The following is a 136,277-nucleotide window of genomic DNA, read 5'->3' on the forward strand; positions in this document are numbered from 1 at the left end:
AAAAATAACAGTCCTCTGGCTATACTTTATATTTCAAAGGGCTCGATATCCAGATAAAATTATAATAATTAAGCTCACTGCTCCCACCGCACTATTAATGTCACTGATCTTTTTTATTTTTTGGTACTGGGGACTGAGCTCAGGACCTTGCACTTTCGAGGCAGGCGCAGTGCTACTGACCTACATCCCCAGCCAGGATTGTCACTGATCTTCTCTTCTGGGTGTTCAACAACTAACGTTTGGAGACCAGAACTAGAAAGGTAACTGGGCTAAGAGGACAGCCAATATTTTGGCCCTGGCCCTCCAAGGTCAACAAGGACCAGGACCTGAGGGAACTTTTTCTACAGGACCCTACAACTCTGGTGAGTCACCCAACCTCCTGAGCAGGGAAATTGCTGGGCCCCAGAGGACTAAAATCAACAAAAGTACCATGTGCATAAAAGGGGGGTCACCAAGAGGGAAAAGTCTCCCATGCTTTCACAGAAAGCAACGTGGCCAAGCACAGCCATGACCCATCCTGACGGCGGACACCGACAGGAGCTGAGAGGCTCTGTGCCTGGTTCCAAAGAAACACCTGAGGAGACTTCACTGAGCTTGACAGGCAGCAGGAGGTCAACTTTGATCAACACAGGTCTCACTTTAACTTGGTCTGAAACACCCGGCAGAAAAGTATATCCAAAAGAGGAATAAAAACAATACCATGTAGTAAAGCTAGATATAAAAAGGGGCCCCAGTCACTGGCCCCCTCTGGCAGTTTCCAGTCACACTGTTGTGGTTCATGAAAGCTATGATGCAAGCTATGAAAGCTCAACAAGAGCCTTTACGTTCTTTAGCTACAATTGCCCTTCAAAACCACCAAACTCTCCTTCTTACAGCTAAAACTAGAGGGACTTATGACAAGCACTATTAGACTTATGGATAGCCTCCATCAGCAGCGGGGTCTGAGAGCCAGGGGTTGAAGTCGCCATTCCAGACCCTTAAGAGCAGTCTCTAGATGTGGCCCTTCCCCAACCTGCCGTCCCATTCTAGTGCTCATTTAGATTACACAAGCTCTAACTTCTTCAGACATTTGTTTATTCTTGCCCAGAGGCTGCCGAACTCCAGGTGACCGTGCAGGTAGAACCAACGACAAATGTGCTCAACTCCTTTTACCGGGATCCACCAGATGGACCTCATGAAGGGGTCATAACTGCTGAACTGCAACATGACCTCGATTTGAGGCCCATTAGATTAGCTCCCTGGAGAGGCCCCTGACTGCGGTCTCCCCTACACTGGCCCTTCTCAGCTTCAGGCAGTTAGATGGAAACTCCCCCTCTCCCCTAACCACAGTTAGGGTTAGCTCTTCAGAGTGGGGGATAGTGTAGACAGCTAAGTTACAGAAATGTTACAGGCAGGCAGGCAGGGCCAGGCCCTCGAAGAAGTCAGTGCCCAGACAACTGTGGCTGGAGGCGCATTCATTCAAAGCCAGGCTTCAAGGGGGCGGGGATGTAGCTTGTGGTGATTTGCCTGCCTCGCAAGTGCAAGGTCCTGAGTTCAATCCCCGGTACCGGGAAAAAACAAAAGCAAAAAATAAAAATAAAATAAAAGTCAAGCTTCAAGACAAAGGATTGATACACCCATGTGCTTCCCCCAGGGATGAAGAGCAGGGATGATATTCTAAGTAGGCATCAGTCACCTGGCTGGGGCACCAGACCTTAACGGTCCCTTCCAGGAAACGTCCTTGTTCAATCCACATGCGCTTGCTCTGCGCCCCGTTTCCCCTTGATCCCCATCAATAGTACCTAAGCAGCTATACTCATAACCTTAACAGTTGACTGTAGTTTTGTCCCACCTGGAACCCATCTCACCTTGTGGCTTTGCTCTATAAACTCCCCTGACAAGTGGGGTCCCGGGCACCCCACTTTCTGGGCCCCCTTCTGTCTCTCTTAGACAGCACCTGTCTTTCTCTCAATAACTGCTTCCTACTTTTAATCTCCGTTGTTCCTAGAATTCATTCTTCGATTTTAGAGAACAGCAACTCCGTGTTGGGCATCCAGCAGCTCGGGAGTTACAATACTCCCTTTAAATTACGTGGAGGTCCGTGTGTCACACACCCCGTATCAAAACGACCAGTCACTCCTCTTTAGTCATTCTACTTTTTAAAAAAATGTCTCATTTCCCTTAACAAAACACAAGAAAAACTCACATCCAGTAAATCTTTATGGGGAGCTGAGGGAGCGGAGGGCGCCGTCTGCCACAGCGGGAGGGGGCTGAGACCCTGCCCACTGGGGACCATGTGCTCTCCGCCTGCCTTGGGTGCTGTGGCTCAGAGGCTGGGTTGAGAAAGAAAAACCTGTCAGAGGGCAATGAGAGAAGAGTTAATGACCACTGAGCTTCACTATTAGCCAAACATGAGGAGAGGGTCTGGTTTCCTCACTTCCTGTGTCAGCCCTGGACTCGAGCATGGTGGCCATGGGTTCCAGGAGCCGAGTGAGGGCCACTGCCGCAGTGGCCCATGGGTGGCTGGCCACATGTGGCTTGAGGTGCAGGCCCGGGCGTGGCCTGGAACAGGGAACGGGCGTGTGCCTGAGCCTGCGTGAGCCCTGTGAAGCCATCCTTTTCTTACAGCCTGGAAAACATGAATTTCCATTCTGCTTGCAACTTCCCTCTGAGGGACTTCACTTAGTGGGAAACGGAATTTTTCAGTACCGTGAGAGGGCAGTTGTAGACCACTAGGGCTCCAGTCAGAGGGTAAGCAGGATCTCCTAGCTGTTAGCCACGTGGCTGTGGACACCGCATTATTGACCCTGGACTGGAAACACACGAAGAATGGTTGGCTGCTGGTTTTCACTTCTGGTGCAGTCCTGCTGAGTGCCAAAGCTGAAATAAAGGGGTCCTGTAACGGAGAAGCCATGCCTATCCATGGAGAAACAGAATTGTTCATCTCGCGGGGTGTGTCCCGCTGGTGACTTTCCCAGCCCAGAGCCTCTGGCTAGAAAACAAAGACTTTCAGTCACATGGGGAAAACCCACGGCTTCTGGGAACGCTGACCTACAGAACAGGAACACCTGAGGCTTCCACCTGTTCCTCCTCTGCCCAGGGTCGCTTTCGGAGTGGACTCCACCTCAGCTGTGGATATTCGCATTCCTGGTGCTCAGACTGCCACTGGTCACGGCACAGGTCCGTGCAGCGCTTCTGGCCATAGAAACTCCAGGGCTCCCCAGGGCTCCCCTGAACCTGCCAGCCCTGGGTCCTCCCGCTCCGACCTCCACTCTCCTCTGCCCACCTCTGTCACCCCACACTGTGCTCACTGTGTCACCTTTAAAAATCATTGTTCTGTCACCCTGGAAGAAGAGATAATGGACCAGGCCCACAGCTGTCTTTGTCAGCATTTGAAAGCATCTTCTGCTATTTGTGTAAAGGACACGAGATGAAAGGTGCTAAAGAGTTTTTCTTAAATGAGTGATGGAATCCCATTCTGGGAGGCTCAGGCAAGAGCATCACAACTTAGCAACTCAACCAGGCCCAGTCTCAATTTTTTTTTCCCCAGTCTCAAATTTTTAAAACCAATATTTTAAAGGTCTGGAGATGCAGTTCAGTGAGAAGTCCCTGGATTTCATCCCTACTATTGTGAAATAGTTAGTTAATTAATTAATTATAAAAAATGATAGGGCCAGGGATTTAGCTCAGTGGTGCTGCCGTCTGCCTCCCAAGTGCAAGGTCCCGAGTTCAATCCCCAGCACCAAAAAAAAACCAAAAAACAATGAAGCCCAGACCTATTGTCAGGTACATTAGAAAGATAAATTACGAGGTTTTGGTCTGGTCATTCTTGTTTTACACATGGATTTGAGCTGGCCACGAGAGCAATGCAAGCACTGAGATTCCAGCTCAGTCCAGAAAAAAACAGCTACCGTCAAGAATAACAAATGTAAACAACAAACAACAACAACAACGAACAAATGCTGGCTGAAGGCGAGGCTGGGGAGCTTCTACATTGTTGGTGGAAATGGAAACCAGTGAAGCACTGTGGGGATGGGAGCGGATTTATCAAAACACTGAGAGTAGAGGTCCCGTTGGACCCGCTGTCCCCTCCCTGAAGTTAGGTCACCTCATTACAGTGACCCATGCACAACTCATAACAGCTAAATCTGCACAGCAGCCGTATGCCCGTCTGCAGAGGAGCGGATGCAGAAAGTGAGGTGTGTATGCACCGGATCCCCGAGCTGCTCTAAGGAGGGTGAGCCTGAGTCATTGTAGGGAAGGTGAGGAGCCGTGGGCCCAGTGTCGTCTCTCAGTTTCCTGGACAGACGTGAACGGGCAAGGAGCAGGAGGATTCACCCTTCCAACCATTTCCGGAAGAATAACCTGCCATGGGCGTTCCTGTCATCTTGCTCTACTCTTCCTTCTCCTGTGTGAGAGAGGGCGAGCAGTCCCACCCACGGTGCTGCCCGCGTGACCCCGAGTCACGTGGAAGAGTCGGCTCTCTCCAGCCTGCAGCGACTTCAGGCTGTCCCTGGAAGGTGACTCCGGCTCCCCCAGCTGCTCCTGGGAAAGAAGACCTCCAGGGTGGGCGGCCCGGGGCCATCGCCGAGCCACGGGAGGAGGGCCCTGAGTTACACGGTGAACACGGCTGAGGTTGCTTGGGTGGCCAGAGTGGGGGAGAGAGAGAGAGAGAGAGAGAGAGAGAGCAGAGAGGAGAGAGAACTCACAAAGAAGACAAAAGGATGTTTGGTCTGAAGATGGAAGCAGATGAGGAGGATGTATGAAAAGGGAAGACCAGCCAGGCTCGGTAGCACACATCGGTTATGCCAGAGGCTTGGGAGGCTGAGGCAGGAGGATGGCAAGTTTGGGCCCTGCCTGGGCACCATAGGGAGACCCTGTCTCAAAATTTTAAAAACAGCAGAACCTTTAAAAGAGTGGGGATATAGCTCGGAGGCAGAGCACCCCTGGGTCCAATCCCCAGCCCGGGAGAGGGAGGCTTCAGGAAAGAATGGTACGAGGCCTGCACAGCCTGCAGTCCTGCCTGTGTGCTGGGCAGAGATGTGTGCCAAGCCAGCCTCCCGTCCAGCGCTGCTGCACAGAGACCAAAGGAGAAGTCGGGACAGCGGGAGCCCTCGCCGAGGTCCACAGCGGCAGCCGGAGGAGCGGCGGAGAAAGGCGAGGTCCCACACCTGTCCTGAAGAACAGCGACCACAGAAGCTGCCCCTGCACGGAAGACCTGTGCACGGAGGGCCTCAGCTTGCGTTTCCAGCACCTGCTGACCGAAGGCTGCCGCCGCCCCTGGACATGGGTGAGCAAGGAGCCCGGGCCTCGCCGTCACGGGTGGAAGTGAGCCTGCTGGGCCTCACCGCACAAGTAGGCGGCACAGACTCAGGCGGAAGAGCGTGCCCAGGTCACCACCCTGTGCTCGGCCTCGGTCTAGGGCTTGCTGCAGCCTCCTACCTGAGCACCCAGCCAAGCAGACACATCTGTCTCGGTGCTACCCAACGGCCTGCCGTCCTCTGCACGCCTGTATGGCTAAAAAAATTGAAAATGTCCCAGTATTTTTTTTTTTTTTTGGTACCAGGGATCGAACTCAGGTCCTTGCACCTGCGCAGCAGGCAGCAGAAACCACTGAGCTACATCCCTGGCCCTTGTCCCAGTATTTCTGCTGGTTTGTTTTTGTTGTTGTTTGTTTTTTTTGAGACAGTCTGGCTAGCTTCCCCAAGTTGGCCTTGAACTCCTGGGCTCAAGCGACCCTCCTGCCTCAGCCTCCCAAGTAGTTGGGACTGCAGGATACTGTGCCCAGCAAAACAGCCTAGTTTGACAGTTGGTCTTTATTCGGGGTCTCCTTACATTTAGATGTTCATAGAAAACATTTAAACAGTTTTTTTCTCTTAAAGTCTTTTATTGGTACATTTTAGGTATACATTTACCTTCATCATTGGGAACTTGTACATTTACGTGATATATCTTGGTTATTATTAGTGGATATTTTCCCCATTCTCCTGCCCTCCCTTCACCCCCTCCACTCCTCCCTATTTGCAAAGGCTTTGTTTCCATTTATTTCTTTTTTTTTCTTTTTGGTACCCAGGATCAAACTCAGGACCTTGTGCTTTTGAGGCAAGCGGTGGCACCACTGAGCTAAATCCCTGGCTCATTTATTTCCTATCGCACAATTTTTCCTTCCCCTTTTTTCCTTTTAAACCATTTTTTAAAAAGCCATGACAGAAGCCCTGTACTTCATCAATGTCAGCATCAGTGGTACTCGGGCCAGGCCTGTCGCTGCCAGGAACGCAGCCAGCTCCGGTGGATCCCAAATTTATCACAGGCTCATGCCCTCGGGATGTGGGGTGCAGCGCCTGGGACTCCATCCTGTCTGAGCCCGAAGTCCCAGCCACCCACGGTCACGGTCAGTCCCGAGCACCACAGTGACTCACAGCAGCCCTGTTCAGGTCAGAGAATTCACAGTCAGAGAAACACGGACAGAAGAGGGGTCCCTCAAGGAGGGAGGGAACCTCCCGGGGTGGTAGGAACCTTCCCGGGCCAGACCTGACCAGGCCTTGTTGGAAGTGTGAAGGTCGCACACAGCAAGCCCCATTGGAGCGTGTTTCTGTACTCGAAACTGCAATGACAAAATGCTGGGAGGGCCGTACTTGAGAATTTTCGGCTTGACAGATTTTGGGTAGTATACTTATACTTTCAGGATGATGTCAAATTTGGTTTCAATCACTCCAGTTTGGTTTTAAAGGCTCTGATGTCCTTCAGGGAAATCCGTTGGCCATCACTTAGCTAATGTGAAGAGTCACATTTTAGGTTTGTGACTTGGTCAAAGCACTTTTGGATCCGAATTCTGTTTAACGTTCTGTGCATTATAGCGTCTATTACAATTATCTATAATCAAAAACTAACAGTGGGAGCACTCTCCTTGTTTCTGCTTTCTTGATGGGGGTGGAGAGTCCCAGAATCTGTGAGCTCAGGGCTGGCAGAGGGAATTCATGGAGCACACAGTCAAGCCCGCCAGTGAGGTGAGGTGCTGCCTCAAAATTTAGAAAAGAAAAAGAAAAAGAACGGGGGAGTAGCTCAGTGGTAGAGCCTCCCTGCCCTCAATCCCCGATACAGTACCAAAAAGAGGGGCCCAGGTGCTAATCAGCCGACCCTGAAACAGGAAGGCTGTCCTGGGCCATCCTCACGGCTTCCAGGTGGAGCAGGGACCACAAGCCAAGGGGTGCGGGGAGCTGGGCCTGGCCTTCGTCCCTCGCAGGCTCCAGCAAGAGGCGCAGCCCCACCACTTCTGCCCTCTGCAACTGTAAGACAGCAAACTCACGCTCTTTCCAGGCACAAAGCACATGTTGGTCGCTACAGCAGCAAGGGAAAACTGGCTCGGGAGCAGGCTGAGAGCAGAGAAAGGCAAAGTTCAGAGCCAGGCCCGGGCCAGCCTCCTCCCAGGTCCAGATGCACCGCTGTGGCTGGACACGGCCTGGGTGTTCTCAGAGGGTCCCTGCTGGAGGCCCGGTCCACAGTGGGGTGGCATAGAGGGCTTGGGGCAACATGGAAGGTAACTGGGTCCCCCCCGGGACGCCACCCACAAGAGGACAGACAGATGGATGTGGTCCCACGGAGTGGGCTCTGGCAAGAGCAGGCTGCTAACAAGGAGGCTGCCCCCCGAGGGGCTCCTTCTGAACATGGCAGCTTCCCTTTCTGTTTCTAGCACCGTGTTGTGCACACAGTCAGGAGGCTCTGGGCAGGATGCTGGCACCATGCTACTGGGACACCCAGCCACTGGACTCATAAGCCAGACAAACCTTAAAGTACTCGACCCACGCTCTCTTGCTGTAGCAACAGAAAAGGACTGATATGCTTCCTTACATGATTCCTCCTCTTACTTGTAAGACACTCATTCGGTTTCATCCCTGAAGGTTATAAAAATTGAGCCATCCAGAAAATAGAGACCCCTGTGGTCTCAATCTTGGTTAAACTATTGGAGAAACTGTGATGGATTTTCACACATAACTCAGTGGAGCCCAATGTTGAGAGTGGCCAGTGGGAGTGTCAGCCCATTCCTGCTGCTGTGGGTGATTTTTAATAACAGAAATTTATTTCTCTCCATTTGAGAGGCTAGAAAAGTCCAAGGTCAAGGCACAGCAGAGTCTGTCTGGGGAGTGCTCCCTTCCAAGATGGCGTCCCTGGCACGTCCTCGCCTGGCAGAGGAAGCATGGCGCCCCTTTCAACCTCGTCTCTGAGGCACCGTTGTGTTTGTGACAGTGGAGCCCTCATGACTTCATCTCCCAAAACACAATTACACTGGGGACTAAGTTTCAGCGCAGGAACCTGGGTGGACACCGGCTTCGGGGCCACAGCAGGGAGGGAGGGCCGCCGGCATCTGTAGTCTGGGGTCTGAGGCTATGACGTGGGAGGAGCCTGTGTCCTGCACCAGTGTCCTGATTCACTGTGTGACGGCTCCTCTGGCCTGTGGGTCCCTGTGGAAAAGTGGACCAGTCTAACCCGAGTCAGACCTGGCAACTCTGTCCTTGTGGCGGCTGAAGGCCAGCGTCCCCTTGGGCACCACGTGCCTCCAGCTCCCCGGCGTCCCTCCCCTCGCTGCAGAGCGCTGCAGGTTCTGAGTCACCGCTCTAGGGTTTCATGCGGCGGCGTCTGTGCGTCCTTCAGCCAACCTCCCCATCTTTGTTCCCCGGGCCCAGAGGACTCAGGCTGGTGCCAGGAGGGTTTTAACCCTTCCTGGGCTCCTGACTCTCCAGAGCATGGGCAGAGCAGGCAAAGGACAGTGAGCCAGGGCCAGGGTCCTGATCAGGATCAGGAGGAGTCATTAATCAGCACTGTGCTCCGGTCTCTCCTGTCTCCGAGGGACAGAAGCAAAAGGAGACGAAAGCGTGACATCATGTTCCCCGTCCCGGGCCCCACGGAAGCCCACGGGAGGGGGTCTTTCCACGCAGGGGCTACGACCTCAAACATCTGCGCTCTTGGCTTTCAACACAAGCTGACGAGAACTCAGAGCGCTGGGTACAGATACACAAACCGGAAGCTGTGCTGGGGGCTGGAAGTAAAAGGGTCCCTGCTGGAGGCCTGGCCCACGGCAGGGTGGCATGGAGGCTTTGGGACGACGTGGGCACCGAGCGCCACCAAATTAGAGGCTGGCGTGCGTTTTACTGCAAATTAAAACAACAGGAACTCAGCCATCCGCTTCTAAAGCCCCAGACTCCAACCCAGTTCCCTCACTTACCCATGCAGAGGTCACCGCTACCTGCAGGAGAGACCCAGCTCTGCTCGCTCCATCCCCACCACTGCCTCAGTGACCTCCTGGCTCCCAGGCCTTGGCTGTGAGCTGAGACCACTGGGTCCCACCATGGGACATCACCGCATCCCCAGGCTCTGGGACCCAGGCTCCCTCGCCTCCTCTTCCTGCCCTGGGAGCGCTCCTCCTGGCCAGTGTCCCTTCTAGCTGGCCCTTCCCGCACTCAGGCCTCCCCATGGCACCTCTGCGGAGAGGCCTTTCCTTGCTCAGCCCAAAGCGGCCACCTGACCCCTCTGTCACAGGTGCCTGTGAGTTTTCCTCAGGGCCTGCTCACTCCTGGGAGCTGTCCTGTTTTCTCATGGTACAGTATTGTCCATCCACTTCCCAGGAATGGAAACTCCGTGCAGAGCAGGAGCCATACTTCTATGTCCTCGGCTCTGGGCGGACTCGGGAGTAGCTCCTCTCCTGAGTGGCTTTCAGATAGAAATACGCTCTACTCCCAGTAGATGACAGCTTTGGAGAATGACCACAGAGAAGGGCATGAGCGCTGGACAAGGGCTGCTCCCCAATCCCGGTCACCCCAGGTTTCAGCTGTTAAACTAACAGCCAAAGAGCTGGAAGCAAACCAGGGCCATAAAGAGAAACGAGGGGGCTTCGTGCTGGCACATGCAGGCACAGGCCATCACTCTGAGTGCAAAGCTAAGGACATAAACACGCCTGCGAACGAGCTTGTCAGGAGGCAGCCAAGGCAGGGGATTTAGCTCAGTGGTTGCAACACCTGCCTCACAAGCACAAGGTCCTGAGTTCGATCCCCGGTACCAAAAAAAAAAACAGTAAAAGAAGGCAGCTGAGAAGCTACCAGCTGGTGCTCTGCTCCGTAGACAGAGTGTAACTGCGGCTCTGGTGGAACTTGAGGATTCTCCTTTTACAAATGCAGGAACAGGACCCAATCTAAACCTCTCGGGGGAAGTGGAATGTGACGCCAGCATAATGCATGGGGAATCCTTAAATTTTAGAGCAGTTGGGGCACTGTGTGCAATCAGGAACTCAGTCTCTGTTGCAAACAGACTCAGAAGGGCCAACTATCAGCTGGCAGATTCCTCCCTGGTTTTAGTTGGAGAAGGAGCCTGCAGGTGGGCACTGGATCGAGGCATTCCCTCTGGCCCTCCTAACATCATGACTACAGGATTCGGTTGGGGTGCATTTAAAAGAAACAGTAGGCAACTAGAGCTGGCTGAAAGGGTGGAAACAGATTTCATTAAACTGATGAAAAGAGGACAATCGCGTGAAAAGGAAATGACTCAGGCACTTCGGACTCGGTGGGTGGTGGCTGTGGACCCTGAAGGTCGTGTGCCTGCTGCTGTCTGCAGTGGAGAGCAGCTGCTCTCTGTGGATGTGGCCGCTGGGCTGACAACCTGGAGCCCGAAGTCCCCACGCCACAGCTGTGAGTCCGTAGGACGTGGGGAATGTCTCACGCACCTTCTGGCAGAGAAAGTTCTCAAGCCGAAGATGCTCACAGAGCTCTGTTGGAGACCACGCAACACAAGTTGATCATTCTCCTTTCCTGGCCAGTGAGGAGGGAGTGCTTTGCGGAGCAATTGTCCTCCGATCCTGCAGGTGTCAGCAGAGCCCAACTCCGGCCGGAACGTCAGACCCTTCTGGTGGAATTGCTGTGGAGCCAGGCACCTAGAGCACGTGTGTTGGATACAGGTTAGCCCAGGTGAGGTGTGACGGGTCAGCGTGGCTCATCCGCGAGCAGGAAGTGTGCGCAATCTCCCGTGTCTACCATCCTTGCTGCACCCGTGCATGGTGTGCACAGAATTCTGGTGGATGCCTGCTGCTGGGAGCTCAGCAAGGCTCCATCGCGTCCTGTCCACACTGTACAGAAGAGGCTGGGGCTCTCTCAGCCTCGGAAGACACACTTCCCGTCCAACCAGAGCTTGCCCTGATGCAGGAGGAGACGGGAATGATGGAGCAAGCTATCCTAGCCCCCACCACACATGCCGAAAGTGGCAGAAGGGAGCTAGGATAAGCCATGCCTCCTTTTAAATTTCACCTTTTCCTAGTTCATCACTAAGCCCAAAGCAGAGAATGTTGGTAGATTGTGAGTATATGAAGAAGTAAAACAAACAGTTGAGTTAGTTTTGTGCAGCATTTCCACTGCTCTGATAAGAATGAAATGCATTTGTAAATAAAATACAAATCGTGTGTGATTCCTTAAACAAGTTAAATGCTCTTATGCTTGCGTTTAAAAGTGGTATTCCACATGGACTGGGGATTTAGCTCAGTGGTTTCACCGCCTGTCTTGCAAGTGCAAGGACCCGAGATCAATCCCCGGTACCAAAAAAACCCAAAAACCAAAAAAACCTGGTATTCCACAATATAAAGATGAATAATAAAATTCATACTAGCAAAATTATAATTTCATTTTTATTCATTTATAACATTAAATAAGAGGCAAAAACTCACCACAACAAGAGAGAGACAAAGGCAGAGAGCAAAAAGCTTTATTTTAGTAATTTAATGGCATTCTCCCTGCTCTTTTGAATGAGCACCCGGTTCATCTGTGACGGGGCTGCAGTAATGTCATCGGACCTTCATGCGTGTCTGGGCCTCCACACAGGAAAATTACATGTTAGTGCGGTTTCTCAGTCAGTAATCTCTGCTTCAGAAACTGCAAAGAACTTTGTCAGAAATTGTCCATAAGGGGACAGAAGTTTTGTGGTCTCCAGGCACACAGCCAGTGCGGGGCCTGTGTGGGCCCTGGCCCAGGGGAGTCTCATGGGGAGTGGCCGGAAGGTCACGGTGGAGAACGTAATATTGATTATACCCAAGCAGGCTGTGAAGAGCTAACCCCATGACTGGCTTGTTTATAGAAGTGAGTCTGGCCGAAGCATATGTGCCGGGGTCCGAGTAACTCGCACCTAATTCCGTTCCCACAACTAAAACCTTCTGGCTAGGACAGTCCTAATTACAATCATATATTTTGTCTATTCTGTTCCTAATTCGAGAGTGCTTTGTCTTGTCCTTTCTGAGCCTTGTTTACATTAATTTCCATAGAAACCACACATCGCCTTTACCCCAGTTGATTGCCAATAGAAGTCAGTGCTGGAACTGCCCAGGGTCTTTGTCAGTTGCCCCAGCGTTGCTCCTCCTGGGCCCCGCGCGCTCTCTCCTGGTTCTGTCTCTAAGTGTATTCTTTTCCTCAGGCCTGTGCCGCACACTGCAGGGTCTCCGGCAGTCAGGCCTCGGTGGTCATCCTCCCATGGGGCTGGGCCACAGACAGGCCTCACTCACACCCAGAGCCTTCAGGAGCCAAGGCCATTCCTACCTTGGCCCAGAGCGCCTGGCCAAAGACCAGATGCCTTCTCTCGTGCGCACATACGCACCGGTGACAGAGTCCCGCACGGTCCAGGAGACAGGCGGAGTCCCAGTCGGCGTGGAACTCACAGGCCAGTGTCCCAGAAAGCAGCAAATCAAGGAAGGAGTAAGAAAGAGTGCTTAAACATGCTGTGGAATTTTCTCTCAAGGAAAGTTCTTGCAACTCGGTAAATTGTGTATTAGTTATCAGCTTGCATGGCAAGTGACAAAGGCAGACTGGCAAAAGAAAACAAAGAACCACTCAAACACAAGCAAACAGCCCACCTTGAAGCGGCTTAAGCAAGGATAAAACGGTCATATAATCCAACTCAAGTGAGCCATCGGCCAGGTGATTCTCCAAAAGAAAACTAAAGCACTTCTATCAGAAAAGGGGATTGCCCAAGAGAATGAAAAGCATGATACCACAGCAATATATGCACACCTATGTTTCTAGCAGCACAGTTTGTAATAGCTAAGTCTTGGAAACAGCCCAAATGCTCATCAACAGGTGAGTGGATAAAGAAGATGTGTTTTTTTATACAGTGGAGTACTACTCTGCCATAAAGAAGGATGAGCTTCAGACATTTATAGCTAAATGGATGGACCTGGAGACCATACTCTTAAGTGAAATAAATCAGACACACATGGGTAAATACCGAATTGTTCCACTGGTGTGAGAAACCGAAAGCGGAAATAAAAACTGAAATGTGTAATAGACACTGGGAAATGGGAAGAAACTGTTCAAATGGGAAGGGGAACAAGGGAGGAGGAGGGAGAAAGGAAGGAACAAGAAAAAAAGTAAAAATAGAAGGGAAAACTGGAAACAAAGCTTCTGTACATGGGGAGGGGAGGGGGCTTGAGGGAAAGATGGGATTAAACAGAATAAAATTTATTAAAAAATAAATAAAAAGAGGATTGGATACCCATTGCCAGAGTTGGTTGATAAATCTTTGACAATGTGAAGAATCATTCCTGCCCCTACTGGAATATAGGCCTTACAGTGCTGATAGGACGGATGGCTTTTTACAGTGGGAAACTCCTGAGCGTCTCTGTTATTTTGAGCTGTGTTTTGAATCTGCAGGGGTTGCCTCCTGGAGAGCTGGGAATGTCCATTGGAGACTTGTGTGAAATGTCTCGGAATACAGAAAAATGTTCAAGAAAGCCAAGAAGGCAGGAAAGTGAAAGAGAGGAACAGGAATGAGGAAACAAAGGACAAACATAAGGAATTAGGAAGTAATTAAATTAAACAAAAATACAAATACAACACATCAAACTGTGGAACGCAGACAAAGCAGTGCTTCGAAGAAAACACAAAGCATTACATGCTCGTACAACATAGTAAGAGAGGAGGCAAATCAATCTAAGGCTTAAACATGGGAAACTAGGAAAAAAGGAGAGTAAAGCAAATTCTAACAAGCCGAAGGAAGGAAATCATTCAGATATGCACAGAAATGGGTAAAACTGTAAACAGGAAAATAGCCATGCAAATTTATTGTCAAAAGCTAATTGTTTGAGGGCCGGGGATTTAGCTCAGTGGTTCCACTGCCTGCCTCGAAAACACAAGGTCCTGAGTTCAATCTCTAATACAAAAAAAAAAGCTAATTGTTTGAAAAGATGGATAAAATGTATAAACCTAGCAAGTCTGACAAAAAAGAGGGAAGACACAAATTACCAATGTTAGGAATAAAACATACAGACTGCAACACTGGAAATGTGATAAAGGAATGCTTTAAACAACTCAATGCGTACGAATTCCAAAGCCTGTATTAAATGAAAAAAAATCCTTAAAACCCCTATTTAAAGAAAGAGTTCCTGAGTGCGCGGGAGAATTAAAGCGCATTCCTACACACTGGGAATGGGACTCACGCTGGGCTGAATGGCGGACCCAAGACGCCGGGCCCCAGAGTCGTGGCAAGTGTGGGGCAGAACTCCAGTTCCGAGGTGAAAGGGCCTCGATGGCCCTGGGTCCTATGCCAAGTGTTCCTGTAAAAGGCGGGAGAGGAGAAGGCACGGAAGGACAGGGCAGTGACTGAACTACCTGCGCGAGCCCAGGAGAGCCCAGAGCCCCCAGAACCCGAAGGACCCTCGCCTCAAGCCTTGGCCCTGCTGACACTGTGAATTCAGACCTTTGGTTGCCCCGGTTTCTGTTGCTTTAAGTCATGAGGTTTGGGGCTCCGTCGTGCAGCCCAGGAAGCTTGGGCTCCGTCCTGCGTGGTTACCTTCCCCCTGGGTGTGTCTCCTTGTCTAAGGGCCACTCTTCTACAGAGACACCAGGCGCTGGATCACGGCTCATCCATCCAGTGTGACGTGGTTTCATCTCAGCCACCTCTGCGAAGGGCTTCTGTCTCCCTAAGACCACATTCGCAGGCTCCGGGGTTAGGCCCTCAGCAGGTCTTTTTATCACACAGAGGGGAGAAACGGTGGGGCCATCGTGCTTTTAGCACCACAGTCCTGCAGCTGTTCCCTGGGCTGGGGACGGACGATGAAGGAAGACTACAGCAAAGGCCAGAGCCCTAGGGTCACACGAGGGGCCCTGTTACTCCCCACCACGATGCTCGGCCTTGCCACAGCACAGAGCCAACTGACAGCCATGGACTGAACCCTCAGAACCGTGAGCCAAACACACCTTCTCTCCTTTCATAATTTTTCTCCAGTACAGTGGTACCTCGGTCTGTGAACTTAATTTGTTTTACAATCTTGGGGAAGATGGCTCTGTTTGTGTTTGTGTGAGAAAAATGCCTGTGATTGTGTTTGTCACCCGACATGGAACAGAAACAAAATTTTGTCAAATGCTTTTGTTTGAGAACCAAATTGTTTGTGAACAGAAATGTTCATGAACCGAGGTATCGCTGTGTTTTGTCTCAGCGATGAGGAGCTAACAGACTCTGACACTGTAGCGAGCAACTCCTCTTGTTTTATATCTCCAGTCTGTGGCAATTTGTTCTGGCGACAGCAGGACATGAGCCTTGCTCTGGAGGCCTCTGTGTGAACTGGGGCTCACACTGATGCAAGTCACCCGTGACGCCAGCGTGTGACCACATTCTGCATGTTTCCATGCTTCCCCTGCCAAGCAGCTCAGGGCAGGGAGTCACCCTGTGATGTCGTGGGCCACGGCGGTGCACCCAGGGCTGGGGCCTGAGCAGGCACCTGGTGTCCACTCGGTGGTTAAGCCAGTGACGCAAGTGTAATGACAGGCCAGGACTCACTGCTGTCAGCACTCTGGGTCCACGCAGCTGGGGTTCATTTCGGCCTTGTCCACACCTGCCCAGGGGAAGCCTGCCCGGGAAGGACCACGCCTCTGGGCTGCAGTTCAGTGACCGCGGCCACAGCAGCAACAGAAGCACGTTTCCCCCTCCCAGCCGTGGGGCACAGCGTCCCAGTGCTGCAGATTCCCCGTCTGGTGGTATCTGGCCCCTTCCAGCCCTCTTGGCCATGGATCCCTTTCTGGGGGACTCTACCTCATGGCCTGATCACCTTTCCAGTACCCACTTTCTAGTGCCTTGGGGTAGAACATCAACCTACGAGCTTCGGGAAGGAGCCAGTGTGAGGCCACAGCACCTTCCCTTCCCTTTATATTCAGATTTCTTTTTGGTACCAGGGATCGAACTCAGGATCTTGTGCTTGCAAGGCAGGCACAGTGCCACTGAGCTAAATCCCAGCCCCCTTGTCTTTCTAACCTAACTTCAGAGTCTACCTGTGAGGGCAGAGACTGGTTTTAAGGTTTCCCTATTGATCTTTAAAAAGCTCAGTGAGGCTGGAATCCGATCTTCTCCTCCTACAGTGCCCCTGTCCCTACACTGGGAGAGGCAGGTAGAGAAGTGACATGGGGAGATTTGATGGTTGAGTTCTAGACATGGAGGTTTGACAGGAGGGCAGATGTGGAGGAGGACCACAATGAGGACACGGAGGCACTGGAATGGGGACTGTGCTATCTGCATCATTTCCCAGGAACATGAACTGAGGCCCCTGGGGTGGGACCCGGGGACTTGCTGCAGGCAACACAGCTGATCCACCCCTCACCAGGCCTCCTATCTGGCTTTGTCCCTGCAAGATTCCTGGAGATGAAAACAATCACCACCTTTCTCCAGAGAAATGAACGGCCCCGCACGACACCATTGCTATAGACAGAGGAGCTAGGCAAGAGCATTACAGGTAGTCAGATAGGGCTGGATCCTGGAGAGTTGGGACAAAGGTGACCACCACAGCTGCACTGGAGACTCGTGGGCTGGCAACCAGGCCTTGGGATAAAGACAAGCTGACCAGACGTGCACACTTCCTCAAAGGACAAACCCTGGCCCTAATGAAGGCTACAGAGACACCGGCTGCCCCGGTGGTGACCAGAGAACTCTGCACCCACCACTTCCTAGGAGGATCTTTGTTCTTCCCGTTCACTCTTGTTACCTGACTCGCTTCCCATTTGGACCGCCATTACCTAAGCAACTGCACGTGTAACCTTACTGGGTGATCACGGCCCACGTGGTTGCACCCTGTAAAACCCCTCTGTAAAGTGGGGTCCCCGGCTGCCACTCGGGTCCCCTCCTGGCCTGCGGGAGCTCTCCTATCAATAAGTATCTTCCTAGTCTTAACCTCTGTTGTTCCTAGGACTCGTTCTTGGATTTCTAGAGAGCAAGAGCTCAGCGTATCATAGAGCTAACAGTTGGGAGATACAATACTTCCTATTTCCTCTCCAGTATTACTTTCTGTATCACCAGGACACAGAATGTTTGGGAAGAGGACTGGGTAGGGCCATGGGTCCACCTTGTGGGTCCTCTTCGCTGGGCCAAGGGACAAGGCACGAGTTGAGGTCCCCACCCTGGATGCAGCTGACATTAGCAATCTCAAGGGCAGGTCGTGGGCTACACCAGCACTGCTCCTTGAGCCCGGCTTTATGACTCCGGGGTATAAATGGCTCTGAGCCGAAGGCCTGAGTCACCATGAGCTTTCATTGCCCAAGAAGCCTTTGGCACCTGGCCAGTCTCACCCCCCGATTTGTTCCTTCCTCTCCAGTCAAAAGCAAAACAAACACACCGTTCCCACCTCCCAGGCCAGGGCCATGGTCCTCAGTGAGCCTCTGTCTGCAGTGGGCCCCGGATTCCCCCCAGAACAGCACAGCTTCGCTAGGCCTGCTGCTTCGCTGTTGTCTCTGTTGTTGGCACCTCCACGGTCGCCTCCCTGCGGTGCCAGGCGCAGGGGACAGGCTCTCGGCAGCTCTTGGAGAGGCCGGGGTCGTCCCCACACTTCTTCCTTTTCCATCTGAGCTGCAGGACCCCAGCCCACTGCCCGCTCCCTCTAGTGCAGCTCATCCAGAGCCAATAGACTGACTTCTGGGGCAGGCGGCCTTGTCCCAAGGCACTGAGACAGCAGCCTTGGGTCGCACAATTCCCCCAGCACAACCTGGTCATTTCAGATGGCCTTTGATGGCCATTGGACAGCAGCCACGCACTCCCATGCTTACAGCAGCACTCATCATAGCTAAGCCTTGGAAGCAGCCTGTACATCCATCCGCAGATGAGTGGATAAAGGAAAGGAGGTGTTTACACACCACAGAGTCCTGCTGTGCCATAAAGAAGGGTACCCTCGAGTCATTTGTGGGTGAATGGATGCATCTTGAGAGCATGATGTTAAGTGGCGTAAATCAGACACACGAGCTTAAAGATCACATGATTTCTCTTACAAAAGAGCCCAAGTATAACTGGAGCAAAAGAAAAGCTAGCTAACAGGAAGTAGAGAGATGGATCTTCTGCAGAGGGGAGAGGACTGGGCAGGGTGGTGCCCTTGCCCTCCTGTAATTCCACTGCCCGCCCTGCCCTGTGCCTTCCAGTCTGCTCCACACCTTAGCTGCCTGCACTTTCCCTGGGACCTGGGCTGCGGGGTCTGGCCCTGGGTCTCGCTCTGGGTCTCCTGCTTGCTGCAGTGGGGATGGCAGCTGTCTGACCCTCAGGTGCCACCTGTGTGACTAGCTAGCTCCCTCTCCCTCCAGGGAGATGTGGTGGCGGCTGTGTGATCAGGGCTCCCGAGAGTTTTCAGGAAACAGACTCGCCAATGTCACACGGAGCAGCCACCCAGTGGACCCTGGGGAGGCCCAGCTGGTGCCAAAGAGCCAGCGAGGGGTCCTGCAGGCAGGACCAGGACTCTGCTGTCTGCTCTGTTGGCTGGGGCGGAGGACGGGCCAGGTGTGGAGCGGGGCTGCTGCAGGACCTGCTCAGGAGCCAGGAGCACAGCTGTGGCTGCCACAGGGAGGGCTGCCAGGCCCAAGCCCCGTGGGGCCCAGGATGGAAGCCAAGAGTGGCCACAAAGCCTGCTGTGTTTGTACCTGGTCCTCCTCCCAGAAAGTGTTTGCCACCCTGGGAGACAGGGATGCTTGCTTGCCTGGTACTGTGTGTAATGAGGAAGAGGCTGGGGAGAGTCTCAAAATGCTCCAGTCGAATAAATAATGTTCACGTGATGAGTATGTCAGAGTAACGGAAATCCACAAACTACGTGAAACCCTGGATGATTCCCGTGAACTGGAATGGGCAAATGAAGCAGGCCCCCAAACACAAGATTCGTTTCATAGCAAAACCCAAGACAGCTATTGAATTTAGGGTAAGCAATTAGCTGAAAGAATGGGCCAGGTGAGGTGGTGCAGGCCTCTAACCCCAGCACTCGGGAGGCTGAGGCGGGAGGATCTCCGTGTGTTTGAGGCCAGCCTGGGCTCCATAGTGAGACCCTGTCTGAGAAAAGAGTCACCTGTCATCCCAAGTTTTAGTCTGAGGTAAGAGGAGGTGGGCAACTCAGAGACTTGGTGAGGCCCTGTCTCAAAACTTGAAAGGGTGAGGGGTGCAGCTATAGGCAAAGACCCTGGGCTCAGTCCCTGGTACCGCAGAAGAGGAGGAGGAGAGGAAGAAGTCAAAGCCGTGTGTGCCAAGGTCCACAGCACCCCGATGGCAGGAGCCACCATGCAGCACCCTCTGGGTCCCTTTCACAGGAAGAGGCTTGGGAACCAGTGGCCAGGAAAGGCTGTGGCCCCTGAGAGGCGACGTGTGGCCCATGGATCCACCCGGCACAAAGTGGCTTCATACGGTGCCCCGGGACCTCCTGCCCTGGGGTGGGTGGCACAGGCGCCAGGGTGACACACAGGGCAGCGGGCTGGACGGTGCTCACGGGTCCCCAGGCCAGGGTTCCCACCTGGCGCCCCATGGCCCTGCACACACGGTGACAGGAAGTCCCTGTTTCGGGTTGAAAGTGTGGCTGCGTCATAGAAAACAGTGCCTGACAGTCACTTTTCTGCCAGTCATGATGTCTGGGCTTTCTGCTGTCGGAGGCAGGGTGTGGCCACCTGTGTCCTGTCCTGCGGCCAGAGGGCAGCCCGCTGAGGTCATAACAAAGCCCCATGTGTCTCCTCCAAGCTTGTTTTGAAATCCCTGGGTGGGAGGCGCTGAGTCACTCCCCAGCCTGCAGAGTCCCTCTGCCCTGCCAGCCCGGGCTGACCTGTGTGAACCTCAGGGGGACCCCCGCCTCCTCGGAGGCCCCCTTCCCAGCCGCCATCCGCACAGGGCCCAGACCACACTGGGCCTCCCAGACTGCCGCCCATCTGTGGCCTGGATTCCAGGGGTCCACTCCAAACCTCTGCACTGGGGACGGTGGGGCACTGAGGCGAAGGTCCTCGGCTGTGTGAGGAGAGACAGGACGCCAGCCAGCCCAGGCTCCTCCTCAGCACCCACAAAACGCGGGCCTCCCGGCCAGGCTGAGGCTGCCCCGGTGCCCGAACCCTGCCATCCGACCCACTGTCCACCCCGGGCCCGGCTGCATGGCCCCCCTGGAGAGAAGCCGCCGCAGTCAGCACCTCGGAACGCGTGGTCAAGGGCCCGCTCTGTCCCAGACAGCCCACCTCCGGCCAGCCGGACAGCGGGTGGCTTGTCCCTGGGCCTGGCGGGGCTCCGGGCGCTGTGCCCCGCAGAGGACGCTGTGGCCTTTGTTCTCCTGGGGCCTTGTTCCCAGCTCCTCTCCTTTCTGCTGGCCTCTCGCTCTGACCTGACTCGGGCACTGGGCGCCATCTTCCTGCTGCCCCGTTCTTCCCTCGGGTTCAGTGACACTGGATCCACTGCCCTTCCTGCGCCCGCCTTACTCGAACCCGCAGCTGGTTCAGGGCCAAGTAGCTGCTCCTCCTGCCCCGAGCTCCCGGCCCCCGGCCCAGTGCCAGGCCTGTGTTCCTGCCTCCCCTCATCCTCAAGGGTCTCAAGAGCCCAGAGACAGGCAGCGCCCTGGGCATAGGGGCCCGAACACAAGCCATGCACCCTCTGAGCTGCCCGCTGGTGCCCTGATCCCAGGATTGGGGGGCCTGGGGGGACCTCCTCCACCTCCAGCAAACGTCTCCTGCTTAGCTCTTCCGGCTGATCCTGAGCCCGCAGTCAGCCCCACTGACCTCTAATTACCTCCAAGCCCCTCCATCGCCTGTGAGAACATTTAATTACAAGGCGGCCCTGCCCCAGGAGCGTGGCCACCAGGCCCCCGGGGATCCTGTCTGCCATCCATGAAATGAGCTCCACGCCCTGCCTGGGTGGGGGACTTCGGGCAAGGTGGGCTCACAGGACCCAGCAGCTTCCCTGTTACTGTAGGCGTCACCCCAGGGAGGGCAGCCGATCTCTCCCAGGCTCCCCACAGCAGGGAGCGAGAGATTCGCACCCAGGCCCTGGCGGGCAGATCTGTTCTCGGCTTGCTCTGCAGGAGCCTCCAGGGAAGACAGGGATTCCCATGGCTCGGCCTCCAGGGAGCCGAGGATGGCTTCAGGTGCCCTTCCCTGGCCAGGATCACAGCTCCCTGGGGCCCCATAGCTCCAAGCTAGGCCACCCACACTTGCGGGGGTCTGAGCCTCTCCTGACTCTGCCTCCCCCGGTCTCCCTGGATTCATCTTCACCTTCCCCCATTCTAAGCTTGTTTTCATTTTTATCTTGCTCTTTAGGCAGAGCGGGGGAGCAAGCAGAATTTTGCAGAGGCAGACTTAGCACGGGGAGGGAGGCACGGGAGATGCTGCTTTCACAGTTTATCTCTAAGACAGGGAGCTCCGGGCAGCTGTGTCTCAGCAGTTCACCTTCCGGGCACTGTGACCTCCGCGGTTTAGCAGGAGGGGCAGGCCCCAGACCAAGAGCCTTGAGACCACAGTCTCTGCCTTGTCTTTTGTTTTTCATTTCAACAGCAGGAGGAGGATGAGCAGGAGAAAAGGCCTCCACGTCCAGGGGTGGTGCCTGCTGACGTGCCAGGCTGGGCGGGACTTCCCTGAGAGAGTCTGTGGCCTGGAGACATTGTCAGCAAAGGAGCCCTGGCCAAATCCCCCACGGGATCCGGGGGAGGGTGGAAAGTCCCTGCGCACCCCTCGGAGGAGACCCCCTTTCCTCATGGCACGGCCTTTCGGCTCCTTGGAAGTCAGCTGGCCTGACGTGTGCGCCTCCGTTCCTGGGCGCTCAGCTGGCTGTCACTGGTCTATGACAGTAGCTGTTAAGCCCTGGGAGAAAGAGCCCAAAGAACACAGCCCCAGCTCCTCAGCAAGGCCCATTTAATAATGCAGTCACACTCGTCTCGCTGTACTGGACTGACCCAAGCAGAACATTTTGGGATTCGGGATGTTTTGACCCAAAAGGTTCTATCCGCACCTTGACCACGGGGCCACTGCCGTGTCTGCGTGACTCTCTGGGAGACCCTGGCCTGGGCAGGCCGCACACATGTGTGAAAACGTTCTCCTCCACCCAGCTGCCCAGGGCCGATAAGCACAAACCGACTCTTCGAGGGCCTAGAAGCAGCTTTCCCTGGAGGTGCTTGTAGCCCCAGCCTTATCAGTTCCCTCCTTGTGGCTCCCCTGCAAGCCCCCCTACAAGGAAAGGCTGAGTCCAGTGCATCTTTGGGGCAAGAGAAAAACCCCTGGTCCCCTGGTGGTAGAAAGTGGGAGCCGCCCAGGGCTGCCATCAGCATCCAGTCACCACCCTGAGACTGGACTCGGGTGTCCAGGGCCTATCCGCAGCCCTCTGGCTGGGCAGCTCGAGGTCAGCGCTCCAGTCCCTCCCACACTGCCATGGGACATCTGTGCTGGGAGAAGAATTCCAGAGGGCGACCTTGGGTAGGTGGGAGGCCCCTATGGCCCTGAAGACAGCTTTCTCCGCACTGTCCTTCCTTAGGCAGGTGTGGAGGCCCGGCCCCGCGGCTGCACACAGGCCTGTCCTCCCTGGTGCCCGGGGCTAGGCGTCGAGGCTGGCCTCGTGTGGTCCTGGGAATGTCCTCCCCACCAGCCTCTCTCTCTGTCCACTCCTGGGTGTCACTGGGCGGGGCCTAGGCAATGGCTCATCTGAGAGCGAGGGAGCAGAAGGGAGCCCCTTCTGGGGGCGCTCCTTGGTGTCTAAGCGCCAAGTCTCTGGTCAGACCATGGGGCTCACAGTGATGGCAGTGCCAACGTGGGGCCAGGTCCCGCGTCCACTGGGCGGTGGACGGCACTGGCTCAGGGGAAGTGAGTTGGCGCTGGGCTGCGGGCAGAGCCAGCTGTGGCAGGGGCCTCAGCACTGGCCTGGGCGTCCAGTTTCGCTTCCCCTGGAAACTTCACACTAGGCTCCAGGGTTCCTGCTGTGACCACGGCCTCATCCCATCCCCCAGTCCGGCTCCAGAGCTCTGATCCCAGGGAGGCAGAGGCTCCGGAGACCAGGGCCAGAAGCAGGAGAGGGAGCGGGATGTCTGGCCCAGCTAAGCTCTGCAGCCACGCAGGCACTGGGGGTCCCTGAGCTCAGTTACTCTGAGTCACCTCAGAGGCGCCCACATTCGCCAGAGACCTGAGAGAGCTGGGAGGGCCTCACCTCCAAGCATGCACAGACCTTCTCAGAAGAGCAGGGTGGGCGAGGTGGTCGGGGACTTTGGAGCAGAAGGAAAGGGCTGGAGTGGAGCTGGCAGAGCCAATGGAGTCACCTGGGGCAGCCGAGGCAGGGCCAGGAGGAGCCCACTGCCTACCAGTGCCCCACCCCAAGCTGTGCAGGGCGGATGTGGCAGTTCGAGGTGCTGTCCTGGGCTCACGGGAGCCACCCGGTCACTGCTCTCCAGGCCTGGCTGCAGCAGGGCCACCAAGGCTCGTGGCTGGCTGGGTTGGGGACACTTCCTCCTCCATGCAGAGCGGCACGGGCTGAGACCTGGCGAGAAGAGCTGCTGGGCACGGTGCCCACGCGCCCTTCCCCTGTGGCTCCTCCTGGGCCTTTTCCCTGGTGGATCATTTGCAAAACAATCTCCAGGCCTGGTTTTGGAGGAACCAGGGACCTCGAGGATGGGCGGCACCCAGGGGACCAGACACTGGAGTCACAGCTGGTTGCCCTGCCAGCCAGGGGTGGGAGTCACTCTCTTTACCAAGGGCGGTGGCAGGCGTGGGCACTGCTGCTCGGAGCCCTCTGCTGAGGGTGCCACATCCTGGCCCCAGCTGTGGATGTTGGACGGTGCACAAGGGGCAGAGGCTGCTCAGGCCCCAGAGCTTGTACGAGATCACCATCTTCCCACTCCGATCCCAGACCCAGATGGGCTGGCACTGGGACAGGATGCACCCCCTCGAGTCCCCGGCTTCCGATGAATTAAGTCTCATTAGAGATGTGGCAGGGACAGCTCCAGGCCACGAGAGTCACCGGACACCATGGTTCCTGAGGCTGCTGTAGCTCTCAGTGTCCAAAAGCTGTCACACTGGAGCTTCAAGGTCACCTTGGAGAGCTAAGGGCTGTGTGGGCAGCAGAGGAGCTGAGCTAAGAATGGCTGTTTGGTGGTGGGGACAGGGGATGAAAAACTGAGGCCAACAAAACAATAAGATCCCGAGCCTGCCTGATGGGTCAGAGTACAGTCACAGCCAGGTGTGGGGGGCACGCCTGTCGTCCCAGAACTCAGGAGGCTGAGGCAGAAGGATCACCACAAGTTCGAGGCCAGCCTGGGCTACATACCAAGACCCTGTCTCAAAAACACTTACACACAAAAACAAATAAATAAGAACAAAAAATCAAGGGGCTGGAGATTTAGCTCAGTGGCACTGCACCTGCCTTGAAAGCGCAAGGTCCTGAGTTCGACCCTCAGTACCAGAAACAAAACAAAACAAAATAAAAAAAAAAAAAAAAAAAAAGAAGAAAATAAGAAATAAAGATGTCCACTTCAAGGCATGTCTCTGCTGTCACTGGTAGACAAATGGTACGCAGAGCCCAGATCTGTGTTGATTAATCCCAACAAGCCAGCCATAGCTTTACGGTGGGGTGGTGAATAAACCCAGCAAGCCTGCACCGTTAGTTCTGAAGCTCAGACTGGTTTCTTCCTGTGAGGCTGGAGCCCGTTTTGTTCAGCCAGCAACACTCCGTGTGCCTCCTGCTGGCTTGAACATGGCTCTTTGACCTCCTGCCAACTTAAACTTAGTTCTGCCTCACCCCATGGAATCCACCCACAGCTGCTCTGAGTTCCAAACTCAGTTGGCTCCTCTCTAAGATAGCTACCAGCCAACTGCCCTCCCCTGGGGGAAGTCTGAACCCGAATAACTCACCAGCCACTGCAGTCCACTGCATCCATGGCTCTATTCCACCGGTGCATCTCTCCATGGAGGCCGCTGGGGTTGCCAGCTGTCACTGTGGGCCTGCAGGTTTGAGCCACTGTTCCCTCGCTGTGAGTCAGAGTTCAGGGAGAAGGTGCCACCGCCACCTCCATCCTCTTCATTGAAGTCTCTCTCCTTGCTCTCCTGTGAGCTTCAGTTCTCACTTCAGACCCTTGCTGGGTTCCAGGGACCCGCTTCCCTCCTTCCTGTCTTCCTCACATTGCTATACTGCAGCATCTGCACCAAATAAATAAATTAAATAACAAAGTGCAGGGCCGGGGATTTAGCCCAGTGGTTCTGTCGCCTGCCTCACAAGCGCAAGGGCCCGAGTTCGATCCCCGGCACCAAAAACAAACAAACAAATGAAAAACAAAGTGCAGTCACATATGTCGACAGCCTTCATAGTGACCTTGGAGTGAAGGAGAGGGATCACACAACAGGTCCCCCGCTGTCTGGAGAGGGGAGTGACGGGCCCCCGCCTCCTGGGGTCCTGCCGGGCCCTGGCCCTTCCATACCATGGTCCACACTGTGTACTGTGCAAAGCATTAGAAAGTAATTGGCCCCAGTGCAGCCCACCAAAAAGCAATCAACAAACTCGCCCTGAGGTCCATGAACAGACCGTGAGCTTCTCCTCCTCTAACAGTCAAGCCTGTCTTCTGGAAAGCATATTTATTTATTATTGTGACAGGGCCTCACCACGTAGTTTAGGTTGGTCTTGAACTCACTCTAGCCCTGGCAGCCTCCAACTCAAGGCCATCCTCCTGACTCAGCCTCCCGAGTGCTGGAATGACAGGCGGGCATCATCAAGTCCCACTGGAAAGTATTTCGTATTTCTTAGTACACTTTAAAAAATGGTGGCTCATCATTAATGATCTGTCCAGTGGTCAGCTCCCCCGGCCCTCTCCTCCCCCTGGAACTTGCATTCCCAGTTAGGGAAGTTGAGGCAGGCTGCAGATGCCGTCCTGCAGATCTGGTGGCCACCCTGACTCTGCTCTCCTGTCCCCGCGGGGCAAGGTGGTGCTCACTTTCCTCCCCAGGCACAGGTTTGGGTCTGCACTAAGGTGGACAGGACAGGAAGTAATGTTTTTAAGATGTGCTGATGGGTGAGCTTGTGGGGGGACCACAGGTCCACCTGTCACAGGAAGGAGGATCCTTCAGGGTCCCATACCCTGGTGCGAGTCTCCCCACACCCCAGTCTTTGCCTCCAACTTGACACCGGGCCTGGAGCAAAGGGCTTTGCTGTCACTTAGGAGCCTGCTGCAGCCCAAAAGCCGCCCCCAGATGCTCTGCCAACACCCGGGATCCCGGAGGGGCCGGAGTCCCTGGGAGGGGTGAAGGACGATGTCAGGGGGGAGAGGAAAGAGTCAAAGTCTGTAGAATAGCTTCTCAGCCTTTGGGCTCAGATCAAGCGCAAGGTCAGTAGAAAGGAGATTAGGAAACTTGCAATTGTGAAATTGTACTTTTAAGGAAAACTGAAAAAAAACAAACAAACTACACCTTCAGGACACAAAAGGCATCGAAGGCTCTTTCCCTGCCAGGAAACTCAGGCCAAAAACAACTCCTAAGGGCCTGAAGACACCTGCAGCCTGCGGTTTCTGGCGTGGGAAGGGGCAGCAAGTCTCAGACTCAGACAGGGCCGTGGTTAGCGCTGACGCAGAGCTGGCCACGGACAGGCGCACGTCAAGTCTCTGCCTAAGCCGGGTGTGGAGGCGCACGCCTGCGATCCCAGCACTCTGGAGGCTGAGGCAGGAGGATCGCCATGAGTTGGAGGCCAGCCTGGGCTACACAGTGAGTTCAAGGCCAGCCTGAGCTACGTAAAGAGACCCTGTCTCAAACAAACAAGAACACACATTCTGCCTAATAAACCTCTTTAGGCCTCTCATTGCACATCTGGAAAATTCTTCCTGGGACCAAGTCAGTGAACCCTCAACCTGCCCCATGGGTGAGGTGAGTGGAGGTCTCCACCTGTGCTATGCGGAGCCTCCTCAGGTCCCTGGGTGACCATCACACAAGGAAACACCAATTCCTGGGAACAAAGTATGAAGTGTAGGACACGCCCGCTGCCTCCCGAGCTCAGTGTTGGGAGAGGCTGCCGGGTGCGGTCACCCAGCCTGTAATGGGGTGGCCGGGTGTGGCCTCAGGGAAGAGCCTGGGGTCCAGGGCACGGGGACAGCTCTCGGGAGCAGTAAGGGCAAAGGTGAACAGGTTTCAAGGAGCTAAGTATTGAAAAGCAAAAAACTGATCAAATGAAATTTAAATAAATAAACAAAATTAAAACGGTAAGAAAATCACAACATACATCTGAGACAGTATTTATATATTTAGTGTAAATGTATACCAGCATTTTGACTATCTTCTAAGATAGATTAAAAGGCCGACATCCAGATAGAAAAAGGCACTAAAAATACTAATAGTTTACAAAAAAAGAAAGACCAATGCTCCAAACTACAGGAAAAGCCACACAGCCTTGCTTAGACAGAGAGAGAGATGCAAGTTGCCCTGAGGAACTCTTCCTTGGGGATCAGACAGGCCAGGATCCAAAACCCTCCCTGTCCAGCCAAGGACAGCAGCTCACAGGCTGTGGGACCTCAGGCAGAAGTGGCAGGGTTCCCGGCCCTGGCCTCTGCCCTTCAAGCAGCCCCACTTCCGGGAACCTCCCTGCAGCTCCCGGCAAGCGACACTGGACCTGGAAGAGGGCCCCACACAGGGGCACCCACTGAGCCCACGGGGTGACGCCAGCACTGGCTGGGCCCGGGCACATGTGTGCATGTGTGCGCGTGTGAGACTCTGGCGTGGAACCACCCATGTCCTTGAGGAAGATACTCTGCAGTTCTGTGCCTGTTTCCTCACCTGCCAAATGACAAGTGTGGCCTACAGAGCAAGGGATGCAAAAGGGTTTGCTTTGGTGTGATTGGTGTTCACTTTTACTACAGCTGGGCTCCCTGTGACCCCGACCCCAACCCCGTCCATGGGAATTGGCATCTGGGCCAACGGGCTGGGATAGGGCAGGCTCCAGCATAGGCCCGGCTCCTGAGGGCCCCGAGGACCCCTCCTTTCCCAGCTCAAGGGCACCAAGAGTGGAGCCAGGGCCTGCTGGGGCCAGGCTGGCTCAGGAGCCGGGATGGCAGCAACCTCCTGCATCCCTGAGCACTGGAGGGTGCCGCGGCCGAGTGCGTTCAGTCACCCAGCAGAGGCCGGGGGAGCTGGCAAGAGCCGAGGAGGAGGAGATGCAGGCCTGGGGAGATGCAGGCCTGGGTGGCTCCTGGGGAAGCTGGGTCTGCACAGCAGTCTGCAGAGTGGGCTTCCTTCCGGCCTCCCACAGGTAGAGGGCACAGTGTCTGGAGGACCTGGGCAGGGGGCAGAGGCGGCCACGAAGGACCTGGCAGTGGGTGAAGCAGGGCCAAGGAGGGGGGTGGTGAGGGGCATGCACAGCCCCCACCCCCTGCCACCTGCAGGCCACGGGGCCCCAGAGCTGCCTGCGGGTCCGAGGTCCCCACCCACGTGGCTGGGTCGGTGGTTGTGAGGGAGGGAACAGGGAGGCGGGTGGGGAGTCCTCTCACCCTGGGCAGGCACAGGCTGCCCTGCAGACACAGGTAAAGGAGGGTTCATTGTCCACCCGCCCCTGCCTGTCCATTCCTCCATGAAGAATGGAAGCTGCATTGTGAATTGCAGGTTTGAAGCATGATCAAAAAAATGCAGTGATTGTTTAAAGTTTAAAAAATATATACATTACAGAAAAGACACAGCCGTGACTTCCCTCCAACCCTCTCCCTTGCGCCGAACTCCCTCATCCCGTCGTCCTCACCCTCTTTCCCAAGCGGCTCTCCTTGCACTGTCCTGGCTGCCTCAGTGTCCTGAGTCGATTCAGCAGTTTCCATTTCGTGGTCATTTTGACTCTGGGGAGGAGCGGGAAGTCACACGGGGCCAGATCCGGTGAATAAAGCAGATGGGGACACCTGGGATGGTTTTGTTTGCCTGAAATTTCCATAAACGGGTAATCAATGAGAGCCCTCAGAAATATGGTGAACATTTAAACTAAGAAATGTATCACAATAAAAAGCACGCCGCCAGCGAGCCCCTCCGACTCCTCACGCACCCCGCCTCCCTGGGAACACACGGATCCTACTGTCTCTGGCAATGTATCTTTTACTACAATGCATTTTTAAACTTAAACACTGTGTGTTTCTATCACCCCTTGCTCGCTTGCCAGCATGCCTGCGCTGGGAACTAAGTCCTGAGCTGCTCGTCCTTGTTTGGGCCAAGGAGCCCCAGGCCGGCCGGGTGGTACTGGTCAGTCCCCCACACAGCCGTCCACGCAATCAGAGGACCCGCACAGCGCCCTGAGATGGCAGCACGAGGTGCTGTTTTGCAGGAGTCCACCCTCACACCAAGGCAAAGGTGGAGCCCGCACGCACCCCAGCTGCCCACCCCGATGATCATCACCTGGGTGGCTGCAGTAGGGTGCTTGATGCGGGTCTCGCCACAGGCACGGGCGTGGCATTCCACGCCGACATCTCCTGGTGGGCATGGTCGGTGGGAACTCCTCAGCCCCGCTGGGGTCTTGTGGGAGCACCATCCCGGAGCAGGGCGAGGAGACGCCCAGTGCGGTGCCAGGTTTGCCCTGCGTGTTTTCAGCCTTGGTGTTTCTTTCTCCCTCCCTTCCTCCTCTCCTCTGCAACCTTCACCACTTCCACTTTGCCAGAGAAACCAAAACCTGCTGCCTGTCCCACACCTGCTTCTCCAGGCTCACAGAGCCACGTGCCAACCCGATACGGGCATCCAGGGTGGGGCAGCAGAGGAATGGGAAGGAAGCAGGCTGGCGTGGGGTCCTCCTCCCCGGCCCCTCCCCTCTCTGACCCTCAGTCTCCTTGTCCAGCCCAGGGCTGGCACAAAGCTGCTATTCCAGTACTCAAGTGACGGAATGGAAGAGGAAATTTAGTCTCCACAGCTCCTTCCAGGCTTGGAAACCCTGTGACTCCGGAGGAATCAGTCAGCATTTGGATGATTTACATGATTTAAACTGATCAAAACATGTGTTGCAAGTGGCAGAAAACCGTGTCTGCTCTTGAGTCCGGGGACAGACAGTTCTAATCCTAGTGGGTGGTCAGTTTCAGCCCCAAAGCTATCCCCGCCGTGTAACCCCCGCTGCACACATGCCCTCAGCAGGTCCTACGTGCAGGGGGACGGGGACGGGGACCAAGCACACTGGCATCCACCCCAGGAAACACACGGGGTTTCTCGTCTGACCCGGCTGCCCCAGAACCCCTCACTTCCACCTCCAGCCCCCGTGATGGCCTCGAGCTGCTCACGAGGGAAACTGGCAACCAAGTGGGCCAAGGAAGCGGGGAGCCTGTGACCTCGAGACGCCGTGCCCAGGCCCGGCCGCCCCAGCCCTGCCACCCCTGTGGCTCTGGGGGGTCAGGCCTCCAACCCCAGAGGCCCTCGCTTACTTTCTGCACCTTCGACATGGGAGGACAAGCAGGCCCCACTGAGGAGGGGACACGGGAAGCCAACTGTGGCCGAGAGGCGGGTGGCCCGGCCTCAGTAACAGGAAAGGGTGGTAGGCTGGGCCAGGGCTGCGCTGGGTCCAGGTGCAGACGGAAGGCACTGGTGAGGCCACGAGGGCAGAGGTCCCCTCACGGGGCAGCGTGCGACAGCCACCGCAGCAGGGGCGGCTGTGCACAGCGGGTCTGCAGAGCTGGGTGCTGCAGGCCGGAGCGTCCAGTCGGGGTGGCAGCCTGTGCAGCTGCGCCTCCCTGGACCCTGTCCCCAGTGAGAAGGGAGCGCTGCAGGGCTGAGAAGCAGCGCCGGGCAGGAGAGGCCCCCCGAAGAGACACAGCTGTGTCCCCAGGGCGGGGCCCAGGGAGGCTCTCACCTGAGAAGAGAGGACAGGGCACAGGGGGGCCATGGGGCAGGAACAAGGAGACTGGGCCTCTCCCTGCTCTGGGGAGGCCTCCTGTGTGGCCCTGCCAGGCCACTCCGGGCGCCCTGTGCCGGGGCCCACCCGCACCCCAGTGCCGGGAGGAAGCCACCCTGCCACGAACCCCAGCCGCTCCCAGGCCACCTCCCGCTTCCTTGGCCCCAGGCCACCTGGGCCACAGGGCTCGTCCCCTCTCCCTGTCCCCACTGCAGAGACAGGAGGCAGTGCAGGAGCCCCTCACTGAGGCTGCTCTCCAGGGCTCAGCCCCCACCACCCGTGAGGCCTGGTGTAGACAAAGCAAGCCTCTGCACCGTCCTGGGCCAAGGCAACCCTTCTCTGTTCTGTCCTCTGAGGCTGCTCCCCAACTGCCCCCGGTCCGGGCTTGGCCACCAGGAGCACTGCTGAGCTGGGCCAGGATGGTGTGGCGTGCCACGGGCTGTGTGCAGCTGATGGTCCCCCCAAGGGCACCTGACCGGGGGCTCGGGCACACTGGGGCTGCGGACTCTGGATACAGGCATCGAAGCTGGACAGGGCCCCCAGACACGTGCATTCACAGGCCGAGGGGAAGAAGGGCACAGTGGGGACACGGAGGGAGAGCCCAGGCCTCCCATCAGCCTGAGGCCTCAAGTACAGGCCAGGTGCCCCAGGAGCAGGCCAACTCCAGGGAGACTCATCCAGCAGCGAGCGGTCTGCAGGAACGGCAGTGGGCCCCACCGGGTTGGCGTCTGGGAACACAGGTGACAAGGACCTCAAAGTCCACAGGGGGGGCCAGCAGGGCTGAGGCAGGCGCAAGGTGTTGGTCCACAGCCGCCTTCCTGGGAGGCAGAAGGGCAGCCCAGCCTCGGGGGACGCCTTCCATTCCACTCCCTCACCCTGGCCCTTCCTCCAGGAAGAAGCTGGTGTTGACTCCGGACCTGGAGTCTGCTCGGCCCCGTGTGCTTTCAGGAAATGACTTCAGGTCATGCTCTCTGAGTCATGGTTGCACCACACGAGAAATGTCCCCAAATCTGACTGAGTGGTGTTTTCTCCAATTCCTGAATTTCCACACACAAATTTCCTGCATACTTACAGGGAACACCACACTTAGGCAACACTGGCTCTGGGGTGACGACTGCCCTTAACCCACAGCCTGCTTCCGGCCTCTGTCTTCTCCCACAGGCTCTGGGGTTCCCGTGCACCAACCCACATCCACTCCCAGCTACGCATACATCGTCTTTAACGGCAGAAGCCTGTTCAGCTCGGGCTGCAGCCCCGACTGTGCTCTTGAACCGCGCTTGCCTCCAGGATGCCTCGGGAGACAGGGACGCCCCGCAGCCCCTTCCAGGCCTCAGCACTCGGGGCACCCCTCCCAGCAGGGAGAGACCCCCCCCCCTGCTGAGTCATCGTGAGGCAGGCCGGCAGGCAGGAGGAGCGGACGGTGGTACAGACCTCTTAGCTCCGGCCGCCTCTGGTCTTTGTCCCCGGGGGCAGTGGGACGCCCCCCATGGAGGAGCCACCAAGGCCGTGACTTCCCCTGCCCCCATGATGAAGCACTTTGGACCCCCAGCCCAAGCCCTCAGGCCAGCAGAGTGCTGAGTCACCCAGCTCTTCCCGCCCAGCTTCCCTCCCCAGCGACCGGCAGCAGCTATTCCCTTAGGCGGGCCGGCCCCCGCCCCGCCGACCAGTCACGAGGAGCGCCGGAGGCAGGGAGGTGGAGGCCCGGCCTGCAGCGGCCCAACAGCCAGGGACCCCCAACTGTGGGGGTCCGGCCCAGGCACACATGTCCGCACAGCGCGCGCACACACACACGTGCACGCACACGAGCCTTCCACCCCTCCCCCCGCCCAGCAGGCCCTGGTTCCCCACGCAGTACGCTGCAGCTGCGCCTCCCACTCCCTAAGCCCACGCCTGCAGCGGGCGCGGCCTCCCAGAGGTCCAGCTTCACCCTGGTGCTGTCCACCTGGACATCCTGGGCCCCGAACGCCCGGCCGCACGCCAAGCCGCCTCCCCCAACGGCACCCAGGCCCCTCCCCCACCTCCCTGGCCAGCAGCCCAGCCAGGACTCTCCCGCCCCATGCTCTCTGGTCGGTGGGCCGCCTCTTCCTGTCTGTCCTGTCCACTCCAAGGCTCTCAAAGCTGCTGTGTCCTCTCCTCACTGTCACCCATGGGACCCTGCCCTGCTGCCCGACTGGAATCCATCTCCACATTGGATGACACTGAATACTGAGCACTTACCCTGCAAGATGCTGGGATGAAGACAGAGCAAGGCCTGCCCTCCAGGAGCCGGAAAGACAACCAAACATCCGCACATAGCTGATCTAACAGGGCTGGGGGCTAGGGCACATTCTGCTAGTCTCAGCACTTGGGAGGCTGAAGCGGGAGAATCGCTTGAGCCCAGGAGTCCGACAGCCTAGGCAGCACAGTGAGGCCCTACCTCAAAAAAAGTGGGGGAGCACAGGGGTGTAGCCTGCAGTAGAGTGCTGGCCTGGCTGCAGAGGCCCTGGATTGGCTCTCCAGGGCCACAATGCGTGTTTACATGTGATCAACTGTTCTATGTATACATTGCAGTCTGTGGTCTTCATCACTTAGGAGCTACAAGGATCAGCACAATTTGTTTCCATTTTAATTTTGCTCACATCTCTGTCTCACAGCTTTTCCTCTCAAGTGCTGAAAGCTGCCCGCTGTCCTTCGTGGCTCTTGAGAGCCCCTTACAGGACACTGCCCACCCTAAGGGACAGGATACCAACTTCCAGCCATTCTTCTCAAGCTTTCTGGGCTTTTTTAAGGCTTGAATTTTTAAATACAGAATGAATCATTCTCCCCACGACATCGCCAGTCAGGCCTCTCCGTCCCCAGATTGAAACACCCATTGTTCTGCTGTGGCTCTGCCAGCTCCCCACTGACTGAGCCGCACAGCTCTGTGGCTCCCACTCCTTTTTCACAGCGACCTTGGGCCTGGCCCCGCAGAGCCGCCCGCTCAGTGTGTGTCGTGCCCCTTTCACTGCAGTGAAGCAAATCCGCCCTCACCCTCTTCTCCCCCGCTGCTGTCAGCCCTTCACACTCTCCCGAGGGAGCTCCGGAGATGGCATTGCGTGTGCAGGCTTCTGGGGGAGAGCAGCACCCTTACCAAGTGGAGCTTGGCACTTGGGAAGACGTTGCTGCCTCCCCTTCCCTCAACTTGCTGGTGTCCTGGAGTAAGCATTTAGTTTTCTCTCCATGCTCACATCTGCTTCCGTGGCCAATATAAATGCCAGTCTTTCCTTTCACTCCCCTTCCACCTGGTGGTTTTCTGCCCGCCCATGCCGCCCCACAGGTCCGTGGTGACTCCGGGCTCTCTGATCCCAGCGGTTTTTCTGTTGATTCAGCGGGAGGTTTCTGGAACCAAAACTAGAGCAGCACGGCGGGGTCTCCTGCAGAAGCTGAGGTGCTGTCATTGCGCCTGCCTCCACGCGTCTACCGCTGTCCCGCAAGCAGCACCCCACGCGCCAGCCCCACGCAGCTCCCAGCGTTTTTATTATGAGCGCGTGTTTGCAGTACATAATGGCTACAAAATTCATCGTGGGAGGTGGTACCTGGATACTCACACACCTTAACTCTTTTCCACCTGCAAAAGAACTCCTCCATTTCCTATTATCGGTTTTTACTTTGCTTCGCATCTGTATCCTCTTACCCCTTGCACGTTTGTTCCCCCGCCTGGACTCCCTACCCTGCCTCCCTCCATTTCCCCTGCTGGGTCTGGCTTCTTTCCCTACTGCCTCCTGCACCTGTGCGTGTTGCCATGGGTACGGGGAGGCCTGCAGAGCCATGGCTCCGCACTCTAATCTTCGGCAGAGCTGCTCTTCTAAGAGCGGCCGGGAATCCAGCTTCCAGGTGACACGTGTGTGTCCTGAGACGGACCTGGCAGGGCAGGGGCCTGGGCAGGCCTCACGCACGCCAGGCCGGTACTGCCTGCAGCCAGTGTCCTCCCCTGCATCCTTGTGCCCTGCTGCCTGAGCGGGCCGTGGGCAGATGGCTGGGGCTGGGGCCGGGGCCTGGGCCTGGGTCGCGTTTCCAGAGCCGGGCAGCCTCTCCTCTGCTGTAACGCAGAGGTCCTTCTTTGCAATGCTCAGCGCTACCGCGATTTCCTCCGAAGCCCGGGTGACAGCGTCGCGCGCGCTGCCCGCCGGCTCTGCGTGCACCCTCCTGCCTCGGCCTGCGGGTTGCGGTTCCCGTGACGCCGTCCACGCGGGCGCGGGTGCGGGCTTCAACGACGACGAACCCCAGGCCGGGGTGCAGCTCAGGTCCGCAGCCCTGACGCCGAAGTGGCCCTGTTCACGTGTCCCCGGCGCCCAGCAACGGCCCGGCCGGACCAGAGCGCGGCCTTCCCTCCCCCTCCTCCTCCTTCCGCCGGCCCCGCAACCCCTCCCGCTCCCGCCACCGCCCAGGGCCGCGGGCGCGCTACCGGAAGAGGCGGGGCCGGCGACGGCGAGCGCGCTGATTGGCCGCGCGCGCGTGACGCGAGGGTCCTATAAAAGCCGCCGCACCAGCGCTCCGCCGTCGTTCGTCGAGCGTCGCCGCGGTCTCCTGCTTCAACAGTGCTTGGACGGAGCCCGGCGCTCGCCCGCCCTCACCGCCGCCCGCCGCAACCTCGCCCGCCGCCTTCGCCGCCGCCGCAGCCATGACGACCTCCTCGCCCTCGCAGGTGCGCCAGAACTACCACCAGGACGCCGAGGCCGCCGTCAACCGCCAGATCAACTTGGAGCTCTACGCCTCCTACGTCTACCTGTCCATGGTGAGCGCCCGCGCTGGGAGCGGGTTCGGCGGGCCCTCGCGGTGCACCCCGGGCTGGCCTCGCTTTGCGCCCTGCCTGTCCGTCAAGCGCTGGGGTCGCAGGCACTCGCTACCGGTTTTCTGGTTTGGAAACACACCTGCCCCTTCTCCTCCAGCGCTGGCCCCTCTCCGGGCTGTGGGAAGGGCAGGCTGGACAGGCGGCGCGGCCTTGGCAGCTGCCTTCCTCCCGGGAAGCCCTCGCCCTACACTGTTTACGTTCGCTTTCAGTCTTACTACTTTGACCGAGATGACGTAGCTTTGAAGAACTTTGCCAAGTACTTTCTGCACCAGTCTCACGAGGAGAGGGAACATGCCGAGAAGCTGATGAAGCTCCAGAACCAACGCGGTGGGCGGATCTTCCTGCAGGATATCAAGGTGAGCGGAGGGTCTGAGGGACGGCGGCAGCCCTTCCTTCTGAGTGCAGTGGCGGCCTGGGCTTTACTTTTGTGCTGCCCAGGGCTGCCATCCGCACGACCCCGTGCACATAGTCGTGGGCAGGGACGGTAACGCAGGAGCCCTCGCAGGGGGACTCGGCCAGGAGATGGCAGTGCTTGCAAATGGGTTGACCTAGCGCCTCTTGCTCAGAAACCAGACCGTGACGACTGGGAGAGCGGGCTGAATGCAATGGAGTGCGCCCTACACCTGGAGAAGAGCGTGAACCAGTCACTCCTGGAGCTGCACAAGCTGGCCACTGACAAGAATGACCCACACGTGAGTACGGGGGGCCCGGGGTCCCCAGAGGGAGTCGCTGGCCGTGGGGCTGAGGAAGCCGACCCTGTCTGTCTGCCTCTTCCCCCAGCTGTGTGACTTCATCGAGACTCACTACTTGGACGAGCAAGTGAAGTCCATCAAGCAGCTGGGTGACCATGTGACCAACCTGCGTAAGATGGGAGCCCCCCAGTCCGGCATGGCAGAGTACCTCTTTGACAAGCACACCCTGGGGGATGGTGAGGAGAGCTAAGCCTGAGCCAACGTCCATGGGGCAGCGCATGCGTGTTGGGGTTAGCTGCACCTTTTCTACAAATTGTACCAGAACATCTACTTAAGTTCTTCAATTGTTTCAAATAAAGAAATTTGGTACCCAGCTGTGGTCTTTGCAGTTGTGGGTTGTGTCAGAAATGTCTCGGGTATCTAGGTTCCTAAGTGGAACAGCTCGGTATAAGTTAGCTGTTCCAGCTGTCACAGGAGTGCGCTCTGCGGTGTGGACAGCTGTGTGGCTACGACTGGACCAGTGTCCCGGCGGTGTACACGCAGGTGGGGACCAGGCTGGTGATTCCCCGAGAAGGGCTAGGAGGGGGCGCCATCCCTGCAGGGTGAGAGGTTGCAGTTTGAGAAAGGGTCTGTGCAGGGGGTGGTCAAAGTTCACAGTAACTGCATGCAATTTGGGAAAGTCCCTGCCTCCCACTAGAACACCGGTGGTGAACCCAGGGCACGCGTGCCACAGCAGGCCGTTTGTATCACTGAGAGCTTTAAAAGGTTCGTCATCACTGCCCTAGAAGCAAGACTGAGATGTTGCTCCCTGAGATCTCAAACATGAAACTGCTTTCAATGCAGAAAGGAGAAGTTGCATTTCCCCCGTGTTGAGACTGGGAGGGGAAGGGGGTTGTGAACTGGGCAAGATTGCAGGAAATCTAGACCAAGGGGAAATGTTCCTGGTTTGTGCCCAAGAGCATGAAGTGTGGGTGATTTCAGTGAGGTCCAAACAAGACACACCAGCTTCCCCCCCACTGCCTGGAGTTCCACTTCGAGGCAGCAGTGCTGCCAGCTTTCCTGGGTGCTTGGGTGGCACTGAGGGCATGGGCAGGTGCTCTGCCAGCTCCCAGCTTACTGGGCAGTGAGTCCCCTTGGTACAGCCTGCAACCCAGTGCTGCCTGTGGTCTCGTGCGCCAGCCTGGGGCCTCAGGCACTCACTGTCCCTGCATCTCTCCACTGGGCCTTGGTTGGCAGGTCCTGGCAATGCCCTTGAACACCTCCCAGGATCCTGCTGAGAGGACCAGTGTGTGCCCCTAGCCATGAGGGCTCTCTACTCTGGCAGCAGTGGCACCACAGGCAGGTGTGGAAGGGAGGGCAGCCTCAGTGCAGTGGAGCCAGGCGGGGGAGAGTGTCGCACAGGGCCCTAAAGAGACCCAGGCCGGAGACAGACCTGTTTTCCAAGGCCCAGTAGGGGTCCACGTGCTCTCCGGGCGCAGGGTGTGGGCCACTCGGCGACTGTTCTAAATGTGGCTCTGGGAGGCGATCTTTGGGGGGGCTTGGGCACAGGCATCAGGTTGAACTCCATGCTTTTCTTGGCAGGACAGACCTCTGGGTGCTCCTCTGAGGCCTGGTCGCGTGCGGGGAGCCACTCGGAAATGTTGGCCCCAGACGCCACCGAAGGCTTTAGGCTCTGGTCTCTGGCAACTCTGCCCGCTGTGTCTCGGCAGCTGGGGGTTTCGAACAGTTCGGAGAAGACTGGCGGAGTGGCTGAGGGGCTTGCGGGGGGGGGGGGGCTGTAGTACCCAATGCTCTCGTACAGGGCGGCCACCTTGAAGGCATCTGGAGGAGGCTGGAGCTTGCCATCCTGGGCCCCGGGGTGCTGCTGGGCACCCCTGGACCGGCTGTGGTGGCAGAAGGGTTTCTTCCTGGAGGGCAGCAACTTCCTGGAAGGGTGGTGCTGGTGGAGCTGCTGCCCGAGGAAGCGGCCTATGACTTCCTGGTGGGTCTCATCCTCCTCCTCGATTGGCTGAAACTCCATGTCTTCCTGTTGCAGGCTGGAAAGAAGGGCACCCGGCTGAGCAGAGGGCCAAGGGGCTGAAGCGAGGCCTCCATGCCCTATCCCGGGCCCCAGGCTCGCCTCCCTCCCAGCTGGCCTTGCTGTGCCCACTGCCCTGGCCAGGCGTCTGTGTCTCCTGTTCTCCCCTTCTTCCCATCAGAACCACACACCGAGGTTATGGGAGCTGCTGGTCCTGAGGGGTGTTCAGGCGGGGTCCGGGAAGCTGGGAGCTTAGGGGCCACCGGAGGACAGTGTCCTCCAAGAGAGGAGTCTGACTTCCTGTGGCTAAGTTCCCCGAGCACGGCTGTCCGGCCCAGGCCCACGTCTGTCCCCTGCCCCACAGCCCAGCTCCCAGCCCAAGGCGGCCACCTGCCGGCCGCAGCAGGTGACCTGTCCCAGGTGCTGCCTCTCCAACTGGGCTCTTTGGACCTTGCACCTGGTCCGGCCCTTGGGTCTGAGCTCCCTGGAGACCTGTGTGTTCCCCGGAGGCAAAGCTTGCGTGTGATCGCATTGCTGTTACCGCCCCACACCAGGGCCCAGGCCACGTGAGGCTCCACGAACCTCCACAATGTCCCTGACCCAAACCAGCCACCAGCCTCCACTGGGTCACCTTCCCAGCCACCCTGGGGCTGATTAGGGCCCCTCACTAACCCTAGCTAAAGGGCAGAGAACTGCACTCTGGAAGTTCATCAAGTCCACAAGTTTGAGTTCATCCTTGGCAATCTAGCAACTTAGTGAGGCTCCATCTCAAAATTTTAGAAACGGGGGTGGAAGGTGGGTGCTGGGGATGTACAGTAGCTCAGTGCAAAGGCCTAGGTTCAATTCCAGTCACACACAGAACACACACAGCAGAGAGCGAAAAGCATCGAAAATTACACAAGAGGATCTTCGGCACAGACCCCGAACCCCGCAGTCCCGGGGAAGAGTGGGACTGGGTCGGGAGACAGCCCAGCCAGGAACGCCTTTTGCAGCTCCGCTCTGCAGGACGAAGTCCTCTGCAGGACACCCTGACCCCTCCCACACCGGGCACCCGCTTCGGCTCTCCACCCAGAACCCGAGCTGGTCAGAAGAGATCTGGCAGAGGGAGAAAGCAGGTCCGGGCAGCCCTGCGGCACTGCCACTGGCTGCTCACAGCCACTTCCCTTCTGGGCCTCAGTTTCCGGCTCCTGACTGGAAGGGAGAGTGTAGCCGGGAGGGACCCAGGTGCATTCTGGCCTCCCAGGTCTCTGCAGCACAGCCGAGGGGCAAGGGCACAGAAGGGGCAGCAGACAGAGCTGCCACCCAGCAGCCCCTGCTGGCTCTGTGACCTTGCACTGGGCAGCCTGGCTCCCCTGAGCCTGTGCTTGACTGTCTGAAAACAGGGAGATGACCCAGGTCACGGGGAGCACAAAGTGAATGTGTGCCAGGAGCACAGGTCGGTGCGGCCCACGGGGGCGCCAGTGAGCACAGGAAGTGGGGTTCCCCTTGGCAGCCCCTCCCCCAGCCCGCAGAGCCCACCTGGTGTTGAAGGTGGAGCCCAGGAAGGAGGTGCAGCAGTGGGACTGCTTGGCTGCGGCCATGTAGGGGGCTGAGGCTCCATCTCGTTCCAGTACATGTCCCACTCCAGGGGGGGCAGGTCCTGGTGCATCTCGTCCACCGACAGCAGGGACACCTGGTTGTCAGGACAGAGGGCCGGACAGGGACTTGGCCTGGTGACTTGCCAGTCACCTCCGTCCCTCAGCTTGCCTGACTGTGAAAGGGAGACAAGCGAATGCCTGCAGCCTCGGGAGCGGAGGTGAGAATCCTGGGGCAAGCGGCTGGTTGTCGGGGGAAAGGGACAGGCCCCGCTTGGGTGCCCTTGGGAAGGCCCCATGGGCAGCCTCCCCCATACCTGCAAGTTCCTGTCCAGGATCCAGTTGATCTCGAAGTCATCGTCATCCTCTCCAAAGGGGTTGATGAGCTGCTCTGCCACCTTGGGGACAGGAGAGGCTCTGCAGGCCTTCAGGTGGCGCTTCTGGGAGCTCTTCCCTCCTGGAAGAGGACCCCCATTTCCACACCCAGGACCCCTGCCTGGGTGACTGCTGCTTTCCAGCCAATGGGTAGGGTTGCAGCCACCGACTGGTGGGCCACACACGCCCCTGCCCTTCTGGCCACTGAACCCCTCTGCAGCCTGAGCGCCTCTGCTGTCCCCGGGGGAGACGATCACCCCACATATATTACCAGGAGTTGCACTAAAGCAGAACTTAAAAGAAAATCCATTCTCCCAGCTGAAAGCAGTCTAGCAGTGGGGAACTCGGGTCCCACCCCCCTTTCCTGGTTACTCAGGAATCTGCCTTCCTTAAGGCTGCCCCCCGACTAACGCGGCAGACAGTTACATTCCAGTGAATGAAGTCTTTACAACCTGTCAGGAACTGTATGCCCTTGAAGATACAGATGAGACTGACAACTGTGTCCTACACATGTAGCTCATGAGGCCCTGCTCGCACAAGCTCCACAGGACAAACTGTCATCGTGCGAGACATGACTAGCCTGGTTTTTGTCTGCTTCTGTAACCTCGCTCCCCCCACGTCACTAGAAAGACCACACCCCTTCAGAAAACATATAAGACCAAAACATCTCTCTTGTCCAGCACCCAGCACTTTGGACACGAGTTCAGCTGGGTCAGGTGCACACCTAACCGATCCTCCTGACTCCCATTTGGTCTCCTGTCCTTTTGGAGTTCTGCAGCAACGGAGTTTATCCACTCACTGTGCTGAATGCGAGGGTGGTGCTGGTGGGCAGTACCCTGACAAGGCTGCACAGGGGTGCCGGGGCACCTAGGGCTTGAGGGACAGCTTGCAAGCCATGGGGACACCCTGGAGAATTTCAAGGGTGGGCCAGGGGTAACTGGGAGGAGACAGGGAGCAGCTGTGTGTGCGGGTGTGATGTGCACAGGACAGGAGAGACCCTCACCACCACTGCCAAGAAACCTTAAGAACGACAGAAAAGAGGGAGGGGGTCAGAGATGGGAGGGAGGCAAAACAGAGAGGCAGAGAGAGAAAACTGTCACGCGAAGCCCCACTAGGACATTAGGTCCTGGTTGAGCGGGAAGCGGCACCTAGCTAAGCCCCCATGGTGGTGGCCGCGGGTCTCCTGAGCTGCTTCTAAGGGGTACGGAACATCCAGGCTTCCGTCTCACTAAGTAGAGTGGATCAACAGCGAGATGGCCTGGCCCTGCCTCACGTTCCACCCGGAGATGCTCAGGCTGCCCCAGCCTTCCCAGCCAGACACAGGCCTCAAGCAGAGCCCTCCATGCACAACTTCGGGATCACATGGGCTGGGCTGCGGTGGGGGCCCAGCACCCCACCTTCCCCCGGAGGCTCACCTTCAGCCAGCCCATGTAGAAGAAGAACTGCAGGAACGTGAAGATGGGCACAACCAGGTCCATCTCGTGGCCTGGGTAGGCCTTGGCCGGGATCAGAAACTGCCGGCCCAAAAGGCAGGCCAGGAAGAAGCTGTACACTGCCATGGTCACCACCTGAGGAGGGGGAGGGCTGGCTGGATCGGACCCCCAGGAGGGGCGCGCGGGCCTTACCATCTCACTGCCTCACTGCCTCCAAGGGCTGCACCAGGCGGCAGCCTTCAAGCCCAGACCCAGTCCCCAGGGTGAGTCTGCTTCCTGGGCCCTCCTGGCCTCGGTTGCCCAAAGGAGAGCTTCAGCAGGCTGGGCTGGTCCTCACCTGTGTGTACACCAGCGGGATATTGATCCAGTCGGAGCCATACAGGAGTCCACACTGGGTGCTCAGGATGTTCATCTCCTGGGGAGGGGACAGGATCTGACTGCCGACCCCCAGGCTCCCCCCAGCTCCTCCTGGCTCCAGGGGCTGGGCTTGGTTCCCCCCTGCTGTGGGGTCACCCACAGCTCACTAAACCTCTCCGTGCCTTGGGCTCCTCAGGCAGAGGAAAGGAGCCAGGACCGACAGGCTCCTTTAGAGAAGGGTCACCCCGCGGTGGGCAGAGCCCCGCGACCCCCGCACAGGCCCGGGCACACCCCCGGGTGCCCGCTGACCCCAGCCCGCGGTGGGTGGGGGCTCACATTCAGCAGGCTCTGCAGCAGCACCGAGTCGCGAATCCGGCCTCTGTGCCAGGCCTGCATGGCCAGGTTGGCGAACCACACCCAGGGGACCCAGAACATGTTGTGGGGGAGGCTCAGCTGCTCCAGCCTCTTGTACTCCGCGGGGCTCATGAAGCCTGCGAAGCGCGGGAAGGCGCGAGTGAGAGGATCTGTGACCCTTTCCGCGCTCGGTGCCCAGGCCTCCAGCGCCTCGCACCTTCAGGCACTGACTCCACCCCGCCGCACCTCGAGGCCTCGCCCTAGCTCTGGGCAACCAACCCGCAGGCGCAGGCCCTGGCCCCGCCCCTACGTAGAGCAGAGGCCGGCGGCCGCGCCCACTCCGCCCGCCCCGCCCTCCTCCTTGCAGCAGGTGCTGCAGGCTAGGGAAGCGCTTGTAGATGGCGGCGCTGACGCTGCGCAGGATGATGACGTAATCCAGGATGGAGTAGCGCATGAACGTGCGCCGCAGCAGCCGGCCGAGCTCGTCGCGGCCCTCCACGAAGGCCGACACCTGGTTCATGAGGCGGTCGGGCCACGGCAGGTTTTCGTACTGGTTCCACCAGCGCGTCAGGACTAGCGTCACGTAGAACCCTGGGGAGCGGGCGCGGGCGGCCCGGGAGCGCCCCCCCATCCCCCGCGGCCCGACCCCCACCGCGACCCGGGCAGGGCAGGAGGGGCGCTCACCCAGCACGAAGGACACGGGGATGAGCTGGATGTAGCTGTCGCAGTACATGCTCAGCTTCTCAAACACCTCCTGGTGCCGCTCGCTGAGCGCCCGCCTGGGGACGGGACGGAGATGTGGCCGGCGGGGCGCGAGGAGGGGCGTCGGGGCGACCCCGCTGTGCCGCCCGCACCCTGGGCTGCGGGGGACAGGCAGCCTCAAGGCAGGCTCGGGGTCACCAGTGTGGGGGCTGAGAACTCTGCCTTCTAACGCTGCTCTAAAAACACCAGATCCCTCTAGTTGAAAAGAGAAAGGTACGAAAGAAAACCGAAGGGCTGTGTCGTTAGATTACATCTGACCTACATTTTATTGTTTAGATAAACGTTATTTATGTAAGCCTCTAGGCCTGAGAGTGTGTGGGATTCGTGACACAGGTGGCTGGGCCGGACCAGCTTAGCCAGGGGTGGAAACCGCGGGGGGCACGGCAGCCCCCTCCCCAGCCCTCAGTGTGATCTCCCCACCTGTAGATGTAGCGGATGACGTAGTAGCACAGCTGGAAGATGAGGAACTCTCCGTACAGCAGCTTGTAGATGCTGCCTTGCCAGCAGAGCAGCAGGCGGCAGAAGGAGCCCAGGCGGACGTTGGCCACCTGGTTGGTGTAGGTGATGGTCATGGTTGCGCTGGGCGGCAGCAGGTGGCTTGGGTCCTGGTGGACGGGCATCGAGAGGTGTGGTGTGGGGGCCTCGGTCAGTTCCTGTTTGGGGCTCACATGGGACCCTAGCCAGGACGCTGCTCAGGGCCTCCGCTCTGTCACCTGGATGCTGGGAGGGGACTAAGATAGTCTCCAAGGAGCTTGGGGACCCAAGCCAGTGAGCCCCGAAGCCTGCGGTGCCTGAGGTTCCTCTTCCTGAGTTAACTGTGTGGCTCTTTCTCTCTGGGTCAGGTCCTCAGAGAGGACGTCCCCAGCCGTCCTACTGGAAACAGTGCCCATTACCACCAGCAGGGTGCCCCACTCTCTTGGTCTTCCACGCCTCACTGGCCCGCTTGAGCTTGGGCTCACAGATCCCCCTGTTTCCCACTCCAGTTGTTTCCAAAGCAGGTGCTCAGTGAAAGTGTTGAAGCAATGATAGCAACCCCACTTGTCCTGAGGTAGTCACACACTGGTGGGGTCACTGTGCCCGGTGCCACCAAGCTCCTTCCTGCCTCAGGGCCTCTGCACAGATACCTGGGGCCACACCCCCCCGAGGCTGCCTGTGTGTGCCCCTCGCACAAGTACATGGCACAGCTGGTCACCCACCCTGAAGGCCGCGAAGCCCAGTCTACCCTGGTGCCATACTCACAGGGGCGCTGCTGTTGGCCAGGCAGTCCTGCCCAGGTCTGGCCCCTGGCTGGTGGGCAACCGGAGGCCCTGTGGCCAGTGCCGCTGCCCACCTGTGGAGGCTGGCTCTGCCCACATCGGTGAGTGCTGCATAAGTCACTTGACTGCCTAAGCTAGGCCGCCACAAAGGAGCCCTTGTCTGCTGTCTTAATCTGCTCTGAGGCATAGCCAGCCCAGCCCAGCCAGGCCCCTCTGATTCCTCCCAGGGCGGGAATCTGGGGCAACACCCCCTCTACCTTGATCCTAAAATCCAGAGGTCCTGGGCCCTGCTATCACATGGGAAGAGTTAGGGACACCTGGGGCAACCCAGGAGGGGGCCTCTGCCAGGTCTGGGGGCTGAGGCAGCCACCTGGGTTGGGGAAGGAACCCTGAGCGTTGGGCAGAAGTCCTGGCCCCGTGGTGGCCTGGTGGGGCCCTGCATCCTGTCTGAAAAGGATGCAGTTCTGGAACTTCATCTTCTCCCTCAGGATGGGATCTGCCTGTGCTGGGAGGAGCTCCGATTGGCTGCTGGCGATGTCATGGTGCATGCTGGCTGTGACGGGCCAGGACCCAGTCTTCAGTGGGTGCTTGGGCGGACCTTGGGGAGAACTGTCAGCATTCCGACGCGCTCAGCCTCCAGTGCCCAGTCCTGCCAGGCTGTTTACTGGCGCGCCGCTGCCAGGTCTCTGGAGTGATGCTGTGGCCTCGGGGATGGTGGCTGGGGCCACACTTGGGCACACCTCAACTTAGAACAGGACCACGAGCCTTCATGCAAACAGGTCCACTGTCCTGCCCGCCCTGCTGTCCCCTCCCGGCCCTGTGTAGCTGCAGAGCTCCAAAGGGCCTTGAACCAACACTTCGCCCCTGTATCTCCCAGCGGAAAGCACCTCGGGAAACTTTTCTCTCACAGCTGTTGTTGGGCATCCAGCCCAGGTCAGGACGGGGTTCCCGGAAGTGGTGAGCCTCAGTTTCCCCATCTGTGAAGTGGCGCAGTAACACCTGCCTGGGCAGCAGGGGTGAGGAGACGGGCACCTCCGTCCCCTCCCACACCTGTGGCTGGGTGCCAGAGCCAGGTTTCCCTGGGCAGCATCTGCAAGCCTAGTGCCTGTGCCTGCCACTCAGGCGTGCTTGGGGGGCTCACTGCAGGGGCACTTCCCGCCCTCGAGCTCCCTCCTCACGCGGGAGGGTGCTCCGCGTCCCAGGGGACTAACACAGGTGCTTTGAGGTAGGCGAGTGCTGGCACAGCAATGCCCACTCCAGCCTGGGGGGCCGGTTCCTGCCTCCTGGGGAGGCCACTGGGGGCGCCTGTGACCCATGCTCTCATCAGGGAAGCCTGGGCTGTGGTGTAGACTGGCACAGGGACCCCAGCTCCGTGTCCCCCCGGCCCAGGCCAGCAGCCACAGGATGTCACTGGGCGCTGGGAGACCCGGTCCTGGCTGCTCCAGCCTCCCTGCCCTCAGACGTCCCCGAGGACACCTGTGTAAGGCACAGGTGTGCACTGTTCTCTCCATGGGTCCCCAGCCGGCCCGGCATAGCCCCAGCACACAGGGAAGCCACCACAAGTACCGACTGGCCCCAGCCAAGCCTGGAAGGAGGCCCCGGGAGTGAGCTCTGAAGAATGTCCCCACCCCGGTCAGGGCTGCCCTGAGATGCAGGCCAAGTGCACAGAGCTCAGAGAGACTTTTACAAAGAAGGGAGCATTTGAGTTGGGTCTTGGAGCGTGAGCAGAAGTTCACTGAGCTGGGAAGAATGACTGGGCACTGAATCCGGTAACAGCCTATGACAAGTGACGGGGACACTTCAGGATACAGAGCAGGACACTGCAGGCCTCCCTTGGCCAAGGCCACACAGCTTTCGGTGACTTGGGGCTGGGTCTTGGTCTCCTGAGCCCTTCCCTCCTCACCAGGCTTCCACTGGGGGTGATCCTGGGTGGGGCCTTACCGGTCAGGGAGGGGCCCTGCCAGGTGAGCGTGAGTGTTAGGAAGAGACCTGGACCACAGCGCAGCCCATCTCAAGCCCTGGGGCGCTGGAGAGCCCTGTGGGGCAGGCCAAGAAGTGGAGGGTCACCGTGGCAACAGGAGCATCACAGAGGGTCGGCCTCTGGGCAGGGGATCAGCATGGCCAGGCAGGGCCTGTGCTGGGCCAGCCGCCTGCCGCCCGCCGCCTTTCCCGGGCCCATCTCAGGACCAGCAGGGCCGACACCAGAGAGAGGCGGGGCAGCACCATGTCAGGGGTTCCAGGGCAGGCCCGGAAAGGACAGGTGACCCCAGCTCCGCCCCGCATTGGGCAGCCCTGATCCCCCAAGGCTGTGCACTCGGGATCCAGCCACCACAGAAGGATGACAGCAGGGAGCAGGGGAGGAGAAGTGGAGGGGACACCCTAGGTCCAGCTTGGCCGAGCCTCATTCTGCCAGCAACGATGATGTGAACTGAAATAGGCCAGAGCTGTGGCCCAGGGACCCGGCCTGTCCCCCATGGACTCTGGCCCTCTGGGGTCACAAGGTGAGGTGCTTACCCCACCACCCCATGCTCAGCACCAGCTGTGGGGAGCTGGGGCTCACTCTCCAGCTGTCCCAGCCCAGGGTCCCCACTTCCGTGGCAAACAAGAGCAAGAGGACTGTGGGGCGTCACCCTAGGACTGTGACTCACATTGACGGAAGGCCTAACCTCCTTCCTGTCATCCATGGATTTGTTGAAGGGATTACTCTTTCCTTGTTGGGTGGGCTTGGCACCATTGGTGGAAATCCATCGGTAATGGACACGTGGCTCTACTCCTGGACACACTTCTACCTCCTGGGCTCAGGTCTGTCCTCAGGATACCATGCTGTTTTTACTATGCAGCTATAGAGAAATTTGGAAATTTGGAAGTCTGAGGTCTCCAACATTGTTCTCTTTTCTCAAAATTATTTTGGTTGTTCAGAGTCCCTTGAAATTCCATATGAATTTTAGGATCACCTCACTCATTTCTGAAAAAAAAAAAAGGTAGGAATTTTGACAGGGATTACATGGAATTGGAAATTCTTTTGCCGTCTTTACAGTGTTAAGTCTTCACAGGAGGTGTCTGCTAATTTCTTTTTTTTTTTTTTTTTGTACCAGGGATTGAACTTGGGACCTTGCACTTGGGAGACAGGCACCAGAAGCACTGAGCTAAATCCCTGGCCCTAATTTCTCTAGATATTCTTTAATTTCATTCAATAACATTTTGTAGTTTTTAGTGTCTAAGCCTTGGACTTCCTTAGTTTAAAATATTCCTAAGTATTTTTTCTTTTTTGTTATTGTAAACAATCTTAGTTACTTTTCTTGTTGCTGAGACAAAATACAAGACCCAAAGCTAAAGAAGGAAAGATTTACTGAACCTCATGGTAGTAGAGGTTTCAGTCCATAGTCACCTGTCTCCAAGGCAGGTGTCACGGCAGAGGGGCATCACAGAGGAGAAACAGTCCATGGCAGGGTAGGCAGGAGGCAGCAAAGCAGTGACGTATCAAGCAGCAGCAGCAGGCCTGCTTTCTTTCTGACTCTTTGTATCCATCCATGCTATCCAAACTTTGGGTGGTGCCACCCACACCAGGGTGGGCCCTCCCATTATCCACACCCAGAGCTATGCCAGACCAATCAGTGGACTAATTTAGTAGTCACACACCCTTAATCCCAGCATCACACACCCTAGATCCATCCACCTCTGAAAAGCCCCCACATGAGACTTTGGGGGACATCTAGATATAAGCCATAACATAAACAATTGTTTTCTTAATTTCATTTTCAGGTTGTCTAATGTACAGAAATACAACTGACTTTTGTAAGCTTACCTTGAAGTCTGAAACTACTGAATTCATTTACCAGCTGTAAAGCTTTTGCATGCATGCATTAGGTTTTCTGTGTACAAGATAATCCCATCTGTGATACGGTTTTACTTCTACTTCTTCCCAGCCAATCTGGATGTTTCTCTCTCTCTCTCTCTCTCTCTCTCTCTCTCTCTCTCTCTCTCTCTCTCTCTCTCTCTCTCTCACATGATTACCCTTGCTTAAACTTCCAGCAAAATACAGAAGAGGCAATGCCAGCCATTCATATCTAGTTCCGGATCTGAGGAGGAAATATTTTAGTCTCTCACCACTAGGTGGTATTAACAGGGTTTTCACAGATCCCATGTGAGGGTGTTGAGGTTTCTTGGCCTTGGGATGCACCACTGAGCTGCATCCCTGGCCCCATGTGCTGAGATTTCTTTGCGTGCTTAGTTTTATGAGTGGTTCTTTTATCATGAGAAGGTGTTGGTTTTGTGAAGTCATATTTTCCATCAGATGATCATGTGGTTGTTTTCATTTTAACAGTATGGTATAATTACATCAATGGATTTTCTTTTTTTTTTCTTTTGTACCGGGGATTGAACTCCAGTCCTTGCGCTTTCGAGGCAGGCGCCGGAACCACTGAGCTAAATCCCTGGCCCAACATCAATGGATTTTCTTTTTTTTTGGTACTGGGGATTGAACTCGGGTCCTTGCACTTGCAAGGCAGGCGGTGGAACCACTGAGCTAAATCCCCAGCCCGACATCAATGGATTTTCATAGGTTGAAATGAGCAAATTGCATTCCCAGGTAGATCCCATGTTTGATAATCCTTTTACTGCATTGCTGTGGGACTTGCTGCTGTTTTGTTGAGGGTATTTGCATCTGTATTCACGGTCTGTCACTTTCTTTCTTTGTGATGTCTTTGAATTAGTTTCAGGGCAATACTGGTACCATACAATGAATTATTTGAGGTATACTCTCCATTTTTTGGAATAGAACAATTAGCATTTATTCTTTCTCCAGTGTTTGAGAAAATTCACCGTGAAGCAATCTGGTCCTAGTCTATTGTTTACTGGAAGTTTTGATAACTGATGCAGGCCCGTGTAGGGTGTGTTCAGGGTTACCATTTCTTCTGAGTCAGTTTTGGAAGAGCGCATATGTCTAGGGATTTTCCCATTTCGTCCAGTCATCTAGATTATTATCTAATTCATTCTTATAATTTTTTTGTGGTACTAGCAACTGAATTAGGGGTACTCAACCACTAAGCTACACCCCCCTTTTTAAAGATTTATTTTCAGATGGGTCTTGCTAAGCTGTCTGGTCTGGCCTTGAACTTGCAGTCCTCCTGTCTCAGCTTACCAAGTAGCTGGGATTACAGTTGTGCACCACCATTCCCAGTTTATGATCTTTTTTATCTGTGTAAGATTGGAAGCAAATTAATTCTTAAATTTTCTAATTTGAGTTCTCTCTCTCTCTGTTAGTTGAACTAAAGGTTCACCAATTTTGTTGATCTTTTTGAAGAACCAACTTTTGTTATCATTGATTTATTTTGTTTTTCTCTTCTGCATTTATTCTCATCTTTATAAATCCCCTTATTCTTCTTGATTTTAGTTTGTTCTAATGTTTAGTTAGTTCTTGGTGTTAGAAGTTTAGATGATTAATTTGAGATTTTTGGCCTTTTTAAATGTAGACCTTTACATCTGTACATTTCTCTCCAAGTGCTGCTTTTGCTATAGTTTTTGTTTTGTTTTGGTTTTGGTACCCGGGATCAAACTCGGGTTCTTGCGCTTGCAAGGCAGGCGGTGGAACCACTGAGCTGCATCCCTGGCCCTATGTATCAGTTTTGAAAGGATGGCTGTTTGGACTGTATTGGTTCTGCCTGTCCAGGAACAGGGGATGTCTTTTCATTTTCTGATGTCCTCCTCAGTTTCCTTTTCCAGAGTAGCGTAGTGTTCATTGTAAAGGACCTTCACTTCCTTCAGTAGGTTAATTCATAAGTACAATAGTATCTTGGTTCACAAACTTAATTTGTTCTATGATTTTGGAAAAAACGGCCACGTTTGTGTTTGTGTGGGAAAGATGGCCATGGTCGTGGTTGTCACCTGATGCAAGGTTTGCAAACAAAAACAAAATTTTGCCAAATGTTTCTGTTTGTGAACCAAATTGTTTACAAACAAAAGTGTTCAGGAACCAAGGTATCACTGTATTTTTTTCTTGGTGTTATTGTGTTTATTTTTTGGTACCGGGGATCGAACTCATTGAACTCAGGACCTTCGGCCTGCAATGCAGGCACAGGAACCACTGAGCTAAATCCCCGGCCCTGTTTTTGCTTTTTTGTTTGTTTGTTTTTGTTTTTGAGACAGGGTCTCAATAGGTAACTCAGGGTGGTCTTGAACTCATGACAATCCTCCAGCCTGCCTCGTAGTGCTGGGATTACAGGCATGCCCCCCACACCCAGCTCTTAGTGCTGTCAGTGAAAGGTATTTTTTTTCTAATTTTTTTCTCAGTGAGTTCATTATTGGCATACAGGAATACAATTGGTTTTTGTGTGTTGATGTTGCGTCCTGCCACTTTACTGAATTTGATTATTAATTCTGTGACACTCTGGGTGGCTTTTGGGGGTCTTTTATGGAGAGGACCATGTCATCTGCAAATACTGGCAATTTGACTTCTTTCCTACACATAGCCCTTTCATTTCTTTTTCTTGGCTAATTGCTCTTGCTAATATTTCAGGTAGTGTGTGGAACAGCAGTGGTGATAGTGGATGTCCTTGTCTTGTTCCTGGTTTTAGAGGGAAGCCTTTCAGGTTTTCCCCATTTAATATGGTACTCCCTGTAGGTTCATGATAAATGGGTTTTATCAGATTGAGACAAGGGCTTTCTATACCTCTTGTCTTCACTGTTAGTATCATGAAAGGATGCTGGGTTTTGTCAAAGGTTTTTCTACATGTTTTGAGATGGTCCTGTGATTTTTGTCCTTGCTTCTGTTTACATGATGTATCACATTTATTGATTTGCATATGTCAAATCATCCTTTCATCCCTGGGATAAAAACTACTGGGTCATGATATATGATCTTTTTGATGATGTGCTGCATTCTGTTTGCCAGCATCTTGTTGAGGATTTTTACATCTATATTCATTAATAGATTGGTCTGTAGTTCTCTTTTTTGGTTGAATCCTTGTCTGGTTTTCAAATCAGGGTAATAATAGTTCTGCTTCCTTTTCAGTTTCATTAAAGAGCTTGAGAAATATTGGTGTTAGGTTCTTCTCTGAAGAATTCCACAGTGAATCCATCCAAAATTGGGTTTTTCTTACTTTGTAGGTTTTTTTAAATTACTACTTCAATTTCATTGCCTGTTATTGGATTATTCAGGATTGTTTTTGTTTTTGAGACAGGGCCTTGGTGTGTAGCCTAGGCTGGCACTGAACTCCCAGCAATCCTCCTGTCTCAGCCTCCCGAGTTCTGGGATCACTGGCTTACATCACCACACCTGGGTATTCAGGGTTTTTAAATCTTCTTGGTTCAGTTTTGGTAATTCATATGTATCTAGGAATCTATCCATTTTTTCTGGGTTCTCAAATTTCTGGGAATAAAGGTTCTCAAAGTAGTTAATAATAATTGTGATAGTTGATTGATCACATCAATTTGAGTAAGAGAAGCACAATTACATTGGCTCAGCAATTCCACACTCTAGGCTGCGGAAGACCCGCCAGGGCAGGGCGGGGCGGGGCGGGAAGCTTGTCTCCTGGATGTGATAAACAAAGGGTGGATCTGCTTCTGTTTCTCTGAGCCGCTCCAGCCTTCAGCTTCACCTTGGACATCGTCTCCTGGCTTCCTGGGCAGACTGTTCTGTCTCCATCACAAACCCATCCCCAGTGGCCTGGCTTCCCGATTTGGGTGGGACACGCTCCGGACACTGCGGTGAGCTCCGGCCTCCGGCTGAATCCTTCAGCCTCCCGCCTCCCGCGTAAAGACCCTCTGCTCTCTTCCACAGCCAACTGTGTGAGTGGCTGTTGTGAGCCAGTCTTGGAATTCTCATATATTTATATCTTCTGTTGTATCTGTTTCTCTAGTAAACACAGATTGATACAGATTTTGGTACCAGGAGTGGCTCTAGAGAAACAGAATTGCAGAGGAAAGTCTTTAATGGCTTTAGGATTTCCTGGAGTTGGCTCTCTAATCTGCTGAGGCCTAAAGATGCCAGGGTCTCTCTTTCCAATGCTCTGGGCTTCGCTGATAGCCCTTGGTGAGAACTGTTTAAAGTAGTATGCAGTGTAGATCCACTTGATTATCCTAATTCACCACTTGTCGGGTGTAGGGAATTTAACGACTCCATACCTGAAAGTTTTTAATATTTTTGGCAGAGTGGGAAATGTAATGGTGCTGGCTGGTTGCTCTTTGTATCTCTGGACAAACCAGTGAAGGAAAAAGGAGCTCAAAACATCCATAGGTGTAGGGAACAGGGGAAGGGGACGTTACTAGAACCTCTGAAGTAAGTCCTGGTCTCCTGTGAGCCACGGCAGCACACGGCGAATTACAGGAAAGGTAGAAAAATGAGACTGAGACGAAGCTGAGCTTTGGGTCTGATCAGTGCTGCTCTGGGCGGCAAAGACAAAGCCCCCAGCTTACCGCACCTTTTATTCAGTACTCAGTACATCAGGAGAGACAAATGTAACAGATGGCTTGCAGAGAGTTCAGTATATCCATGTAAACAAGATGCTAACAGTCCAAGCGCAATGAGGAACTGAGTAGATGTTTGTTCCCCCCAGGATGTCTTCAGCTTCCAGGATGTTTCTTGTCCTGGAGAATCACAGACAGCATCACCGGATCACTGAGGTCTCAGTTGTGACCGGAGGCCAAAATGGAGTTATGTCTCGGAATTCCATAGCTGGGTTATAGGCAGGAGAACTAGGCTAACCAAATGATTTTCCCCTAAAATTATGTAACATTGCTCCTGACACATAGGCAATCTAGAGTCTTCTGACTATGAGGACAGATTAATAAAGGAAAATGAGCTCAAAATTCAAATTCCCAGCTTCAGATGCACCCAGAAATTTAAAAGCTTCTCAGTGTGTTCTGAAAGAAAATCTCCTTTTATGTTCAGGGCCAAGATTGCAGAAACCGGGCTGGGGATTTAGCTCAGTGATACTGCCGCCTGCCTCAAAAGTGCAAGGTCTTGAGTTTGATCCCCGGGACTGCAAAAAAAAAAAAAAAAAATCGAAGAAACCCAAACACAGGCCCTCATAATTCCATTGGCTGAACCTCAATGTACTCTTAATGCTCAGCCTTGAAGGGGATCTGCAGCAAAGGTGAGGGCACTGATTGGAAAAGAATGGGATCCCGTAAACTGGGATGGAGACCTCTGGGAGGATCCTGAGGAAGCTGAAGTGGCTGAGTTTCTAGATGCTGAGGAGATTGTTTTGGCAGAAGAAGAGACCTCCCCACCCCTAGTGGCAAGGCACCCCCGCCCCTCCTCATGGGGTTGCCCTCTCCTAGTGCTGTCACCCTGTTGTGCCCAGATCGCGAAGTCCCCAAAGACCACCAGGGAGGCAATTCCGATGTAAACACATGAGGGTCGTTTATTCAAGCTCGAGCAGGGGCACTCAACCGTCACCGACACAGCAGATCAGGATTGAGAGCCCCGAATTCTAAATCAGCAGGGTTTTTATTGTGGCTACCGCAAGGTTTGGGGATGTTACATTTAGCAGTTACATGATTGGTTGATATTTAGCAAGCATGGGGGGTTGAGGGGTGGCTACATGTAGGGTTTATGGGAAAAAGGAACAATCAGCACATTGACAGAATGTTCTATAGATAATGGGCCCGGGAGCATCTGTTTTCTGGGCAGACAGAGGATTGAGTTAGGAGCTGTGTCTTTTTTTTATGTGTTGTCCCACAGCAAGGACATTTTATCATTTTATGGGCACAAAGGAGACTAGGGGACTAGTTGACTTCAGTGAAGTGGAATTTATGTCAAGGCCACTTCACTGTCTTATTCCAAGATGGAGTCAAACTTTAAAATGGAGTTAGTTAGGTCTCACAACCCGAGGACCCTGATCCTGTGCTGACCAAGCGTGATAACCCCCAGCGCTCACCTCACCGCCCACTTTTGCCTCTCAGTCCATAGGCAGGGTCCAGTCACAGAAGGCTCCTAAGGGTGAGGTGCACAGTGTGACCCACAAGGAGTCCGCTGTTCTCCCAGAGAATGTCCTGAGTTTCTAACTCTTACAAGCAGAGGCCTGGTGAGCAAGTGTGGGAACGGATGTTAGGGTGTGGGATGATGGTGGCCAAAATATACACCTGGATCAGGCCGCATTTTTTGATATGGGTCCGTTAAGCAGGGACCTGAAGTTAATGTTGCAGCTCATGGAGTAAAGAAGGTGTTAATAGTTCATTTGGTGGTCAGCAGAAGTGCGGATCAAAAGGTGGCCCACGTGAGTGAGGTAGAGATGCCCGATATTCCATGGTTTCCTGTTGATGAGGGGACTCAGTGGCTCAGGGAAATGGGAATGCAGGCATGGATCTGTCCTGTTAAACCCAGTCCTCCACACTGCAAAATCCAGGCAATGTACCCCTCATTAACACCTTGAGAGACAGAGTTGTGAGCAGGCACTGCCGTCCCTGAAGACCCGGTCATTGCCCTTCTCTGTGCCAGACCTTACAGTGGGAACCACGGCTACTCAGTTGGGAAACTGAAGGGAAGTGGGCCTGACTGGATCCTAGAGTGGCGGAGGCGGAGTAGCCGCTTCATCGCCAAAGGCAGGGTGCACGCACTTACCGCACTGGACAGCAGGGGCAAAACAGTGACCAGAGTGGTCTGACACCTGTGGACCTACTGCGTCGGCTGATCAGCCATAGTGTTCCCCAGTGTGAAATAGATAGGAAGCCCACAAAGTTTTCACTAGATTTATATAATCGAGAAAATTTACAGGCAAATGAACAGAAAGCTACTTCAAATCATGGTAACAGGGTCACGGCCCCTCAGCTAGGTCCCAGGTGTGAGCCAGGTTACAGGCCCACAACCCTTTGAAGGAAGGGGAGGCCAGGTGCCCCAGTGGAAGGATCCTGATGCACCAAAAACTTAGTCTTCCTCCCACCTTCCCCAGAGGGACCTAAGGCCTTTTACCCAGGTGACTGTGCACTGGGGGAAGAGAAATGAGCAGACCTTTTGGGGACCATTGGACACTGGCTCTGAACTAACACTGATTCCCGGGGTCCAAACATCGGTGTGGCCCTCCAGTGAGAGTCAGGGCCTATGCAGGTCGGGTGGTCAATGAGGTTTTAGGAAAAGCCCTACTCACAGTGGGTCCAGAGGTTCTCGAGCCCATCCTGTAGTCATTTCCCCTGCTCCGGAATGTATGAGTGGGATAAACATACTCAGTACTTGGCAGAATCCTCACATTGGTCCCCTAACCTGTAGAGTGAGGACTGTTATGGTTGGGAAGGCCAAATGGAAGGTATTGGAGTTGCCTTTGCCAGGTAAAATAGTAAACCCCAAGCAGTTCACATTCCTGGAGGGACTGCAGAGATCAGTGCCACCATCAGCGATTGAAGGGCCCCATTTGGCCTGTGCAGAAGACGGAGGGGTCTTGGAGAATGACAGTGGATTACCCTAAACTGAGTCATGTGGTGACTTCGATTATGGCTGGTTACCAGGTATGATCTCCTTGGTGAGGAGATTGACACATCTCCTGCTGCTCAGTATGCAGCTATTGATTTGGCAAATCCCTTCCTCTCCACACCTACTCGAAAGGTCCATCGGGGACAATTTGCTTTTAGCCAGCAAGGCCAGCAATGCACCTTCACTGTCTGACCTCAGCACTGTATTATCTCGAGCTGTGTCATGAGTTCCGAGAGATCTTTTTTTTTTTTTTGGTACCAGGGATCGAACTCATGTCCTTGTGCCTGCAAGGCAGGCGGTGGAACCACTGAGCTAAATCCTGGGCTGAGTTCCTAGAGATCTTGATGGCCTTTCTCTCCCACAAGGAATCTCTGGTCCATTACATTGATGACGTTATGCTCATTGGACCAAGTGAGCTGGAGGAAGAAGCCAGTCTGGATTTGTTAGTAAAGCATTTGAGAGACCACGGACAGGAAATAAATCCAAGGGAAATTCAAAGTCCTTCTACCTCTGGAATTTCCAGGAGTCCAGTGGTGTGGCGTGTAGAGACCTCTCTTGCTTGCTATGAACTGTTTTCTGTGACTCCATCCTGCCTTGGAGCCAGTTGATTGGGACTGAATCCTCTACAAACTGAGCTAAATTAACCTTTCCTCCTTTAATTTGGGCACTGAGTATTTTGTCTCAGCAACAAGAGAATAGTAACTAGGACAATAATCTTCTGGATTTGGGCAGTAACCAGGCTGGCCTTGAACTCTTGATCCTCATGCTTCAGCTTCCCAAGTGCTGCGATTACAGGTGTGTGCTTCTACCTATGCCTGACTATTTTTCCTTTTGCATTTCTAACTACATTGATTTGGATCTTTTCTCTCCTTTTCTTTTTCTTTTTCTTTTTTTTTTTTAGGGGGGTAGATTAGCTAAGAGTTTGTTTTGTTTTCTGAGACAGGGTCTTACTTTGTAGTTCAGGCTGGCCTTGAACTCACAGGGATCCTCCTGCCTCAGCCTCCAGAGTACCAGGATTACAAGCGTGCACCACCACACTTGGCTTCTTCCTTGATTTCTTCATAACCTGTTGTTTGTGTAAGAGTGCCATTTAGTTTCCACACATTTGCACAATTTTTCTTTGCTGCTGATTTCTAGTTTCTTTGCTTTATGATTTGATAATATGCCTAATAAAATTTCAATCCTTTTACATTTACTTAAATTTGCTTTATCAGCTGGTATGTGGTCCATTTTGGAGAAAGTTCCTCATGCAGGTACTCTGTTGTTGTTGGGTGGAACACTGTAGATTTGCATTCAGTGTATTTGTTTGGAGGTTTCCTTCAGCTCTGCTATTTCTTTGTTGATTTGCTTGTCTAGCTGATCTACTTGTGATGTGGGTGTTTAAATTCTTCCACTCTAGTTGCTCTCATGTTTATCTGGTCTCTTCCATTCAGCAGCACTTGCTTTATGTAGTTGGGTGTCCCATTGTTCGCACATGTGTGTTGATTGTTTCCTCTTCCTGCTGCATTGTTCCCTTAACCCACATGTAGTGACTTTCTTTGCCTGAATCGATCAGTTTTTTGTTTTTTGGGGGGTTTTTTTGTACCGGGGATCGAACTTGGGACCTTGGGCTTGCAAGGCAGGTGCTGGAACCACTGAATGAAATCCCCAGCCCTGATCAGTTTTTTTTTTTTTTTTATGGTGAAAATAATGTGTATTTAGAATTAGCCAGCTGGACTCAGTTTAGATGATCCCAGTCTGATTAGGGTTCTGACCTTGACCAGATCAGTGTCCTAGAGCTTCTTCACAGCTTGTTTGCTCTGGTGCTGGTTGGCCTTGACGTCCACAATGAACTCGCGTGTGTTGCTGTCCTCCATCTTCTTCATGGCTGACTGTGGTCAGGGGAATTTGATGATGGCATAGTGGTCAAGCTTTCTTCTCCGGGGGGCGCTTTTCCGAGGGTATTTCGGCTGCTGCCGGAGCCACAGTGTCTTGGGACAGCAGAAGGTGGGTGCCGTGTGGATTTTCTTCTTCTTGTGGCTGTGGATGCCTTTCAGCACTGCTTTCTTGGCTTTCAAAGCTTTTTCTTTGCCTTCAGCTTTGGGAGGGGCAGGAGCTTCCTTCTTCGCCTTCGGCGCCATCTTGGTAACAAAAAAAACAACAAACCTGATCAGTTTTGATTGAAGTCTCCTTTGTCTGAATATAAAATAGCTACACTTGGCCTTTGGGGAGGTTTCTGTTTCATGAAATATTATTTTCCATCCTTTGATTTTTAGTTTATAAATTTCTTTTTGGTTTAAATGTGTTTCTTATACACAGCATGCTGTTGGATTTTATTCCTCGATCCATTCTGCCAATCTGAGTCTTTTGATTGGGGAATTGAGACCATTCCCATTGAGAATTACCACTGCTAGGTACTGATTACTCCTCTCATTGCCTTATGTACCTGTTGCTGATTCCCTCCCTTTCCCTCCTCCTTAACTGCTCACCCTGCCTGGTGCACTCCTTCTGTTAGACCTTTTGTCACTGTTAGCATCACTGACTCTTTCTATGATGTCCTTGCGAACTTTTTGGGCTGCTGGTTTGGTGGGCATGAGTTTCTTTCGGTGCTCTGTCATGAAAATATCTCATTTCTCCATCAATTCTGAAAGACAGTTTTGCAAGGTGCATCAGCCTGAGTTGGACAGTTTTCTTTCAGGGCTTGAAAGCCTTCATCCCAGACTCTCGCAGCCCTAAGGTTTGTGTTGCAAAGTCTGCCGTGATTCTGATGGGCTCACTTTTGTAAGTGACTCGTTGCTTTTCTCTACCCACCTTTCAGATTCTGCTTTTGTGTTGGACTTCTGGGATTTTGACTATGATGTGTTATTGAGAGGTTCTTTTTCTGATTGTGGCTCTTGGGGTTCTCTATGCCTCAGGTACCTGTATGTTAAATTCTTTCCTTTTTTGAAAAGTTTTCTGCTATTATTTCAGTTAACAGGTTTTTTATGCCCTCTGTGCTGTCTTGTAATTTTTCACTAATTCCAGTCAAACTTAGATTAGTCTTCTTTGGATCATCTAGGAGCTGTTGGATTCATTTTCCATATGAATTGGTCACCGACTACAGCCCTGTCTCCTCGTGCTGACACCTGGTCCTCACTGTATTGGCCACTTCTGCTGCCCATGCCTTTGATAGCATTTCAGTTGCCTGTTTCTGTTTGGAGCCTCCTTAGGACTAGTTCTTTTCTGGGCTTGTTTGCCTCCTTTTACTTATCTCTGCTAGCTTTTTATTAGTGTCTTCTGTGGCCTCACTGATCATTTTCTTTGGCCCAGAATTGGTGGACTTATATCTCCTATGACTTGCCAATGCCTTACTGACCTAATTTGTTACTTCCTGTGCTGTCATTTCCAGTATTTCAGGTGGAGGCTTTTGTTTTCCTCCTTTTGATGCCACATGGATCAGCTTTGGGGGACTTGGGAGTTTGAGGAGGCATTTTGTTGGCTTGTCCTCTCGTTTTCTTCTTTCTTTTTCCTTTCTTCTTCTGCTTGTTGCTTTGTGTCAAGGCTTGCAGGTCGACTGTAGTGGAGTTGTGTTGTAGCATGGATACCCCTTTCACTCCTGTCTGCTCTTCGGTGCTGTCCTCTTCCCCAGGATCCCCACCTCCTCCTGCTCCTTGGATGGGAGGTGGCAGGAGATTCACACAGTGTCCAGCAGGTGTGTGGAAAACAGGTTTTAGTGTGTGTGGTAAGGATTGAACCCAGGACCTTTGCACTGAGCTGCACCCTGAGTCCCTTTTTGCTTTTTAAATTCTGAGACGGGGTTTTGCTAAGTCACTGAGCTGCCCAAGCGGGGCTCCAGCTTGAGTGCAGGTGGGCACTGCCATGGCCAGCCGGGAAGCAGACTTCGTGTCACAACTTGGATATTTAGCTGAGGTGATTTGTAAGCAGAAGTTGAAGCTCCACCCTGGCTTCTTTCTGCTGTCTGCAGTAGGACCTGGCACACAAAGAACTGCTAAGCAAACAGAAGCTGGCAGAAAGAAGTGTGGTGATTTTGGAAATCCTCCACCTTCCAGACGGCAAAAGAGCTAGGACTGGGCAGCTTGTGGTCTGGGGTGGCTCCGCAGCCCCCGTGGGTGTGAGGACATTCACAGGTCACTTGGCCAGCTCTGCAGAGGCCAGGCCCTGAGACGTGCTTGCCTGGTCTGTGGAGCACCCTTTGCTTCCTGACCTGGACCCTGGGGCTTACACAGCCTGACTGTGAGGCTTTGCAGGAAGTGGAACAAGCAGAGGCACGGGTCCCTGCGACAGAGGTGGTGACAAGAAGCTGCTGCACTCCTAGCTTTCTACAGCAGAAAACAGGCTCCCCACACTGCTCTGCCGGAAGCACATGCTGGCCTTTAAGAGAAAGGCCCGTACCGTCACCCCAGCACTTGGGAGGCTGAGGATCGCTGTGAGTTCGAGGCCAGCCTGGGCTTTTAGTGAGTGCAAGGTTAGCCTGAACACCATAGCGCGACCCTGTCTCAAAACCGACAGAAAGAGAGAGAGAGATTTAGCTCAGTGGTTCTGATGCCTGCCGTGAAAGCGCAAGAACCAGAGTTCGATCCCTGGTACCAAAAAAAACAACGGGGGGCGGGGGGAGAGATTCAGTAGAGAACATTGGCCCAGAGGCCGGGTGATGGGGCCCACGGTTCCTGGAGCTGCAGGGACTGTACCCGGCTTGATGTGGGGCTCCTGGGGCCCGTAGCTGCTCCCCTTCTAGACCCCCCTTGGGGAGTGTGCCGTGTGTGACCACACCATGCCGCCAGCACTGTTCCCACCTGTGGGCTTCTCTTTCTTGGGGCTGGAGATGAGAGGCCCCTCCCAGGGTGCATCGCACCCAGAGCCCGCCCTGCCTGCCTAAGATAAGGGCTTGTGGGTGTTCCGGCTGATGCCATTGAGATGCAGTTTGGGACTTGGGTTGGTTTTTAAAAAAATATTTCCATATTTTGTGAGGGAGGTCCCACTGAGGTAAATCCCCAGCTTTTTGTTTTGTTTTGTCTTCTGGTACTAGGGATCAAACTCATGACCTTGCCCTTGCAAGGCAGGCGGCGGAACCCCTAAATCCCCAGCCCAATATTTCCATATTTTGAAATGCTGGGGAATCGAACCCCAGGCCTCACGTGCAGTAGGGGAGTGCACTACCCAAGCTGCCCTGCATGGCCCAGCGCTGCAACCACTTGAGACAAGTGGAGACACTGGGGGACAAGTGCATCCTGTGTAGGACACAGGAGGACCCTGGGGGTCAGAGGACAGTATCCCACCCTGAAGATGGCAGAGCCCAACCCTGAAGCTTGTACTGCCCTGTGGGGAAGCAAGGTCTCCTAGATAGAAGGAAGGGTCCTGAGATGGGGCAACTCCCTTCAATTCTTATCACTATTTTGGTTTTCTGGAGACAGGGTCTCACTACATAGTTCAAGCTGGCCTTGAACTCACTATGCAGCCCAGACTGGCCTCAAACAGCAATCGATTGTCCTGCCTCAGCCTCCCAAGAGCTGGATTACAGGTGTACACCACCATAACCAGCTACTATGTTTAAGACAAGTACAGAACTGAGGTGAAGTTTCTCCGCAAAGATTCCTGAAAGCTTCAGGGATCACTTGAGAAAGCAGTGATGGTGGACCTTGTAGAACCTGCAGTGGTAGCAGCCGGCTGTGGCACGAGTGCCATAGTTGTGGCCCGCAGCATCTTGCCTGCTTGGCTCCACGGCTCCCTCCCAGCCACAGGCTCCAGGCCGCAGATGTCTTGTGCCGCTGTTCCATTGCCCCTGTGGTCCCCTCTAACACTGCCACGGTGCGACTCATTTCCACACCGAGCCTGGGGACACTCTCGGACCTTGGCAGTGTCCTCCCGGGGCCCGTGGGAGGTGACCGTGCCAGGGCTCACCCTGAGACCCTGAAGGTGGAAGGTATTTGTTCTCCCCACGCACTGATGGGCCCTGGCTGGCAGGGACTTCCAGGTGGGTGCAGCTCTGCTTCTTCCACTGCTGTCCTCACTTCCTGTGCTGTGGTCATCAGGTCCAAATCCGGCTCGGCCCAGGCCCTCTGCGGCTCCTTTGTGTTTGTGGGGCTCCGGGGGGCGCCCCGCCCCAGCTTCCTGAGGTTGTGCGCTGCTGAAGCACAGCGCTCCTGCCGTGTCTCGTGTCTCGGCACAAGCTCCGTGGCTTCCGGTGTGAAACGCACGTGCTTGTCGGGGAGTGCTCCTGAGTTGCTTAATGCTTCCTTCCCTTTGCTTTCTTCCACTCCCTTTGTGGAACCCTCATCGTTTAGATACTGAGCCTCATTTAGATACTGAGCCGCCTAAGTTGGTCCACTAATTGCCTAATCTTTCCTCTCCTGTTTCTTTCTATTTTTTGCTATTTCCTCAACTTGTCTTCCAACCTTTGGAGAGTCTCATTTTGACTCTATCTTTAAAAATATATAATTTCAAGAGGTTTTTTTGAGACAGGGTCTCACTTTGTAGTTCGGGCTGGCCTTGGCTCACTATGTACCCCAGGCTGACCTCAAATTTGGAGCGACCCTGCCTCAGCCTCCTGAGTGCTGGGATTACAGACCTGCACCACCACGGTGCCTGGATGGTTACTTTCACAGGCTCACACTATTTCCTGAGTGCAATGCATTCTCTTCTTCTCTGGGGACATTAACCAAGCATGGCCCTCCTCTTCCTCTTCCTCTTCCTCCTCCCCCTCCTCCTCCCTCTCTTCTCCTTTCTCCTCCTCTTCCTCCTCCCTTTCCTGCAGGCTGTTTCCTGCCAATTGCCCTCCTCCTCCAGCTGGCTTCATCCTCTCTCGGGCCACTGGCTCTCTGTATCTGGCCGATAACCCCTGGCACTGCTCACATGGAAAGCCAGGGCTGTAAACATGCTTAACAGCTCCTTGGCAGCAGCTCCTGGCCCCACTGCAGGGTGTCCTTGGCTGGACAGTGCTGGGTGACAGGTTTCGGGGTCCCTGGGGTCCCTGCCTGGGTGGGCCGGCTCCCCAGAGGGACGGGGCAGGGGAGGTGTGGCTGCCCGAGGCAGAAGAGGGCTGGGGCCTCTGCAGCACCTGTGTCACAGGATTCCCCCAGGCAGGCACTGCCCACTCACGGCCCGCCCACTTCCAGGGAGGATTTCCAGTCTTAAGGCAGGACTCAGACAGGGCCCTCCATACTGTGGTGGGAGTGCAGACTGGCACAACCACTGTGGAAATCAGTGTGGACACTCCTTAAAACGTGAGAACTAGAAATCCCATCTGACCCAGCTGTTCCCCTTCTGGGCATCGCCCTGAAAGAATTAAAGCCATATTACAGTGATCCGTGCACACCCATATTTATAGCAGCACAACTCATAATAGCTAAATCTAGAGTGGCCTACATGCCATCAGCAGATGAGTGGATAAAGAGAATGTGTATTTACACACCATGGAGTACTACTCTGCCATAAAGAAGGATACACTTGAGTCATTTGTAGGAGAATGGATACACCTTGAGACCAGATGTTAAGTGAAATAAACCAGACACACAAGCTTAAATATCACATGGTTTCCGTTAGATAAGCCCAAAGTATGAATGAAGAGCAAAAGAAAAGACAGATAACAGGAAGCAGGGAGACAGATCTTTCTCAAGTGGGAAAGGGATAGACAAGGCGGGAGGCTGTCTCTGTCTGTGTGTCTCTCTCTGTCTCTGTCTCTCTCTGTCTCTCTGTCTCTGTCTGTCTCTGTCTCCATCTTCCCCTCCCTGCCCCCTTCCTTTTCTTCCCCTTCCCCTCTCCCTCCCTCCCTGCCTCCCTCTCATTCTGACCATCATGCACTAGAGGTGCCAGACATAACAATAGGCAATGTGATGGAAAAGGTGAATTTTACAGTTAAAATCCAGGTATAAGAATCAGAGCCCATTGTTGGACTATGATTTCAGCCTCAGAAGGGCCAAGATGATAAGAAACATAATACCAGGGCCGAGACAAAGGAACTCAGCCCTCCAGTGGCCAGAAAGAGAACCAAAAAAAAAAAGAGAGAGATTGAGGGAGGACAGAAAGGGGACAAGAAAAGAACTAAGATGTGTGATAAACAATGAGCCTGTAATCCCAGCACTTGGGAGGCTGAGGCAGGAGGATTCCAAGTTCAAGGCCAGCCTGGGCAATTTACACCCTGTCTCAAAATAAAAAATGAGCTGGCCTGTTGCTGAGCACTAAGGCTCTGACTTCAATCCCCAGCACTGGAAAACGGGGAGACTTTCCAGGACCCCGTAGGCCCGAGTCTCCTTCACCCTTTTCCATCTCCAACTGCGCCGCTGGGTGCCACTGTCTGTTGGTTCCCCAGCCTCACCTCCTCCGGGACGGGACGGGCCCCAGGTCCCCCTCGGGGCCAAGCACCTGGCTCCAACGCTTTGGAGGGCACCGAGGGCCATACAGCCACAGACTCGAAGCCTCTCTTCCTAGGGTATTTTGTTTTCTCCTTTCTTTTCTTTCCCTTTCTCCTCCTGCCCTCTCCCTTCCTTCCTTCCTAGACTGGATCCTCCTGTGTTGCCCAGGGAGGCATCAGGCTCCTAGGTGGGGACCCCTGCCTCGGGCTCCAGCCCTGCTGGTGTGTTGGGCGCTCCAGCTCCCGAGGGAAGCTAAGGATGTCCTTTCCTGGAGCGGAAGTCCCTCGCCACCCCAGCCTGCTGTCTCGGGCATGGGAATTCTCCGGTCCTCCCCGTGCGCCCCGGAGGTGTCTGCGTGGAAACTGGTCTCTTGCCCTGGCTGAGCTGAGCCATCCTCGCCCTGTCCTGACCTGTGCGGCAGCCTGCCCACTCCCACTCTGCTCCAGAAATGTCCAGCCAGGCCCTCCTGGACCGAGTCTGCCCCTTGGAGCTGTAGCTCACCCCCTCAGGGTGCACCCCGTGAAAGCAGAGACCGTCCCTCCTGCTCACTAAATATTTGGGGGTTGTTTTTTGTTGTTTTTTGAGACAGGGTCTCGCTATGTATTCCAGGCTGGCCTCAAACTCACAGCCATCCTCCTGCTTCAGCCTCCCGAGTGCTGGAATCACAGGCCTGTGTCACTATGACCAGCAAGGATTTTTGGTTTTTTCATGACAGAGTCTTACTATCTACTCCAGGCTGCTCCTGGACTCACTGTGTAGCCGAGGCAGGCCTTGGACTTGCAATGATTCTCCGGCCTCAGCCTCCCGAGTGCCCCACCTCACTAAGTACTTGATGAGCAAATGTCCCCTTGGGCTCCCGCCTGTCCTCAGTGATCTGTGACGCCTTCCTGAGTTGAAGGTGTTGACACTGGGCCCTTGGCTGAGCTCTCTGGGCTGTTTCCTGGGGCGGGAGCAGCTGTGCCTCCTGAGCGGGGCTTTTCGGCCTCCCAGCAGGGGTCCCTCCCTCCTACGCGGGACGCTCGGTGAGAACCTGTCCACTGCCATTTTCTGCATGCCGCGCCATCAGCAGGGCACCCAGGATCTCTCTCCTGCTAAAATTGTTTAACTGCCCCGCTGGCCTGAGAATAAAGCCCAAACTCTGCCTGCCTGGAAGCCGCCTCGCTGTCCTGAGCCCCCCGGGAACACGGTGCCCAAACAGACCTACAAATCTTGCTGGTTCTTCAACCGTACTTCTCTAGAGAGGCCCAGCCCGAGAGGGTGAACCCTGGAGGCAGGCGTGCATGCCTGGAATCCAGCTACCCCAGAGGCTGAAGCAGGAGGATGGCAAGTTAGCAAGATCCCGTCCCAACAAGTAAGAAGGCGCTGAAGATGTAGTTTACTGCAAAAGACCCTGGGTTCAATTCCCAGAACAGAAAAAAGCTAATCCTCACATGACCCTTCCAAATTTAAATTGGGTAAACGGAGGCTCAAATTTTCATCAGTGTAGTTGGATCTGGAAGTCTTTGTCTTCACAGCCAGGGAAAGGATGACTCAGCCTGGAGGCCTGGGCAGCAGGGGGCCAGGGGGCCCCGGGCTGTGGGGGTGGGCAGGACCCCAGCCCCTCTGCACACCACGGGCTGGGCTGGCCCTGCTCCCGCTGCAATGAGGCAGCACTCAGTCACCTCCCTCTGCAGCAGCGTCCGTCCCTCAGACTCCAAGCTCGGATCCAGGCAGGGGCCAGGCTGCAGAGGAGTTGGGTTCCACCTGGAGGTCCACCACCCCTGCTGGCGGAGGAGTGAGGGACGGCAGGGTGCAGAGCTCTGGGGTGGTGTTGCCATGGGAACCCTGACCCCCAGCGCCCAGCCCAGCCCTGAGACGTGTGGTGCTTTGGGGCCAGGTGTGAGGGCCTGGTTGACGGTGGCGGGCAGTGTCCTCGGAGCCTCCCTCGTGACCACAGGAATGGCTGCAGAGACAGAGGCCCCAGGGGACTCGTCCACGTGTCTCTCCGCCCGGCTGCTCCTCGGGCCCCTCCCAGCCTCGGTGTCCTCACCGCAGGAGGACAGGCGCTGGGCTCTAGGAAGTCACAGGGCGGGTCGGGGCCCCAAGAGCTCCCCATCCTGTCTGGGCAGGGCTGGGGTCCCGACAGCAGCGCGCCTCCCTGTAGGTCCCAGCACCTGACTCAGTCTCCCCACAGAGGGCTGGCTGGGGCTCAGCCGGGAGGGACGACACTGGGCTTTCTTCCACGCCTTGTGGGGCAAGAGGCAGTTCCCCCCTCTCCGGGCATCCTGTCCCAGTTAATGGTTTCCAGGTGAGGGGAGGCCAGGCCAGGAAGGTGGGGACAGTGAGGAGCAAAACAGGAAGGGTGGGGTGGCCAGGAACCCCCACCGGGCCGGGAGGCCGCATCTGGTTTGTATCAGGCCCAGCGGCCCCTCCCAGGGTGGGAAGAGGGGACGGAAGCGCACGGAAGGGAGGGCCAGTACGTGCTGTCCACAGAGGCAGACGCCCGACATCACTCACAGGCGCGCTGTGCTCCCCTCAGACTGGGCCCCAGTGGTCCCGAGACTCCCCCAGGTCACACAGCCAGGGAGGGCAGGACGAGACCAGAGCCGGGCCCAATGGACAGAGTGGCCCGTTCACCCGTCCCCGGGCGGGGCGGGGACAAGGCGGCGCATCCGGCAAGGGCAGCCGGGCTGGCGTGCCCTAACCGTGGGGAACTGAGGCACGGAGTCTGAGGTACCAAGAGGCTCCAGCACTGCATGTGGGGCATCCTGGACCTGCACCACCTCGTGCGGGCCAACCGACCCTCAGGACAGGACCTGAGCCGCAGGGCTGCTCCCCGCCCCAAGCCTCCTGGAGGGGGCAGGGCTGCAGTTAATAATTACGGCTGCCCAGCCGGTCTCGGAGATAGATAGGGGCCATCCAGGCACCGCCCTGCCACCGGCTCCTGCGGGGACAGATAGCAAAGGTTACCGCGGCTCCGGAGGGACCCTCGGCTGCCGGTATGGCTGCCTCTGAGGAGCCCCCCGGCTGCCCCGCGTGCGGGCCGTGCCCTGTGTTCCTGGCCATGCGCTCGGGCGCCGTCCGCTATGCCCCGGCGGGCCTGTGCCCTGTGCTGCAAGGGACCTCGGGAGAGGAGTCCTGGGGCGCAGAGAGGTGAGCCCGGGGGTCTGAGCACCTGGTCACCCCGATGGGTCTGGAGGGCATGCACTCCGGTGGCCCCGCAGCCAGTGAGAGGTCCCAGTCCAGGGAGCAGTTAGCGTGAGCCGCCAGGGGGGCAGCACCGTGGCCTGACCACAGCAGCGCAGTGTCCAGGGAGTCCCCAGAGGTGACACAGCCTGACCTCTGGGGTCCCCTCAAGGGCCTGCTCAGCCAGCTGTGAGGGCTTCTGTCAGCCAACTCGGTGACACCTACCTGCTTTGGGCCAGACCCCAATCTAACCCGAGCCGGGCTGGGCAGAGGGACACTGCCTCTAGGGCCATAGCCCTGGGGACAACTATGCAGCAGATGCAGGGACCAGGCCAGGGGTGAGAATGGCGCAGAGTGGGAAGGGACACTGGGGGGCGCGTCCACGTTGTTCCCTGCACAAGCCGTCAGCCAGGGAAAGGGCAAGGCACAGGCAGGGCCAGCCCGGCCTCCACTCACCGACCTGTGCGCGGTGCCCACCTGGGCCAGGGGAGCCCTCTTCCGTGTTGTCAGTTACACCAGCACCTGGCTTGGGGACCCCGGGAAACTGACCAGAAGCGGATCCCTGAGCTCATCTCCCCACCACGCTGGGCCAGAGGGGGACCAGGTGTGTACGGCGCCCTGCGGTTCCTGCCCTGGCAGCCCGTCTGGGCTCAGGAGGAGCTGATCCAGGTCCAGCGAATGGCAGCTGACTGGGTGGGCTGCAGCCTGGGGGTCACCCCTCCTGCTGCTGCCCAGTGCCCTGGGGAAGTTGAGGCCCAGGACTGGTGGGTCAGAGGGAGGGGGACGCAGGTGCACGCGCTCCTCAGGGATTCACCCCACATGCCCTGGAGGGAGGCTCTAGGGTCCCGCCCGTGGCAGGCCCGGTGAGGGGGGGGGTCACAGCCAAGGTCAGACCCTCCCTCCCTGGGGACCCTCATGCAAGGAGGGCTGAGACCGAGTTGGGGTCCCCCTCGAGAGTGCCCCCATGGACCGCGCAGGCAGCCGGGAAGAAGCCCAGGGCTGGCGCGGCGCCGTCTCCACACTCGCGTGAATCTGGGGCGGGGCGGCCCGAGCTGGTGCGGCCGAGGCCGACTGCGTGTCTGTCTGTCGCGCTCGCAGTCCCGTCCCCGAGTGGGATGGGCGGGCCGAGTGCACGTGACGGCGGGCGGGGCCAGCACGTGTCCCCGGGCTGCCCTCGGCCATGTGACGCGGGGCGGGTCCCGGCAAGGGCGGCGGTGGCGCGGACGGAGGACGCCGGGCCGAGGCTGCGATGTGGAGCGGGTAGGAGCGCGGGAGCGGCCGCCACGCTGCGGGTCGGGCAGAGCCGCCGGGCCGCGTGTGCCGGAGCCCGCGGTCCCCAGGTCTTCACGGAGGAGCGGGCGACGCCTCTCTCCGGGCTGGAAAGCGTCCTGGCCGCGCCCCTCCTGCCCCGCGGGCTGCGTGCGCGCCCTGGGGTCCCGGGGCGGGGCTTTCCGCGGGGCTCGGTCCCCCCCCACACACATAGGTTTGGGAGCAGCCTGGCGTGGAGGAAGCCGGGCGTTGGGTGGACCGAGGCAGAACACCTCTGAGTTGCTGTGTGGCCCCAGGGCTGTCACTGCCCTTCTCTGGGTCCCCAGGTGAAGCGAGCTTGGGTGGGGGAGACCCCCGCCTAGAGAGCGCCTGTTCTGGGGCATCCGGCTGGCCCCTGCACCCACCTCAGGACAGGGTCTCGGACTCCCCAGGGCCGCCGGCCAGGCCTGTCTGTCCTGTCCAGGGCCCTCCTGGGGCACAGGAGGCCGACAGACCCCAGCCGGCTCACACAGCCCTGGATGCTGCATGTCCTTTGTGGGCCTCGGGGTGCAGCCAGGGCTCCATAAATGCAGTGAGTGTGGGGGCAGCCGGGCACTCGAGAGGGGTGGCAGAGTTCGGGTTCACCTTGATGCTTTATGCCCCCCCCCCCCGTAGACGCAGTAGGCAGGGACTTGGGGCCCGTGCTGCCAGCATCCCCTGGGGTCAGCCTGCCCCGCCAGCAGTTGAGAGGGACCCTGCTCAGGGCCACACTTAGCCGGCCCAAGGGCGAAGCGGCTTGGGCTTGTGACCCAGAGCTTGTGACAGCCCAGGTGGGACATCCTGAGGGCTGGTGGCCCTGGCAGAGCTGCGATCGCTGCAGGTGGGGGTGAGGCTGGTGGCCCGGGCCTGACCCCAGCCCCTTCCGGGTGGGCAGCAGTGGCTGGGGGACCTCCACGGCTAGGCCTGGGACTAGGGACACAGGGCCCTCCGCCGTGACTGTAGGGCACACACCCCGCACCCCGAGCCGCTCCTGTCCCACACCTGTGGCTCCTGGGCTACCTGGGAGTAGGGCTGCGGCTGTATCCTCGGAGCCGGCCGCTGGGACCCACTGGGCAGAGGCCGAGCCCCAGTCCTGGCTGCCCCTTTGCTGTGACCACAGAGCTCAGCACAACCTCTTGGCCTCTGTGTCCCCCTGCCACCTGGGGTGACCCCTGCTCCAGGGAGCCCCAGGCCGACCCAGGGCCAGGCAGGAGACCCCTGCTCGGGAAGGTAGGGGCTGGCTCCTGGGCCCTCGGTGAGCACATCTTGTCCTAGACCCTCCCAGCACTGCTCACTGTGGGTCTGGGAGCCTTGGGGACCCAGGGAATGCCAGGTTTGGGGGCACCTCTTGCACCCCCTCGGGCAGCATGTGCTGTGGACCTGGAGAGACCCCCCTGGCCTGGCTCACTGGGAGCCTGGGGACAGAAGGGCTGCATTCCCTCCGGGCCACCTACTCCTCCCTGCCCTCACACCCAGGACCCGCTGCCCTTTTTGGGGTGCCCCGCCCCATCTCTCACCTGTCGCTCCACCCCCTCCATGCGCCCAGGGCCCAGGAGACGAGGTGCCCCTCCCAGGCTGTGGCTGCAGCTGCCCCCTGCCCTGGTGCCACCCAGCAGCCGCCACACTTCGTGCCATCCCCCTCCCTGGCCTCCCAGTTCCTGTGCCACTGCCCGGCCCCCTCTCTGCGGCGTCTGTGCTCCCAGCTTGCTGTCCCCCAGGGCCTCCCCACCCCTGCCCCAGGCCCTCACTTCCTCAAAGCCACGCATCCGGCCTCTTCTCCTTTACACCCATCTGTGCCCCTGCCAGGCAGCGGTCACGTGCCCGTCGGGCCTGCACCCGGGTCCAGCTTCCAGTGCACCCCTTGGTGTGTGTTCCCACCTGGTCGCCCCTTCTGAACCTCAGCGCTGCCTTGTTAAAACACGGCTTGGGGGCGGGAATGTAGCTCAGTGGCACTGCACACAGTGCTGCCTTGGCCCAGAGCAGGGACCCCAACCCCTCTGGCGGGCACAGCATCAGCCTGAGACCCACATCACGTGGGTCAGAGCTGGGGCCTGAAGGCCTGGGCAGGCATGTGTGTGGCCCAGGCCCGCAGTGACCCAGGGACCTCTGGTTTGAGCCACAGAGTGGTCTCAAGGTGAGGTGCTGGCGCCCCACCTGACCTTGACCCTTATCCCTCGGGCTGCAGCAGACCCTGCCCAGATGTGCGGCTCTGCAGGGTTTGGGGACAGGCAGGACGGGGCCACAGCTCCACACAGCCCAGGCCGCCCTGGGGACAAGCCCACCGGACCCGGCATCCCTCCTTCCTCTGGGGTCTGAGACTGTAGTCCCCCGCTTCCCCCTGCACCGCCCCGGCCCAGCCCAGGGGAGCTGGTGGCTGTGGAGAGTCCCCTCCCCATGCCTCCTCTTCCCCCAGGAGGGGTGGTGTCACCAAGAGACACTGATGCGGAGTGGGGTCCCATCCTGGCTCCCGCAGGGCCGGAAGTGAGGGCTGCTGGGAGATGATGGGCCACCCTGCCTACCTCGGCCTGGCCCCCATGCCTTCGCCGTGGCCAGAGAGCTGGGGTGGGCGGATGGGCTTGGTCTTCAGCCGGGCCAGGGCTGCATCCAGGTGTCCCCCTCAGCAGGATGCCAGGGCTGGGCCCTCGGGGATGGCTGTCCTGTGGCCACCCTGCTCTCGCCCGAAGTTCCTGCTGGTCCACCTTTGGCGGGCTCCCCGGCTGAGGGACAGTGACCCATCTCCCACCTGAGTGGCAAGGTTGGGCCTGGCCAGCAAGGGGCACCTTGGGGGTTTCCGCCCCAGGCAGCCATGGACGGGACGCTCACTTCCCGGAGGTCCCCGGAGCAGGCTGCTTCCTGGGGCTGAGCAGAGGCTGCGGGGCCAGTGTGGGCTGAGCTGGGTCTGATCTTCCCATCCCGGCCCGAGGCCTAGACCCGGGGCAGGTACCCCCATCCCCTGCCCCCCAAACCCGGACCACCGCTGTGGGCCCATCTGGGGACAGGGCTGCCACCTCAGCACAGACCCGACCACCTGGGTGACCAGGGCAAGCGCCTTCCCTTATCTGAGTAACAGGGACAGTGTTTTCCACGAGAAAACAAGCACTGAGCACTCTGGGAAGCTGAGGCAGGAGGATCGCAAGGTTGAGTCCATAGCGACTTGGTGAGACCCTGTTGCCGAACAGAAAGGGCTGGGGTGTAGCTCAGGATGAAGGCTCCTGAGTCCGTCCCCAGTGCCCCAGTAAGTAAAGGCGAATGGGAGAACTTGGCGCCCCCGTGAGGGCCCTGGGTGCAGACCCTGCCCCGCAGGGCCACCACAGTGCACCGGGGAGGGAGGTCCAGGAGACCCAGCCGTCTGCACAGGGCAGAGGGAGCACCTGGAGGGCCCCGAGGACAAGGAGGGGAGCCCCCAGCCCATGTGTTCCCTCACTTCCGCCCCCTGCTGCCCAGTGCTGGCTCAGGCCCCGCTCTGCTGAGCCGCTCCCACTGGGAGCGGGTGTCTGAGGCCTGGAGAAGGGGGCTGACCTCCCCGGGCCAGGCCGGAAGTGGTCGCCTCCTGGGCCGCTGGCAGGCTCTTCCTGCCAGGCACCTCCCGCTTCCTCTGGCCCACCCAGAGGGGCAGGGTTTCCACTAGCTGAGCCATCAGCCTGCAGAACTGGGCTTAGCTCAGCTTGTGGGAAGCAGCTCCTGCTCTCCTGTGGGGTGCACACCCGGCCCTCGGGGCTGGCGTCATCAGGGTCCTCCCCCTGTGGAAAAGCCGAGGCTCTGATTCTTGTCCTCTGCCTCCTCCTCCTCTTTTGTGTTTTTGAGACAGGGTCTCACTATGTAGATCAGGCTGGCCTTGAAATCACTATGTAGCCCAGGATGGGGTCAAACTCAAAGGTGATCCTTCTGCCTCAGCCTCCTGAGAGCTAGGATCACAGCCCTGTTGTATTCCCAAAGTCCATCTGTCAGCCTGGAGTGTGCTAATCTCTGCTGCCCAAGGCCTGGAGCTGGGGCTCGGGCTTGATCACTGTCCCTGTGAGAGCAGTGACAGTTGGCAGGGCCCTGTGCTGTGGTTGGAGGCCAGAGGCTGGGGCAGCCATGTCTGCAGGGCCGAGGCCCCGCCCACCTGGGGACCCCGCCTGATGTTCTTGTTTGCCTTGCAGCCTGCCTCAGCCAGACCAGGGCCTCCGGCCTCCCCTCTCCACTGTCCCAGGGCCCTGGAAGGGCGTGGACCCCAGCAGAGGCCACTGGCAGGCCCCTGGGCCCCCTGCCCAGGCCACTGTGGAGGGGGAGCCCCCTGGGGTCCAGGCTGCAGCCGCCACCCCGCTGGACGTGTCACGCCTGCGCAGCTCCTCCATGGAGATCCGCGAGAAGGGTGCAGAGTTCCTTCGGGAGGAGCTGCGGAGAGCCCAGAAGGTGGGGTCCCATGGGGGCAGGGGGCGCAGGGGTGTGGGATGACACCCCGAGTCCCCAAGACAGGCCAGCTCTGTGTGTTTCACCCCAGTGCAGGGGCTCGACCCTGGGCACTCAGCACAGCCTGCCCCCACCTCGGGGTCTCCAGGTGGGTGCCCTCATGCCACAGGCGGGGGCCGCAGTGCTTCCCCAGGCCTGGCACCAGGCCGAGGCCCCGGGTGGCTGACGCCCACCTGCCCTGTGCAGGAGCTGAAGCTGAAGGATGCAGAGTGCGAGAGGCTGAGCCGCGTGCGGGAGCAGCTGGAGCGGGAGCTGGAGGAGCTGACGGCCAGCCTGTTCGAGGTGCAGGCAGGGTGCAGTGGGCGAGGCAGGGTCCTCAGGCTGTGGGCGGCTCAGCAGACCCTGCCTTCTTCCAGGAGGCACACAAGATGGTTCGAGAGGCCAACGTGAAGCAGGCGGCCTCAGAGAAGCAGCTGAAGGAGGCCCGGGGCAAGGTGAGGCCCAGGCCAGGCTCCCAGGCTGGCTGTACCCTTGTGGGGACAGGTGGGGCCGGGGCGGGCGGGGGCACTGTGGTGGCTTTGTCCTGTCACTTTGAAAGCAGCCTCTGGCCTGGCTCCAGCCCCCAGGTGCTGGCTGGTTCTTCTGGGCCAGACGCTCAGGGCTCCTGCTGCCAGCGTGGCCTCCATGGGCCACCTCCCCCGGGGGGCTCGGCCTCCCTCGCTGCACATGGGGTCGTGTCCCCTCTGCAGATCGACATGCTCCAGGCGGAGGTGACCGCCCTGAAGACCCTGGTTATCACATCCACGCCAGCCTCCCCCAACCACGAGCTGCACCCGCAGCTGCAGAGCCCGACCAAGGCTGGGCCCCGCAAGGGACACTCGCGGCACAAGAGCTCCAGCAGCGCCATGTGCCCTGCTGCAGGACACGGCCTCCCGCAGGACAAGGAGGGCAGGGAGGTGAGGTGCCAGCATTGGCGGGCCTGGCCTTTGCTGTGCGGCCTGGAGCCCGTCCAGCTGGCTCTGGGCCCCAGGCCTTTGTGGGGACACAGAGCACCCTGTTGCCCTGGGCTGGGCAGGGCCCTCAGGGACAGGCCTCTTGGACTGGCTCCAGGTGTGTCCACGGCCGTGAGACCCCTGTGGCAGCGTCCTGGGGCCACTTGTCCCCGAAAGACATCTCCCTCATGCCCGGCCAGGCCCGTGTGCGGAGGAGGCTGCCCACTAGCCTGTCTCCTCCGCTGAATGGGCCTCTGGGGCCGCGGGAGGAGCTGTGGGGACACAGCTGTGTCAGAGCTGCAGCCCACCCTCCCGTCCTCGTCTATCCCCGGAGCCCGGCCTGGACACTGACACCTTCTGCCTCCTGCTGTCTCTGTGCGCTCTCTGTCTGGCCATTGGTCTGCCCTCCGGCCCGACCCAGCCTTGCCCCTTCCCCTCCCTGCTCCTCTGCGTGCTCCCCACAAGGCCGCCCACCTCACCTTCAAGCTGGCCTGGCCGCCCCCACGTGGGGGCCCACGCCTGCCACCTCCGCCACCTGCCTCTCCCTTGCCTGGCAGGTAACTGCTCGGAGGCTGCTGCCTAGCGTGCCCTGTGTGCAGTGGGACTGGCCAGCCCCTGTGGGTGCCCACATGGAGGTGCTGAGCGGCCTGAACGGGCCCTGCACCTGCTCTGGGACCCTTTAGGGCCGAGTAACTGCAAACATGTGGCACGAGCTCAGTGCCTCTCCCGGATGTGGCCGCCTGCCCACCGCTGGGCCCCAGCGCCCCGGGTCCCTGACCCCCCACCTGCTGCTGCCCCCAGGTGGACTCCACGCTGTTCGCAGAGTTCCAGGCCTGGCGGGCGGCGCCCACGCTGGACAAGGCCTGCCCCTTCTTGGACAGGGTGCACCGCGAGGACGTGGGCCCCTGCCTGGACTTCGCCATGCGCGAGGTGAGCGGGCGGCAGGCAGGCAGCCGAGGTCCAGCGCCCAGCGCCCGCCGCCCGCTCACTCACCGTCTGCTGCCGCAGCTCTCAGCGCTGGTGCGGGGCGCCGTGGAGGACAACACGCTCACCATCGAGCCCGTGGCCTCACACTCGCAGCCCGGCACAAGGCCCGCCACGGAGTGTGTCCGCACCAGGTGAGCGTGCCCGGCCCTCCCGCCCAGGGGACCCGGCAGGACAGGGACAGGGACAGCTGCCGGCCTCCGCAGGACTGGGGGCCACCTCGGCTTTGGAGCCCAAGTGTGCAGCGTGCGGCAGCCACGGGCTCACCCTGCGGGGCGGGTGTTCCTGTCGTCACCGGGCGCCCCGTCCACTCAGCGTCACAGCCAGGAGGACAGCAAGCATCCTCCTGGGTCCTGCGGCCTGGGTGCTTTCCCCAGGCTTGGGCTCTGTGGCTGTTTCCTAGGCAGTAGGGAGGCCGCTGGGAAAGGGTGGCTTTGGGGTTTGGAGCAGCAGGGCTGGAACTGGGAGAAGAACCAGAGCGCGGCTGGGGATGCAGGGGACGGCAGGAGCTTGCCGGGGGCCCAAGGGACAAGGGGCAGCTGGGCTGGGAGGCTCAGCGGGGCTGTGGACGTGAGTGGGGTCAGCCGGGGTGGGTCGCCCAGGCCCGGGCTCGGGGGCTCACAGGAAGAGGCCCAGGGGAGCAGGAGGGCTGCCTGTGGCGGGGTTGGGGTGACGGCTCCGAGGCCCTGTTAGCGGCAGGGACATCTCCAGGGGCTGCAGCCTTGATGCGCTGGCAGCAGCATGAGGCTGTTAGGCACTCTTCCCAGGAGGGGACGGGCCTGCGGAGCCGGGGCCTTGGAGCGGGTGCCCGGGTCTGGACGCCCCTCTGTCCTCAGCACGTGCGCCCTGAGCGGGCTGAGCAGAACTTGCCGCCACCGCATCCGGCTGGGGGACTCCGAGAGCCACTACTGCATCTCACCATCCTCCCGGGCCAGGGTGAGTCTCCTGCCTCCTCGGGCCGCCAGGAGGACCCCGGGGTGCCAGCCGGGCCTACAGACCTGCAAGGCACAGGCTCAGAGAGGGCAGAGGCTGGGGTGCAGCTCCAGCCCACACTCCTGCCTCCCTTTGCTGGGCCGGGAGCCCAGCCTGCCCTGCGTCCACGCCCCAGGGACTTGCAGGGCCACAGCCATGGCTCAGTGCTGCTCCTCCCCGAGTCCATCCTTTCCACGGACACGAGCGGCTGGCAGGATTCAGCCTAAGCTGGAGGACGGGGGTCCTGCAGGCCAGGCACCTTCGGCCCCATGGGCAGCTCCAGCTCGCCCGGGTTTCAGGATGCGCCTTGGGTCGGGAGTGGGCTGGGCAGCTGTCCTCATCCGAGCTGTGGGTGGGACTGAACATGGTGGGCTCCCAGGCCTGCACACTGTCGTGGCGGTGGGAACTGGCTTCTGCCCGAGGCTGCTCTGGGCCCGAGGCCGGGCCTGGCCTCAGGGAGGGGAGAGGAAGTGGAGGAGCAGAAGCCTGTTTGGAAACACGGGCAGTGACAATGTGAGCTGCTCCCCGGCCCTGCAGTGCCGCCTGGGGCAGGACAGTGTGCCCCGGCCTGGGCTCTTCAGAAGACCCCTCAGCTGTAGGCTGCTGTCCGTGCCTGCGAGTTCTTCCACGAGGCTGTACCTCGGCCGAGGAGCTGTGCGCAGGACACGGGGCCTGTCTGGACCCCGGCCTGCTCGGTGGCCGCAGGGCCCTTCCTCCTCTTCTCTCCCAGCTGGGCCCCGCGCCACCTCCTGTTCCTCCTGACCGGCTTCCGGTTGTGCTGGGCAGAGCTGGAGGACCGGCCTGGTGTGCATGGGGAGGGACCCTGCACGTTCTCCTCAGCGCTCGGCCCTTGGTCCCTGAGTCGTCCCCCTCCCAGGCCTGAGGGCCGCCCAGCCAAGGTCTGCAGCCGCAGGGGGAGTGGCGTGCTCCCTGTTCTGGCCCTCAGCACCCAGTGTGGGGCGGGGAGCGGGGACCCCTCAGCCACTGCTGTCAGGGCCTCGTGAGCTGTGGGAGCCAGCCCAGGTCTCACGGTCAGGCACAGCCTGGCCTTGCTGCTGATCGGCACAGCCCGCAGCCCAGCCCTGTCCAAGTCGGGCCGTGGGCATCCTGCCCGCTGTCAGGCCCACACTGGCCTCCAGAGCCCAGGAGTGGGGTCCGGCGGGTCACTCGTCCCCTTCTACCCCAGATTACGGCGGTGTGCAACTTCTTCACCTACATCCGCTACATCCAGCAGGGCCTGGTGCGGCAGGATGGTGAGCGCCCCCTGGTGGCGCATGGGTGGCCCTGGGAGAGCAGAGCAGAGGCCAAGCCCGCTGCTGGCCTGGCTTTCTGGGCTGCATGCTGCGGTGGGGTGGGGGTCCCCGCCATCGCTGTGGGGGTGGGGCACAGCAGGGAGGACCAGGCCTTCCGGGGACCCCGAGCTTCCTTGTCCCTGCCTGCAGTGGAACCGATGTTCTGGGAGGTCACAAGGCTGCGGAAGGAGATGTCGCTGGCCAAGCTGGGCTTCTTCCCCCAGGAGGCCTAGGGCGCAGCCGGCCTGGAGCAGCACCTGCCTCAGGGCAGCTAGCCCTGAGCCACAGCTGCAAGGAGGGACCAACGCCCACCCTGGATGGACGCAAGGACAGGCGGCCCTGGAGCTCCGAGCTGAGCCTTCCACACCCCGCCAGGCAGTGCACAGGTGCATCTCCAGAGAGCACCATGGACCGAAGCACGGGGCTCCTGGGAGGGGACCCTGGGCAGGGCACATCCTCCGGGCCGCTGCCTCCCCTTGCCCTGTGGCAGCCAAGTCTTCTGGGAAGGACAGTTCTGGGGCAGCCAGACCTCCAAGGCATCCTCAGCCCCTGCCCCAGCACCCCCTCCATACTGGGCCAGCCCCGGGCCCCTGCCTTTCTGCCCCAAGGGCAGCAGGCTAGGAGGGCGTGGGCCTCCCCCACCCTGCACCACACGCAGTGGGGAGCCCCCCAGCGAGCACCACCCCTCCTCCCACCACACCCCGAAGCCCCACTGCCGGGATGGGGATGGGCTCTTCTCTCTGAGTGGGCACAGGTGGGACCTGGGTGCCCGCCCACAGCTCTGCTGCAGATCCCGGGGTCTGCACACTGGACACCCCACCACGCCCGTGCCCCTCCTGGCTGGAATGCAGCTCCGTCTCTGTTTAATAAAGGAGGCTTTGTTGGTGGGGCTTGGCCTGTTGGTGGCACTCTGGGCTCCGGCCAGGCCTCTGGGCATCTGTGGGAATGAAACCAAATCCTCCCCTGCCCACCTCGTGCTTGGGATTACCCCAAATCCTGAACGAAACCTCCTGCCACACGTATGTGCTGCGCCGGGGCACTCCATCCCCTGTAGGGCTCTGGGGTCCGGGCAGGCGGCTGGCATTGGAGGCCAGACAGTGTGGGGCCCTGGGGTCCCGGCCAGGCTTGGGACCTGTGGGTCCTCCCAGGGAAGGTCTGTAGGCGGCCTCAGGGCCCTTCCAGCCAGGCCGTCCCTTCCAGGGTCGTGAGCCCCCTCCCCGCCCCGAGGTGGCCACTGCCCAGGCTCACCACCATGTCCCTGGGGACTCCAGGCCACAGCTGGTACCAAGTCCAGGGTGTCATGTGTCCCCTGACCCGTCACCCCAAAGACCTTCCCGGCCCCTCACTCCTCTCTGGGCCTAGCTTGCTTTCTTTTGTTTTGAGTCAGGGTCTCTTGTGTAGCCCAGGCTGACCTCAAACTCATGGCAATCCTCCTGCCTCAGCCTCTTGAGTGCTGGTATTGCCCGCATGGACCACAACACCAGAGGCCTAGCTCTCATCCTGCAGTTGGGAAGATTGCATTAGATAGCTTTCGAAATTTTAAACAACTAAACTTCTTTTTAAATTTTTGTTTTTTAGGGCCGGGGATTTAGCTCAGTGGTTTCACCGCCTGCTGTGCAACCTCAAGGACCCGAGTTGATCCCTGGCACCAAAAAAGCAAAAAACAAAAAACCAAAAAAAAAAAAAAAAAATTTTTTTTGTTTTTTAATTGTTAACCCCCCCCCCGAGAGTTTACCATCTTTTATTTTTGAGATGGGGTTAAGTGAGCCCCCCATCAGCACCCAAGTAACTGGGTCCTCCAGCGCGTTTGCCCCACCCAGCCGTCCACCACCGGAGTGTGAGCTGTGTTAGGTGTGTTTGCTCGGGTGTGAAGCAGGTGTGCAGAACCTTTGGTCTCAAAAGTGAAATTCGTTGGCCGGGGGTTTAGTGCAGTGGTGCCCCCGCCTGCCTTGCAAGCTCAGGGTCCTGAGTTCGATCCCCAGTACCAAAAAAACACAAGTGAAATTTATTCACGTAAATAAGTCTGTCTCCCCCCACTCTGCCCTGTGACCCTGTCCCGCTTCCTGCTTCTGTGAGTCAAGACACGTCACGTGGCATGTCTGCAGTGTGTCCACATCCTGGCTCCCTCTTCCAGGCTGAGTAGTACTCCACCTCCATGCCATGCTTTGTTGATCCACCTGTGAGTCTATTTAGCTCACAGTTCGGAGTCAGCTGGCTCCAAGGCAGGGTGGCACATGGCAGAAGAGCACTGCAGAGAAGAAAAGGTCCATGGCACCCCCAAGGTAGCAGGAGCAGGAGGGACCCTAACAGCCCCTTTGGTCATAGACTACTCAGGGCTAGGGCGGGCAGCACTCACGCCCTTAATCCCAGTGCCCTCGGGCCTAGCCCTGGACCGTGGGTCAGTCACTCACGATCTGGGCATCTGAGGAAGCAAGCGGGAGGCTTTGGAGGATGTCTAGACATGGCCTCAGCACCCGGCTGCCTCCCTGTGAGCGGAACGCAGCCTGTGCTCGGGCCTGGCTGGACGGCGCGTGTCCCCTGGGCACCCACCTTCCCAGGGAGGCTGCACCATCCTCCCTCCCCATGCAGAGCACAGGCTCTGGCCCCGTGTCCCCTGCTGTGCGAGCCTAGCTCCGTGCACTGGGTCTCACGCGTGTGCTACTGGGAAGGCCTGGGCTTGCTCCCCCTATGCCCCCCACCCCGGGACGGAAGATTCAACCCAGGGTGGCTCTGCCACTGAGCTGCAGCCTAGCCCTTTTTATTTTGAGACAAGTTCTCATTAAATTGCCCAGGCTGGCCTCAGACTTGCATTCCACCTGCCTCAGCCTCCCGAGTAGCTGGCATGACACATGTGCACGTGTACCGGTTGTCAGGCCCGATCTGGCTGTGAAATGCGTAATGAATGTGCTGTTGAAGGCTGCAGCCCTCAGCAAGACCCGCCGCCCCAAACGCCCCTGGTTGTGCCTGGTGCTGCTGGCCTCTCCCTCAGCCCACCTGCGCTCAGGTGCGTAAAGCCCACGCCTCCCTGCTTCCCGCTGGCACTCAAGCGCCCTCCCCTCCGCCGTTTGTCACCCTGGCAGCCTCCCTGCTGGGCTTGGGGCTCGGTCCCCGCTGTCACTGCACCAACATCCCATGGCTCTGGGGCCTACCTGGGGATGGCGACGTCACTGTGCCCCGCAGGAGGCCCATGTGGCGGCTCAAGGCAGGGAGCGAGCAGCGGGGACGCTCAGGGCTCCCCAGGCCTCACGCCAGGCCCCACAGCTGGCCGTCCCCACCCTGGAGGCCGGGCTGCTGCGACCTGCAGTGCAGCCGTGGAGTCCTGGTGTCCCTGCTCCCAGGCCTCCGGAAGCTGCGAGGCTGCCTGGGACCGGCCCGGGGCCCACAGGGAGTGAGCGGGAAGTTGCCGGCTGCACAGGAGGGCCCACGCCCGTCACGCGTGAGGAGCAGGGGAGCGTGGCCAGGCCTTGTCCTTGGATTATCTCCCGGGCCTCCGTCCGGGCCTCCGTCCTGCGCCTGCAATTCAACCAGCTGCCGGTGAGACGTACTCGGGAAAACATTCCAGAAAATTCCAGAGAGCAGCACTGGCAGCTCCGCCTGCCTGAGCCGGAGAGGGAAGCGGTGAGGGTGACGCCCCCGCCTCGTGCGGTCAGCCTGGTCGGCCTGCGACGCTGCGTCCACCCAACACCGCAGGGAGCGGCCGTCCCCAGCCGCGCAGTGTGAGGCCGCACGGCAGCCCCATGGGTCCCCAGGTGCGATCAAAGCGCAGGGGCGCACTGCGCGGGTCACACGAGCGCCGCGCCCTTCAGAGCCGGGCTTGGCGTCCCGGGCCCGGGCCAGCTGGATCGGATCGGTGCGCGGTGAGCGCGGCGCCCTGCACATTATTCCAGCAAGACGAAAGGCAGGGGATCAGATGCTCCGGTCCTCACCGGCGCCCCGCAGCACGGCCTGGGTCCCAGTCCAAAGGCCCTTCCCCGCCCCGACAGAGCCGTGGGGCCCCACCCACCTCGCAGCGGGGCTGGGCTGGGGGCGGGGGCGCTCCACTCCCTGGGAAGAGCGCTCCCAGCACGCAGGGCCCTGCAGGCTCCCAGCCTCACGCTCCGCCCCCAGTGCGGCCCTCGCACCCCTGGGCTCGGCACCTCCGCCCCTCTCTTTCGCACAGCCCCCATCCCCATCCCTGAGGAAGGTGGGGCCGCGGGCGTTCAGGGCCTCGCAGTCACCCCCAGGTCGGTCTCCACCTCCAGGCGCCCAGTTGGAAGCCCCGGGCCCTGGCCGTCCCAGGGACCTCGCCAAACCCGATCTGCGTGCGCCCTGGGGCGGTCTGCGCTGTCCCCACCCTCCTCTGAGGGCGAACCGAGCCGGGGGCCCGGGCTGGGGGCTGCAGGCAGGGGCAGCGGGAGGGGCACACGGCGGCCAATGGGGCGCGGCGGGCGCGGCAGAAGGCGGGAACTGGCCCGCGGAGGCGCGTTCACGCCGGCTGCTCGGCAGCCCCTGGCGACCTGCTGTGGGGACCGGGTGCCTGGCGGGACTGCGTGCGGCCATGGGTGGCGTCGGGGAGCCCGGCGGGGAGCGGGGGGCGCTGCTGCCCACCCTCCGCTGGGAGCAGATCCGAGCGCACAACCTGCCGGGCGACAAGTGGCTGGTCATTGAGCGCCGCGTCTACGACATCAGCCAGTGGGCGCAGCGACACCCGGGCGGCAGCCGCCTCATCGGCCACCATGGAGCAGAGGACGCCACGGTAAGGGCTTGCTGGGGCGGGGGGGGGGCGGGGGCGGCGGCTGGAGCTTCTCTCAGCCGGCCAGGGACGACAGGGGGCGGCGGTAGCCCCGGGACCCCAGCGGTGGCTGCGCGGGGCAGGTGAGTGCCCTCCCTTGCATCTGGGTTTCTGTCCCGCTGGGCAAGGGATGAGCCGCTGGTCACAGGGGCGCCCGCCATCCGGCGGGGGCTGGGCAGCACCACGGAGGTCTGTGGCTGAGCCGGCCAGGCCGGTGACTCACCTCTGCTGCCCCAGGCCTTTGCCAGCCCGGCGGGGTGCCCAGGGGCAGGCTAGCCCACTTCCCCACCAGGCGGGCCGAATAGAGGCCTGGCTGCCCGAGCCCAGCATGGAGCAGCCCCAGGGAGGGGACGGCCTCTCTGCTCAGCTGTCACCTGGACAGCAGGGGCTGGGCCTGCTGCTCTGTCCTCGACCCCCCAGAGCTCCGGGAAGGGCTCCAGAGCGTGTGGGAAACCCTGCCCTACCCTGGGTCCCACCCTTTGCTGCCCTGGTCCAGCCGGGACCAGAGATTACAGCGAGCAGGATCCTGAAGCCTAGTGTAGACAGCCTGGGGCCAGCGCTGGCCGGGGACAGCACCGCCCTGGGTTGCGGCAGCCCGAGGGCCAGGCGGCTGCTCACGTGCAGGCCCCACTGTGCCCGCAAGTGGCTGGGACGGGGGGTGCGCCACTCTGCAGGGCAGGGCCCGGTCCCTGGCAGCCCGTTTGGGTGGCCAGCTGGGGGCAGGAGCAGGAAGGGCCGAGGAGCTGGCCTGTGAATCACGCCTTCCTCCGGAGCCCGCCCGTGCTGGGCCCCTCCCGTCCCCAGTGCCTCCCCTAGCTCCAGGCCCAGGAGCACCAAGTGATGGGCTCCCCGGTGCTTCACACCCGTGGACGTGAAACCTGCTCCCTGGGGCCGGACCCTGCTCTGACCTTGCAGGCTGAGGACCTTGACCCCGGCTCGGCATGCCTCTGAGCCTCAATTTCCTTATTTGTAAAGGGGGAGCAGCCCCATGGAGGGGAGTGTCCACGCTGGCCCAGGGGCAGTCCCCGGCTCCCACAGTGCACCCCGCAGACTGGAGTGCAGCGGGCAGCCGGCCTGGCCCCCGCCGCATGCACTGGAGCAGGAGGGATTGCTGCAGGCAGCAGTTCCCCAGGGCTCCGCACACTGGGCTGGGCTTGAGGGAAGCACCTGTTGTGCCCAGGCCGCAGCCAAGGGGCTGGGTGGACGCCGTCTCTGTCCACTGCACCCAGCACGCACTCAGGGTCGGGCTGCCTGGACACCGCTGCCATCACAGCCCCAGAGCCTGGGAATCCAGGCCCAGAGCCGCCTGCCAGGAAATTCCCAGAGTTCCTGTGGGCCGAGTCAGCCCGGGTGTCCTGGGACACGGCCCGGAGCCGCGGGGAGTGACCGCTGGGCCCTGGCCAGGTTTGTCCAGCGTCACCAGCGCCAGGGGACTGGCAGAGCCACCCAGGGGTGAGGCCGCTGTGGGCCAGCGCCTGGGCCATGGGCTGAGCCTGAGGGTGCCGGGCCCACATGGAGAGCCTGTCATTGTCAGGGAAAAACAAAAGCAGAGCCGGGGCAGGCAGGTTGGTTCAGGACAAGCCCAGGAGGGACCACCAGCCACTCTCCCGCAGGACCACGAGGCGGAAGCGAAAGGAAAGGCCAAGCCGGGCCTTCGGGGGACTTCAGCGGACAGGAGCTGTGGCCCCTGCCAGGATCGGCCTGAGAGCGCAGGGGGTGGGGCCACCCAGAGCGAGGGATCAAGGGAGCGAGGGGCGGGTCAGCGGCCTCGCCCTCAGCAGCAGGGCGTAAGGAGGCCTCTGGGCGGTCGCCAGCCTCGCCCCAACCGCCCAGTCATCCCCACGTCGCAGGTGAGGTGGCTGAGGCTCGGGAGGCAGAGCAGCTGCCCGAATGGCAGCCTGGGCTCTGGGAGGCACAGTGCGCTGCCCGGTGCCCTGCAGGCCTGGGCCTTCTGAGCCCCTGCTTCAATCCCCGGCCTGAGCTGAGCCGGTGCTGGCAGTGTCACCCGCAGCTGCTGTCCACTGTGCCGAGGCCCCAGCTGACTGTGACTCAGGTCTCCGTCGGCCCCGCAGCCAGCCTGCTCCTGGCCGGGAAAGCTTCCTGCAGGAGTGCGAGACATGGCCGAGACACAGTGGGCCCTTCCACCCCAGCTTGGCAGGGCGCAGGGGCCGGACCCCGGGACCCATGCCGACTGCCCAGGAGGGGCCGGGCCTGGGCAGGACAGCGGTGTGCAGGGTGCAGGCGCCTTACTGACTCCCTCCTGAGGCCCCTGGGCAGACAGCTGGGCACGTGCGGCGGGGACCACAGGTTGCAGGGGAGTCTGGCCACTTTGAGGCCCCTGGGGCAGGAGGAGGAGGAGGTGGGCTGCATGCCCACCCTTGGCTGGGTCGGGAGTGCCAGGCAAAGGGCTTCCTGTCCTGGCCTCCCCATCTGTGGAGCGGAGGTTCTTCTCCCACAGCCTCTGGCTCCTGCTGACCCTCCTGGCCTGGCACAGCAAGCCAGCAGGAACCTCCAGGACATCCTTGGAGTCCTGGCCACTCTACCCTGCGACCCTTCCTGCCCCAGGTGTCTGGGAAGCCTGTGGGGTGGAAGGTGCTGCTCACCCTGCCCCGCCCTCAGCATGGGCTGGGCTCGACCTGACGGACACCCTGCACTGGCCATGCTCCCGTGGCGGGGACACCTGGACCACGTTGCGGGCAGCACTCTCCACCTACCCAGTGCAGTTCCGGCCAGGACCAGTCCGCAGCACCAGGGGCGTTGCTGGTCCCTGCTGCTGTCTGTCTGGACCTGGGGTGGGCAGGATGCACCCCAGGTCCCAGGGGCCCAGGTAGGGGGAGGTGAGTCCCGAGCGCATGGAGGGACAGACGTGCCTCCTCTCCCTTAGGCTGGGGAGCGTGGGCACCTGGCCACAGGTGGAGCCCACAGGGGTCTGGGGGCGCCAAACTCGGCCCAGGACTTCGAGTGCTACCTTGACCGGTTCCAGGGGGCCAGGTGAGTCCTGGCTGCCTGGCGCAGTGACCGGCCTCCCCCACCTCAGTTGGAGACCCTGCAGGGACAGCACAGCGGCTTGGCACACGGCCCTGTCCCTCGAGTGAGTGCTGACCTCGCTGAGTCCTGGCCCTGGGTCCTCCAGCAGAGACCTGGAGAGGGCCGGTCACACGCCCTGGGGGCCAGGCCCGTTGCTGGGGTTGGAGTCTGGAGCCCGGAGGTGCAAGCTGCCAGCTGCCCGCCCGGTGCAGGCCCAGCTGTCCTGGCGCCACCTTCCTGTTGTAGGGCCGGGCGAGTGGGAATGACAGAGCCGCCCCAACTCCGAGTTAAGTGAGTCCGAATTATAAGCCGCCTGGTGGAGACTGACTCGGCCAAAGGGAAGGCCGCCTACCGGGTCCTTGCACGGCTCCTCCCATTGGGGGATGGGTTCGGGGAGCACTAGCACAGGAGCCGAGCTTTGCTAAGCGTGGGGTCGGGGCAGTTCCTGCAGCTCAGTAAACAAAATGTCACTGTTCACCAGGCAGTAAAGGTGCCGTGCTTGCAGATTCACACAGGCATCCTGTCTGCAAGGCAGTAAAGATAACACGGCTGCAGACTCAGGATGCAGGTCTGTCAGGCATTAACTGAGGGGACTCCCAGGGGCCGGGGAGGCGACGCCTGAATTGCTGACGGCATAGACGGGGCAGGGTGGCTGTCGCCTCCCCGCTGGCTGCAGCCCTGGGCTTCGGTCCCTGGGTGGGCGGAGGGGAGACCCTGGCACCCGCTCTGTTCGCATGTCCTGCCGGGCGTGACTCCCCCTGTGCCAGTGGGCGCCGGGCTCTGCGCACTCACTCGGTGCCAGCGTCACTTCCACCCGGCACCTCAGGCTCAGCCTGGGGAGGGGAGGCAGCCCTGGGGACACTGCTCAGGAGCCCAGCCGCACCCAGGGCGACGTGCTGGCTCCACTCACCTGGGCCTGGAGCCTGCAGATTCTTGGGGACCGAGTGGGAATGGGCTGGTGGCTGTGGGCTGGGGCCTGGCGCTGAATGGCGCAGTGTACGGCCCCGGGGGTGGACAGCATCGTCCTCAGCGCCACTGCACAGGACACTGGACATGGTTACTTTATGTGTCCTTTACCGTAACAAAGAGTTTCATAAAGAAAGCGAATGCTCAGCAGCCCGGAGCCAGAAGGGCCCTGCAGCCTGGCCACCTCGGTTTACCCAGCACTCTGGGAGGCTGAGGCAGGAGAACCACAAACTCAGCCCCAGCCCAGGCATCTCAGGAGGTGATGGGCCAGCTCCAGGCTGCACAGGGAGTGGGTCAATGAGCCCCAGAAGCACCCTGGCTCCCCGCCCTCCTCAGGCTCCCCGGAAAGCAGGGCCAGGCAGCTTCCTGTGGCCCCCAACCTCTGCCCAGCCCATCTCCCGAGGCCCAGCCCTATAACGGGGAGCACAGCCAGGCTGGGCTGTTCCCAGGGCTGCCCGGGGCAGTGAGACAGTGGGCAGCAGGCGAGGGCTCCTTCCCCACATCCCGCGGCTGCAGCCTCTGTGACTGTCAAGCACTTAAGTTCTAATCACCATTCAGTAGCTGTCCACACTTGTGTGCCGAGTGCTGTGTGGACACACCCATGTGCAGCCTGCTCCCGGCCTGGCCAGGACCCGTCAGCAAGGTGCTTGCTCCAATGTGGGGCTCGGCTTGTTAGCGAGGGGACCGCAGGTGTCCTGTCCAGAGCAGGCCCTGTGGCACCTGTCCCAAGCCCTTGGAGACAGCACCATGCAGGCCCTGGGCCTTGGAAGGAGCTCCTGAGACCATAAGGACAGAACCAGCCGAAGAGCTGCACACAGGAACAACCCAGGTAGACAGAATGAGAGCAAAATACGGTGAATGCTTAGGCTTAAAAATGTACCACAGTAAAAGACACTGCAGTGAATCCCTTCAAAATTCTCCCCTCCCGGGGATTTAGCTCAGTGGTTTCGCCGCCTGCTGCGCAAGTTCAAGGACCCGAGTTCAATCCCTGGCACCAGGAAAAAAAAATCCTCCCCTCACTTGAACACACTCATCCCATCATCCTGGCCACTTTCTGCAGCAGCTCTGGAGTCCTTTCTCTCTCTCTCTCTTTCTTTTTTTGTTTCTTTTTTTTTTGTTTTTTTGAGACAGAGTCTCACTGTGTATCCCAGGCTGGCTTCAAACTCAAGGGGATCCTCCTGCCTCAGCCTCCCGAGTGCTGGGATTACAGACAGGCCTGTGCCATGACGCCTGGCTAGAGGCCTCTTTTGGGTCTTAACTTCACTGTTCTGGCTGCATGGACATCCTGCATCGACTGAAAACGCTTCCTTTTCATGGTCATTCTGACTCTGGGTGGAGCCGGAAGTCACCCAGTCCAGACTCGGTGAATGAGGTACACAGGGGCAGGGCATAGGAGCTGCCTTTCCGCTCGATGCCACTTGGCGGCGGCAGTCACCACACTTTTGTAAGACACTCAGGAAAGAGGACTCCAGAGCTGCCGCAGAGCATGGCCAGGACAAAGCGGTGTTCAAAGCGAGGGGGCACTTTGAGGGGAGTCCGCGGCAGTGCTTCCCCTACCACAATACATTTGTTTAAACACGAATGTGCACCGTGGATTTCGATCTCCTAAAGCCAAGTAGGGGACGGCTGCATGGAGCCGGGGAGTTTGCGTCCCCTCCCTGGGTGCTGCCGCCTCCTGGGGCTCTGTCCCCAGCTTCCTGTTCTCTTTTTTATGGGAGGGCGATGGATCCACTGACTTGAGGGGGACAGGGAGGGCTAAAGAAAGAAGACAGTAGAGACTTGCATCATCTCAAAGTATGTGGGCAGGAGGTCAGTGCCTCGGCATGGCCAGCATTTGTTGGGCACAGTAATTGGAGGGAGCATCGGGTGACGAGGGTGGTGGTGATCCCATGTCGATGTGAATCTCACGCTGCTGCCGGCTGAAAGGAGGGCACTCCCGGGACAGTAGGTGGGATGAGCTCAGCTGATAAGGAACGCCTCCCTCCCCAGGTGAATCCTCTCCTGCTGCTGGGTTCTCTCGATGTCTTCAGCTCATGTAATCTCACCCTTAAGCGTCACAGGGGGCCGTCAGGGGCCATCAGGGGGCCATCGAGGCCTCCGCGGGTGACCGGAGGCCAAAGGAGTTGTATTTCCGCATGCCACAGCCGGCTCTCCGGCAAGGAGACATGGGCTTAGACGGCTATAGACATACTTTGATTATGAAATGATTTCCAAAAAAATTTATGTAGAATGGCTCCCCATGTTTTTTCCTCCAACTCCTCTTTTTTATTCCTCCTCCTGTTCTGCACCCTCACACCCAGCTGTTACACAGAATCACAGTGCTGGAATGAACACAGGCAGTGTATAGTTTTACCTTTAAAAATTTATGCTTCACACCAAGTGTGCTGGCACACACCTGTAATTCCAGCACACTGGGAGGCTGAGGCAGGAGGATCACAATCTGGAACTCTGGCTGGGCAATTCAGCAATTTAGCGAGAACCTGTCTCCAAAAATACATCTATTTTATGCTCCTACTTTTTTTGTTTTTCTTTTGAGACAGGGTCTCGCTAAGTTGCTCAGGACAGCCTCATGCCTATGACCCTTCTGCCTCAGCCTCCCAAGTAGCTGGGATTACAGCTCTGGGCCATCATCCCAGCAGTCTGCTCCTATTTTTTAATTTTAATTTTTATTAGCATGCATTTGCAGCTAATAAATCCCATTCGTCGTAGGGAGTTTTTACTTCACCTCCCCTGACTCCACCCTATCTCTGCTCCTACTTTTTTTTTTTTTTTTTTTTGGTGTTTTTGAGGCAGGGTCTCCCTTTGCAGTTTAGGCTGGCCCTGGACTCACTATATAGCCCAGGCTGGCCTCGAACTCTCGGCGATCCTCCTGCCTCAGCCTCCCAAGTGCTCGGATTACAAGCACGTGCTACCATGCCTGGTTTACTGCTCCTACTTTTAAACCCAATGAGGTGGACCCTTCAGGGTCCCTGAGAACTCTCGTGGGGTCTCCATGGACCTTGGTAGCAGGGGCCCTGGAGCCAGTCCTGCTTGGAGCTTGGCAGGAAGGAGGGTGATGCAGATCCCTGGGGGAGCTCAGCATGCTCTCAGAAGGAACGGGCCTTCTGGTCTCCCAGGAAACCCAGACTGTGTGCACTGGGCCCCTGTGCGGGGAGGTACAATGAGGTATCCAGGGGCCGGCGAGGCCCCATGCACCTCTGCTGGGCACCCGCTGACCTGCTGTGTGTCGCCAGCTGCCTGCCTGTCCCCTGGTCATCTGCTCTCCGTCCTCCAGGAAGCCTTCCACGCCTTCCACCAGGACCTCAGCTTCGTGCGGAAGTTCCTGCGGCCCCTACTGATCGGAGAGCTGGCCCCGGAGGAGCCTGGCCAGGACGGACCTCAGAACGTGAGGGGCTGCTGGCGGGATGTAGGGGGCGAGTTCTGTGTCCCGCTGTCCCTCACCACCCCACACCAGGGCAGGGAGGTGGTGAGGCCTGGCAGAGGCTCCGGGGCGGGAGTCGCCTCTCGTCCCCGGTGACGGCCCCTGTGCCTCGTAGGCCCGGCTCATCGAGGACTTCCGAGCCCTATGCCAGACAGCCAAGGACATGCACCTGTTCGAGGCCGACCCTGGCTTCTTCGCCCTCATGCTGGGCCACATCCTGGCCATGGAGCTGCTGGCCTGGCTGCTCGTCTACCTCCTGGGCCCCGGCTGGGTGCCCAGCACGCTCGCCGCCCTCGTCCTGGGCATCTCCCAGGTGACCCGGGACTGCCCGGGGTGGGGCCCAGGCAGGTGGGCACTGGGGTGGACGTGCAGAGTGAATGGTGAGGAGTGAGCCAGTGAAAGCCCCGGGCTTGGCCTGCGCTAGGGAAGTTGGCATCCAAACCCTGAGCACGGGGTAGGAGCCGGGAGAGCAGGGCTGTGGCTGGACAGGGAGTGGCGGGCGGGCGCCCGGCGGGGACTGGCCAGACCTGTGTTTGGGGTTTCCCTGCCTGGCCAGCTCTGGAGCGGAGAGCGGCGTCCAGCTGGGGCCCGGGGCTGCCTGGGGCTCTGGTGTCTGCTGCTTGCCAGGAGGAGAAAGGGAGGCCCGGGCGGGTGAGGCCTTCGCCTGGGGTGTGGTTCCGAGCCCGAGTGTGTCTGTGTGCGTGCGGGGAGAGGCAGCCGTGCACCAGGGGCCCTGGGGTCCCCGCCTGGCCCGACCCCCCCTTCTCGCAGGCTCAGAGCTGGTGTTTGCAGCACGACCTCGGCCACGCCTCCGTCTTCCCCACGCCCCGGTGGAACCGCGTGGCCCAGCAGTTCGTCATGGGGCAGCTGAAGGTGAGGGACGGGCGCCCGCGGGTGCCGCCCAGCCCTGACTGCCCGCCCTGACCGCCCGCCCCCCTCCGCAGGGCTTCTCGGCCCACTGGTGGAACTTCCGCCACTTCCAGCACCACGCCAAGCCCAACGTCTTCCACAAGGACCCGGACGTGACGCTGGCGCCCGTCTTCCTGCTTGGGGAGTCCTCTGTGGAGGTGGGTGGGGGTCTTTCTGCACTCTGCAGGCCGCCCTCGCCCCGGGCCGCAGCACCTACAGCCACCTGTCTCCACAGTACGGCCGGAAGAAGCGCAGATACCTGCCCTACAACCACCAGCACCTCTACTTCTTCCTCAGTGAGTGCCCGGCTCCGGCAGTGCCCAAGCCTGCACTTCCCCAGCCCCACACACTGCAGCGTCCCTGGCCCCACATCAGGCTGGGAGCCCTGGGCCACTACTGTGGCCAGCAGGGATGAGTATGTCACGCTGACCCTGACCCCCGGCCCCTGACCCTTGACCTGCCACAGAACGGACAAGGGAGGAACTGGGCGGCCGAGGGTTGCCTGCTGTCACAGGGACCAGGCCTCGGGAGGGCACTGGCATGCTGTGCATGTCGGGGACAGCGCCCCTCGCCCAGCCTCCTCGATCTGCACCCCTCCTGCAGTCGGCCCCCCGCTGCTAACCCTGGTGAACTTCGAGGTGGAGAACCTGGTGTACATGCTCGTGTGCCTGCAGTGGGCGGTGAGTGGGCAGCAAGTGTCCTGGCCCAGTCCCTCCGTGCTGCAAGCAGGGACCCGGCTCACCAGGGAGGGGGCGCCTGGTCCAGCGGCCCAACATCCGCTCAGCGGGGCCTCCACCATCCACAGGACCTGCTCTGGGCCGCCAGTTTCTACGCCCGCTTCTTCCTGGCCTACATCCCCTTCCACGGAGTCCAAGGGGCGCTGCTGCTCTACGTGGCCGTCAGGTAGGCACAGGTCGGGGCCAGGGCGGCAGTGCTGCCATGGGGGGGTGGTCCCACACGGGGACCGGGGTGGGGGGCTGACGCCGGCTTCCGCAGGGTCCTGGAGAGCCACTGGTTCGTGTGGGTCACGCAGATGAACCACATCCCCAAGGACATCGGCCAAGAGAAGCACCGAGACTGGGTCAGCTTGCAGGTGGGTGGGCCCTGGCCCGGGTGGGCGGCCCTGGGTGGAGTGGACATGAGCCGCCCCTCACCTGTGCCCACCGCGTGTGGCAGCTGGCGGCCACCTGCAACGTGGAGCCGTCGCCCTTCATCGACTGGTTCAGCGGGCACCTGAACTTCCAGATTGAGCACCAGTGAGTGGGGCTGGTGTGGCAGGAGCAGGGCCCTGGCAGCCCCACCGGGCGACGGCAGCCTGTGTGACCCTGTCCCCACAGCCTCTTCCCCACGATGCCCAGGCACAACTACCGCAGGGTGGCGCCGCTGGTCCAGGCGCTGTGTGCCAGGCACGGCCTTCTCTACGAGGTCAAGCCCTTCCTCACCGCCATGGCGGACATTGTTGGGTAAGGCCTCGGCCCCAGGAGCCAGCACGGGCGGGGGGGGGGGGGGTGGAGGACGGGACACTTAGGATGCCCAGGGGCTGGTGGGCTCCAGGGCAGCCCCTGAGCAGTGTGGCTTACCGCAGACACAGGAAATGCTTTGGCCAAATAAACACAGCAGACATCCAGGGTGGTGCCTGTGGCAGTGCCCCGGGCTGTGGGAACAGGCAAGGGCTCGGGGCTGGGCGGGCTGTGTTGTGCGGGCTGTGCCAAGCGGGGGTGCTCTGACTGCCGGTGCACACGGGAGGGTGCTGCAGCAGGAAGCATGGGGCCCAGGGTCCGGCTGCCACCCAGGCTGGGGGGGCACAGGACAGTCCCCAGGGACTGGGAAGCCTCCCTTGCGCCCTTGCACAGCGTTCCCTGCACTGGTGTGACCAGCTGAGGCAGCAGGCGCTGGGGGCTCCGTGTCCTGTCTCTGAGCCCAGCGGAAAGAGGTGACAGAGAACTCGGTGCAGGGACGGCTAGGACCTGGGGCTCGGCCTGGCTGCACCCCTTGCCCTCCGTGCTCACCCGCCTAGGGTGGGGCACTCAGGGTCGCAGGACCTCGAGCTGAGGGGCCCCTTGTGCTCCAGCACCGACCCCGCCCTCCCCAGGTCCCTGAAGAGGTCCGGGAACGCCTGGCTGGACGCCTACCTCCACCAGTGACTGCGGGAGCAGACTGGGCCGGGACCCGCGCGGCACCCCAGGAGCCGCTGCCTGCCCTCCCGAAGCCCTGTCCAGTGGAGCCCTCAGAGCGGAGGGAGGGTGCAGAAGCCACACCTCAGCACAGCACGTTTTTCCACACCAGAATTGGGGAAAACTGTTATTTTTATATAAAAGCCAAGCCAGCTTTACTGTGGAGCAGAGCGATGAATGTGCATGGATTTAGGGGCGGGGATCTGCCCGGCTCTCAGAGGCTGGGAGGTCTCGGGGTACCAGGGGTGGTGGCAGAGTGCAAGTGTCTGTTTAGGGCAATTCCCGGGCAGGGTCACTGCACCAGCTGCAGGCCCACTTCCCTGGGGCACCCTGTGGTCTGGACGGATCCCTCTGGGAGTGGAAAGGCCCACATGCTGCAGAGCTTCTTCTTTCCCTGCCTGCCGTGGGCACGGGGCTGGGGAGATGCTGTGCCTCCGCCCAAGGCCCCTCCACAGGTGGCTCAGCCTGCGAACCCCATCCCAAGGCCTGAGCCCCGACGCTGGCATGACCGTGGGTGTCCAGGGCAGGCCCCTCAGCCCCGTGCTGTCAAGAGTGCTGTGTGGCTCCCAGGCCTCCTTCTGGGAAGTCCCCTGCCCAGCCTGGGCCAGGGCGTGTGGGGGCACCCTCGTCTGCTCACATCAGTTGCCCCCAGGCCACGGAGCCTTCACCCTCTTCCTGGGGCCTAGGGGCCTGGCCACGCTGGGGTGTGGGGTGTGGAGGGCCCTGGCCACGACTTGAGGCTGTGCGGCCTGGGGGAAGTTATTCAGCCTCTGACTCTAGTGCTACCTCCTAGGTGATGGAAAATAAAAGGATCACATTTTGTGCCCTTGGTCCACCCCTTGCCCTGTGGCCCGAGTCTCATTTTGCTTCTGAGGGCAGGGGGTACTGGTCACCCCTGTCTAGGGGCAGGACCTTCAGGCCTGGCCGTCCCCACCCACCAGTGGCCGGTGGCTGGGCAGTCACAGGGCGGTGCTGGCACCAGGACTGGCAGCTGGCTAAGCCCAAGGCCACCTAGGTCCTCACAGTGTGGGGCTGGCTTGCTCTGCTGCCCCTCTCAGCCCAGGGCTGTGCACACTGACTGCAAGCTGGGACCCTCCCTGTGGGTCCCCTTGGGCCCCCTGGAGCCGGGGGCAGCCCCCCGACCCGAGCCAGCTCCTCACACCTGTGGGTCTCTTGTTCGGTCACAGAACACAGCGGGGGCCACAGCCAGGTTTGCAAAGCACAGGAAAGCTCGGGGCCTCGGAGACTCTGTGTGCCTTCCATCCCCTTCCTGGGGTGGGTCCAGTCTCGAGCAGCTCCTCGGGACACGACCTCGGTGTGGGTGTCCCTCGGGCTGGTCCCCACCTGCCGCAGGGTGGGGGACAGGAGCCCCTGCTAGGACTTGGACGCTTTGGTCTGGCTGGCCCTGGCCCCTCGAGCTCCGTTCCTGCCACGGCTCCCCCGGGTGCCCGCAGACCCATCTGCCTTTGGAGCCCACAGCACATGAATAGTCGCACGTGCGGGGGCCGTGGCTGTGCGTCCTGGCATGCCGTGCCGGGTGACAGGAAGCTGGTCTGGGCGGAATCCCGAAGCTGGCCTGCTGTGAGCCTGGCCCTGCCTGCGTTCACGGCACCTGCTGGCCCACAGCGCTGCCCAAGGACACAGCAGTGGGGCCCTGGGGTTCGTTGGCTGCCACCTCTGCTCAGCCCTTCCTGCCCAAGGCCGCCTCTCCCTCCCAGTGCCCAGAGGGCCTGGGTGTCCAGGCTAAGGAGCTTGCAGGACACAGGCTCGAGTGGCCCACTGCCAATAAGGCTATCGGAGCCACCAGCCATCGGGGGCGCTTATCTGCTCTGCTGGGCCAACTGTTTCTGTGGCCACCGCCTCGTGGCTCCTGGGGTCCTCCCACCACGCCCTCCTGCCCAGCTGTCAGGGGTGATGGGCCGGCCCCCACCAGGCCTGGGGGACACAGAGGGAGTCAAGTGCACAGGCCAGGGGGAGGGCAGCACTTGCTGTGCGGCCAGCTCCAAGGCCCCAGGGGAGCAGCAGGGGCACAGCCAGCTCTCATGGCCCAGGGCTCGGGGTCCCCGAGTCCTCAAGCCCAGCCTCTCGCAGGGGCCTGGAGTGGAGACGCTTCCAGGGCCACTCCCTGACCCGGCCCCCGGCCCCAGCCCTGCTCCAGGCTCCCCAGGGCCCCTGGAAAATCACAGCACCCCCAAACCCCTGGCATGGGCGAGGGCCCGGGATGGGGCCCAGCTGCCCTGCACCCCCAGGCCAGGCCCATCCCTGGCTCCGAAGCCTCCCAAGCCCACACCCCTGACATCAGCAGGCAGAAGCACGCTGGCCTCCCACCGCTCCTGCTGACCCACATGGAAGTGAGAACAAAATTACTTCTTTTATTCTTCAAAAACGTAGGGGTGGGGATGCAACATGATAAAAATTAAGATCAGTTCCCTAGGGTTCATTCTGCCCTTGGGGAGCAGGCGGGGGCTGCTGCTGCAGGCTGGTTAGTGGGTTAGATCGCGAGCGAAGGTCACCGCCCCGTGCCTCTCCTGCCCTGCCCACCCTGTCCCAGCCTCCCCACCAGGCTGGAGAATAGCAGATTGTCCTGGACCAGCCCGGCCACCCTCCTGTGGAATGCATCTGTAGAAAACGTGAAAACAGCAAAGATTAAAAAGTCAACAGGAGAGCGCCCGAGAGGCCGAGTGGGCACCATGGCCCGGTGGCCTCGTCCACGCATGCCCCCTCAGAGCTCTCTCTGGCTGGAGCGCTTTGGGGACGGGCAGGACGGCTCTGAGTCTGGGCTCTGGGCTGGGAGGAGGCGGAGGGAACTACGGCTGCAGTCGGTCCAGCACCCAGCTCCCTCCGGGGCAGTGGGCCCGCCTGGACCCGCCCTAGACCCGGGTGTCGGGGCCCAAAGGAGACAGCTGCAGGCCTCGTGCCCGGACCCAGGATCCCTGGGGGCAGGAGCGGGAGGCGGGATGGGGCACCCACCAGGGCCACCTCCCTGCTCCTGGGGACTGGGCCGGGAGGTCAGCGAGAAGGGAAGGGAGGGGGAGGAGGAGACGGCGCCCGGCCCAGGGCGACCCTCAGAACAGAGCCCCTCCCTCGGGCTGTCGCCCGCCCCGCGCCCGGAGACAGCTGGTCACTTGTGGAGGTAGGCGTCCAGCCACAGCTGACCCGACCTCTTCAGGGACCTGCGAAGGGACGGGGACCAGGGCTCAGGCGCTGCCGGGGTGCAGAGGCGGGCGGGGTCCAGCCCGGCAGGAGCCCGCGTCCCCGCAGGCTCACCCAACGATGTCCAGCAGGGCGCGCAGCAGCGGCTTCTCCTGGTACTGGATGCCGTGCCTGGCGCACAGCGACCTCACCAGCGGGGCGACCTTGCGCAGGTTGTGGCGAGGCATGGTGGGGAAGAGGCTGCGGACGGGGCAGCCCAGCGTGAGCTGAGTCCGTGCCCAGCCAGGCCAGTGCGCAGGGCCACCCGGGCGAGGGGCAGGGGACGCCGGCCAGCAGGGGGCCCCGGAGCACTGGGGAAGGGAGCCACGGACGGACGCCCAGGGTGCAACACAGAAGGTGGGTGAGGCCCGGCGCCCTCCGGCCCCACTCACTGGTGCTCGATCTGGAAGTTGAGGTGCCCGCTGAACCAGTCGTTGAAGAAGGACTGCTCCACGTTGCAGGTGGCTGCCAGCTGGAGAGCGGAAGGGTGAGCAGGGACAGCCAGCGCACACCGTCCCTGTCCTGCTCTCCGACTGCACCGAGGACACAGGAGGCTGGAGCCCGGCAGCGAGGCCCCCTCACCTGGCTGCTGAACCAGTCCCGGTGATGGTCCAGGTCGATCTCCATGACAATGTGGTTCATCTGCGTCACCCACACGAACCAGTGGCTCTCTAGGAACCTGGGGGTGCAGCCAGCATCACAGAGGGGTCCTTGCAGAGCGGCCACCCCAGCTCCACCCGTGCCCGCCCGGCCGGGGCCCAGCGGCCCAGCTGAGGCACCTGATGAAGTTGAGGAAGAGCAGGGCGCCCAGGATGCCGTAGAAGGGGGTGTAGGTGGAGAAGAAGCGCACATAGTAGCTGATGGCCCAGGCCAGGTCCTGCAGGAGAGGACGCTCAGGGCCCTGTGGCTCAGCTCACCCAGCTGCAGGTGCACACCTCCCCGCTCTGCGTGGGCGTCCAAAGAAACCAGCACCTCCAGGAGGCTGGCACCGGGCTGAGGAGAAGCCTGGTTCCCAGGAGGGACAGCGGGCGGGCAGCCTGGGTGGTTGCCAGAGTCCAGGCCATGTATCCAGATCTCGGACTCAGGCAGAGGGGAGGTCAGAGCGTGGTCCCCCCAGGTGCGGCCTGCACCCCTCTGCCTGCCCTGCTCCCCTGCTTGTTCCCAGGCACAGGGGCAGCTGGTGGCTTCTGCTCCAAGCAGACCCCGTTCCATTCTGCCCGCCCGCCCCGCCGCAGGGGACGTGGGGCTCTGTGAGACCCCCCTCAGTGCCCTAGCGGTTCTCAGAACCAGACTTCCACTGCCAGGAACGCGGCCGAGGGGCACATGCCATCCGGCCAGGCGATTGTCCTCTCTCGGGGAACCCAGGAAGAAAAGCCCAGGAAGGAGGGGCCCGGAAGCACCCCTGGCCGAGCCACAGCCAAGCCTTCCTGAGCCCCTGGGTCACGCCCACCTCCTTCCCAGAGGCTGAGGTCTCGGGGGATCCAGGCCCAGCAGGACATCCAGCACTGCCCCGCCAGCTGCCACCGTGACCCTGGAGGGCTCCACACACTGCCGGGCCCCAGACCCAGCCCTGTCAGGCCCACTGCCACGTGGCCATGAGTGGACGTCCCCAGGGTGTCTCAGATGTCCCGGGCCCTGCCAGCTCTGCCTTTCAGGAACACCGTCTGCCCTGTCCTGCTCTGGCTGAAGCAGAAGGATCGCAAGTTCCAGCCCCACCTGGGCCATTTATTAACCTGGTGAGACCCTGTCTCAACATAAACCATGAGCGGAGGATACGAAACCAAGCAGAACTGCAGCCCGGCTCCTCCGCAGCTGCGGCTGCTGCTGGCCCGGGAGGTCTGGGTTCAGGGTCAGCCCGAGCTGCGGCAGGGCGGGCCCCTCACGCTGCCCTCTGCCCTGGGGTGGTCCTGTTCCCTGGGGCCTCCCGGCAGGGCCACACAATCAGGAGACCCGGCCAGCTGCTGCCGCCGAACTGTGTCCCAAACTCATATTCAAATGTCGTGACCTGGGAGCCCCGCAGGGCCCTCTGTGGAACAGCTACGATGTGGCCGTGGTGGCCCTGGCCCAGCAGGAGCAGAGTCTTGGAGGGGACATCTGGACAGACACAGGCAGGAGTCGGGGGACACGGGGCAGACGGCCGCCGGCCCAGGACGGGGAGCCCCTCCCCACTGGGGCCCAGGCCGAGCCTGGCCCTTCCTCAGCCAAAGCCGAGGGGCCTTGGCGTCACGCACGCGTCTCCTCAGCCCATGTCTGCTGCCCACCCCGCTTCCCGGCCAAGGAGTGCGGGGCCTGGCCGGGTCCCCGCGGGAGCAGGGGCTGGGGCAGAGCCAGGGCCATGGGCCGGGGGGCACCAAGACCCTCAGACTGTCACACTGCACTCACCACCCAGTCCCTGCGCATCACCATGGTCATGATGATCTGGTACTGGAAGTACATGGGGATCAGCAGCGGCGGCCCGACTGCGCAGAGGAGGCGGAGTCAGGGCGCCCGCCCTCAGCCCCTCATCCCTCCACCCTCCCCGCTGCAGGAGGAGGGGACCCCGGCCCACACGGTGCCCCAGGCGCAGAGTCTGGAGGGGCGGTGGGCGGGAGGCCGCCCTGACTCACTCAGGAAGAAGTACTCGTGCTGGTGGTTGTAGGGCAGGTACTTCAACTTTTTCTTGCCATACTGCAGGGAGGAGAGGGGCAGACGCCTGAGCCACCCCAGCCCACCGCCCGGCCTCCCACCTCTGCCCGGAGCTCAGGCCCGCTCCACCAGGGGAGGAGAAGCCCAGGTCCCCAGGGCTGGGAGGACCCAGGTGACCCCGGAGCACAGCATGGCCCGGCCTCCTCATCTCTTCCTTTTCTCCCTTCCTTCACTCCTGGAAATGGAAACCAGACCTTTGCACTAAGCTGCATCCTCAGGCCTTGTTTTAGCTTTTGTATTTTGAGACATGAGCTCACTAAGTTTTTCAGTCACCCAGGCGTGGCTGGAACTTGTACTTCTCCTGCCTCAGCCTCCCCTGGTGCTGGATCACAGGTGTGCCCACCCTGCCCACAGGCCCCGTTTCCCAGGCCCCCGCACCCCACCTCATGGACCCCTCCCACATGCTGCCTACCAGGCAGGCAGCAAGAGCCATGCTGGCGGCTGATGCCCTTAAACTACCCGGCCCCGGGGAGTGCCCACCCAAGGGCGCCTCGCAGAGCCTGGGCTGGTGCCCCGGATCTAAAGTTGGATTCCCCTCCCAGCGCAGTGGCTCGGCCTCCTGAGCCCTGCCTGGTGCCCATGTCACTGACTAAGCAAGGACAGGGCACAGGCCGCCTGCAACCCCAGGGCCCCAGCTGGGTCTGAAGCCCCAGCTGCCCTCCCGCGATGCTGTGCTGCAGGGCCCAGGCCTCGGGGTCACCAGCCAGTGCCCCTGTCCTCAGGTGAAGGTGCAGAGGTGGTGCCTGTCCAGATCCTGGCCCTGCGGCCCAGTGAGGAGGAGGCAGGGGACACAGCCCTGAGGTTGCCGTGCAGTGGGAGAGGCGCCCCAGAGACCGGCCCCTTCCCTGTGGCCCTGGCTACCCCAGCTCAGCAGGACGGGGTGAGGTGGGGGCTGAGGAGGCAGGGCCACCGAGCTGCAGGGCGGGTGTGGGGACTCGCCAGGGGGAAGCCCTGTCGCCAGCTGGAAGGCACCGAGATGCTGTGTGACCCGGGGAGCTGAGGGCCCAGACCTCACCCTCAGGGTCTCAAGTCACACAAGTGGAGCAAACGAGTGAAGCAAGGCAGGATGTGCACCTTGGGGGGCTGCCAGGGTCCCGGGACGGAGCAGAGAGGATCGCCAACATCCCCTGGGGTCACACACATGTGCATGTGCAAGGCACACGCCTGTGCCCGGCCGGCGGCCTATCGGGGACACAGGCGTTGGGTAAGGCTGGCCACACTCTCGCCCGAAACCCAGAGCACGGGAGTTGGCGACACCAGGCTCCATCCTGGGACGGCTCGGGCACCCAGAGGACTCAGAAGACACTGAGCTGGAGGCGGAGCACCTGCACCCACGCCCGCAGTACGGGAGCCTGAATCCAGGGCCTTCACACCGAGCTGCACCACCAGACATTTTGCAATCCTCCTGCCTCAGCCTACAGTGCCTGGATGACAGGCTTATGTGCCCCCGCGCCTGGCTTAGGGTCACCCCAAACACACACTTCCCAAGTGCCCGCGGGATGCGGACAGGACGCCCCTTCCTCTCATCATGTCATCTCTCCTGGCCCAAGCCTCTCTGTCCAAGGTGGACGACAGCCCCTGACCCAGGCCGAGCCGGGTCCGAGAAGTGCTGAGCTTGTGGGGCCCTGCCAGCCGAGTCCTCCCAGCTGGGGGCCAAGAGCGCACGGAGGAGGCCGGGCCGGGCACACAGGCAGCGCCTTCACCCGCAGGGCCGGGAGCGGGAGCGGGATTCCCAGCAGGGGCTGACCCGGGGTGAGGTCAAGCCGAGGGCGGGCCTGCTGCCAGCACGCGGGTGCTGAGCCTCCCGCCTCAGCCTCTCCAGGGCCACAAGGCCCGGGGACCCTCCAGGTTCGACAAAATGTCTGAGGAAAAACAAGGCACTAAAACCCCAAGCAGAAACAAGTTTCGGCCACCAGGAGGGAAGAGGCCCTGTTTTCCCGGAAATAAGACCTAGCAGGAAAATTCTCAGCCTTGAAAACTGGAGACCAAAAATGCCAGCCGCCCTGGGTGTGGAGGCACACACCTTTAATCCCAGCACTCGGGAGGCTGAGGCAGGAGGATCACCCTGAGTTCCAGGCCAGCCTGGACTGCACAGGGAGACCCAGTCTCAGAAAAACAGAAACCAAGCAGCCCCAGCGGGCCCACCTTGCCTTTCCCACATCACGATTCTCTGCTCACGGCCGCTCTGAGAGGCAGGGAAGCAAGGACGGGCCGGCTGGGGCTGGTGCCTCTGACCTCTGCTTTTCAAGGCCGATTATATTTTCTGGTTAAGGCTTACTTGGGGGAAAACGTGGGACTAGATTTTCTTTAATTTCAAGATACGATCCTCTACCCAGAAAGCCCCAAGGAAAACCCAAATCCTACAGAGACGTTGCTGGACCCCACCGGGAACACGGGGTGGCCCCGCACCCAGGGAGAGAACGTGTGCTTCCAGAGAAGCAGTCAGAAGACACGGCAGAAAATCCTCACGGTGCCCAGAGCAGAACGAGGCTATCCCGGAGGCACAGCGCAAGCTCCCCGGAGGGCGGGCAGCACGGCCAGACTCAGAGGGGCAGCAGGCACTTGGGGTGTGGGGACCTGTGAGCAACAACCAGGAGCATAGCGAACAAGGGCGGGGAGGCCCAGAGTGGGAACCGGAGCCTGGCAGCACCTGCTTGGACCAGCACCTCAGGCAAGAGCCAGCGTGGCCCCGGGCACGGCCCCGGCCTCCCACCCCGAGAGCGGCCTGGGGAATCGAGAGTCCGGAAGGGGCTCCGGCCACCCCCCAGGAAGGAGGCCTGGGCCCGGCACTGCTGGAGAGGCCGCTGTGACCGTTAGGGGCACAGCTGGAGCCTCCAGAGCAGCCGGTGCCCGCTTGGGCCCAGGGGCAGCCTGCGGGCGTGGGTGACCTCTCCACCAGAGCGCCCAGCCAAAGCTGGGGGACAGCCCTGTTTGCTCGGGGTGCACTGGTCACCCCTACTCTGCCCGCAAATCAAACCCTGGGGGACGTCTCACTGCTGTGTGGGTGTGCTGTGGGGGCCTCTGTACAAAGGCCCCCGGAGGGAAGCGTGTCCGCTCCTGGGCCGAAGGAAGGCAAGGCGAAACGCAGCGGCGGGCGCCAATCAGCCCCTGCAGCTCTGCCCGGTCACCGGCCCGGGGCCACTCAGCCAAGCCCAGGTCTTCCGGGCTCTGGTTTCCATGCTGGCCCCAGAAACCCAGTTCTGAATGAGAAAAAAAGAACCTCCTGCCTCCAGACACGCGCACACTCCTACATTTACACACTCACGCACAAACTCACACATACACTCATGCACATATCAGAGCTGGGGGCCAGTGCAGCGGCAGAGCGCTTGGGCAGCACTGTGCACCCTGAGTTCAGTCCCCAGCACCACGCACGCTCAACGCTCACACATGGAAGAAATGACGATTCCCAGCACCTACTGCTCCTGTCCAAGCCGCAGTGCGAAGGCCTGACACAAGAACTCTGCCCGGGCCAGGAAGAGCAGGCCACAGAGCGGAAGGTGGGCTGCCTGTCTTTCATGTGGGAAGACACAGATACACAGGAAATGTCAGGCACCCCAGGGCACGAAGCTGGGCGGGGGCACAGGGGAGATAATAAAAGACTCACTTTTCGTGGGTTTTTTGAGGCAGGGTCTCACTGTGTAGTTCAGGCTGGCCTTGAACTATGTAGCCCAGGCTGGCCTCAAACCCACAGTGATCCTCCTGCTTCAGCCTCCCGAGTGCTGGGATTAAAGGTGTGTCCCCCATGTCTGGTGAGACTAATTTTTTTTTGGTATTGGGAATCGAACTCAGGACCTTGTGCTTGCCAGATAGGTGGTGGAACCACTGAGCTAAATTCCTGGTATCCATTTTAAAATTTTGTATATTTCTGTATGATTTCAATGTTCTTACCCAGAACCCCCCCCCCCCCAAAAATCCAAATAAGGTCCAGGGATTTAGCTCAGTGGTTCTGGTGCCTGCCTCACAAGTACAAGGTCCTGAGTTTGATCCCCAGTACCAAAAAAAAAAATAAATAAAAATCCAAATGAATATTCAAATAAGACAGTGGCTGCGTCAGCAGGACAGCCGTGGTCGGAAGACCTGCCAGGCAGCGTCCCCCAAACATATGCCCCGCGCCCCTCCAGCCTCATCATGTTTTGGGGCCAGGTGGGGGGTCCTCGGGGAGGGACTGTGTTGTCCAGGTAAAGCTCCCCGAACCTGAGCCACCATCAGTCCACAGGGAGCCCCAGAATCCGCTTTCCTGCTAACTGGGCTGGACCTGGCTTGTGTGGACGGAGGCAGCCGTGGAATGAACGCACCCCATCCCAGCGAGGAACCGGGTGCCTGGGGCAGGTCTCTGTGTGGCACAGGCACGCTGCTGCTGCCAGGTGCCTGTCCACCCACGGGAACCATCCGCCCCTCGGCACCTCCTACGTCCCACAGTCCCCCAGCTGTACCTCGAGGGGCTGCGACTCGCCCAGGACGAACACGTGCAGCATCTTGATGTCCGGGTCCTTGTGGAAGATGTTGGGCTTGGCGTGGTGCTGGAAATGGCGGTGGTTCCACCAGTTGGCGGAGGCGCCCTGCAGGGAGACACTCTGGTGAGCCCTACGGCCGTGCCCAGGATCTGGCTCTGCCAGCCCGGCCAGCTTCTTAGCACACCCAGGGCCCTGAAGCAGGGCACAGCAGCTCCGGCCTTAGTTTCCCCCCGAGGACGGTGGCAGTAGTGAGAAGGCCTGGTGCTGGACCCCAGGCTGAACCCCAGCAGGGTGAGCAGCTGCCTTGCTGGGTCTTGGGTCTCAGCAACAAGAATGTGACTCAGAAGAGTGCGGCCGTGCCATAAGGACAGAGACAGGACCCGGGCCACAGCCCGCGCGAACCCGGACACCCGCACTGAGGGAAGGGAGGCGGTCACGAGGACCCTGGCCTGGGACAGATGCCGTCGGCACGACGTCCACAAGACAGGAAGGCCAGTGCCCAGGGCGGGGCGGGAGGGGAGGCCAAAGCGGAGGTGACAGAGCCGCCCGCACATCAGCTGTGACAATGGCGGCCTGCGCTGTGAATCCTTTGTTCAGCAAGCCACCAGCAGCCGCCCTGCGCACTCAGCACGGGGTACGCGGCGCATCTCAGTGAAGCGGGGCTGTGCTTTGGCTGTGGGCCTGGCCACACGCACAAAGACTTCTTTACGAAAAGCAAATGTTTTCCAGGAGGCGCTTCTGGCAACACCGCAGCCTCTGGACAATGACGGCCAAGGGTGGGCCCAGTGCCGAACAGCCTGGCCTCAGTCTCAACCCCAGGCCCTGCGGCTGCCGGGCCTGCAAACCAGCAGAGCCCAGGGCTGGGGATGTAGCTCAGTGGCGCTACGCCTGCCTCGAAAGCACAAGGTCCTAAGTTTCATCCCCGGTATAAAAGAAAAAAAACCAAAAACCCCTCCCAGCAGAGCCCAGAGGTTTGGGAATCCGACAACATGTTCCATCCAAAGGCAAAAGGGACACACTTCCCGGAGGAAGCAAATGGGAAAGTCCCTGGCAGAGACCTGCAGGAGCAAGGCAGAGGGCCGGGAGAGCAGGACGCCTCACTGCTAGCCTAGGAAGGAGCCCGGCAGGCATGCGAGGGCCCGGCACCACCCCCAGCTCCGCCAGAACAAAGTGGAAATGGCCCAAGGACATCGGCCCAAGGACATCTGCTCGGTGAACCAGGAAGAACGGAAGGTGGGCCTGAGCGAGCTGGGGCACAGGGCCGCTGTCCCCGGACAGCACGATCCCTCCTCCTGCTGGGAGAGTCACTAGCCGGACCCTGCCTGTGTCCTGCCCACCCTAAGCCGGCCGCTGTGCAGACTGAGGCTGGGCAGTGAAGCAGGGACAGGGCCCTTGTTCTGGGAGTTGGCAGGAGTGGACACCACTCGTCCCACCAGAGGGGCGGGGAAATCTGAGGACAGCGCCTGGGGCTGCAGGCTGGCCAGCGGGAGGGACGAGTGGCTGTCGAGGGAGGCCCAGGGGCTGACTGAGGCCCCAGCCCCAGCTCACGGTGAAGCAGGAGTAGCATGAATTGTGTTCTGGGGTAATGAGACACTTAAAAGCAGAGGGTGGTGGTGCACGCCTGTCATTCCCGCACTCAGGAAACTGAGGCAGAGGATCGGAAAGACTTTGGGGCCAGCCTGGGCTCCACCGTGAGCTCAAGGCCAGCCTGAACTACATAGCGAGACCGTGTCTCAAAAAAATAACTAACCAACAAACTGAGCAAATAAATAAGACATTCAAACCTAAAATAATCTGGGAACTTTTACACACCGATTTCCCAAACTTTAAGCATTTTTATAGTGGCTTTAATGCTCTGGGGAAGAGAAACCAATATGCATGGTTCCCATGCCTCAGCTCAGCCCTGGTGGGAAAGACTGCCAGGTCGAACCCAGCCCAGCCCGGGCAACTTAACAAGACCTTGTCACACATGGAGAAAGGGATTGGGGGTCACTCAGCACAAAGGCCCTGCGTTCAACCCCGTCCTGCAGGGGAAGACAATTCCTTGGAGGACGTCCATCCTCCGGGAGGGCGGCCCAGGCAAGCAGCCCTGGGTGGAGCCCCACCCGGGCACGTGCTCCCTGCTTCACCAACCGGGGCTCAATGCCTGGCACCCAGCTGGCGGCTGAGGACCCCAGCAGCGTCCCGCTGGGGGTCCCTGGGTGAGCCACTTGGCCTGGAGCACAGCTGGGAGGAGGTGGCACCGCACTGAGCCAAGGACCCCATCCCTTCACCGTGTCAGAGTCTCCAAGGAGGCCTGGCCCTGCTGACGCCAGCGCTGTGCTCCAGGGTGGCCAGGGCTCGCCGGGGTGGCAAATCCCAGCCCCAGCTCTGGGAAAGGACAGCCCACCTTTGTGCGGTCAGACACCCTCGGGAGGGAAGGTCACTTTCCAGGACTGAGAAGGTTTTATCCGCAGGAGGAAGAGGAAACAAAGCCCAACTGTGCAGACCTCGCTGCCTCACCAGGCTCAGAGCCCAGTTCCAGGCCCTGCAGCCAGGGCTGGGCGGGCCACTTGCTGGGCCTGGGGGCCATGCCCACCGATCCAGACCCTCCAGCCCAGTGCCCAGCGGGCTGTGGTTGCAGCCCCCCCCGCCCCCCCGACCCAGGGCAGGAAGGCTGAGTCTCTCTGACTCAGCTTTTCTTTCTGGTGTTTTTTTGAGGCCAGGCCTCACTGTAGTTGTTCAAGCTGGCCCTGAAGTCACTATGTAGCCTCAAACTCACGGTGGTCCTCCTGCCTCAGCCTCCTGAGTACCAGGATCACAGGCAGGCGTGCGCCACCACACCCAGCTCAATTTAAGATATTTTAAACTTAAGCAACCGCATGGTAAACTGAGGGGCGCCCTAAGTGCTTTCTGCACTCTGCACATTTCCAAGGAGCGCTCAGGATGGCTTGAGAAAGACTCAGGACAGGTTAGTTAAAATGAAGACAACAGCACAACCCGGCCCTCGGGAGCCAAGCGCAGCAAGGAGACAGAGGCCAGAGGCAATCTCCCCTCCAGATGCTGTCTGCACGTCCGCCGCTCCCGGGGGACAAGAGAGGAAGGCAGGTGTGACGTCAGAGGCCGGCTCTGCACGGAGACAGGACCCAGCAGGGCCCGAGCAGGGCCAGCGAGTCTCTGCAGGGGCCCTGCCACCCCGCGCACCGGCCGGCCACACTTGCCTTCAGGTGGCCGATGACGAACTTGTGCACCACGTGGTTCCACCCGGACTTCTTGTACACGGAGAGGTGGCCATAGTCGTGCTGCAGCCACCCAGCCTGGGCCTGGGGTGGGACAGAGGCCGTCAGGGCAGCAGCACCTGGCCGCGGGGCGGGGTGGGGCGGGCAGAGCAGCTCACCTGGGCCGTGGCAAGGATGCAGGCCGTGAGGAGCGTGGGGAGCCAGCCGCTGCCGAAGTGGGAGATGATGAGCCACGCCGCGCTCTCCATGACCACGATGTGTGCCAGCAGCAGCAGGAAGAACAGGTGGTCGGTCTGGAACAGGTCCATGTTCTCGGCCATCCTCTTCAGGGCCCGGAAGTCCTCGGTGATCTCGGACTGCAGCCAAGGACACAGAGTGGGGCCGCAGCCCTTCCGGAGCGGACGCTGTCTCCAGGACAGCCGCCCAGACGTAACAAGGACGGGCCACAGCCCAGCTCTGCAGGAGCCCGGCCACCGGCTGGGGGCCCAGGCCCGGGACCGCACGGGTCCAAGGCTGCTCAAGCCGAGGACAGCAGAGAAGGAGTTCCTCAGCCCGCTCTGCCCCAGGCTGGCTCGCCCGTGAGCACCCGGCTCCCTTCCGGAGGGAGGAAGTGGCAGCCGCAGGAGCAGGCGGCACCAGCCCTGGCCCGGGACGCTGAGGCCCTCTCGACCCCAGGGCCCGGCGGCACGCCCACCCGGGCTCCCGCTCTACTCACGCTCTTGCCGCGGTCCAGGCTGGGCTCCTCTGGGGCCAGCTCACCAACCAGCAGGGGCTTCAGGAACTTGCACACGAGCTCGAGGTCAGGGTGGAAGGCATGGAAGGCATCCTGGAGGAAGGGGCGGGTGAGGCGGGCGGCCCCCGGAGCAGCGCCCACCAGCAGCACCCGTGTGCCCTCAGTGTGACTCCCTGCCCACACGGAACCCCACCTGCCTCCCAGCCGGGCAGCGCCCACCACCAGAGGGCCCTCGTCCCAAACCCTCGATCCTCAAGGGAAGGAGCTAGCCTGCAGGCCACCGCACATGGCGGGTGCCTGGGAGACCAGGGCAGCTGACCGTGGACACGCAGTGCGTGCAGCGCATTCCCGGAACGAGTGCGCGCCGGCGGGGCTGTGTGCGCTTTGTTTTCATCACTGTCCAAACTCTCCAACATTCCTATCACATTAGGCATTTTAACCTTTTTTACTAGTAATAAGGCAAAAATGTGCTCAGTTTTGGCCAAGTTGGAACATGCACAGAAGAATAGAAAGGAAAGCAAACATCTCCCAGGAAGGGGGCACTGCTGATGGCTAGTGCACCTCCCCCTGGTTCAGCACACCGTGCATACCCCACACCCGGGCTTGGGGCACCCAGGTCTCTCCCGGGGCCCTCGGCGCCTGGGCCGTGCGGCAGACGTCCCAATGGTACAAGTCACCCCGCACCAGGACCAGGAGGGGAAGCACCGGCTCGGGAGGCGGAGGTGTGGGGCCCCTGACAGACAGCAGAGGCATCTGGGCGTCGGGGCCTGGGCCAGAAAAGCAGCATGGAGGGAACAGAGGTCAAATGGACACGCTGGGACCCAACGCGAGTGCAGAGCGCAGTGGCAGACCCATCTCGATCCCCGGAGGAAGTGTGAACTTTCCCGAAAGGGACAAAGGCGTCCTGACTGTGATACTTCCCCTGCCCTCGCTCCGAGGACCCAGCTGAAAGCAGGGGCCTGGTGCCAAGGGTGCACACGGAACGACGTGTGTGCAAGGAGCACATGCAGCCAGGTGAGACACCTGTCCTCCATGTGCCTCTCCATGTCAGAAAATTCCAGAATAAATCGGGAAGGCGGGGAGACACTGCCAATTCAAACCCTGCCAGCCTCCTCCGCGTCCTGGGGTGGGCACGGCCCATCTGTCCAGAACACACAAAGCAACTGTGGGAAAACCCAGCCCGGGGTCTTAAAGACACCTCTGGCCCCAAATTGAGACCCAGTCCAAAAACAGGCATCTGAAATGAACAGACACTTCTCAGATAAAGCAGAAATGGTCAATAAGTAACGAAACACTGCTCAACATCGCTGGTCATTTGAGAGACGCAAATTAATGGAACGGTGAGATTCCACCTCACTCCAGAAAGAATGGCTGCTATCAAGAAATCGACCAATAACAAATGCTGGCGGGGATGTGGGGAGAAAGGAACCCTTCTCCAATTGTTGGTGGGAGTGCAGACTGGTGCAACCACTGTGGAAATCAGTATGGCGATACCTCAAAGGATTAGGACTAGAGGTCCCATCTGACCCAGCTATTCCCCTGCTGGGGATCTTCCCCAAAGGATTAAAAGAATCATACCACAGTGATATATGTGCACCCATGTTCATAGTGGCACAGTTAGTAATAGCTAAAGCTTGGAAGCAGCCCAAGTGCCCATCAACGGGAGACTGGATAAAGAAGATGTGGTTTTTTTATAAACTGGAGTACTACTCTGCTATCCTCAAGAATGAACTTGAGATATTTCTAGGTTAATGGATGGACCTTGGGACCATAATCTTAAATGTAATAAATTGGAAAACAAGTTTAGGTATCACATTATCTGTCTTGTGTGAGAAACTCAAAGTATGAATAAGGAGCCAAACGCAGGACGATATCAGAAAGTAGGAATAATGTTTTTTGTTGTTGTTGTTTTTGTACTGGGGATTGAACTTGGGCCCTTGAGCTTGCGCAGCAGGCAGTGAAACCACTGAGCTAAATCCCCGGCTAAGGAAGAATCTGTTCAAATGGGAAGGGGAGGGGAGAAGGGAAAGGGATTTTAAAAACAGAACTGAATGGGAAAATGGAAACAGAGGTTTTATAAGTGGGAGAGGAGGAAGGGGACAAAAGAAACAGACTCGTGATCTCAATATCCACGCACCGAGAATGTGGCCACTACGGACTGCCGTCAAGGGTGCGAACAGTAAAACATGGGTAAGGCACCTCCTGTCACCCTAGCTGGGCAGGGCACAGGGCGGACCGTGCACACTTCTGGGGAAGAGGAGGGCTCCCTGGCCCGTCTCTGCAGACAGAGGAGGACCAGGCAGGCAGGGCCTGCGGCACCTCTGCACCAGACCTCTGGGAAACGAACAGGAAGTGCTTGGCGGGGAGCTTCCGGGGCAGAGCCACAGCCTCGGGCTTGATCACTGAGGGCCTCCTTCCTGCCGCCCACCTCGGTTCCTTGTCACACACCCCCGCAGGCACTGCTGGGGCAAAGGCATGGCCCGCCTTGACTTTGCTTGCTCCCAGCCACCTCCAGGGGTCTCTGAGGTGGCCTTGAGGTGTGCCAGGCCACACTCGGAGCTGCTTCGTGTACCCTCCCCGCAGGCTCAGGTGCAGGCCCACCTGCCTCAGGCACCCTGGGGTGTGGCTCGCTGTCTTGTCCACGTGGCAGATCTGGGAGCCTGGCTGGCTTCCCGAGGGGCTCATACCACCCGGCAGGAGTTTCCGAACTGCCCTGCCCCAGCCCCTGGAGTTGGGGGGACAGAGGTGTCTCAGCCTGGCCCCCAGGGTCACACCCATGGCCAACCTGTGCAAAGGCACTGGCAGGCACCTCAGGGGAGGCACACAGGTCCCAGGGCTGCCACAGAGCTGCCACAAGGCTTTACGGGCTTGCCAGGCCACAGGACCCTGAAACCAGAGCGCCGTTCCACCCAGACGGAAGCCAGTCACGCCCTCTCATTCTTTGTATGGTGCAGCTGGGCTCCTGCTTCCGGGCCACAGAATCTCCATGGTCCGCGGCACCCACACCTCAGAGCTCTGTCCAGCTGCCACAGTGCCAGGTGAGCAGATAGATGAAAAGGCTGCAGGCGAGGCGGCTCATCCACGTGTCAGGCACACACACCGCAGGCTGGAGTGGCACAGCCTGCTCTGCACTGCCCCTGTGCACCCCTAACGGAGCCCTGCACATGTTCAGAAGCTCCCAAGCACTGTGTGGTGCCCAGGGGCCTGGCTGCTTCGTGGGAGGCCACGGTCGAGGGGGTAGGGCCAACCCAAACGTTGATTTTGGAACAAGAACTGGGTGGAACCAACTCCATCCTCACCTGGCAGGGAGAGAAGCCAAAATCTTTCCAGGAAGAGACAGGAGCAGCCACAGGTGGCAAGCAGGTGAGCTGACAGGTCCTGCTGCAGGGTGGGCGGGGCCCACACTCCGGTCCCGCTCTGCTGTCTCCCAGCAGCTTCTCGGCCTCTCCCAGAGACTTCATCCTCGCCACTTCCTCCTCCCCCCACCAGCTCTCCACCGGGCACCAGCACGTGCCCAGGTGCCCTGAAGGGCAGACCTGACACTCACCCAACTCTACACTTGGCAGGTAGCCTGGAGGCACAGGGAGGCACAGGGCGAGCAGGCTCAGGCCCTGCGCTCCTGGGACCTGACCACAGGGACTGAGCGGAGAAGCGGAAAAGGGCCCTGCGGCTCCACGGCTCCAGGCAGAGGTGAAGGGAGGTGGGCCAGGGGTGCTGACTTTCTCTCTGCAGCAGGGCAGGGCAGCCCTGTGCCATGTACCCACCAAGGGCCCACGAAGGTACCGGGGCAGAGGTGTGTGTCCCACAAGCCCAACCCAGGACCCCTGTCTTGGGGAGCAGGGGCAGCAGGGGCCCCAAAAGCCTCCCTGGTTCGAGGAGAGGATGCTGCCACTTGCCCCTTCCCAGCACCTCTACCCTGGCTCTCCCATCTGAGCACTGGGACTGCTCGGCAGGAGGAGACACAGCCGGACTCTGCACAGCTGGGCGGGCAAAGCTGGGGAGATGAGGTTCGCTGGGCAGGGCAGCGTTGTCCAGAGGCGGGGGTCTGGATCCAGCCCCAGCTGGCAGGAAAAGGTGCCGGCCCTGAGGTCCTGGTCGCCCGCCCTGAATTATTCATCTCAGTGCAGGCCGCTGGACTGGCCAAGAGCAGCTGAGAGCAGCTGAGACTCGCAACGAATGTTTGACGAACAGTTGGGAGGACGGAGTCTGGGCAGTGGGATGGGCTGCCGGGAAAGGCTTGGGCAGGCGAGGGCTCACAAGCAGGAACGAGATATAGATAATCGAGGTCTGCAGAAGACGGGGAGGCGGTAGGGAGGGGAGCTGTAAACCGGAGCAGGAACAAACATCCAAGGATTAACGGAGATAACATCTATCAGCATGCTTTGTGAGCGAAAAAACTAAGTAGCTTTTTAACAGACAAGACAGCTTGACAGCTTACTGCGGGCCTTGCTACAGGCAGGCCCCAAACTCCTGGGCTCAAGCAATCCTCTCGTAAAGCTGGGACTCCAGGCAACTGCCGCCGTGCCCAGCTGTGCCCAGCCAAGTGACTGTCGTCCCACAGCAAGGACAAGTTCTGACTTCTGCACGTGACAACTGTCCGTCCTTAGGGGAGAGGTGGCCCTAACTGCTGAGGTTCCTCTTCCTTAGGAACTGAAAATCCCACCCCACTGCTGTGTCCCCGGACGGTGCCCTGAGCTCTGGCCTATCCTCCGGGGCCTGACCTTGCAGGGTGACCGGTTCCAGGCAAGGCACCTCTAGAGCAGAAGTCCTGTCCCTTCCCCAAGTCTCAGCAGAAGTCTCTGCCCCCAGGGTGGGGGCTCCAGAGGTCCCGTCTGCTCCCCAAGCCTTTTCCAACCACCCCACAGCGCTTAAAAAACAAGAGGCCGTAGCACTTGCATCTGTTTTGTCTAACCTGTGGACTAAGGGATAAGGGAGGTACAAAACATAAATCCTCTTTTGCAACCCAGGACTCCGTGCTCAGCATGGGCTCCGATGCATGGAGGAGGGACAGGTTCAACTGCAGATCCCTGAGCCCTGGGGGTGAGGCAAGACAAAAGGAGAGGCTGGCCTGGACTAGCCAGGGCGACTCTGCCTCCTCGGAAGCCAAAACAGAAAACTATGCCGATACAAATTAAAGGGGCGGGAGATGCTGAGGACCACCTCGGCGGCTTCCACTCCGCAAAACCTCAGCCACTCAGGTTCCATATTCCAGTCCTCACACTGTGATACACAAAGACAGCTTCTCTTTCTTAAAGGCTTCTGTCTTGGCCATGGTTGTCTGTGTGTGGATCACGTGTGTTTAAATGTAGTAGTGACTTCAGATTAAAATTTCCACAGGTTTAAATAAAGTAAATAAATAAAGAATAAAGTGAGGCCACATGGCACCCAGGCACCTGCACGGTCCTAAACCTTGCTCCCAGTGAGGCCGCGCCAAGCCCCAGGGTCTGACCTCCACAGGAGGAAGCCCGGAGAGCAGGATTGCTGTCGTGTCTGCCACACCAGTGAGCTAGAAAATGGACTGAAACTTTTTCTTCCAAATTTCTTTTTACATACTTTACCTTCTAGTTGTTTCCTAATCCTCCCTCTCCACTTGGCAACACTACAGCAACTCCCCGGTGCCTAGACCTGTGGCCTGCTGGACCACCAAGGTCTGCAGGCCGGGCTGCAGGTGTGTGTCAGGAGGGCTCTGAGCCCGACACCCCGCACTCCCGCCCAGGGACCCCGTCTTACTCTGCAGCTCCCACCCCGGCCTCTCTGCACCGGGACAACCAACTCCAAGCTGCCAGTTTTGCCAAGGGAGGCTGCAGAGTGCGGGGGGGATCAGGAATGAGATTAACATTTCGAGTTCAAGCCACCAGAGAGGCCTGCAAAAGTCAAGCTCGGAGCACGGTGCTGGGCAAATTCACACAAAGGTCGGTCAGCAGTGAGCACATCTGGGGGAGGACTGGACGTTAGGGCAATGGACAGACGGGTCCAGGTGAGGCGAGCTGTGACAACGCGGAACACTCAACCGGAACCCACCACACCAGCACCCTAGGAAGCCTGCTGGTGGGAGCAGGCAGGGCAGGAACCTCCCACACGGTACCTTAGGTTGTACCCTGCTTCGGCGGGCCAGGACCCTGCAACAGGGAAAGACCTCAAGCTGGAGCCGCCGGGATGTCTGCTCGCCCTGGAGGCCGACCTAGAGCCCACCAGTTCCAGCAGTGGCAGCCTTAGCAGCCCCCCAAGCAGCAAGCAAAACAGGACAGGCAGAGGCTGCACCAGCGATGTGGCCGCTGCACCAGCGATGTGGCCGCTCCGCCGCCATGAGGACCCTGCTGGGCCCCTCCCCATGTCCTCTCCATCAGCACTCAGGACCTGCTCACCAGCCTCCTGTCCCTGAGCGGCCCGGAGTGGGGCTGCCAATGCCGAGGTCAGGACCTGGACCTGCCTGGACAAGTCTGGCCAGTCCCCCGTCCTTCCCACCTCCGGGGCACCTTCCCGAGTTTTCCCTCGCCGGAACCTGCCAGGCTCCATACACCACCGCCAAGAGCGGACCCTTCTCTGTCCTCGGTGTCACTCGTCTGAGTCCTTGGGGTTCCAGCCGCCCCTTCAAGCACAGATATCAGACTGGGGGTGGGAGGGGTGCTCGCGGTTGCTAGGGGCGACGGAGGGCCGTCTGGGGACCAGCCTTCGCGTGCACAGTGCACACACAGGGCCACTGAGTTGAACGCCCCGGAGTAACCTCGGCCCAACAGACCGGTGGCCAAGCGGCCCGCGGCCCGGGAGCCCGCGCTGCCGGGCGCTCTCGGGCATCATCGGCCCTGGCGGGACGCTCTGCCTCCGCGCGGCCCCACGCCCGGGGCCCCGTCCACGGTGGGCGCGGCAGCCCCGGGGCGCAGAGCCACCTCGCCCGCCCCCCGCGCCGCCCTACCGTGGCATCCTCGCCCGCGTAGTGCGCGATGACCCGGTGGCCGCCCGGATGCCGCTTGGACCACGCGGTGACGTCGTAGACCTTGCGGTCCACGACCAGCCACTGGTCGTTGCGCAGGTTGTGCCTCTGGATCTCCTCCCAGCGGAAGGTGGGCACGGGCGCCTCGCCCGCCGCGCCCTCGCCCCGGTTGCCCCCCTTGCCCATGCCGCCGCCGCCAGGCTCCCGCTGGTGTGCCCGTGCCTCGCGCCGCTTTTGTCTGCGTCGCCGCCTCCTCCCCGCCCCTGCCGCGCGGAGCGAGCCGGCCTGCGCCCCGCGTCCCCGTGCCCGCCCCGGGCCGCGCATCCCCGCCGGCCGGGATCAGCAGAGCGGCTGCACCAATCAGCGCACGCCGCCCCGCCGGCCATTGGCCCAGCCAGATCTTTCGAAGGCGAGCGCGCCGCGGCCCCCGCCCGGCCGCCCGGCCCGCGGCGACGTGTCCGGTCCGCGCGGGGAAGCGAGCGCGCGCCCGGCAGCGCGAGACCCCGGGGGCGGCGCGGCTCCGCACCTGCTGCCCGGCGGCCGCGAGGGGCGGGGCGACGCCGGCCGCTTCCCGGCCCGGGCGCAGCGCCTGGGCCTCCCGCAGCCCGGGAGAAGGCGCCCCGCCAGCTTGGGGCTCTCACCGACCCGACCGAGAAAGCCTCCCCCAGCCAGGCCCCCGGCGCAGAACGCTGCGAGGGCGGGAAGGCTCAGGCTCCGGGAGCGGACCGGCCCTCTGCAGACTCGGGAAGCGAGTCGGGACCACACGCTCTGGATCAGGCGCAGGACGGGTACAGCCCAGGAAATTCACCACGGTGGCCCAGTCCTAGCACTGTGGGAGGCCGAGGCAGGAGGATTCCAGGTTCAAGCCCAGGCTGGGCAACTTAGTGACTCAGCGAGACCCTGTCGCAAAATGAAAAGTGTTGTTACAAAAGTTGGGAACGTAGCTGAGTGCAAAGGGCCTGGCTGGTTTCACTGTCTCCAATACCTGGGGGTTAAGAAAGGGTGCCACAGCGCTAGAGGGGGGTGGGTTCTGGGGGCCTGGGCCACCCCAGCTGGACAGGACAGCCTGCATAGATCAGCCTGGAAAGTGGCCTGCCTGGATACGGAAGGTGGCTGGGGTCCAGGGGGCCGGCAGGGTGTTCCGGGAGGCTGGGCAGAGGACGGAGTCGGACTCCAGGCTGGACCCGCTCCCTGCAGCCAGGTCCCCTCCACCTGCTGCTCTCCGCACCCTAGCCCCACCCTGGAGGGCGCATCTTGGGCTCCCCACAGAGGAGGGTGGCGGGCCTGGGGGGCCCAGCTCACATCCTGCTCCAGGTTATGGGATGGCAGCCGAGGCTGGGTTTCCAAAGGATATGGGGTGACCCTGTATATTATTCTTTCCCTCGGTTTTTGATCAGTGTTGGTTTTCGATGTGTAGGTTCCATTCAGGGCACTGAATCGAGATCCTTTCTACTTCCCCTCCCCACCCTCTCCTCCATCCCACTGGCCTTCGCCTCCCTGAGCCTCTGGATCACTACCTCAGGGCCCAGAGAGGGAGTGGGGTGGAAGGGCCCGGGGGTGTCTTGGAGCAGGGTGGCCAGGGCCTGTCAGGCCTGTCAGGACAGAGGCTTCTCAGAGGATCCCTGAGCGGCACCTGGTGGGGAGAGCTCTGGTGACCTGGGGCGTAGGATAAAGGGGCGATCTACAGAAGCCATGCAGTATAAGGGACGTGGTGTGCTCAGCCTGCTCGGTAGATAGATGCCTGACACCACCTTCCTGTTCTCTAACAGGGAAGGATGAATTCTAGGAACAGCAGAGGTTAAGAGGAGGAAGAAGTCACTGTGAGAAAGACAGCTTCTGGGTAAGAGAGACAGAGGGGACCCGGAAAGTGGGGTGCCGGGGGCCCTGCTCTTCAAGGGGGTTTGAAGAACAAAAAAGCCACGAGGTGAGGCGGGTTCCCCTTCCCTTATGGTGGAACAAAACTACAGTCAACTAATAAGGTGACAAGTACAGTCGCTTAGGTACTATTGATTAAGCGGGGATCCGGTCACGCAGCAAGCATTCATCTAGGGCAAGTGTACGGGTGTGGTCTTTCTTCCTTGTCTTGAGCCTGACCTTCAACAAAGCGTCTCCAGCCAGAGCTGTGATGTGTTCCTGTCTTCCACCTTGACTCTGAGAGCAGAGTATGTGCACTGCTGAGCTGTCTTCAATACGGGGCGGCCGGGCCAGGTGGGCATGGGGGCCGGAGCTCCAGGAGAGAGAGGAGAGGCCCAGCTGCCCTGGCCAGTGGCTGCTTGCTCAAACCCTCCTGTCGTGCTGCTGACCTCGCTCTGCTTGAAGGGCGGAGGACCCATCTGCCCTCCAGCCACAGGTTGATGGGGAAGAGGTATCTGGGGGAGGGAGGTCCGGGCCTTCTTCCAGCCCCACAGAATCTGCCCTCTGCTCCCCCAGCAGTGCCAAGGCCTGCAACTTCCTGGGGACCCAGCCAGGACCTCACTGTGATCATTGATCTTTATCAAGGACAGAAGAGACCTGCTTGGTGGCAGGGAGCCCAGGCCCTGGCAGTGGGCCAAGTGGGTGAAAGGCTGGCCCGAGAGGGGGACGGGGCCAGGTGTGTGTGCAGCTGATGGGCAGCGCCTTCCCTGAGCCCACACAGTGGCCTGCCCGCCCTCTTCTCTTCCTTCCTTCCTCTCTCCCCCCTTTCTTGCAGTGCTGGAGCTCGAAGACAAGGCCTTCACACTGAGCTACATCCCAGCTATTCATTCACTCATTTTTATTCTTGACAAAGACTCTTACTAAGACTCTAAATTGCCCATGCTGGGCTCCAGCTTACAACCCTCCTGCTTCAGCCTCCCGAGCGCTGCGTTGACAGGCCTGGCTCTGATGGCGCCTGGGAAACGGACTCATCAGAGGGGCTGTGAAGAGGACTCACAGGCAGGGGGCAGGAGGGGGACAGGATGGAGACTGGGAGGCAGCGGCTGAGTGACTGCTCAGCCTGTCGTTGGTGGGTAACTGGCCGCACGGCCTCAGCCTCTAAGAACACCTTCCAAGCGGTTCCCAAGCCTCATGGTCAGCCCACTGGAATTTCACGAATGGCCCGTCCTTGCCAACTCTAACTTGGCTCTCCATGACTGTGAAATAGCAGGGGAAATCAGCTTATAAGGAGAAAAGGCTGGATTTGACTGTTTCAGAGGTCCGGGCTGCATCCCCAGGCAAGGAAGAGGAAGGGGCGGGTTCCAGGCCTGAGGCCACGCCCCCATGAACTGAAGACTCCCCATAGGCCCCACCCCTTAAAGTGCTAGCGCCTCCCAACAGGGCTGCACTGGGAGCAGGCCTGGGTGTGGCAGAAACCCCTCCGCAGGCTGGCGGTTTAGGTGTGCAAATAACTCTGGGGTCGTGGACAAAGGCACTTACATGGTGTCCGGGGCCTCCAGACACTGCTCTTGCCATCCCTCCAGTGACCTCAGCCATCACAGCGAGGCAGAAGCAGGATTACCTCTCCACCTTTGCCAGCAGAGGCCCAGGGACACAAGGGCAAAGGGATGCCCACCCCAGGCCCGAAGTGCCCTCTCCACCTGCCTCTCAGAGGCCACCAGCCAGGGCCTGCACCTTTCACTCTGCACCCCGAGATGCCCGCTGTCTGGCTTCTCCGCAGCGCACAGCCCAGTGCCAGCCTGGCAGACTGTCCTCGCTTTGTACTGGGGACCCAGGGTGACACAGGGCAAAGGGCCTGGAAAGAGTGATGCCTTGTTAGTGTTCAAGGAGATGCAATCTGAAGCGGTGGTGCATCCGTCAGTCAGATGGCGGGATTGACGGCGCCCACGCTTGGAAATGGTGGGACAGGCAGTGTAATCCCATCTCTGGGCTCAGCGCGAGGACTTCACTTACAAGGAGGCCCAGGCCCAGCGGGCCGGACCAGCCCGCAGAACAGAGGGATGGAGGCGAGGCTAGGCTCTGACGCAAAGGTCAGCAGGGGACACCCAAGGCACACACAGGCGGGAAGCGGCCCACAGGCGCTTCCAGGAGACCCTCGGGCTGCAGAGCCGTGTCCCGGGCCCTGCACCCTCTGTTGCACCTGTGCCCTCAGATCCCTGCAGCCGGCTGAGGCTCCCAGGCTCCAGCCTTGGTCCCCCACAGCCGCCACCAGGGTGCACACGCCAAGGAGCGGGTGTCACTTTATTGACCTCAGGTCACGCTGGGGACACTAAAGCTCAACGAAGCTAAATAACTGGCAAAACTAGTTTAACCATAGGGTTTATTCCAGAGCAGTTTGTACAGCGACCACTTCCGCACTCCGTGGCCCTTCCCATCGGCAACCCGCAGATGCTGAGCCGGCTGCGGGCCCCTCCGGGGCTGCCCTGGCTGCCATCGGTGCAGTGAATGGAAAAGCACTTTTTCTTTCTCTCTTTCTTTTTTTTGGGGGGGTTTGAGACAGGGTCTCACTATGTAGTCCACGTTAGCCTTGAACTCGTTATGTAACCCAGGCTGGCCTGGAACTCATGGCGATCCTCCTGCCTCAGCTTCCTGAGTGCTGGGACCACAGGTGTGAGGCACCATGCCCAGCCAGAAGAGCACTTTTAGCATCATTACTGGTGCGGTTAGACCACACACCCCCGTCTTGCTGCGGACGGACCTGTACCCAGAGCCTGTGTGCTGGGGGTGTGGGGACTTGGCATCTGATCCACTCCTCTGATCCCAGCACACTGGACACTGGAGTCCCGAAGCCAGGGGTTGCCGGGCCAGGACTGGCACCACCTGTCTTCCGGCTTCGATTCCAGGCTCTTTCCCCAGGGGCCTGTAGGACTCTGCAGAGCAGAGCAGACTAAGACGTCGCTGCTGCACCTCAGTGTCTGCCTCGTGTGCCAGGCGGGGTGCAGATGTCACCCTCTGAGCCTGCTGGGTGTGACTCTCCTCCCCCGAGGCTGGGAGGCCACAGGGTGTGCCTGGAACCTGGGCAGAGCTGGGCAGAGAGAAGTAAGGGTGGTGCTGGCACGGAAGCCCAAGGGGCCAGGCCAAGGGCAAGGTGGCAGGTCGTGGAGGGCAGCCTGGGAGGAGAGAGAAACTGGCCCAGAGCAGGCGAGTCCCGAGTCACAGGTGCGAGTGCCCGCTGTTTCTAGGGTAGGATGACCTGTTCCGAAGAAAGGGTGCCCAGGCACACGGTCCCCTCTTCCTGGAAATGCATGACATCTTAGCACAAGCACACACCCTGTCGTGAAAACGCGGCACTGCAGGGCCAGCCAGTGTGTCTGGGTGATGCTGTTGGCAGGACCAGCCAGGTCCACGCTCTGCCCCAGGACGGGTTCGAGCTCAGCTCTAGCTCCCTTCTCCATGGCTCCCCCATGGACCTCCCACATCTGGGTCCTCTGGGAACCCTGGCCAGTTGATCCCGGCTCGGAGAGGCTGCCAGTGGTGGGGAGGGCAGCCACAGGCGTCTGGGCCCTACTGCTCCGTGGAAGCACCCTCTGCTGTCCCCTCCGAGTGCTTCCTCTCCCACTGGGGTGCCTCTGGTCCACCACCTGCATCGGCTCTCAAGGCCTTCGCCCTCCGCTGCCTTCCTCACTTTCTGGCTGTTCTCGCTCCTCCAGTCCCTTCCTCCCAGCCAACTGGCGTGGACCCTGGTGCCCGGTGTGGCAGGGACCCCAGTCCAGCCCCGCTCCTGCTGCAGCCTGGTCTGAAGCTGCTCCTCTGAGTCCAAAGCATCTGACAAAGACTCTGCTGCCTCTGCGGCCCACTGAGAACCAGTGCCTTGTGGATGGGGCCGCGTCTCACTGTGCCGGACCCTGGCCCTGGCCTGTGCAGTTGGGGAGAGCTCCAGGGCAGGGAGGCTGCTGCTGGGGACTCCCGGAAAGAGCGGGGTGGCTGGAGACCCTGTGGCCAGAGCTGCCAGACTCCTCCAGGTGAGGGCGAGCTGGAGGGCGCGGTGGCTCCTGCTTGTCCGCATCTCGCCTGCATGCGGGGACCCGTCCTGCCCTCTTCCATCAGGGCGCTGCAGTGGTCCGCACTGTGCCCACCTAGTTCCGCTGAGCTGCACTCCCAGACCCCTGCCCGTGGGCCCTGGGTGGGCGGCAGCCACACGAGGCCCCTGTGGGAGATCTCTGAGGCGGAAGTGAGGCTCAGCAGTTCAGTTCTGGGGCTCAGGGAGGCCAGGCCGGGCACCCCGCAATCTGTCACTGGCCTGCTGCCCACCCTGCTGGCTGGGGGCAGCCAGGGGCTTCAGTCTCCAGCACCTGCACCCAGTGCGTGCCACTCCGGCTGGGGCCCCCGGTCGCCCCACTGGTCCTCTAGAACCTGGAGATGGAGCTCTTCTGTGCCCCCTGACCCCCAGGGGACCCTGGCCCAGTGGGGACAGAGGTGACCCTCTCAGCACCAGCAAGGGACCAGCCTATATTCTCCATGCCCCCAGAGGCCCCGCCTCACTGAGGACCCAGTGGACGCTGTCACCCTCGGGTCTTAGACGCCGGACTTCACCCAGTGGGAGGACCCCGTGGCAGGACAGGCGCAAAGCCACTGTGACCTTGGGCTGTGTCTGCCCCAGCTGAGAGGGACCTTTGGGCTCTGACCACCAGTGGCTCAACCAAACAAGCGCAGTTATTTTTCTTCCCTTTTATCCTGAGGTCAAAGGCCCCCGGCCCTCGGGGTGGCAGGGGACAGTGCCACAGCCTCTATGCTGTCTGCAGGAAAGAGCTCTTGGGGTCTCATGTTCAGCCTGTCACAGGTGGGCAGGTTCATAAAACACAGCAGAGATGCATCTATGGGAAATGAAATGCAGTCCTGTGGAGAGAGAATCGTGTCAGCGGAGCCTAGGGCAGAGGAGGGGACAGAGCGCAGTGAAGAGCTCTGGTTTTCTCGGCACCTGGGTAGCCGTGTCCCCTGCGGTTGATGATATGTTTCAAAATAACCAGATGGTCCAGAGCGCCCCGGCACAGGATGATATGTGTTTGAAGAGGCAGAAATATAATCACTGCGGTTCAATCATTCTGCAGGGCAGGCAGGTGTTGAATGATAGTACTGAACCCCATAAACATCTACAAATATGATGCGTCCAGCTTTGAACTTTTGTCTTCCTTGTGCCCAGGGGCTCACTCAGACCAGACAAGTGCTCTACCTGTGACCCACACCCACCGCCTTTATTGTTTTTTATTTTCCTCAATTGCCCAGGATGGCCTGGAATTTGCAGCCTTCCTGCCTCAGCCTCCTAGTAGCTGAGATCCCAGGTGTGGCGACCAGGCCAGTTTAAAGAAAAATGAAATGCAATAAGGAATTAAGATTACCAGCTCCTCGCAGTGAATGTAGTCATTATGTACTTGCAACCACGTACTAATAAAAATAAAAGTTTAAAAACATGAAATGCAAAAATAAATTTTAAAAAATCCCAGCTGGATTTTTACCAGCATTCACAGGCCTAGAGTTACCGCATCGCATTTCTAGAAACATTCCCGAGTGCTTAGTCTCAGGGCCAGCACCCTTGTCACCCCAGGCGGGGAGCCAGCAACCCCTGGTGGGAGGTGTGTGGCCCCCACTTTGAGCAAGCAGCTCCCCGAGTTGCAGCCCTGCCATGGGGGCTCCTCGCTCTTCCAGTGGGAGCAGAGGAAGCAGGGTCCTCAAAGCTCCTCACTCAGGGCCCTTGGTGCAGAGCCGGGCAGCCCCCTCTCCTGTACACCAAAGACAGCACGCTGTGAACTTTCCGCCTAGGTGAGGGCCATGGAGCCCACGCTGGGGTCTGGCTTCAGCTGCCCAAGCATGGTGGGTAAGAGGACCTGCGAAGGAGTGCATGTCGAGAGTTCCGGGAGCAGACAGAGCCGGAGGACCTTGAGGACGGCTCCTCACCAAGGGAGAGGCATGGCTGCTTCCAGGCCTGGAGGCAGAAGGACCTGGGGAGGGCGGGCGACACAGGGGCTGGGTAGGGGGGTCTGGAGCGGCCTCACCTTTCGCTCCTCCAGCTCTGGGACTTAGGCACTGTGGGCTCCCCTGGGAATGCTGGGTCCCCTACTGTGCTCCCCACAGGCAAAGCAGGAGGGGTGTTCTTGTATCTGTGGGCATAGCCGAGGCGCCTCGTGGGCCTGTTATCCCCGAGGCGACCTCAGTCCGCAGCCTGTGTCCTCGAAGGGACCATAGCACCCCCAGATGGGCAGAAAATCATCCAGTTCCTGCATCTCAACACAAAGGTATGGGAGTGTGGATCTCACTTTCTGAGGCTTCAGTTTCCTGTAGTCAACCTTGGTCTAAAAATGCAGGGGAAATTCCAGAAATAAACAATTCCTGGGTTTTAAATAAGCTTTATTACCGTTGCTGTCAGCTGTTCCTGCTGACTACTGCACCCAGTCGGGAAGTCTGGCTTCCCCTCAGGTGTGCGCGGCTGCAGGGGTCACAGTTACAGCCACAGGTCTGGAGGCTCCGGCCCTGCAGGGGTTCCTTAGGGAGGAAAGGCTGACCCCGGGCACCCCGGCCAGCGCTGTCTGCTCCCGGTGCCATGTGGGGCCCCTGTACCCCAGGCTGGTGAGACCTGCAGCGTCCAAGCTGTAGGAGCCTGCAGCCCTCCCGTGGTCACTGCTCTTGTACCCAGGAGGTTTCCGAGCCCCCCCATCCCATCACGAGCTGCCGGCCGGGCACTGCAGCAGGGCTCGGGGCTCTGTGCTCACCTGGCTTCCAGGAAGGCGGCTTCCCCTCCTGCCACAGACAGCCTGGTGGCAGCTGCACCCCAAACGCCCTCCCCTCTCTCAGAGGCTCCGAGGAGCTCCTGCTCCCCTCTTTGCTGGGATCTCGGAGCACAGGTTGGGTCCTGCCCACCCCACCAGCCCTGCAGAAACGCTCTGCTCGGAGGATTGGCTCGGTCCACAGGGTCGCGACACGCCACACAGCTGTGGGCCTGGGATGGTCGGTCCAGTTCCTGCCTGCTTCTGGCAGTGGCCCAGGTCACCACCTCTGCCTCAAATGTTCCTCCTTGCCCCCTGCCCACACCTGGCACAAGATAGAGCCCAGCATTTCCCTGCTGCCCCCACTCTCTGCGGGCCTCCAGCGCCCTCCCTGGTGCCTTCCTAGCACATACTTGTGGCGGTTCGTAATAGCTGGTTTGCTGCTTTATTACTGCCTGTCTTTCCATGAGACTACTAATTTCCCAAAGGTGGGGACCACATCCATGTTGCCCACTGCTGTGTACTCAGTCCCTGGCACAGTGCCCGGGACACACACGGCGTTGGTAGCTGGCCAGGGAATGAATGTGGCATGTGGGCCCCACACTGCGCTGCAGGAAGGGCCAGCGGATCTCATGCGCTGCTCTGCCCGTTGGCCCAGCACCAGCATCAGGGGCTCCCATGGCCCGGTGACCAGAAGGGGCTGCTCAGAGGGTACAGACTGGGACCCCGGGCCTCACCTCCTGGGAATATACCAGCACCTACACTGGGAATTCCCCAGGGAGGAGCCAGCACCTCCTCCCTGGCAGACCCGTGGGAGGAGCTGGCTGGGGTGCTCCCTCCTGTGACTGCGCTAACCACTGTGCCCCAAACTGGGCCGGGAGAGGAGGGCCTGGTCACCGGTCACCCTCCTGCAGCGCAGTAACACTAGCAGCTCCAAGGGCCTCCTGGTGTTGCTGGGTTCAGGGTTTGCGCAGTTTCCTCAAAAATTACACCGGAACCTGGCGCAGCCTCGCTGCTGCTCTGTGCCGCAGGTGACCCAGAGGGTTTATATTTTCAGGGAATTTCATGCCTTGGACCTCCTCGCTTAGCCAACTTCACCACTTAGACAATGCTGTGGGGGGCAAAGTGGAGGGACAAAGCGTGCCGGGTGTACTTTCAGTTCCTTTGTGACACACCAGAAACAATAGGTAGCTGAGTCATTAGCTGAAACTCGTTAGGAGTTCTGCAACAGAGCGGCTCCCATGTTTACCTGTCGAGGATCCGGATAAATGTTTTTCACTGGATTAAAGGTGAGCCTTGCTGTGCAGCCCATCTGCCAGCATTCCCTTGACAGCCCCTCGGGGCTAATCCAGTCTGGACAAATGGCCTGTGTTAGGCAGCCAGTGAGTGCGCGTGCGGTCCGTGGCCAGGGCAGAAGGTGAGTTTCGATCCCCCAGAGTGAAAACCTGGCTGGGCCCAGAGGTCTAAGCTCACACTCACAGGCCTCGAAGTAGCCCCTTCAGCTGCGTGGGCCTCAGTTTCCCCAGTGGCAGAACCAGGGATTGGGTGGTATTCTGCCAGAAATCAGCTCTAAAAGTCCTGAAATCCAAGACTTCTTAGACACAGGAGTGACCCCCGAAAATGTTGGATGTTGGTGCACTTTGGCCTTGGGATTTGGGGTTTTCACACGAGGGAAGGCAAAGTCTATGCGGATTTTCCAAAATCTGAAAATTCTCTCAAATCCTGCATTGCTTAAGACCAAGTGTCTGCCCGGTAGTTTCGTCCTGGCCAGGGCTCTGGGCAACCCTTCCAGACAAGCTCGCGCCTTCTCAGACGCCTGCTGCCCAGCTCTGACCCTACCTCCGACTCAGGCGCGCTGGGGTACCCCTTGCTCTGTCGCCCCACCCGGCCCAGGGCGCCTTGCTGTCCTCTGTGTCACCTCGGTGGCTTCCCGGGAGCCCGCCTGCCCCACCCCCTCCCATCTCGTCCACTCAACCCCCTCCCTCTTCACCAGCGCTCAGGCACCACGATTCCTGCGGCTTCTGTTCTCACCCATAAAACCCGGGGAGAAGCAGAGTGGACAAGGTCCTGTCAGATCCCTGTGACTGCAAGCACCCAGCTCTGCCAGGCCGGCCACCGGGCCCCTCTCTGAGGGTGTGGGGCTCCGGCCCTCCCCTGGCTCCTGCGCCCCTCTAGCCTAGACTGGGGCCCCTCCTGCTCCTCCATCCCTGACTGCCTCTTCCGACTGCCCCATCCCCACGGAGTCCTTGTGAGTCACAGCGATCTGGGCTCTGCCGGGCCCACGGGTGGGTGGTTCGAGGGCCCTCAGGGACCGGCGGAGGGGGAATGAGGCTGGCTGCAGGCAGGAGCAGGGCCACAGGGCTCCGGCCCCCGGGTGCCTTCTGCTGTGGACTCCTACGGCCACTGAGGGTGGCCAGGCCACCCGAAGCCTCCTCGTTTCCCAAGGTGAGTCCCGGGGCCCGGCCTGCTCCCCCCAGAGTTAGGACCTGGTGCCTGGGCTCCCGCTGCCCGCTCCTTTGCCTGGCTGCCTGTCCTTCCCCGGGCAGCCTGCTTCCCGAGGGCTGGGGCCAGGTGGCAGCAGGGAGGGAGGAATAAGGGGCTCCAGGGGCTTGGCCTTGGCAGCTGCTGCACTTGGGTCTCCACGGGGCGGACCCCGTGTGGCCAAGCCTGCCTCTGTCCCCCCGTGGTCCCCTCGGAGTCTCAGCATGTGGGGCTTCCCCCTGGAGGCGCTGGGCAGTGTCCTGAGGCTCCAGATGCCAAGGTGCAGATGAAGCAAGCTCTGGGTGGGGCACCTGGGGTCACCCAGGTTCAGAAGGACGTGCCGAGGGTAGGAGATGATGTCAGTGAGGCCCGTGCGGTCCTTCACCCCACATAGGCGGGCTCCCCGGGCTCCCTGGAGTGTGGCCCACAGTGGGCCTGGCCTCTGTCCTCGGCCCCACCTGGCATGGAAAGTGCCAAGCTGGAAGGAGACGTCACCCCCGCTGTTTGTCGGTCTCCCTGCCCCGAGTGGATGCAGGGTGCTGGCTGGACAGGTCACGGGGAAGCTGCAGGTCCCGGTGGATGGTAGCGTCGCCCTACTGTGGGGCTGTGTCCTGCACAGAGCCCCTCCCCGCATGACTGCCCCTGTCCCCCACCGCATGTGGCCTGAGCCCTTTCTGTCCCAGAGCCTGTGGGCCTGGTTCAGGGCAGTGCGGGCCACCAGCTTCCACCCCTGCAGCACTGCCAGGACCACTGCTGGCCGCGCCTGTGTCACCTTCCTTCGGGGGTCGCATGGAGGGGCCTGCACCCCGCTGGGGGCCTGGGCACCAGTCAGGTGGGCTTTGGCGCTGGCGCTGAGCACGTGCAGGCAGCCGGTGCAGGCCTGGCCAAGGCCACAGACTCGAGATCTGCCCCCAAGGCTGCAGTGGGCACCGGGGAAGGGGTTGCAGTCTGGGCCCTTCCCACAGAGCTGGGGGCGGGACCCCACCTCGTCCCTCAGACAGAAGGGCGAGACCCAGAGTCGGGAGGCTGAGGTCACCCCATTGTCCTCCAGAGACCTGGCCTGCAACTTGGCTCCTGTCTGTGCCCGCGCCCACCAGCTGCTGCCTGGCCCTGTGAGACTCAGATTCGAGCACAAGGCCGTCACCCCCTTCTGTGTGCCGCTCCTCCCAGCACTCGGCACCCAGCTCCTGGCTGTCCTCGCCTGCCAGTGGCTGACGACAGTCACCAGGCGTCCTCCGTGTCCAGTGCTGTCCCAGGGCGGCCTCTGCTGTCCCTGCTCTGGGGTCCCCGCCCGCTGGAGCCTGCCCTTCCTCTCCGGCCCCCTTTGGCCTCGCTTTGCCCACATGACTCTCGCTGAAGTCGTGGCCCCGCCTGGGCCCTAACTGCCACTCTCTCCCTGCGCCAGGATTGGAGGTGTCTGCTCCCTGTCTCTGTTCTACCCGCGCCTCCTCGGACGGCATGAGGTGCGAGGAAACACCAGACACCTGTGGGCAAGGCTCGGGGACCCAGGGACAGCTGCTGTCCCACACCCCATTGCTCCTTCACTACTGCGGGCCTGGGCCTCGATTCACAGCCCTCTGTTCCCCTGCCCCAAGGCTGGGGACCCCTCCATCCTGAGGCCTTTCAGACTGAGGCCTGGCCTCCACTCCCCGTCAGCTCTGCCTCCCTTTTGCCTCCCTGGCCTGGTTGGCCCCTGGCTCAACACCAGCGACAGCTGGGGCCTTGGTCACCTTGCCTGGGCTCCCGGGGGAGACAGGGAGGAGGGGACCGAGGGGTTCGTGTCACACAGGCTCTGGCTGCTGCACACGGAGGTGCCGGGTGGCAGCAGGGAGGCAGGGTCCCCGAGTCCTGGGGTCGGGGCCGCCGTAGGCCAGCCTCACCAACTCCCCCGGCCTCACTGACGGCAGGGAAGAGGCCACCGTGGCCTGGGAGCCGTGGTAAGTGCCACAGGCTGAGTGTGACGCCCAGGGAGGACACCCGGGGTCGGAGCCGAGGGCGAGGAGAGGGGACAGGGAGGAGGGCGCCCCAGACAGAGTCCGTGCTAGGCAGGGCGCTGGAGGGAGCGTGAGCCCCACGGCCACCCACGGCAGGGCCTGAGGGGTGAAAGCCCTGGAAACTGTCACTGTTCTGTGTCGTGCCACGGCCCACGCAGCACTGCACACTGGGGGCCGGGGTCCTGGAGTAAAGGAGCTGTGGGCTGGGTTTATCTGTGATGGAGACTCTGGGAGGCCTGGGCACTTCCTCTTTCCAAGCACAGAGAAACAGAGGGCCCAGGAACTGGCCAGGGCCGCAGGCAGCTGGCGGGGACCCCAGTCACAGATCTTCAGACCCTGGTGCTGCTGCCCACAGCGGGCAGGGCAGGCACTCAGGCCCGGGTGCCCAGCCTGGGCGGAGAGGGGCTTTTCCCTGGGTGGTGGGCAGGTGACATCTCCAGGAGCTCGGGACACGCAGGGTCCAGTGGCCCTGAGACAGGAACAGGAGGAGCCGGTCCTTGCCGTGACGAAGATGTCTGGATTTATTTCTGAGCAGCAGGAGAGGCAGACTTCGAAGGTCCTTGTCGGGTAGGGCTGGGTCGCAGAGGGCATATGGGAGGCGGAGAGGAGACTAGAGGGGTCCACAGAGGGCCCCGGAAGCAGACATCTTGGCCGTCCATGCTGCCCCGGGGGGCACCTGCTCCCCTCACTGACTTCCCCGACCAGGCCCCTCTGGGGCTGTGCTGGGTGCGGCCCAGCTGCCTGCCTGGGAGGAGAGGCCCCTGAGCTGTGGCAGTGACTCCAGGGCACCGTGGTGCCCGGCTGTGCAGTGCGCTCAGTCTCCAATGCGGCTGCCCTCGCCGGGTCGCAGGTGCGTGGGAAGAATGACCTCCCTCTGCTCCCCGCTCCATGTCCCTCGCACGAAGTCGCTGATTTGCTGGTCCTGGTGGTGCCATGGGCTGAGGTCGAGCGCAGGACCTCGTTATCTGGGGCTAATTCCGGAGAACTCAAAGTCCTCCTCCAGCCAGGCGCAGCCCCTGGCCCATGCTCAGCGCCTGTCTGTGCCTGGTGGACTCGCCCAGACTCATGCGGGGCTGCGGGGCCGGGTCACAAGGCACAGACAGGCAGGGCGGCCACCCCAGCATGGGACCCAGAGCACCCAGGCTGCTGCCCTCCAGAGGGGATGGCGCTGCCTGGCAGGCGTAAGTCCCCACCACTCCACAGACGCCACCGGCCCCAGGGACCCCGGCTCACCCAGGCCAACCCCTGCAAAGCCTTCCAAATGTTTCCCTAAGAAGCAAATCACCAGCCCGAAACTCCACTCCTAGGTGTGTCCAGGGGAGGAGCAAGTCAGATGCCCCCCAAAAAGCACGTCCCAGAGTGACCCAGCAGCACAAATCAAGATGGAATATTACTTGGCAACAAAAAAGAACAAGCTGCTGCTCCAGGCAGTGACCTGACAGAATCTCACAGAGATGAGAAGCAAAGATCCCACTGAAAGGAAGCTCAAGAGCCAGCAAAGCAGGCCAGGCATGATGGCACACACCTGTCATCCCAGCACTCGGGAGGCTGAGGCAGGAGGATCTCTGTGAGTTCAAAGCCAGCCTGTGTTACATAGCAAATTCAAGACCACCTTGAACTACATAGTGAGACCCTGTGTCAAAAACCTAAAACCATGGGCCGGGGATTTAGCTCAGTGGTTTTGTCGCCTGCTGTGCAAGCGCAAGGACCCGAGTTCGATCTCCGGTACCAAAAAAAAAAAACCTAAAACCAAGTGGACAAATAAAAAAATGAATACTGGACAAAGCAGAAGTCCATACTCACTGTCCAAAGACCGGAAGTCCTCTCCAGTCCACCGAGGCCAAACTCTGCGGAGGTGCATCCTCAGGGGAGTTCCCTGCAGGCCGGGGGGCAGGCACAGAGTGACAGCAGAGTCCCACACCTGGGGGTACAGTGCTGGGACGGCATCCCCTGCTGCTCTGCTGGGGGCTCACACCCTGCTCGCCCTCAGGGACTGGCTCAGGGCAGGCAGTGGGGTCAGCCCTGTCCCCAACCCACAGCTCCGGGCTCAGCTCAGGCCCACCAGCCTCACCCCGCAGGGGGTGGCTCTGCACAGTCGGGGACTGCATTGGTGTGGTGGGCGCCCCCTGGGCCAGGGAGGCCCCTTCTCACTCCAGCTCCGTCCTGGCTTCCCAAGCCAAGAGCGGGGTCAGACCCCTTGCACCCTCTCGTCTCCATCTGGAGAGTGGCCTTTCTCTTCCCGACCTGCATCGCACAGATAAGGAAAATGCCTGAAGTCTGAAACCCAACCCTCCTATCCTAAGTCCAATCTGGACAGAAACTTCTCTGAGTTTTTCTCAGGTTAGACAACAGTCTTGGATCTTAGCTCTGGGCCCAACATGTCCCCTGATGGCCGCGAGTTAGAAACTTAATCTCCAAGCCAGCAGCACTGGGGCTGGGGCCTTCCTGGGGTGACGGAGTCCCAAGCTCTCTGTTCTCCCCCAAAGCCAGCCCAGGACTGAGGGTGTAGCTCAGTGGTGCCAGGCACAAGCACCAGGTCCTGAGTTTGATTCCTGCTACCAGGGAAAAAGAAGCCAGCCCAGCCCCTCCTTCCACCAGTCAGGATGTGGCAGAGCCCTGGCTGGTTGTGGCTGATACCAGAGCTTCAATTCCAGCTCCTGAGCTCCAGCCAGGCTGCACCCCCGGGAAACAGCTCGGTTGTGACACCCTGAGGACCCCCTTGGTCCTCTTTGGCCACGGGGAGGGTGGATGGATGCCGAAACATGGGACTTGTGGGCAGCAGCAGGTCCTGCACCTGGGGAGGAACACAGCCACCCAGGCCTGGCACCTCAGGGTGAGGCCCCGGATGGAGACCCCTTCCCATGCATCGGTGCCCACTCAATACCAGGGAAACCGTCTTGCTTAAGGTTTTGCAGAGCAAAGCAGAGCTTAGAACAGACTTTCCGCTCCTCTCCCTGTGTTCAGTCTGCAGGGAAACTCCGAGTTCTTTCCATGTTTGATAATGGCCGTGGATGTTTTTGCGTCCTAATCTTCATGGCTTCATGGAATCCTCGCAGACTAAATGCTGATGCCTGGGACTGGCAGAGGGGCCATGGGGTATGTGGGGCTCACAGCAGGCAGAAGGGGAGGCTGTGGAAGCTGGATAATGGGCACAGAGCGCTCATCCGGTTATTTTCTCTGCTTTGGTCTGCATTTGAAAATTTTAAAATAATAAACAAAACGCAGACTATTCCTTCTTCCTCCCGCACACTAATCTCCTCTGTTTCCCCTTCCCACCACGGTTGCGTTTTCTGACCACGTCTAAGCGCATCTGCAATCCGAGGTCACGGGAGGATGGGGAAGGAGGTCGAGAGAGAGCGTGGCCGAGCACTGCGAGTTGGCCCGGGCCACTGCTGCCGGACACCGCCACCTCCTGAGTCCCTGGCCAGTGGCATCAGAATCATTTGGTGCTTCTGTGGGGCGGCTGGGTCCCTGGGGCCGGGGGAGTGCCCAGCGGGCATGGGCAGCTCACCTCACAACTGCTCCTCCTGGGCTCAGCCCGCAGAGGGTGCCAGCCTGTCACTGGTAGGAGCCCCGGGACCACTGCTCACCCTGGTGGAGTTCGCGAATCCCAGGGACATGACAGAGGCACATGGCTGCTTTCACCTGCAGCTGTGGACCCCAAGGAAGCAGGGAAAGGAGACAAGCACAGATCAGGAGAGGCAGGGCCATGAAACACGGGGAACTCGGCAGTCCGAAGTGAGGATCAGGTGGTCCTGAGCCACTGGGAGCCCGCAGGGGCCACCACAGGAGGACCTGGGCCTGGCCTGGACAGACGCCCGCCCTGTAGAAGGTGGTGGGGAGCTCTGCACACAGGTGACAAGGACTGTCCCGCAGGTTGAGACGGGCGGGCACGCAGGCGGGCACCCAAGACACCAGGCATCCTTGTAACCCTCCAGGAACCGCTTCCCACTCTTTCGGTCGCCCGCGCCATGGCATTCAGAGGTGCTCGGAGGAGTCCCGGGAGCAAACTGCCCGAGGTCCCAGGTGCGGCCGAGTCCTCTCCCTCTGTCCAACCTTGCAGGCCACCGCCGGAGTCTCCCAGAGGATGGTCCCACCCAGGACCCCACAGGGCACCTGCCACCGAGCCCCAGGCCATGTCCCCACCTCACAGACACCAGACTGCTCTCGGCATCACCAGAAGGGCACAGGGTGAGGTGTTTTTCAGACAGAGAGGCCACAGTCATGTAAATTTTATTACAATATTGTGATGGTTGTTCTGTCTCGTTATTGGTTATCGAGTTCGCCTCTTACTAGAAATTCCATTTGACCCAGCTGTTCCCCCACTAGGTATCCTCCCCAAAGAGCTCAAGGCAACATTTTACATGGGTGCATGCACAGCCATGCTTATAGCAGCACAATTCACAATAGCTCCATCTGCCCATCAGCGGATGAGTGGATAAAGAAAATGTGGTATCTACACACCACGGAGCACTACTCTGCCATAAAAAGAATGCACTTGAGTCATTTGTAGAATGGATGCATCTCGAGACCGTAATGTTAAGTGAAATAGACCAAACACACAAGCTTAAATACTGCATGGTTTCCATTATGAGAAACCCAAGGATAAATAAAGAGCAAAATAAAGACAGCTAACAGGAGGTAGGAAGATAGCTCTCTCTCAAATGGGAAGGGGCTGAATAGAGGGAGGACAGCTGTGTCCATGCCCCGACTCCACACAGGGATGCAGACAGGGTGAGTGAGATGCCCAAGCTTCGTCCCGGAAGCTGCGTGCACGGAGGGCTTCAGCCTATCTCTCCAAGCACGAGGGGACCCCTGTGGGCCACGGCAGTGGGGAGCACTAGAGGTCACCCGCACTGACAGAGACCTCAGATGGGTAATATTCTAAGTTTGTGGGGATGTCAGCGCCAGTAAAGAGCTGCCAAAACCACTTCGGAGTTTGTGGAGCCGGGCATGGTGCCACATAGCTGTGATCCCAGCACTTGGAGGCTGGGGCAGCAGGATGGCTGTGAGTTCAAGGTCAGCCTGAGCTGAGCTGCATAGGGAGACCCCGTCTCACAACAAAAGAAGTTTGTGGAGGGCAAACTGGTAACATCTCACTACATTTAGAGCCTCTGCAGCTTTGGACGCTCTCACTTCCGGGAATTCATGCTAAGGAAACGCCTGGCCAGGTGCCCGGGCTGTCCCCTGGCTGCTCCCCCCGGAGGAGCCTGGTCAGAACCAACGCCTGAAGTCCTGCTGGGGACTGGCAGCCCCTGCTGCCCTCAAGGACAGGGAACACCTAGGTCCCCGGACACAGGGAGCACCCCAGGCCTGTGGATCTGTAACCCCAATTCCAGCCCGAAGTTCACTTCACTGCCCAGGCTGCTCTGTCTCCCCACCTCGTGCCCCCAGCTTGGCCCATGCGCCTGCACCCAGCTCGGGCTGTGCAGAACAGCACTCCAGTCCTCTCCCTGGGAAGCTGCCCGCTGTCTCCTGCTCTCCCTTCTCAGTCGCTCTCGGACACTGGGAGACAGGCCTGCGGGGGAAGGACCTGAAGCTGGAGGGTTTCCGAGGCCAGGCTGCAGCCTGGGCCTGCTGCTTCTGGCCTGAGGTGTGGTGGCCGAGCGCAGAGCCTGACCTCATCACAGAGCCCCTTCCCCCCAGGGAGGGAGGCGTCCTCGAGTGGCCAGGTCACTCCACGCCTACTCTGAGCCAGGGAGCCTCAGGGTCCAGCACCCTGCCCGCCCTGACTCAGTCTCCCACTGCCTTCCTCCAGCAGCCTCGATTCCCACCCTGGCTCCTCCTCGCCTACAGGGGACCCCCAAAACATTACCGGAAACCCCTGCTAGTAGGCGCCAGTCTCCTGCCCAGTGTACAACACAGGCCTGAGAAAAAACCAAAAGACAGAACTAAGAAAGACAGAAAGTGGGGCCAGGATGACCAGTGCAGTGCAGCCACAAAGGCCCTGGCCAGTCCAAGCTGCTGATTTGTATTGGTAATTAACTGGGGTAAAGGAGAGCCAAGGGCAAGGATAGCCCTAGGTGTAGAGATGCGTGGTCCCTGAGGTTTCTATGGAAATCAGTGTAAGCAGGGCTCATGAAAGCCAAGACAAAGCACTCTTAGGAACAGAATAGACAAAATTTGTGGCTGTAATTGGAACACTGTCCTTCTAGTCTGAAGGTTTAGTTGTGGGAACAGAATTTGGGTGCGAGTTACCCTGACCTCGGCACGCAGGCTTCAGCCGGATTCACTTCTCAAAACAAGCCAGTCGTGGGGTTCACTCCGCACGGCCTGCACTAATGTTTTGTCTTGTTTTGTTTCTTGGTGCTGGGGATCGAACTTGGGACCTTGTGCTTGCAAGGCAGGCGGAGGCACCACTGAGCTGCATCCCTGGCCCTGGGCTGTACTGCGTGCAGCCTGCTTTGGGCATGGCCAAGATTGCTGTCTCCCACACTCACTCCCTTCCTTGTCCTCAGTGGCCTCACTCCAGGCTGCCCTGGGAGGCAGCTGCCTGGCTTCCCTGGCCGCCCGAGCCAGATGGACCTGTCTGCACCCCGGCTCTCTCCCCACTGCAGCCTGGACAGTCCGCTGAGCCCCTGCGCTTCTCCACACAGGACCCCCAGGGACACGTCGCTGCCCTCTGCTGCCCCAGACCCTCTTCCCCGGCCAGTGGCCCTGCATTTCCCTAGACCGAGCCCCTGTGCCTTCTCTCTGCCTTGCCAGGGCCGATGCACATAGACCCCTGAGCGTCGGACTCGCCCCGCTGTGCCACTGCAGCCAGGGCTCCTTCGTGCCGGGTCCCTTGTACCAAATTTGTTCCCCTCCCAAAGCCCAAAGCCCAGGGCCTGTCTTGTCCTTTCCAGCTGCTCTGTCTCCCTGCTAACTGCCGGGCCCAGGCCCTGCACCCTTCTCTCCTGCCTCTCACTGGGGTCCCAAGACCCCCCCAGCTCCCTGATGTGCAGAAATGGGTCTCGTCCACTCCCACAGGGACACTCTGGGCCAGGACGGGGTGGGTGGGACCCGAGGGCCACTGTCCCTCAGGACCCTGGCTTGGGCTCCTTCCCTCCTGGAGTAATCTCCGGAGCACAACCAGGCCCGGGGCTGGGGATCATCCACCCGCCACCGTGGCACAGCCCTGCAGCCCAGCACCACAGAGGCTGAGGCAGGAGAGCCATGGAGCCATGGAGTTAGGGGCCCGCACAAGCAATGCAGAGAGATTCCAGCTCGGCTCTGCTGCTCATGCACAGCCCCGGGGAGGGGGGGGACACATGGAGCCCACAGCGGGTGTGGCCCCCTGCGAGAAAGTGGCAGGAGTCAGGTTCATTCTGCTGGGATTGCAGGAGACCTGGTGGAGGGGCCTGGCTGTGCTGTGACCCTGGGTCTGGCCAGTCTGCTCTCCACCCCTGCCTGAGGCTCCAGGGCCCAGCCACCCTGCACCCAGAACCACCACTGCTCCCCAGAGCACAGAGCTGGATCCCCGGGGCTCCGCCTGCCTGACAGGAGTAGCTCCGGCTCTCCCGGCTTTCTTTCAGAGACTTATTTGAACGGGTCCTGCTCACTGACCCTTGGGGTGGGAAGCAATTCTGACCCGTCTGGGGAGTTCAGGGGGCCCCGCCTCCTTCCCTCGGCTCAGCGGGGTCCCAGGAGGCCTTGGGGGACAGCCAGTCCGCATTCACCCCAGGCGCTCCTGGGCCCCAAGACCTAACTGCTAGGACTTTCCAGAGTTGCTCCCTTGCCAGGAACCTCAGATGACCTGTCGGTTTGTTCCTCCAGCCAGGCTGCCTGGGGCCAGATAATCTCTGCTTCAGAACCCATTTAAGGGGTTGCAAAGCAGCTTGGAATCCACTTAGACTGAGGACAGGACTGTCCCAAACCTGAGAGGGGTGAGGGGCCCTGGACCCCAAGTTCAGCACCTCTGAGCATACTCTCGGCCACAAGATGGAAGTGGCCCATCCCAGGGCTCCTGCCCGCCTACCCTGTAGTCTTGGTGCTGAGTGGAAGGGATGAAGAGACGGCATCCCCACGCAAGGAGCACCGAAGGGGTGATGGCTCTCGTGCACCCTAAACCCACTCCTGCTACTCTTCAGGGGACTGTGGTATCCACAGCGTGACGGTCACAACCTCGAGTCTCACCCGGCTGCTGTTCCCAGCACACTTCAGAATGGCCTGCGTGGGTCAGGACGGCTTCTCTCCTTCGTTCATTCTCAAGGATCCATGAGCCAAGCGGTGCTCAGGGTGGGAAGTAGAGGTCGATGTCCTGAAAGATGCTTGGATCCATGTCCCCAAGTCTTCTCTGTTGCTAAAGGGTAATGGGAGAACACCAGGGTGAAGTCTGAGTTTCCTGAGCCCCTGTGAGCCCCTGCAGCAGGCAGAGCTGCCCCGTGACTGCCAAAGACCTCAGCCAGCCTGCTGGGCTTCAGCTCCTAAGAAAGACCCTCCCGCTGTCCCCAGCCTGGCTGAGACATAGTGTCCCGACTCTCTGGGAGACATCGGGCAGCCGCAGCAGGGCCTCAAATAAGCAGCAAACTGGCTCCTGATCCAGGCCCTGTCTTACCCTAAAGCTCCAGTCTCCAAGCCCCGAGAGAACACAGGAGCTGGGAGGGTGGGCCTCCTGCTGTCAGGTGGCCGGGTTCCTGCTGGGCATCAGACAGCTCTGAAACCGGACAGAGGGACGGGTGTGTGACAGCGTGGATGCACTGAGCACCACGAATGAGCAATTTAGACCACTTCTTTTTTGTGTGTGTGGTACCAGGGATCAACCCTAGATGCTGGACCACAAACTGAATCTGTTCTCAGCAGTCCATGAAAAATAAAACTTTAAGTGAAGCAAACTGAAAGGGAAATGTAGAGTTTTCCATAAAATTAGGGATATTCAATTTAAATATTTGCCTTTGATTAAAAATTATGTCCTCGGGGCCGGGGATATAGCTTAGTGGTTCCACCGCCTGCCTTGCAAGCGCAAGGACCTGAGTTTGATCACCAGTACCAAAAAAAAAAAATTGTGTCCTAGTTTTTGTGTACCAAAATGTTTTTATTATGATATGGTGGCGGTAAATGATAGAGTTTTAAGTGTTTATTTGACAAAATTAAATGGCTTCCAACCTCAGAGGACTGCACAGGGTTCTCCAATAGCAGGGTCAACAGGGGAAGCACCCCGTAAAACCAAAACCACTGCTGGTCTGTTTTCTGTTCCCTCTGCTCTGTGAAGTATGGGTTATTCCCTGCTGTTTCC

At 59.5% G+C, this 136,277-nt stretch overlaps 5 protein-coding genes, 2 long non-coding RNA genes, 1 other non-coding gene and 1 pseudogene across 22 annotated transcripts; 6 read left to right on the forward strand and 3 right to left on the reverse strand.

The window, feature by feature from the left end:
* The first annotated feature begins 9,733 nt into the window (after positions 1 to 9,733).
* Positions 9,734 to 10,901, forward strand: LOC101710245 (threonine aspartase 1-like; annotated as a pseudogene).
* A 758-nt stretch (positions 10,902 to 11,659) lies between these two features.
* On the reverse strand, positions 11,660 to 33,257 carry LOC110347400 (uncharacterized). The gene is made up of 3 exons (XR_002392020.2): positions 29,574 to 33,257; positions 28,936 to 29,105; positions 11,660 to 25,367 (listed from the first exon to the last, which is right to left on the reverse strand). It is a non-coding gene; the product is annotated as an uncharacterized LOC110347400 (long non-coding RNA).
* A 2,391-nt stretch (positions 33,258 to 35,648) lies between these two features.
* Fth1 (ferritin heavy chain 1) lies at positions 35,649 to 36,921 on the forward strand. The gene is given in 4 exon segments (NM_001310304.1): positions 35,649 to 35,800; positions 36,067 to 36,213; positions 36,424 to 36,549; positions 36,638 to 36,921. Coding segments are annotated over 4 exon segments (549 nt in total). The 5' UTR covers positions 35,649 to 35,686; the 3' UTR covers positions 36,800 to 36,921.
* Best1 (bestrophin 1) lies at positions 36,075 to 44,114 on the reverse strand. The gene is given in 10 exon segments (XM_087203807.1): positions 36,075 to 38,091; positions 38,093 to 38,585; positions 40,085 to 40,154; positions 40,157 to 40,238; positions 40,458 to 40,538; positions 41,931 to 42,083; positions 42,286 to 42,363; positions 42,642 to 42,801; positions 43,022 to 43,438; positions 43,842 to 44,114. Coding segments are annotated over 10 exon segments (1,914 nt in total). The 5' UTR covers positions 44,042 to 44,114; the 3' UTR covers positions 36,075 to 37,911.
* Positions 44,115 to 67,292: 23,178 nt separating this feature from the next.
* Positions 67,293 to 79,207, forward strand: Rab3il1 (RAB3A interacting protein like 1). Of its 7 annotated transcripts, none has more exons than XR_015448286.1 (11): positions 67,293 to 67,540; positions 73,003 to 73,255; positions 73,499 to 73,594; positions 73,669 to 73,746; positions 74,002 to 74,208; positions 75,046 to 75,174; positions 75,253 to 75,362; positions 76,065 to 76,164; positions 77,387 to 77,453; positions 77,643 to 77,878; positions 79,071 to 79,142. XR_015448286.1 is itself a non-coding variant. In XM_087203717.1 (11 exons), the coding sequence occupies exons 1-11, from the start codon at positions 68,489 to 68,491 to the stop codon at positions 79,082 to 79,084; spliced, it is 1,704 nt and encodes a 567-aa protein (XP_087059843.1). In that variant the 5' UTR covers positions 68,371 to 68,488; the 3' UTR covers positions 79,085 to 79,207. The 7 variants fall into 7 exon arrangements, 5 of the variants coding, with proteins under 5 accessions (XP_087059844.1, XP_004874343.2, XP_087059843.1 ...); XM_087203717.1 differs by lacking the exon at positions 67,293 to 67,540 and adding an exon at positions 68,371 to 68,833 and having other exon boundaries at positions 75,996 to 76,164; positions 79,071 to 79,207; XR_015448287.1 differs by lacking the exon at positions 67,293 to 67,540 and adding an exon at positions 68,754 to 68,833.
* Positions 79,208 to 81,931: 2,724 nt separating this feature from the next.
* Fads3 (fatty acid desaturase 3) lies at positions 81,932 to 93,595 on the forward strand. 3 transcript variants are annotated; one of them, XM_004874290.4, is made up of 12 exons: positions 81,932 to 82,227; positions 89,531 to 89,641; positions 89,793 to 89,990; positions 90,449 to 90,550; positions 90,622 to 90,744; positions 90,822 to 90,882; positions 91,190 to 91,266; positions 91,392 to 91,489; positions 91,583 to 91,679; positions 91,763 to 91,842; positions 91,924 to 92,049; positions 92,679 to 93,595. In XM_004874290.4, the coding sequence occupies exons 1-12, from the start codon at positions 82,030 to 82,032 to the stop codon at positions 92,728 to 92,730; spliced, it is 1,323 nt and encodes a 440-aa protein (XP_004874347.1). In that variant the 5' UTR covers positions 81,932 to 82,029; the 3' UTR covers positions 92,731 to 93,595. The 3 variants fall into 3 exon arrangements, with proteins under 3 accessions (XP_004874347.1, XP_004874348.1, XP_087059842.1); XM_004874291.4 differs by lacking the exon at positions 81,932 to 82,227 and adding an exon at positions 87,395 to 87,628; XM_087203716.1 differs by lacking the exon at positions 81,932 to 82,227 and adding an exon at positions 88,030 to 88,245.
* Positions 93,596 to 95,112: 1,517 nt separating this feature from the next.
* On the reverse strand, positions 95,113 to 114,511 carry Fads2 (fatty acid desaturase 2). 7 transcript variants are annotated; one of them, XM_021251740.2, is made up of 13 exons: positions 113,959 to 114,511; positions 107,028 to 107,138; positions 106,471 to 106,668; positions 106,295 to 106,396; positions 103,074 to 103,199; positions 99,712 to 99,819; positions 98,559 to 98,619; positions 98,335 to 98,411; positions 96,732 to 96,829; positions 96,535 to 96,631; positions 96,345 to 96,424; positions 96,028 to 96,153; positions 95,113 to 95,933 (listed from the first exon to the last, which is right to left on the reverse strand). In XM_021251740.2, exons 1-13 carry the CDS (start codon positions 114,298 to 114,300, stop codon positions 95,882 to 95,884), a joined length of 1,578 nt encoding a protein of 525 aa, XP_021107399.2. In that variant the 5' UTR covers positions 114,301 to 114,511; the 3' UTR covers positions 95,113 to 95,881. The 7 variants fall into 7 exon arrangements, with proteins under 7 accessions (XP_021107399.2, XP_021107404.1, XP_021107402.1 ...); XM_021251745.2 differs by lacking the exon at positions 113,959 to 114,511 and adding an exon at positions 113,511 to 113,682; XM_021251743.2 differs by lacking the exon at positions 113,959 to 114,511 and adding an exon at positions 110,345 to 110,698.
* On the forward strand, positions 111,933 to 112,057 carry LOC147820692 (small nucleolar RNA SNORA40). The gene has a single exon (XR_015448337.1). It is a non-coding gene; the product is annotated as a small nucleolar RNA SNORA40 (small nucleolar RNA).
* A 99-nt stretch (positions 114,512 to 114,610) lies between the features above and the next one.
* LOC110347393 (uncharacterized) lies at positions 114,611 to 116,855 on the forward strand. The gene is made up of 3 exons (XR_015448288.1): positions 114,611 to 114,764; positions 115,746 to 115,816; positions 116,666 to 116,855. It is a non-coding gene; the product is annotated as an uncharacterized LOC110347393 (long non-coding RNA).
* The last annotated feature ends 19,422 nt before the right edge of the window (positions 116,856 to 136,277 follow it).

This window comes from Heterocephalus glaber, unplaced genomic scaffold (genome assembly GCF_053883595.1).
Source record: "Heterocephalus glaber isolate CG9 unplaced genomic scaffold, H.glaber_assembly_v1.0 deba00001806, whole genome shotgun sequence".
NCBI lineage: Eukaryota > Metazoa > Chordata > Mammalia > Rodentia > Bathyergidae > Heterocephalus > Heterocephalus glaber.

Coding starts and splice junctions, on each gene's coding strand:
- Fads2 (XM_021251740.2), bottom strand. CDS start 114,300: ATGCGCGGCCCGGGGCGGGCACGGGGACGCGGGGCGCAGGCCGGCTCG. Junction 107,139..113,958: donor ACGCGGGCGAGGATGCCACG/GTAGGGCGGCGC, acceptor CCCTTCCTCCAG/GATGCCTTCCATGCCTTCCA. Junction 106,669..107,027: donor GCCTGGACCGCGGCAAGAGC/GTGAGTAGAGCG, acceptor CCTTGGCTGCAG/TCCGAGATCACCGAGGACTT.
- Rab3il1 (XM_087203717.1), top strand. CDS start 68,489: ATGCAAGGAGGGCTGAGACCGAGTTGGGGTCCCCCTCGAGAGTGCCCC. Junction 73,256..73,498: donor AGCTGCGGAGAGCCCAGAAG/GTGGGGTCCCAT, acceptor TGCCCTGTGCAG/GAGCTGAAGCTGAAGGATGC. Junction 75,175..75,252: donor TGGACTTCGCCATGCGCGAG/GTGAGCGGGCGG, acceptor CTGCTGCCGCAG/CTCTCAGCGCTGGTGCGGGG.
- Fads3 (XM_004874290.4), top strand. CDS start 82,030: ATGGGTGGCGTCGGGGAGCCCGGCGGGGAGCGGGGGGCGCTGCTGCCC. Junction 89,991..90,448: donor TCGTCCTGGGCATCTCCCAG/GTGACCCGGGAC, acceptor CCCTTCTCGCAG/GCTCAGAGCTGGTGTTTGCA. Junction 90,745..90,821: donor TTGGGGAGTCCTCTGTGGAG/GTGGGTGGGGGT, acceptor CTGTCTCCACAG/TACGGCCGGAAGAAGCGCAG.